Source organism: Micrasema longulum, unplaced genomic scaffold (assembly GCF_059751315.1).
Source record: "Micrasema longulum isolate JH-2025_06_02 unplaced genomic scaffold, ASM5975131v1 h1tg000815l, whole genome shotgun sequence".
Classification (NCBI taxonomy): domain Eukaryota; kingdom Metazoa; phylum Arthropoda; class Insecta; order Trichoptera; family Brachycentridae; genus Micrasema; species Micrasema longulum.
Genome location: NW_028278007.1, coordinates 194,318 through 338,496, shown reverse-complemented (window position 1 = coordinate 338,496; position 144,179 = coordinate 194,318). Strand labels below are relative to the sequence as shown.

Here is a 144,179-nt window from a genome sequence, read left to right as displayed (position 1 = left end):
ACACAATATATATGCACATGAAAAAATACAATAAATTTATAAATGATTCAATGGGATAGCATAATATTTAGATTACTATCCTCAATAAATTCTCACATTCCTTACTTAACTAAACTTAAGTACCTTATGCTAGAGAAAATCCAAAAGAAGTTTCTGAGATATCTCTACATGAGAGAGTGCGGGTATTATCCTTGGCTCTACCCGACCGAGTTTCTCCAGGGTAGGCTTGGCTACAACCGTTTAGAGACCAGATGGAATGTGTATTTGACTACACATTTTTATCGATTGTTGCGCGGTATGGTCGATTATCCTGAGATTATGATGATAATTGGTTTGTATGTTCCTGCGACAGCGTCAGCATAGATTGTTTCATATTCCGATACACAGGACCAACCTGTTGATGGTTATGCCTGTTGGAAGGGCTACCGCTGTGCTGAACAACATCGCTCTGCATATAGATATGTTCCATGTATTCGAAAGGGTTTTCGGAGCAGGATTCTCCTACTACTTTGACATGAGTCTCTTTCATGTATATTTTTTTCTTTATTATAATATGTACGTATTGAACATAATATGTTATATTTAACGAAATGAATTGAATTGAATTGAATTATTTAAATTTATTTCAACAGAGGGAAAACATTTTTATGATGTCATATTATGCTCCATACATTGTCTACTCTATATTATTTTTTTATTTTTTTTATTTATTTTTTTTTGTTTTTTTACAATAAACATAATAAAACAGATAATTTAAAAAATAAATGATAATTACATATCAACGAAATACATATTAATAGAAAAATAGTAAACAAAAAATCCCACAAAGGCATGGCCTGTTCGTGGGTATACAAGAAAATGTTAATGAATTTTTGCTCCAATAATAAATAATGGAAAGTTATAATATTTTTGTAAAACAAAAGAAAGAAAAAATGAAATATTATGCAAAAGATAATATGTTTTTTTTTTTAGTAATTAAAAAGGAAATAAAAAATATTTTTAAAAAACACAAAAATATTCCTTATTATTAAAGGGCAACAAAATAAATCATGGAAAAAAAAGAGTTCATATCTTTAGTTTGAATCCAGGATAGTGCATGTTTTTTAAAAGAAGGAAAATTTTGAAAGTTTGGAATCAATGAAATATTATCAGTAAAAAAAGAATTAAAAATTTTTGGGCCTATAAAATATGCATGTCTCTATGCGAGCCTCGTTTTACAATGTGGTATTTCTAACACACGATTCCTTCTTTGACTTGATATATTTGAATTACTTGTAAATGAATTTTGGTTTTTAAATATATATTTTAAACATTGAAAACAATATATTATAATTATACTCTTTTGTATGAGACATATTCATAAGATTCAGTTCTAGCCCTTTAAGCTATTGGAGTTTTGATAGCATTGTTATTAGGTACTAAGTATTTTCAAATAATATTATTAACCTGTCTCAACAAAAGACCATCAAGTATCATCAATAAATAGCATATTGTTAAGTATTTATTTTACATCACTATCGATTTCTCCATACTTAATCGATTATAAAGCTACGGAGCCAGAAAATTGTAGTGACTGTCCATAATTTGTTTTTGCCTTTGGTAACAAAAGTACCTACAGATTTTGTTTTGTCTTTATTTTGTCAAAGATGCTCAATTGCTCATATTTGTTGTCCGTCAATATGGTCATTATGTCTGTCTGGTTTTTGGTGGAAGTGTTGTCGGAGAATAGTCTCAATGTATATCTGTCTTATTTACCTATGTTAAGCGTTTATTTAAAACTATCCGCACCGTCAAAAACGTATTTACGAGTAGGTTAATAACAAACCATTTATGTCTTATGTTTTCATATTATACTTAAAATTTGTGTAGCGACGAACGCAATAATTCCTGTGACATCCGGGATACACACACACACAACATTGTGAAAACATACACAAATACCAGTAAATACAATTTAGGTCTGCATACGTAATCTTTAGGATGCACCAGAATTGAAGACCTAGATTAGAAGACGATTAGCATCAAGAATGCATTTGTTACCATTGTATTGATCTTCGTTGCACCTTTTGTTTTAATGTGACACACCTAAAACAAGAACACACCTTGAATTAGGACGTGTTTAGTAAATTAGCTGATGAATTAATTTTCAGGTTACGTCTTCACGGTCAATTAGAGTAATTTTCTAATACAGTTTTGCGTTTATTATACTAAGTAGACTCGTCTTAAATTATTCACTTGCAACTCCTAGAACTAATTCATTGAACAACTTATTTATTAATCTGGTATTATTATTTATCAATCGATATTCCTTCATGGGATTGCGGCTGTAAATAACATTTATCATCACGATCCCCTTTTCCCACCTAATAGAGCGGAGGCCACCGCATTGGTACACCAATTGCAGAGTATCTTGATCATTTTTGTTTCATGAAGGAAAGGAGATCAGTCTTACACTTAAGATGCCAATAAAGGGACTATAAAATACTCTTGTGTAAAAACACAGTTTGAAACAAATATTTCATATCAGCCATGTCGAGAATCGAACCCGAGACCTCTCGCTCGGTTGGCAAATGCGCTGACCATTACATCACGAGGCAGGAGAAAAACATTAATAACATAAAATCTAAGTTGAACATAAAAATAGGTGGGTCTTGATTGCTAATACGCCCATAGAATTTAAACATTTTAAATTCAATTTGACATTATAAATGTTTTTGTCCGCCTCGTGGTCAAATGGTCAGCGCGTTTGCAAACCAAGGGTCTATTATTAGTTTATTTTTATTATTTTTTTCGGACATTTTCGAGAAACTTCACCGCAGGTACAATGAGGCTTTATTTTTTACCGCGGGTTAGAAAAACATAATTTATATACAATTTTCCGTAGCGCTGAACTTTGTCATTGTTGAGAGGGGGGTTCACTATCATATTAATGAATAAATACAAATAAATTAATTAATTATACATTATTTAGCGTACTTTAGGTACTTTCAGTTCCTCTCTTTTGTTGTGCAAAAATAATTCAACAGTGTGTCGTGTGCCGAATTCGAAACGGATATTTGACAAATCTAATATCCTCAATCTATCCGAAGTTACAATATTAGCATATTATTTATTGCCTGTATAATTTCGCACTTGACTAGTCCCTCGTGATTACGCTGACCCGCATTTGAGAATTCCCTGACTTGTGTATTATTTATTAAAATCTTTGCGTGCTATAAATTATCATTGGTTAATCAGAATCGTTTAATGGTAATAAATTGTAATTTGAAAAATCCGGTTTCGTTAGATAAGCTGTCGAAAATTCTATTTTTTCTAAATTCTAATTCTTAACAGTGGTGTTATTTCATGATTGAAATAATACGTATTAAATATCAGGGCTAAAAGTTTTTTGTAAATTCTCCAATCGTCATACTATACCGGCTCGAAAACGAGTATGGAAAAATTGATATGTTTCGTTTTCGATTGTCAGTTTTTAGAGTAAATTTTTTTACGGCGATTAAATCAAAATAGCTTAAACTATTCAAATACTAAAAAAAATATAAACCATGATTAATAATAAAAATAATATGACCTCACCAAATACTTTGAAAAAAATATGTAATTAATTTCTGTTTATTAAATAAGTACATGTATATTAACTTTTAACAAAAATTTTAATTTTAATTTCACACTTGTCATGTAAAAGCCATCTGGGCATATATAGATAATAAATAATTAAAAATTATTATGATAATCAAACAGCAGATATAAAACCACCTAATTTCTAAGGATCAAGTTTGATTTCCGTAGATACAAATGCTTTATTTTTACATTTTTGTGTTTTTTTTTTATAAAATCCATTTTAAGAACATGGGAGAGGACATTATAAAGTGTCATTTAATTGTAAAAAGGGTTAATTATTAGCAATCAAAATCTAAGTTCAAATAAGTAACATTGATGGTAATTAGCACTTTAAGGGCCACTTGCATAAAAAAGTTATGTTGAATAAAGTTTAAAAGATACAATTTTGTCGCATTTCTGTAAAAATGTACCGAATCAGTTGTTTTATTTGACTTTTTCGTGGGAACTGTGTTGCCCATTTTGATAAAATTGCAACAAATATTTAACTTGTAACATTATTTAACTTAACTTTTTTATGCAACTGTTACATTTTGGGCATGGTACAGTGTAACATAAACATTTGCATGTAAATCTACAATATGTTTTATCGCTAATACACCCTGCCTAAAATAAATACAGACTATTCCACTTTTGATTCCTCATGATCCACCTAACAAAACTTATCCCAATAGGGAAATATCACGCTTTTTTTAAAAGAGTTTTAAACTAATAAGGGTCCATGAAATACTGTCGAGTACAAAAAATATTTTTTACTAATGAGTAGCATAAAAAATATTTTTAATTTTATTATTTTGAATTCCCACGAAAACGGTCCATTGCATTGGTCACTTCCCTAATACGTCACGATTCGTGTAAATTTTGAAATTAGTTTGTGACCGTTTAAATTTGAACAGAACGTCGTCAGAAATCTTGACGTCACAATTATCAAGGCCAAACATGTTGCGTTTTTGTAAGGACATATATTTAAATAATTTCTCAATTGATATTGATTTTGAAAATACAATTAATTTTACTAAATCCTTTTAATATATTTTTATCAGTATTCGCAGTATGTGATATTTCCCTATTGACAATATTTTTCTTTCTCAAAAGCATTCCAAAACATGTCGAATCTGTCTGGCATTTAAACGATCAGTTAGTAGAAATATTTAAACTCTTTGACCGCTTTTTATTTCTTCTTACAAATACCTTAAACTAAAATGTTTTTAAATTAAATGATTATTTTTTCCTGTAAATTGAAGAGCTTTTTTTGCTTAAATTATTTTATTATTGTTGTTTCTTCAAAGTAGATACAATTTGCATTCATTTTGAAAGTCATAAGTAAAAAATAGGAGCTAATTTAAGTAGCTAAAACTTGCACCACCTTTAATTACATAGTGTTTGTCATAAAAAGTGGAAAGAAAACTCCGACTATTACTAGATAACATATTAGAACTTCGACTATTATTTTGTTACTAATCACAAAAACCCACAGGACTGTTCTTTAAAATGAACAAATATGAAACAAACAAAAGTTGTACGGAAAACAAACAAAAAACGTTATTTAAAAGTTTATTATCATAGAGCAAGCTTTTAAGATCACTATAACATTCCTGTTTGCACCGTTTTCACAACAAAATTACGTTCTTTTTTTTTACTTAAAATTGCATCTCGAATCGGCGAAACAGAGTTCGGAAACCAGAGGCGGGCAAACTTTGGATTAGAATCAATAAATTACACACATTATTACAATATTAATACATTATAAAAAAAAACAAAGCATTAAAACATATTTTGTCTCGACAAACTATTAAATAATAGTTTGTCATCGGGTGCTCAAACATTAGTTTTAATTAATAATCAAATAAAAGAGTACAGACATAATACTGTGTACGTATAAAATAATGAACATATTTTATTTTGTTTTTGATGCTTTGAAAAATATTATTAAGAAGACAAAAGAAAAAAAATCAACAAAACCAGATAAAAATGGCTTAAATTTTTTTTTTTAATTAAGAAAATAGAGTAAAATAATGCAATTAAAATAAAAGAATAGTCATTTACTTGAATATAGGAAAAATATAAACACACGTATAAATAGTTTGTGCTCATAAATGTAATCAAAACACGATAAAAAATAAAACAAAGAAAATTTTAATACATATCTGTAGAAAAAATAAAAATAAAAAGAAAATTAAAAGTACCTATTAAAATTAAGATCTAAAAAATGTAAATAAAATAAGAAATAAAAAAAAGGCTAACTTAAGAAAATAACAAAAATGTATTCAATGAGAGATAAAAAACGTTTTACATAAATAATAAATCAATATAGTATTAACGTAGCTTTTACTGGAATTGCGACGAATATTTGGCTACTATTCTATATTTGGCCTATTCATGTAAATGTACATATTTAATTTTAACTTAATACAATAATTGATGTCAAATTTTCGATTGAGTTCATTAAATATATATACACGAGCATGTACTCAAATCTAGCAATAGCAAAGCATTGCCCGGTTCAGCTCGCACATTATATTGATAACTCAATAATTTGAATGTCCGCCGTGTACTTGCCGCATATCTGCTGTCGGCCTATAGAATATCTGCTGTCGACTGAGCGAACATTTGGCGGCCTCCGTGGTGTAGTGGTCAAGACGCTTGACTCAGGCACGGAAGGTTCCGGGTTCGATTCCCGGTGAGAACACAAAAATCAAAAATGTGATTTTCTCAAGCCTGTGTGCTCTGTGATGTAATTCACCACTGTAATTAGGCCTCCTGGCCTGTTGTGGTGCAAAAAAAAATGTTAAAAAATGTTAAATGTTACCTACCTCTGCTCTAGTCGCTTCGCTATTCTCCTTGACCCGCGATGGCAGCGCAGCGCGGGCCAGTAGGTAGTACGATCGTGCCTTAAATATTCATTATTCGATCCAGAGTTATTATTATCGACAGTACCGAGTATTTGCATTCAGAGCGCGGGCCGATAGATGTGCTGATTGCTGTGAAATTGTTCTAGAAGCAATCCGCGGGCAGAGGTCAGCCATTGGATGTGAAATGGTTAGATAATTCCCAACATGGAAGTAGGACAATAGAACGCCCGTAATACAAGTCTCAGTCGACACTAAGTGGGCCAGCGAAGACAGAAGGGTGAAAGCAGACGTTATCAATGGAGAAGTACACTTGAGTAAACTTGACGTTGTCTGCCACAATCGGAATATTTGATACAGTAAAACAATGGTAACCCACTTCGGCAGTGACAATGCTGGCCCTACAGAATTTAACAACTTACTCGGCATTTTCTAGCGCGGCAGTGTTTTTGCCGCAGTCTCAACGTACGAAACAGATTAAGTTAGCACTTTCAAATCAAATCTCAAACAGTTCGAATTGGTACCGAAAATTCAATAACAAGAATCCTAGATTTATTAAATCCCACATTAATTTAATTTCCGTGTATATCTGGAATTAGAAAGAAAAGACAAACATTAAAATAAAGTATAAATCTTTTTTTTTTAAATAAAAATACCATTAGATGAATGGGCGCAATTTTACTTAATATCGTAGGTATTCTGGCAAAAAACGTTAACTCGAAAATATGCGGATTTGACTTAACGATGCAGTTTTGTAAAGTTTTTAACACTCAAAAAACTGGCAAAATACACTAAGTCATATTAAATTTCATATATCTGTAGTTTTAAAAATAAATTTAAGGCTTATACCCGGTATTTTATTTAGGCTAAAAGCTTTAAATAACTTAATATTTACTTTATATAAATTACTTTATACAAAATTACAAAATTAAGAAACGGAAAAATTAAAAACATGTACTTAAATAAGTACTAATAATAATCTTACTGTAATTTAATAATATATAAAAGAGTAAAATTGGAACAAAACTTAAATGCTTGAATTCTCAAAACAGGGATTTGAGAGTTAAAGTTTTTTGCCAGTATACCCACGATATATTCCTCAATTTTTTTTACAAGACTGAAATAAAAAACCGACAGTAAAATAAATTTCGGTGTTTCCCAAAAATATTACTAAAAAAAAAAATATGCATATTTGTGTAAAAAAACATAAAAATGTTACTTTATCATTGTTTATGTCAAATTTTAACTTTCAACAAAACGCTTTTTTCCTCAGAGTTTACTTCTACATAACCTTCTTCGTATGATAGCAGAATATTTGTGACATTCAGTTGTACGTAATGGCCAGAATGAGCATTCGACACAATATATCATTTTCATGGCCTCACTTACTTTTAGCGCCATATTTTTTCAGAATATAAATAAATATGTATGTAGTATGTATGTATACAGAATCCCAGTTCATAAGCAGATAAACCGCCTACAAATGATCGCAAATTCAATGTTAGTAAAAAGATCGTGCTTTCCTAGATAAGAAGCCGATCAATTTCTAATATTGAGCACATTTCAACATTTATTTGTATTACAATATTTGAGTTTGTCCAAATGTTCGTTGACAAAAGACTAGATTTCACCCCCTCGGGGATCATTGGGATTAACAAATTATAACAGGGATGGAGAATACCTGAAATAAGGGCCTTGACTTCCGTATTCCCTTATTTCAGGTGTTCTCTATCCCTGTTGTAATTTGTTAATTTATTTGTATATTAAGGCATTTATTGATTTTTAGTCAAAATTAATCGAATAACCTTAAAAGCGCTAACATATACATACGAAGCGTAAAAAACAGTAACCCCAAAAGCAATGAAACACGTTTGAATGTTCTTAATTGAAGATAAATGTCGCTAAGCAAATTTCTATGCAATACTTATGCACAAAATATAATAAAGTGCGGTTAATTCCTTCAAGAATCGGAAACAATACATAAACTAAAATAAAGGCTTATTTTATATTGTATAAAGCTTTTGCCTGGCTTTAATAAATTGAAAGGGATTTTTTTTTATTAAAAAAAATAATTGGAATAAAATTGGACTACGGAAAGCAAAAAAGTTATGGGGCCAGTTATCATGTTTATTTTTTTTAAATAAAACTATTTGAATGTTTTTAATATTTTTAATATCTGAAATTCAATACAAATAACTTACAACATTATTTCCTTATTTTTGGTAAGAAATGCATTAAAATTGATTACTGAACTAAGTTTAAAAATATAAAAAATCAACGCCTAAAAAAATAAAGCTTCAGTACTTTGGACATCATCGGCGATTCGTCGCGCGTCGGCGTCGGTACGAAAGAGGTTGAAAGTCCATTTTTTATTACATTTGTATCTATTTTTTCTTAGTCAATTTTCAGAAGTGAAAATATTATTCTTAATCAGAACAACTAACTTTATATTAAAACATGAACTTTTAATTCCCGAAGTGATTCCGATGTATTGTTCATTGAGCTATTCACAAATATATGTTTCGACTTTAATTTACCCCTTTAATTATATTAAGCAATACAATGCTTTTCCTTCGACTTTTCCTACAGAAAGAAGACTTACTAATTTGCGTAGAGAGGAAATTAAACGAAAACTTTTAAAAACGTAATAAGTCACAGATTTTTTTAAAAATTAAACACTAAAACATATATTTAAGAAGAATTTTTTTTTAAAGAAAATAACAAAAAAAACAAATGGTTGCTTACTTCTGCGGAGAGAAACAAGGAGAGGGGAGGGGAGTCTTATACGCCGTCAATCCCGCCGCCGCGCCCCCCTCGCTTCTCCCCTGCAGAAGTAAGCAACCATTTGTTTTTTAAATATTTTCTTTTAAAAAAATTTCTTCGTTCTAAATATTTTTTAAATATGCTTATATGTCTTTTTGGCCATACTGATCATCGTGGTTTCTGATGTGACAGGGTTTAAATAACACTCTGTATATTATATTTAAAAATAGCTAATAATATATAATAGTCTCGATATGATGAAGATAGCGTTCATAATTGAGGCCCTGTGACTCGATTATGAACGCTATCTTCATCTGTATATATCGAGACGGTATACTTAACTTCTGTACTATCTGTATTTTACCTCGGTGTGTTCTTACCACTTGTCATATCGACATCATATGATCGAAACAAGCCAATAGAATGACCGCAAACAATTAGTCCGCGTTCCTTACGTCATTAACACTTGAAATAGTTATCATTTATATTTTAAATAGGCTTCTGTAATAAAAAGTGCTCACTTCAAAGCGATTATAATCTCCAATAAATCCCAATTCAAGCAAAAAATGCTCGCTTGAACATGCATTTTGCATGACTTTTGGAAATCACCTGGATGGTACGCTTAACGATCGTCTGTATGTATCTACCGATTGACTACAAAGCCGGCTCCTATAACGTCTCGATACATACACTCGGAAAGATAGTAAAACAGATGGAAAAAATATAATAACTAAATTATTTTTTTGAGTGGTTAATTTCTGACGCATATAATATGTGTCTGACGCCTAGATACTCTTATTTGTTAATATGAGAGAACCTAGCGACATTATTTTCACATCCAGGCGTTCGTTTTATTAAAGTGACAGTTATGTCGGAATTTAATTCGACTTCAAAACTTACTTATTTTTATCTCATATTTTTAATAGGATTTTAAGAAAAAAAGTGCCAACCTCAAAACGATTAAAAAAAAATCATAATTAAAGGAAAAATTGTTCGGTGGAACAAAATTTTTGACACTTTTAATGCGTAGATAAACGTATCGAGGGGTTCTAGACCCGTCGGTATAAAACTATGTACTTACATCAAAACTTGATGGTGGTATCGGTACTATACCTTTGTAGTCGTTCGGGAGACTTTTATATTCAACTATGACGTCATACTGAAGCTATGTCATTTTAGAGCGTAGATATGTGTACCGTGACGTACGCTTTCCCTTAATTCATATCGATGTACCAACCCAAAACTTGAAGGTGGGGGGCCGGTAGTATATCTTTATAATCGCTAGAGGGAATTTATCTTCAACTTTACCGTCAAGGTAACAGTATGACGTCTTTATCTTCCCATCATAATCCTAAGGCCCTGGATGAAATGTTTTCGATAATAGCATCTTCATCGTACAAATACCGCGAGCAGCTCTTTTCCTTCGATTGAACGCAAACAAAAAATGACGAAAACGCTCACTTTCGTTTACTTGATATCCCATTTTGAAGGCTTATTATTAAATAAAATAACATAGGTAACATCAAAGCAAACACAATATCTTGTAGAGCAGAAAAAAATCATTCGAATGACGTATAATCTTTACCGTGTTGTTTTAATTTTGGTGCTCATTTTTAAATTTGTAAAAATAACGGCAAACTTATGTTATCTGCGAATATTTTTCAAGCACATATTTTTTTAAAGGATAATATTTGTTTTAATTAAAACATGGGTTCATATACTCGTTTACATATATGCGTTCAACATTATTTTAAAATAACTTTCCCTCATATTATTAATAACGACAAAACCGTGCCTACGGTGATTTATGTTTACGATAGATTTTATTTATGACTCACTCTCATATAAATCACAAAAAAGAAAGTTATTTTTTAAGCCAGAGATAATATACATATAACGAGAATCATACAAAAAAATAGTAAGTTGGTTTTGTATAATATACAACGGGTAAATATATTTTTTTAAATATTCCTTTCTTTCTGATCCTTGTGGTGATTTTATTGTTGTGAACGCTACAAATCTCACTTTATTATCTCAAATTTAACATTGGACTCACGTTCACGAAATTGTCAAACAAATTACATTTTTCACTTTTGTAATGAGTAAGTGTAAGTTCATTATTCAAAATGAATGTTTGACAACTGTATTTCATTAATCAGTGTGAAATTGGCAGCATTTTAATTAAATATTGAGATTTTTGTCAGACGCTGTTGAGTTGTCGTTGTTTTTTTATTTTCTTTTATTGAGGAAACATACAGTACAATTACATACTTTTATCTTTATATATATAATTCCTCTGTACGTGTGATGTCACCGTACTCCTCCTAAACGGCTTAACCGATTTACGTGCGGTTTTCAGAGAAATATAGATCTTCGCGCTGTGCGTGTTCGTAGGTATTAAAATCTTTAATCGAACATGTAAAAAAGAAGTTAGGAGCATAAATGTTTTATTCATCGATCTACCAGGGTTGCATTCGAGGAGAATGCATTTGCAAAAAATGGAAAGATGTCGTTTTTTGTGTACAAAAAAAGTTAGTTTTTGAATGTTTACAAACAACAATTGTGTTTTGTGTATCTTAATCAGATTCTTTCCTTAAATTCCTTATAATTTCTACCCATTTAACTATTTTTATTGGATCTTTGGTAATACTTAAATAATATTAAATTCAACACATTTTTAAAAATCGCATTCCTGCATAAGAACACGCCTTTGTTGCAGAGATAATGTAGAACTATTGCTTTGTTGGTGAGACGACCGAAGCTTGACGTTTGCAAAAAGAATGCCATATTTGAAAAAAACATTTATATTATGTTTTGGAATTTAATCACAAACAAGTATCTAGTTACCTACTTATCAATGAAAATTATTTTTCCTAGGCAATCCGACATTCGAGCAGGACAACGACTGTCGGGTCAGCTAGTAGTATATAAACTTAATTCTAATGGACCAGTGAAGTTTCCATATTAAGTTTATTATCATTTTATCTAATCTTAATTCTATGATCTAAGGTTATCAATTAAATATTTTTAGTACAGAAAAATAAGGAAAAAAAAAAGCGAAAGTTGTTTAAAAATTAAAATCAAAGTAAATAAGTTATTTTTAAAAGTTTGTGTATCTATTACTAACGTGTTGCATAAATGGAAATAATATAAAAGTAATTAAAATAAATAAGAATAAAAAAAACATACTCAAATGCAAAAAAAAACATGTTAAAAAAGGTAAACAAACATATATGTATATAAACATACATATTTAAGGGATTCAAAAAAGAAACAATGGGAAGAAACTTTATAAGAAATAAAAGACAATAAGTTTAATTTAATTTTAAAAACATCTTGAAAAATAATGACACATTATATTAAGAAAAGAAATATCCATTTTTTAGAAGCAATTCTAAAAGTAATTAAAAGTAGTTTGAAGATATAAAAACATGTCAAGCGTAGCTGAGAAAAAAGAAAAAAAAACAAGTGTAGTAATTTTTTAAATTTGAAAAAGCAATATTAAGAGAACATTTTAAACCAAAGGTAGTTAATAATTGTGTGGGGTAGTGTTTTGTTTGGTCCTGTTTTATGGGTGAAATATCTTTTTTAATTAATGTAGTGTGGACAGTTGTGTAAAGAAAATCCGGTGAATTTGATAACTTCTGATGATTTTCGATACGGGAAGAGCAAAGGATATCTCCTCGACAAAAAAACATGAAGGTATTACTAATAAACACTACTTTTTATCAGACACATTTCAAAGCCAACAAACGTTTACCTCGGAACTGTCAATGGAATTAAGAAGAAACTCGACAACATTGACTTAACTCCAAAACGATCTGGAAAGTCTGGCAGAAAACTGGCAAATTCGGCAAGAGCTGAACGTAAAATAAGTATTATCTGCTATATATATCAGGGGCGAACCGTGTATAGAAGCGATTATGCGCAGCTTACCATTATATTTGGCTAACCGTAATAATGTTTTATTGTAACTTTATTTACAGAAAAACAAATAAATAATTGACATTTATTTTAAATCATTTCCACCGTTTGTATTTTTATCCTAATATAAATATAAATTTTAATAAAGCGCGCCCAGCGCCTGCGGTGAGCCAAGAAACTAGCCGATTATACCAGCTTATTTTTTCATAGAAATAAGTATACTATATTTTGAATGTATTTACCCCAGTGCGGGTTTTTTTCCTAGATTCAACTTGCAGATTACACAAATTATTTGAAGATTCTTTATTTGGAAAACAGTATTTCAATCATTTTTTCTTAAGGACTATTTTTCTTTGAGATGGTACTTTTGACATAAGATCATAATTACTTTCATGCGTCATAATGTTGCAAGACGTATAGCGCTCCAAGCGGCCGTTTTAAGCACTATTCATTACTAGAACATTCGGCCAGTTGACATTTCAATTGAATACCTAATATCGACTGAATTCATCGTGGTATTTTTTTATTTTTTTTAATGAATTATATATTAAAGTAATGGATAATATATTTATAAACAGTTGATTTCCCAAATAAAATAAAATAAAATAAATAAATAAATTTATATTTATTTTATTTTATTTGGGAATTTGATGGACAAATCTTAATTTGTTCGAAGGCGCCCAGGCGAGAAGATTCATAAAGTTTGAATTGTGGAGTCAAGCATCCATTAAGTATCATGGTGTGATCAGTAGTGAGTGGACATGGCACAGAACGCTTGTACATTGTTGAAGGGACCATGCGCCAAGACCAATATATTAAAGTACTCGACACAAGACTTCTACCACAATTGAAGTCATGGTTCCCAAACAAGCAGAAATATACATTTATTCATGTCACAAGGTTGAGAGTTTCTGCACATTTGGATTTTTTTATAAATCCGGTTTTACCTTGGCCCGGAAACTCACCAGATTTAAACCCTAATAAAAATCTTTGGGAGTTTATGAAGAGGGGTATCGCAAGAGACATGATCACAAACAATGTCCAATTAATCGAAAAGCTTATTAATGTCTGGCATAATAATGAAGGAATACGGGAAATTGCACAGAAAGTATGCCAAAAAGGATTGAAGCTGTTACAGCTGCCAAATGCGGAATTACTAAATATTAAATACAACGATTCTCTAAATCGTCTAATAAAGTAAAATATATACGTAACATCTGTTAAAATGTCTTGGTATTTAAGTAATATTCATTTGTATTTAAAAAATGCAAATAAATCTACGAACCTTCAAAGTGACTTTTTTAAAACCAAATTGAAAAACGTGTAAATATTTCTGCGTTCATTATAATAAGATCACCCACCGTATGTTGTAATAAATATCTATAGATTATTTTTGACATTAGCCTTAAGCTGTAAAATTAAAAATAATTTTGACATTTTGAATTATTTAGGTCAATGAAAACAACGAAAACATGACTTGATATTTTGGTCAAATGAGAAAATAAACTTTAGTGGGTGGGTTTGCAGTTTACTCCCACTCACCCCAAACATAAAAGCGAATCATCTTTAAAAACCATTTCATATTACTTTACTCACGGTAAAATCTAGGGCATATGGATTGGTCATATCACAATATTTCACAACTGTAAAAAAAAATCAATAAAAGGATATTCTCAGAATACATTTATTTTTTGCTTTTTGACGGGGTTCGAAGGATATGTGATATATATAATAAAGTAGGTGTCTTTGTTTTCCGAGAAATTCGCGTGTTTTTTCGCGTTTAACTTTACTGAGATTCTCGTGATTTGCATGTTGTGCATCGGAATAGGGATCCTCCCAGAGAAGAGGAATAATATGCAGCAACAGCGGCTCTAGAAATATTCATAGAATGATTCAATTCAAACTTAAAAATCAGCTAGATAATGAAAATGCCGCAAAACTGGCATTCCTCTTTAAAAGAAATCAGAGGTCCGAGGTTCGACCCCACTCTACCCCAACTCGATTACGATTTTCCAATGGTGAATTATTTAAAACTCGTTGAAAATGTCCTCAAAGTTTTAATATCTGGGTAAATCACAAGAACGCATATTTCTTTTTAAATTAATAATATTTCATTCGTCTTTCTGAAGCCAGACATACTGATTTGAATTCTGTTTTCCTAAACTTCTTTCTTTTTCTTTCCTCCTAGAACTAGTAACATATTATGCTAATGAAGATTCCTCGTCGTTGATAAGACATTGATTTTTGTTTTTTCTCTATAACTTTTCATCTTACAAATAGATACATATTAACTACTAAAGTTGTACGTGTTTTTGGTATTAAATCATTCAAATTACAGGAAAACCTCGTACAAGCATTCTGCTAGGATCTCTTTTTGTAATCGCATGACCAGAAATGTGTCAATGACTCTTTAAAATAAGTTTAATGTCCAGCACTAAATGATACTTTAACAATTCAAATCAGAATTAGAAATAATAAAAATCGAAACAGAAATATAAATGACAAAATATTAAATATAAGGAAATATAATTAAAATGAAAACTGACGAAATATTCTGTCAAAGAAGGGATATTGAAGGATTTACATTTTATTAACTTGCTCACCATTTTATAACGCATTGCAACTGATAGGATGCCTTTATATCAGGGTCCCACATATTTAAAAAACTAATAGGGACTTTAATAAATTCTTGCTTTTTCCTAAGATATGGTGTTATCTTAGATTTTTTACATCAAGTAATACTACAGCCAACTTCATCGTGAAGCTCATCATGCTTGAAATGAACGTATATGTTATTCTGCCGATGTGTAAACAAAATATTTTCTCACGACGTTAAACATGTCAATTTCGTGCCAAAAAAGCACGAAGCACATAAAATTCTTGTGGAGACTTCGGCGACCATATTTTGTCAGAAACAATATGCAGAGATTGATTTCGACGCTTTAAAAATAATGATTTCGATGTTGAATATAAAAAACACTATAGCGCACCGAAAAAGTTTGAAGACGACGAAGCATTACTCGATAGATAATAAAGATCCATGTCGTACGCAAAACGAACTTGCAAAATCATTAGGAGTTGCATCACCCGACGACGGTTGTCAAACGTTTAAAAGCTGTAAAATTGGGTGCAGTTCGAATTAAAGCTGAGAGACGTCGAACAAAATTAGCGAGAACTTATTCAAGTTTTAATATCAAAATTATATTGTCTACAGCGCTCAATCTAAAAAACTCAGTTACTTTTTTCATACTTATTAATTAAATTAATTCATTAAGAAACCATTATTCTCCATCGCATGATTAGGTTGTTACGATATCGAAGCCATAATTTAAATCCGTTATGGAATTATCTCCGACAGTTATGTTCCATTAGTTCTAATAAATATAATTTGGCTACAAGAAAATTTCAATAACTTGAGCCATGATTGATGATTTTACACTATGGTACCAACAATATTACCGCGAAACTTACTTACGGGATTTTAAATTAAATGTACTTACTTATGTATTGCAAAGGAAATTACCTACTGTTTTTTTGTGTTTTGATAGTAAATAATTACCCAGTACGGAAAACATTATTTTAAATGTTCAATATTGTACAGGGTGGGGCGGAGCCATAGTTTTGAGGGGCTATAAATAAAAAACGGTACAACTTAGAAAAAAGCGATTTATTTTATTAAAATCTGCAGGTAATCCCATTTTTTTAAATCACAAATCAAAAGATGGCGGCCGTAAGCGCCACTAAATTGATGAAGGCGATTTCTGAAATTATCACATGATTTTCGAGACATTTCTATGAGAATGGCCGCGATTTCAATGGAGTGCTCTTCTGTGGAATTGCCGTAGATAATGTATTTTCAGTTCAATATCGAAGATTGATTGACAGCTTCGGAGTTATGAAAATGGGCCTCGTCGCTACGGAAAAAAATTCCTCTCGGAGGGATTTAAAAAAAATAAATTTAAAGAAATATTTGCGTTCTTATGATTTACCCAAATATTTTATTTTGAGGGCCATTTTCAACGAGTTGTAAATAACTCACTATTAGAAAATGGAATCAAGTTGGGGTAGAGTGGGATTCGAACCACAGACCAGGACCACAACCCGATCATTTTCATCCGATTTGATGGAGCAATTTCTGGCAGTGATATTTCGGTTTGCGTAGTCAATAACACTCAATTCTTCAACAAGCATTAGTTTGTATGGAAATAACGACAAATCTTCATGAAGAATTCTCTCGAAGAGCGGAGTGACATCATTGATATATATGTATGCAACACTAAACACCCGTCTTATGTTCCATTCAACTTAAGTTCCGGAACTTAAGTTGTAGTTGTAAATGTGAAGCAGCGTAAAAAGGCGCGACATTCTTTGCATTCAAAGTAAACAGGAACAGAAAGTTAGTCTTTTTTAGACAATGCTCATTTTTCAGAACATAATTTCAAACTATCGTTCTATGAAATATCATCTCTTCTCAATTATACCTTAGTGCGTGACGTCCCCGAAACAACCGCGTGCTTTCAAGCTAAGCGTTTTGGTGACTGCTCAAAAGCTGCTCTAACCAACTACACATTTTCGGGGGTTTAACTACTCCGGGTGACTAATATCCCCCTTCTCTTTGGGTAATTCCATTTGCCGAATCCTTGGCGTTAGCAGAAAGGACGGAATGGCGCGCGGAATGACTGAGTGTCGAAAAACCGATCACCGAACGATTTTTTTTGTAAAACGCTCGCACGACGAAACCTCAATGCGCTTCAATCCAAACCACGGTAACGACTAAAAACGGTATAACAGTAGAAATACAATGAGACTACTCAGTCGGTGCCGTTTTATTAACTATTTTACTTGTGCCGCTAACGGTAACTATTCTTCATTTTCACATGCTGCCAATGAAATCATCCCTGCTTGCCTCTTTTAGCAGCCCTCGGGCCAGACTAAACTGTCGACGCCTGTACAATAAATGAATGCCGGTACGTGTAAATGTACTTATGATTTATTATACCTTTTATGCGGTACGTTTAGTTTTTTAATTATATTTAATAAAAAATAGGTCATATGATATTCATTACTACTGTCAGCGAAGCGATGCGTATATTAATTATATTAAATAGAAAATGTAAGATAATATTTATTGCCAGCAGTTTATCACACACGAAAAATTATCACCTGTCAAAAAAGAAGAAAGAAAACTGACCTTTTAATATCAGTAAATTTGGTACCAAATTTACCAAAATCAAATGGAAATATGTTTTTTTTAAAGGTTGATCATAGATTAGACTGTTTGGGCAAAATATCCATCCAGGGCAAAATTGGACGGTTTCGCATTATCTCCAAAAAAATGTATGTTGTGCTTTACTTTTTAATTACGAAGAATGACCTTGGTTATCATTTAATTGGGTTACAATTGTAAATTCAGTCATATTTAAATGCGATTTCAAGCAATTCAAAATTTTGATGGCGGACAAAATTACCTGCATGTTCCTCCATGTTTGCCCGCAACCATTATTTGTTGAACTGTAGCTCATATGACGTTCTTGTCCAAGAACTAATTTATTGAATTATTAATTCTAGGGCGAAATTGTCGTTTGAGTATATTTTCAATGGCCAACTAATTAAATATTCGTCTAAAAACAATTGGGAAAATTAACTCGCCAAACTTTATTTGTTTTCATACAAGCAATTCATAGGCCTTAGGGTTGTCAAAATCTGGTTGATAACTTAAGAAAAATTAATAAATTTGGATTATTTAAAGAAATGTTTTATTTCAGTACACATGCCAATAATCAAATATAGTATGAGTAAAGTTAGTGACTAAAGTTTCTGAGGGAAGTTAGTGACATAAATCTACTTTCGTCCTTAATGTATCAAATTTACCGAAATCAAATGGAAATATATTTTTTTAAAGGGTGATCATAGATTAGACTTTTTGGGAAAAATATCCATCCAGGGCAAAATTGGGCGGTTTCGCGGTACACGTTTAATTGAAGAACTCAAAAACACTAATCAATTTCCGACAGGGGTAATCGTCGCGTCAAATTGAGCTGCTGGCCATAACGACACCTGTCCACCGACCGGACTGAGACTGGAACGAAGCAAAATAGCTGGCGCCGGACAGGGTTAAGTGGAGACAAATGGTGTTGACCATATGCTCCACTTGGGAATCAAAAGAGAAAGAAGTTAAGGGAAAATTTAATGACGAAAAAGACGTTTTAATATCTTATTTTATGATTACTCGTGAAGTAATAAATGTGAAGTTAATCCAAAAACCAAATACCGCAAATTTTATTGATTTGTATGAAAATATTAATTTTCCAGATATATGCAAATAGAAACGCACCTTTAATAACATTTTATATACAATAAATGAAAGCAGCCCCATATTTTTTTACCATTAAATCTTAATTAATAAATAAAAGTTAAAATTTCATTTAAAAGCCTAGACTTCTATTAAATGTTATTCATCTCTATAGCAATATATTGATTTCACTAACTCCCAAGGTAGTTGAATTCAGTTCTTGTCTACAAAAATTTGGATAGATTCAAAATATTGTTGATAAAACCAGCCGGTCCAAAAAGCATAAAAATAAAAAAATATTTTCAGGCGTTGCCTAGTATGTAGGTGAAATAATTCAGTCAGGACGTCACCCGGGTCAATAATGGTTTCAGCTCTTTAACTTCACGAAGATCAACAGATGTAAGAACTGAAGGAATATAGATGTTTAAACATTGGTAGAGTGGTAAATGTTACAGTGTGTAAAGTGGCCACTTAAACCAGCCAATGACAGGTCATTAGCCTTGTAAATATCTAGACTTCTATATTCCCTACTATAAAATGTTCTTTATCTATGTTGTAATGAATTAACTTATTAATAATAATTTAAAATATACTCTGTTGTCTTGTTACAGGGCAGGTACAATGTGGAATAGGGGGGTGAGGGGAGGAGGGGGAGGATGGTGGATCCTCCTAACGTCTTGTCTCCTGGCACCCTACTCTGAAGGAGCTGTCCGAAGGTAAGGCGCCTAGTACAATATTACTGCACCTAGTACATAAATATTTTCATGCACCAAGCTAATTCAGTATCCGTTTCAGAAAACATGAAACCGCATACGTCGTCGACCCGATCGGGATACCGTTACCCAAACCGTCCCATGTCCCCAGTGAAGTAGGAAGCCCAGTAACGTTAATACAGCCAGACAGATACGAATTCTATACATTCGATGAAAGCGGTGAACTTATAAAGAGACTGATGACCCTGCGTGAAATACAAGAGATTATAGCTACAGGAGACGGAGACGATGCGCATGTACTGACTGTAGCACAATCCGATCTCAGCAAACCAGCAGTCACTTTTAACTTTCAACCTCCTTCACACACTAAAGTTCACACTATAGTGTCTAACGTGCAGAATGTTCTTAAAGCAGAGATGGAGGCTCAGAAAGTTAATCCACCAAAAGAAAATATGTTCGACACACCAGACGTGTCCTCATCTTGGAGTATGATTCTACCAGCAATCTTCGGAAATACGGGGGGAAGCATCGCTCCAGACAGCTTGATTTCGATGCACTCTGTCCCCGAAACAGATGTTATTACAAACAATAAGGATCAGACAGTGCAATCAAATATCGAAGCTGGTATAAGTAAGCCAAACGAACAAGCTACAGAATTCAACTTAGATAAAAATAATGATGATCCCGATGATATTGAAAATGATGATAATGTATATTCTCAAGTCGAAGACTTGATTGAAGAAGAGTTATCCAAAGTAGCATCAAAAGAAACTGATAGTATTATACTAAATGCCAATAAAATCTCAGATGTATCAAAGGAAACAGCAGAAATATACACAAAAACCGAAATAAATACAACGCCATACCAAAAAACCACTGAAAAATTATCTCAGACTACTCCTAAGCCTACAACAGTGAAGACGTCTTCAATCGATTCAGAAAAGGTACAAGTAATTATTCAAAATGAAGGCACATCTAAAAAACCAATTACTCAAGATAATATGAAACCTGTTACAACTAAAAAAACAGAACAGTCGACATTAAAACCAAATCTCTCTCCAGTGCTATTAATAACAAAACAACCATTGAAAACAGAGACTAATAACGACCAAACAAGGAAACCAGAACTCGCTAGTGAAGTTAGTTATTTTAAAACCACACAAAAACCAATCATTCCAAATCCTATAGATAAAATAAACAATGACAACCTGAAAAAACCTATCCTAAATACAAAAATAAATGAAACAAAAATAATGTCGAATGAAGTTCCTTTAATATGGAGAGATACCGTGAACTTAAATGCTAATAAAACGAATTCCATTGCTGAAAAACAGAAAGAAAATATTGGACAAAGTGATATTGAGAAAACATTACCTATTAACAAAATAAATGATAAAATATCAGAAACATCTTCTAACAAAAATAAACTTAATAGTTCACTAAGTGAAAATGAGAACTTAAAACCCGAATCCAAAATTGACATTACTGAGAATACAAAAGATGTGAACCATAAAAAACCTAGTTTAAGTGTTACAGATTCATCACAAGTCAAAGAAACACATGAAAATGTGAAGAATACAATCCAAATAAACACGGATAAAAATATTAAACCAATACCCATAAAAACAGAAGAACTTGTTAAAACAACCAATGCTTTTGATAGATCGACAACAGAAAAGGAAATACCAAAAATATCCTATAAACCTGTAAGAACCACAACTGAATATATTAGGATTGAAAATCCCACAAAAAATACAAACCCGTCCAAAGACTTGATAACAATGGGATCAACAACAAAGTTAAACATCAGATCGACAACACCGAATATTATAAATCAGAGTAATACGAGTGAACACACAACAGTAAAATATATTGCAATTGAAGAAAATGCAAATAATAAACCCATCAAAAATGAAACGAAAAACCAAGATACTCTACATGAAACGCAACAAGCAAAACCTATCGAGTCCTTAAAACCTATTTTGACTACGCTTGATGAAGACTTAACAACTGAAAAAACTAAGAAACCGACTTATCAATTTATTGATAATAAATTAGTTGCAAACTCAAATAATGATTCTACAAAAGAATTAATTACTAATAACCAGCCAATCAATGCCCAAGAAACGGCAAACAAAAAAGATGAAGTAATTAGTGAAAGTTCGTCAAGTCAAGTTAACGACGAAGACATAGTAGTAACAACATACAAACCTCTTATTATATCCGTTATATCCGCAACAACTCCAAGACAACCAGATAAAGAACACGTTTTCACAACAGAAAACTCTATAAAAAGTAACAAAACAAGCATAAACAGCCCCGAACTAGTTACGAGTACTGAACAAAACATTTCTACCAAAAAGACAACCATAAATATAGATGTACCAAAAACAAAGGACACAAACTTACCATCAAACAAACTACAGACACACAAACAAAATAATAAACCATCAAGCGACATTGGACAAACAACACTCGGAGATACATTTGTAAAAATAAGCTCGTCAAATTTAAGTAACTTAGATGAAAATTCGGCAGTAAAAAATGAAACAGATTTAAAGAAAAATTCTAATCCTGATATTAAACCATCTGTACTATTAATAACTAAACATCCTGCGATTGATTTAACTAATGCAAATACTTCAACAATACAAATATTGAATCATGACAACTTTGAACCGGACATTATAAATTCTTTAAATAGCATTTCAATAGACTTGAATGCAACCGACATTGATCGAAATCAAGAACTAAACAAAGATGGTTTAATTGAATCATTCACTGCAAAAACATCTAGCAGACCATTATTGGGCATTAAAGAAAAGGACAAAATAATTGTAACAACTGAAAGCATTTCAAATAATAAAATAATCACAAAAAATGAAATTCACACGAAACCAGAACCACTTTCAGCAACTACATATGGACCTGATGTTATTAGAAATAACACTGCTTCTTTGTTGACCGAAAGTGTTGATAAATTAGACAAATTAATTAGTACAACACCTTTAAGTATTGATAAAACAATAAATATGCCGGATAAAATACAGAAAGAAAAACCAGAAAACACACAATCCATTACTAAACCATTAATAGATAATCTTTCTGATTCTATAACAAATGTTCTTTCCCAAATATATTATAACTCAAATTCCAGTATCACAACAAATTATTCCAATGATACAAAAGATAATCCTTCTGATTTAAAAGTAACTATTGAATCAAATAAAGGTAATGTTAAAAATGAAAGCTTTGTTACACAAAAACCTATGGATATACAGAATGTAACAAAAGAAGAAAAATTAATAACAGAAAAACTTAAGAATGCTACACTTTTACAAAATACAGAAACTATAAAACAAACAACAGAAACGCCACGAAAAAATACTACAACCACTAAACCAATTATTTCCGTTAGTCAAAATAATTTTGCTGATCAACCGAAAGTGAAAGATACTTTGAAAAACCAAAATAAAAATAAACTTTCACTCCCCGAGAATACAACAAGAAAACAAGTCACTCCAACAAAAGTTATTACGGAAAAAACAGTCAGTGTCACAAAACACAAACAGCCGCAAAAAGTCATTTCCACAACAGAAAAAACATCAGAAAGGATAAAAACAACATCAACAGGCACCACGACAGCTGGAATCACAGATAGCACAAGTATTACTGAAGATGATGAACTAATGGAAATGTTAAATCAATATAGTCAAATGTACAAATCGTCTGTAGATATTAATTACAAGAAAACAGAAGGCCAAAATGATGATGCAGAATTTGAAAATATTTTAAGTACTACAAGCAAAAATGAAGATGTGACAAATAATGTCATTTTACAAAAAAAAAATTCAACTGAAGAGAAAATATCCAAAAACTCGTCAATTTCAGAAAATAACAATACAGAAACAACAAAAACACCAAGTTCCAACATCAAAGAGACAAATAAAAATGATACTATCAGCGTTAGTATTTCAAAATCACCGGGATCCGATACAGATATAAATAAAAATGAAAATAATGTAGCTCATAAATTAACATACACGCACGCTGAATTACCTAGTGAAAAATTTCCAAATCATCTACTAAATAAATTGGTATCAAGAAAAGAGCCATCTACTAATGAGGCTCCGTCAAAAAAGAATCTATCGACGGATTTCTCAAGTACTGAAAGGTATGTAGCTCCCACACTGAGTTTGAGAAATTCGCAAGATGAAATTGTTAACACATCCATCTTAAATACAACAGACACAACCAGTAGTTTGATAATTAGTTCTTCAACTACAATATTTATACCAGAAGCTGAAGATTCAACACAGAAATCAAATGTTTTCCAAAACAAGACAGTTAAAAATGATCAAATATCTCAAAACTCAATAAACAAAACCAAAATCAATATTGAATCAGATGATCCATTAGTTTCTAAAAACAGTGATAAAAACAAAACCAATAGTGAGTGGAAACTGATTCCTACAGTTAATCCACACATAGAAACTGCAAATATAAAAAGTTCTATTAAAAAGGAAACAGAAGAAAATGTACCTTCGTCTCAAACACCAACCTCCTCTGTATCGCCCCTTCCTGTTAATTCAAATAAAGATATTCAAGTATTAAAGAATTACCAATCACAGCATATTGGACAAATCCATCTACCCGGTGCAAACAGAGGAGAAGGATTAGAAAAAACAACAGCCGGCCTAGGTGAAGATGTATTCCAGTTCTCTCAACTTTGCAATGAATTAGCTTTCAGATACTGGAATGCTGTGTCTTCTAATGGAATTGATCCAAAAAGGAGCTTGGCGATTTCACCTTTTGCAGTTACTTCCATTCTTGCCATGGTATTCTTAGGAGCCAGAGGAGCTACTTCGGGCGAAATGAATGAAATTTTAAAACTAGATGACATGGTGACATTCAACCCCCACATAGTTTTTAAAAATGTTACGGAGTCAATAGAAGTTTCGAAAAAATCTGGAGTAGCCACATCAGCATTTATCAGAGAACTGTATAGTGACAGATCCAAGGGTAGATTGCTTAGTTTTTATAAGGACAGAGTACAGCAATTTTACAGCGGACATGTCGAAGAAGTGAATTTCAAAGTAATAGGGGACATTATCCGAAGACGGACAAACCTGTTGGTAAAAAGGCATACATGGAGCAAACTGCCAGAATATATAAAGGCCAATAATATGATTTTACGACCACCCTTATCCATTTTCTCTGCAAATGTATTTCAGGTAACTTTCATTCATTTACTATAAAAACGTATTCATTTCACAGAAAATTATTTTTGTGACTTATTACACACTTATAATAATCAATTATAATTTGGTAATTGCAAATAATTATTTCTAACTGGTTTTCATTATTATTTACAGACTGATTGCTCAGTAGCATCAACGGATGGGCGTGACGGTGAGATGTATTTTGTTGTTTCACCATCAATAAGACAAAGAAGACTTATTCCTGTTCCAGCTGTAGTTTACAGAACAGGATTTTTAGCTGGATATGTTCCAGAACTAGATGCAACAGTGGTAGCTATAGATAAAGGAGATCAAATAGTAAGCACAATATTCGTTATGCCAGGTCAACAGGGCAGTACTGCACAAGGCGATGACATAATAGACCTTCAGAAGAGAATTGTAAACTCAGCACTAGAGGACAATACATGGACAAAACTGCTTCAGTCTTTGATACCGAGACAAGGTTTAGAACTCCAGATTCCCAGATTTTCTCACCGTTCAGTCATTAACGGAACCGCAGCATTGAAAACTATGGGACTTAAGGATTTGTTTGACATTGAAAAGGCTGACTTAAGAGGGTTGAACGGCCAAGCGAATGATTTATATTTATCAGACTTAATGCTTGTAAACACATTCTCAACTTGCGGAGAAGGATACATCGGAGATCAGCATCACGTTGAAGTTTACCCGGGAGAACCAAATAAAATACAGCGTCGGCTTTGGAGAACTCCACACAGACCGATCATTCAGGATACAGAAGATATGCCTACTGAAGTTTGGGAAGAGCCGAGGGATTATCAACGTGCTTTCCACGACCCCCTTCATGATACAAGCTATCTTCTGATGCCCCTCCATCTCAGACCTAGGCAAGCGAGGCTGCCGGACTCCATTCCCGAACCACCGAGACTGAAATTTGATAGACCATTCATGTACTTCGTGCGACATAATCCAACAGGATTAATTCTGCACATGGGCAGATATAATCCGAGATTGCTGCCTTAAATTAGCTTTAGTGAAATTGAATATTTTGAAGCTGTGTCTAACAAGTTTTCCATATGAATCTTGATGGTTAGTGAGAGTAAGACTAGTATTGTTACTACACTATACGTCAATTTAAGAATTTTATTTTTTTGAACCAGTAAGAACTGTGTGATATTTAAAAAAATAAATTTCTTAAGGACCTTTAACTAAACAAAACCTCGAGATTAAATATTACTATGGTCAAGGTCAGGGGCAAAATACTATTTATTAACTAGCACCTAAAATTATTGACCAGAAGACCGAGGATAAACATATTTTCATATTCTGAACGAGACGTGTACTACGTTACTTAAATATTATACAGCAATATGTCCTCGTATGCATAACTTCCAAAGCATATTGCTGTTTATTTAATCAAGAAAAATTATGCAAAATAATGTACCTGTTTTGTGTGCACGCATGTAATAATGAAATAAATTGGAAATATTACTCGATTTGAGATTATTTTTACTGTGTGATTTAAGTTATTTTTTAATAATGCAAAAATGAATAAATCATACTAAAGTAACTTTGAAAAATGTTTGTAACTATATAAATAAAATAGTGTAATATATTTTAAGTCATAGTTAGATATCACCAGATCCTATAATATAATTCATATTGAGACTTATTTATATTTAAAGTACTTGAAAGACTGTGTTTTATTCATTGGAATCAAAATCAAAACGCAATATCAACTTTGATTTTTTATACTAGAATATTTCTCGTTAACTATAATTATTATAATAACTTGTCCAAACTTCCCAGTGAACAAATTGTTTTTTTTTTTTAAATATTGTAAACTTACTGAAAACATATTTTAAATGTATATTGTACCTAGCAAAATAAGATTAAGAAAATTATTGTTGTATGTACTTATTAAAAAAATAAAATAAATTTGTTTAAAAAAATACATTTATTCATAATCCAATAAATTATGTAATATTTTCATTTTACTATAGCTTCTTGAAAATTGTCTACTTATGCGTGTATTCACAAAAATATAATACAAAATTCATTTATGGATTGTTAAAAGAAAAGATCTTAACAATACATAATGCATTTTACAAAAACAACAAAAATAAATCACAAATTAAATAATAAAACCTCAGGAGAACATCTATCTATTTTTGGTTCCTTTTTTCTTTTCTTTTATTTTTGTGGCGGGTTGTGAATTTGATAAGAATATTTGATGGCCGGTTTTCTTTAAATGATCAAACAGTTTATTTTTTGAAGTAAATTCAGCCTTACAAACTGCGCAGCAATTAGACGTGTCAATGCTTGTTATGTCTAATTCAGTCACTATTTGCATCTTTTGTTTTTGCGAGAATTTTTTCTCTTTACTTTTGTTGGATTTTTTATTTTGTTTCACTTGTTCATTCTGATCATTGTCAATACTGTCATTTTCATTAGCCAATAGTTCCTTATTTGTGATAATTATTTCATCTACAGCACCATTGTCAACCATAGTAATGGGTTCAACTAAATCAGTATTTGTTAATACCTTTTCTTCTTTAGATTTGATAATTTTTTCCAACACTTTTGCTTTCCTTGCCCTTCGACTCCTAGTTATATCATTTAAATCTTCTAAATTACCATCTTCTAGAATAGCATTAGCCTCAAAGGCGTTAAGGGCCTTTTTAGTTTTCTTTTTCTTTTTCTTACCTTGTGTCGAAGACTGAAAATAAAATAAAAACATTATTGATTTTTTTAAACATTATTTCGTGATGGATCTGAAAAGAAAAAATCGTCATACGCCTATCCGCACCCGACGGTGCATAGGGTGCTCCATTAGTATACCAGATGCAGCTTATTTCGATCTTCTGTTACATGAAGGTAAGATGATCAGTCTTACGCTTCAGGTGCCAGTCCAGGGACAGTGAAATATTGCAGTAAGTATTAAATGTATGTAAAACACAAAAAAATAATCATTTTAAATTTCCGACTTACCAAAAAAAATATTGGGTCACTGAGCAAATAGTAAAATCAATAAGTAATCGAATGCAGTAAAAATTTTCAACTGAACATCTTATGTTATTTATTTTTATAAAACTTGCCTTTAGACCCGACAAAAAGCAAGAAAATAAATTAAGAATAATTAATCCAAGTACCAATTTATATTTAAAAAAAGTAATTAGGCAAGGATTTTATGAATACATTTCTGTGAACATAAAATTACCTTAAATAATAAAATATTTTAGAAATTCCCATTGAATATTACCGCATAATTAACCCTAGTAGTTCCCACTTAATAGTCATTGCTTGATTGAGGTGCTGACCGAATTCTAAGAAAATGTTTATGTTAAATAAATCTTTCCCATCATCAACATAAGTTGCAGATAGTAAGGTTGCAATTAGCCTTGATATTACTAATGAATTTTTATGAACATGAAAAACAGATGTAATTATAAATTTGTAATATATTTTTTTTTTTTTTTTTTTTATTAATAAAACATATAAGACATGAATATCATGATATTATATTCCCAGGAGTTGTACGAGAAAACTCATTTGGGACGGTACATAAAAAAAATAGTACATTTCTTGTAACAATACATAGTATACATTTAAACAATAAAAATTTTAACAAATTTTAACAATCTATGAACTTAATATTAAAAAAGGAAAGAAAACATTTAAACAATCTGTGAACTTAATATTAAAGAAGAAAATAAAAACATTCAAACAATCTGTGAACTTAATATTAAAAAAGAAAAGAAAAACATTTAAACATTCTGTGAAATTAATATTAAAAAAGAAAATAAAAACATTTAAACATTCTGTGAACTTAATATTAAAAAAAGAAAAGAAAAACACGACACAGCACTGGAAAAAATCACATAGCTATAAACCGTCTGGGTCTTAGTAATCATTGTTAATTTTATAATATTAGTCAAATTAAAAAAAAATAAGTAATAAAAAATACACTATATTATTCGTAGGAATACATATAAATTTCTTAACATATATAAAAAAAAAAAATTAAATTAAATCTAATAAATGTGTTTTATTTTGGATACCTCACCAAATTTTAATATAGAATTCTACCAATTATCTGCATACACAACAAATAATATAAATGACTGTTTTAACACGAAACATTGCAGTGAAAAATAACTCTGAATAAATATTTCATGTTAACCTTGTGCACAACAACCAAACGCACTAACCGCTATACCACAAGTTGGACATAAAATTCATGTTTAAAAATACTAATAAATAATAATAATTGAATAAAATACAATTTGGATAAAGAAGTAACACTGTATACAATTTATATATCTGTGCAAAAACTGTGCTGGCCTCAACTTAGACTGAGTTATCTATAACACACATTCATTCACCATTATTGTACACCATTCAATAAGAATTAACTGCCAGGATTTTGGCTTTCCAGCATAGTTTGATAGATTACAAATATTGAAATAGTCTAGTCTCCTCATCATGGCAAAGTAGAAATCCAGAGGACCGCTGCCTATTAGCCATAATTTTTAAGTATAAAACATTTTTATCATTGATTTCATCGTAATTTTCTACATCAAATTCATTTGGTGTATACTCATGTTTTTACACTTGTCAAATATGTAAATGTTTGGACAACCTGAAAATAATAATGATTATAAAATGCTTACTTTTAAGAGAGCTTCTTCATCACTAGAGAGATCTTGTAAGTCTTCGTCATTTATAGAACCATTATCTATTTTTTCTGGAGCTACTGACTTTTCTTCATCGGAAAAATCTATTTCTGTCTCTAATTGCATATTCGAAACATTTTCCTTATGCTTTTTGCTATTTTCGTGGTTTTCAAATGATTTAACGTTTTTGAATAGTTTATTACACGCTGTGCAGTACAGACTCTGAGAAGCTGTATAGAATTTATCTTTTCCTGATTGCTCTTCAACTTCAGCTTCATTATCCTGCAAACATAATATATTAATTGATTTTCAGATTTCTTTAACCTTTCTTTTACTGTGCCAAAAACATCCGCGAGTTGCGGTGCTGTGTAGTCAATATAATGAAAAAATAAAAGATTTTATATCGGAAAAATGGAATATTCATGGGCAATTGCTTCAATTGTTTATAGTTGAATTCAAAAGTGATAATATTTTTAATTGAATTGCTAAAAATATCAAAAAACCATTTGGCTTACGTTCATAGTGAGAAATATACCTATATGGATATAGGTATTCTCCATTCCTGTTGTAATTTGTTAATCTTAATGACTCCCGAGGGGGTGAAATCTGGTCTTTTGTCTATGAACATTTGGACAAACTCAAATATTGTAATGAAACCAACTGGTCCAAGAAGAAGTTTAAAAATTGGAAAAATTGTTTTCAGGCGTTGCCTAGTATGTGAAATTATTATGTCAGATGAATAAAGGTTTCAGCTCTTTAACTTCACTCAAATCAACAAATGGAAGAATTGAAGAAATATGGATGTTCAAACATAGGCAAAATGGTGAATGTTACAGTGTGTAAAGTGGCCACTTAAACCAGCCAATGACAGGTCATAAGCCCTGTAAATGCCTAGACTTCCATATTCCCTTATTTAAGGTATTCTCCATTCCTGTTGTAATTTGTTAATCTATATAGATAGTCACATTGGTAAACTTTTAAATGTACAAGTAATTCATCTCCGATTTGTTACAAAATACTTTTTCTACGCCCAATAATTATTTATTATTTAATTTTACATTATTTCAATCGATATGTGAATATATAACAGGGGAATACCGAAAATCCTAATGCATTATTTATTACATTTATAGAGATATGAAAGTTGTTAAATGTAATGAGTACTGGCTACACATCACTGGGAAGGGAGAGTTAAAATGATGAAGAATAGTAGAACGATGCAAAATACCAAAATGAAGTTCAGTGCTTTCTAAAATTGAATTTTAAAAAATAATTTTTGGTATGATAATATGAAAATTTAATTGTATGGCAAACTTCTTTAAAATGTGCAAAAAATAACATCAAAACAATTTAAACTATTACACATTTTGAAACTATTTTGCATTTTCTGGTGGTTAGTTCCCAAAATCATATTTACCCATAACCACCAGTAAACTACAATTCTTATTTACAATTGAAATTCAAAAAATTAATTAATCCAGTTTAATCATTGTGCGTTAAACAGAATGGAGAATTTGAGTTGACATTGCGCATATAAGCAGCAATTGAACATATGTTCCCCTCAGTTTTAATCAATTTCAATCATTTGTATTTTAATAAAGCTTAGCAAACAAAAAATTGAGGAGATTTTATGACTAAAAAGTTTTGACAAATTGTGGTGATATCAAATTAATACAAAACCCATGTTTTGTTCATACCCATGCATAGTTAAATAATACAGTTATGATACGAAAAAAATGACATATTTTTAATAAATTACCTGTGCATCAATATTATAGCCATCTTCTGCATCACTCGGTCCAGTTAATGTTTCCTCATCCGAATGTCCAAACTCTTCAGCAAGATGTTTTTCTATTTGATCCAACTGTTCGTGGAAGTCATGCATGGAATAGAGAGAAACATCACTTTGCCTCTTTTTGGCTTCTTCCAACTCTTCTTGCCTTTTTGAAAGTTTCTCCTTGCGCATTTGTTCTGCCTTGAAATATATTTTAGTTTAAGTAGATATATTTAAAAATTAAATTCATGGACATATTTGAAGGGTATACGGCAAGATAAATTAAATTCCCTACATACACTGTATTTTTCATTATTCAAGAGGAGATGAAAATTTCTATGCATTTCGACCCGGTGTTCTATGGAGCAAACATACAGTACTATTAAATATTAAATAATGAAATATATTCAATGTAATACGGCAAATAAAACAGTTGTAAAAATATGTACGAAGTGTACAAGATTAGATTTTGTCTAAAGGAAGAGACCATTGCAGGAGACTGCTGCGAGATATTGCATAGATTTATGTACTATGAAGCATGTTGTCCAGATGATTATCAATCTAATGTGTATGTAATAATTTTTATTTATTCTTTAATAATATGCATGCTTCCACTTTATATTATGTTGTATCCCAACTCAACACAGGGCTATTGGCCTCATAGAGTTAGGCATACGTTATTATTTTTTCGTAATAATGTATCTTTTTATGAATAAACAAAATAAAATTTTTGTAAAAATATAAATATTTAGAAACAAAGAAAATGCTATTTTACAAAAGTTTACAAAAGTAAAAGAGTGTGTTAATCTGTGTAAAAAAATATTGAATAATATTTTAAGCCGGTCGCACCTTTCTCTTATTTTCTTCTGCTTTTTCCTGTAAAAATTTAGTATGTGCCAATACTCTCTTATCTCTCCTTCTAACAAAGCTAACAAGTTGTCTGATCTCTTCATTTCTTTCTTTTCTAGCCTTCTGTCGAATTTTATTGTTTTCTTTTTCTAATAACTTCAAAACTCTTCTATTACCGGCTTCTCTTATATCATATTTATCCAGCCACACATAACCTGGAATTTTAAAGAATACATCTTACTTATTCTAGAATAACATAAAGCACAAATTACACAAGAATGGCTTATTAATATTGCGAATGAATCAAAAGATTACATCACATTAAAAGTCTATTATTTCAATATCGTTACATTTATTGATTATTAAAAAATATTTCTTTTTGATTTTTGACAATTAGAAGTCATTGTTAGGTTTCATAATTTTACAGGAAAACAATCTATTTTTTAAAAGATGAAGGATTAAAATAACAAAAGGGATTGACAAACAATTGGTAAAAAAATAGTAATATAGCAATGCAGAGTTATACATACTTTTTAACGTTGAAAATGACATCCAGTAAGTATAAAACGAGTGCACAATATCATGTTCAGATTTAGAATCTCCAAACATTGGAATACGAGCAACGTCTTCTGGATCATCTAAGTAATCTACTTCTTCGGCTGCAAGCTTCTTAAACACTTCTTTATATACAGCGTAAAACCCTTTCTCATCATCGCCAAAGCCTTTGTAACAAGACGGAGTACAAAAAGGTATAATATCTAGACTTTCATCGTTGAATGAGCTGCCAGCACCTCTCAATAACTGTTCTCGGTGGGAGTCATACCTACAAACAAATATAAATGTATTGAACATTATATAAGACGCTGAGAGCCATGGCAGCTTTCAGCATGACTTTTCTAAGAACGATCGTTTGACAGTTATAATTAGACATGTACCGACTCCCAAATGTAATACATGAAATGTTGATTTGTTCCTTAAATGAGACTTTTCAAATGTAGTCGGATAGTAAAAAATCTTGTTTACAAAACCAGGTGCCGTGGTGCAATCGGTTAGACAGCCAACTATGAAACTGGCGTCGCAGGTTTGATTCCCGCCAGTTGCAAAAAAAAATCGAAGAAAGATTTTTACTCTTAATTTTTAAAAAGTCTTAAAGGCAAAACAAATGTTTCAATAAATGTATTAGTACTTATGCAAGGGAAGTATACTTTGGCTATAACCGTAAAATTTGTATGGGGTCATCAATAAATAAAGTTCACGATATCTGCTTCCTTATTTAATTGCAAATGGGAGTGCTGAAAACATAATATCATTGGTTAACAGCCTATTTATCTTAAGCAACATTTTGTGAGAGGAGATGACACTAAGAACACCTTTTTTTAATGAACCTTTTAATCACAACAGCGATGAAAAAGTTAAAGAGGCAACCATTATTTATGACGTTGTTCTCTTTTTCTAAATTTGTATCTGTCGAAAAACGTTTTAAAGTGTATTTGGAGAAAATTGTTGGGTTAATAATTATATTACTTTAGTGGTCACATCGATATAATCGTTCAAAATCCTTACCAAGCACGTTCTTGGAGATCGGAGAGAACTTCGTACGCGTTTTGCACAGCTTGAAATTGCTCTTTTGCTTCGTCGGTGTTATTCAAATTTTTGTCTGGATGCCACTTCAAGGCTAATTTTCGATAAGCAGTTTTTATTTCCGAGCCATCTGCATCTTGGCTGATGTTTAAAACCTCGTAATGGCACTTCATTATTACACTAAACGAGAACGCTTATAGCAATATTAAAACGATTTCTTTTGTCACTTCACAAACCTTGATCATTTTAAACATTCCTACACGTGAAAACACAGATTATACAGTGAAAAACTCGGTTCCGAGTTTGGATTTGACAGCTGAAAACCATAGATGAAGTGACAAATAATGACTTTAGACTATAAATAATACCCCATCTATTTGGGTTAAAATACTTCTTCTTCTTTTTCTTCGTTTTTTCATGGCCTTTTTTACATCTCAACTCGGGTGTTCTGGCCAGTGTCGAGTATTTTTGTGTTTTTTTTTACATATATATTCACATTTGTTAGTAATATAGTATGTACAAGTTAGTATGTTAGTATTTAATATAATATATACATATAATAATAAAACATATTTACAGCTTTACACCATTTACAACTAGATATTTACATAGGATTTTAAATACATGTTTATTGGGTGGGGACAGGAGAGTTAGAATATGAATAGGGAGTGGGATATTAATATCAGAGAGGTCGGATAGGAAATCAGGATAACAATCATTTATGGGGCATCCAAAAAAAAAAAATGGTTTAAAGGGGTTAAAATACACTGACAGTGCTCTTATCGGCAGAATTAGAATAATGGGAAAGTCTCTACTCTTACTAATCGTCATATTTCAGGGCATATAATTTATATAAATTAACATATATTTTCCAAGCCAGAGCGTAAAATAAATTCATGAGTTCCGGAGGGGGTACCAGGAATACCCCAGCCAAAATGCTGTAAATACGACTTGAAAAAAAAGTTATCTCATTATGATTGGCATGGTAGTATTTATTAAACTGTCTAATAATATTTCCAGTTAGCTGCGAAATTCGTATATTTTTTCTGTTGCGCTGTATGTGCTGTTGCGAAAATTTACTCTCTCAAAACAGGGAAACTATCCCTAGCTAAGCAGTTTAGATCTATCATCAGCAAAAACCAAAAAATATATTAACATTTCTGGATTTAAACAAAAACTAAAGTAGACCAAATTTTGTCTTGAGGTAGTAATTATTACTTTAATTGTGTCCTAACTTTAGTTTTTTTTTTTTTTTTTTATATTTTATTTTAATTGTACCTGTACATACAACATGTCCCAAAATCCAACGATAAGCGAGCACCAGAGAGTGAACTTGCTCATGACTACTCGAGAAATAAAAAAGAAAAAAAAACACTTTTTTTTTATATTTTTTACTTAGAAAAAATGCATAAAATCCATCGAAAATTAACACCCCCTAAGCTATTTTAAGCTACCCTGATTACACAAGTTCTCAAATATTTCTGTTTTTTTTTTGTATCGGCAACCTAAGTAGCACTGCTATCCACCACAACCCTTAGAAATCTCTAAATGTCTGTTGCTTTTACACAAAAAAAAAAAAAAAACCCTAAAATTGTCAAATATTTGTACTTTCAGTTTACTTTCACGCATTGTGGTGTAAAAAAAAGTATGGACACTTATATGACAAGTTTTTTAAAAACATAGCGAAACTTACCAAAAACGATATAATACTATAGTAAAACTAGCCACTAAAAAAATATGCTTACTGTAGAAACAGAAAAACAGAAAAACCGAAAACCAAATTTCATTAATTGTTGTTGTTGATAGTAATTACTTTTACTCAGTGCCCAATAGTTGTTTTGCTACAATTTATTAGAATTTGAATGGGACATGTGCGTTACTGTGCATGGTTAATAAAATTAAAGTTAAAAAGAGATAGATAGAGAGAGATTATACGTTAGAGAGGGATAGTTAGATGTTCGTTGTTGACTAACAATAGGGCAGGTAGAGAAGTTTCTTTTCTCTGCAAGTCAGTGCGCTCTGTCAGTACGCTCAGTACGCTCTGTATGAGTAATAATTGTACGGGGAATTATTCCCTCCACTATGCAGCTGACGATTTTTTTTTAACTCACTATGAGGTCAACTACCTTTTAAAAAAAGTTTCAGCCGGCGTACTACTACTTTTTTTTTAGTTCAAGTGAGCAGCTGACGCATAATCCCCCTCCACTATGCAGCTGATGATTTTTTTCCAACTCAGTATGATGTCAACTATCATTTTAAAAACGTTTCAGCTGGCGGACTACCACTTTTATTAAATTTTTTTCCACTTTCGCAGCCTCCCACTCCCAGACCCACCGCGGATGCATTAGCTAGCGCTAGGTTCTATCATTAGTCACACCAGATCAATCGAAAAAGACAACAATCGATCGGCGTAAAAACACTACTTAAAATGCAAAGTTACCTTGCGGACTATAAGATACATTTGTCTTCATCAGCCTTCATTACTCATAATTAAAATTTGACAATCATAAATTTCCAAATGTCGAGGAAGAATCATTGGTTGGAAAGGATATTACAAAAGTAAAAGCTGAGATTTTAAAAATCACAATCGAAAAACACAGTGGTGTCAAAATAACACTTATTTTTTTACTACCGTACCTAAAAATTAAAAACTATACTTTTTCATTGACCAAGGCAATCTTTTCAAACTATTGCACCTCAGGGATTTTTTTTCATATTTTAAAATAAAACAACCATACACGTTAAAGTTTTTTTTATTTGTAAGCATTTTTTTCAGTGGACTTTTTGAATATTAGTAAAATCTTGGAGGACACCTATTTGTGTAGGAAGGTACAGGCTTGGAAATGAAAACCCTCAAAGGTAAGATGATAAAGCTCCAAATTTTAATGTCAACATAAATGATTTGTCAAATAAAATGTAGGGAATAAGTGGATATTTTTAAAAATATGTTTCGTATCATAGGTTTCTTTTTACGGATTTTCTCTTATTCATGCTTGTTTTGAAAATCATGTGTGTTTTATTTTATATTTTATTTAACTTATGCTTTGTGATATTGAATTGCATTAAAGGTTTTTTTTTCAATGTTTAAATGTGATTTATTCAATTTTTTAATAATTCCATAAAATTATTCTGGAATCAAGTGTAATTTTATATTGATAGGTACTCTTCAAGAGTATACAATTCTACAGCATGTGGATATTCTTGATATAAGAAAAAACATTATTTATTAAATAAAACAATAAATAGCTAAATTAGATAATACAGTGATGCAGGTAATGTAATTAATATAAGTATAATACAAATAAATATAATGTCTATATTTTAAACATTGAGTACTTGAGCATTGAAATTAAAAGAGTGATTTGAACAAATCATCTCTTAAGTAGAAGATATTTTCAAAATAATTAGTAGGTACCTATTATACATATTTTTAATATTTTCTGACCTGATAAGGAAAATGTAAATTACTATCATTTCAGTCTTACTGAAAACAAAGGATCGTCAAAATGACTTTTTAAAGAGATTGCTCATAGAATTATAATAGTCCAGAAACCGCATACGTGCATCAAACTGAAGCCGACTGAACTACTAATAAATGAGTAGTTTTACGTTTTGGCCATTAGTTACTCTACACATGTCGCTTAGTATGCAACTGCCGATTTAAATTCAATTATGCCATGTTGTGTCGTTTTTAAGTGTCAAAATACTCCTGCGAATAAATGGGAATAGGGTTTTCATATTATGTAATTAGCGAATTCACAAATAATATAATAATATTATTCAATAGAAGAATTCGATTATTTTACCGTCTGTCAGATTGTGAAATAAAACAAGATGGACATTTTGTTAGTATTGTCAGGGAAGTCGAATTTTTCACCCAGCTTTCTATAATAAGCCTTAGTATAATGTTAAACGGTATTAAGTTACTTAATTACTGAATAATTATTTTATGTTTATTTTTACGTTTACCAAATAAATTAACGCGTTTTTTTTATAGTCCAGTCAGTAAAATATATTTTATGGTAAAATTTAGCATAACATAACACAAGGTTAAATTATATTTGTGTTATGACAATAATTGTTCGCGGTCTGGCAACATTATACGGCCACTTCATGCATGCGCACAGGCGGGATGTCGTGCAAGGGGGGTGGTAGTTGGGAAACTTTTAGACACAGTGCGATGTATGCAAACTTGGTTCTACGCGCCTTATGGTATATTATAATTTTATGATATTGCTATATATTGTATTTAATTTTCAGCCATAAGATTTTAATAGTTGGAAAAACAAATATATTTTGCTTTTTTAACAAAAGATAAAACTCTTTATAGGTACTTGCTATACTACATAATAATTTATGCATAGTCTTGATGGAATAGATGATTGGGCATGCACAATACATACTCAAGGTAATTTATCCCCACAGAGTCATTTATGAGCGGGTGCAGCTTTAATGTAGTATTTACTAGATACTACATACACAATAAAATTGTATAAGAACCTGCTATTACAATGACACATAGAAGAGCTGTTTTTTCTTGTGTTTCAATAGCAATAATATTAAAAAGATTTGTTAGTGTGGTTAAGATGCCATTTTATTAAAAGAGAAAAAAGTTATTGTTATTTATATCAAAATCAAGTCAAATTTAAACCTTATTTAATTTTATCGCCAATGGAACATAATTGGTTTAGCTCTCTTTGCACATTGTATATATTCGATGATAGTTGAAAAGTTATAAAAGGGAATTATAACAATGGCAAAGGGTACATTTTTGGCTTTCTATTCTGCAAAAGACACTCGAAGAAAGCTAAAATGAGTATTATTATAATATTCCCTTAATCTCACATGTTTTGAATAGCAAGGACTTACAATAAAATGACTTAATAATAATGGAATAATATAAGTAACTACTAATATAGCAAAAAGTGCATTTTGTCAAATAATAAAATTAGTAATTTATTAAATATTCAAAATAAATTTATAAATTTAAAAAGTATGAGATATTTCCACTGCTATTCGATTTACATTACATAAATAGATATGTCAATATCTCATTAAATTTAACTGTACACATACAAAAAAAGATGAAAGTTCTACAAGACCTCCATATTCATAAGTACCTAATTTTAGGTTTATCCTATAAACGCCATCTCTGAGAGGTAGCATCCCGTATCTTAACCTTTTTATATTTTATGAAAGAGTAGTAAAATCATCTTTTCTATAAAGTACTAAAAGTAGGTTTGCCTTATATTCGTATAAAAATAATTTATCTACTTTTTATAATCAATTGAAAAACAAATTTCCCAAACTACGATTATAAAAATATCACATATTTATCATAGCAATGGTAACCAGTGGTCCTGCCAGTCAGTTTCAAAAATACTTTGTCCCTATAGATATACATCTAAGCCAGATTCTAATTGTTCCTAGTCTCAATAATATCATCTTCTAGCAGTGGAATATCATGTACATAACAAATATTACAAAATTTATAGCTCATTGATCTAATAGGAGCAAATTACAAAAGCTGGCTCTTGTTTTTTTCTCTTTCCTAGTGAATGATATTTGGAAGCCTCAATTATAAATATGTGGTAAACCCTTAGAGTCATAACCTATTAGAGTCGCCCATACGGAGAAAAACCATTCTGTGATTATTGACCACGATGTTGGCTACAGATTACAGTAATACAACGGGCCGTAGGTACTTGGGTTGAGAATTGCGAGCGCTAACCGAAACCGTCCATTACGCGTCTGTTGTTAAACCAAAAGCCAAACCAAAACTTTGGAAGGCTTTTGTTCTATGCAATAGAGCTTAAGGGCTTCTCTGGAGAATTATTACTCTGAGAGTAAACCTATATTTTAAGTGCATTGGTATTTTTTTTTATTGAAGTTGAAAGCAGTGATTTTTGTCTATTTCATATGAAGTAGAAAATAATGAATTAAGTGGGAACATAATTGAATTCGTGCAGCAATAAATAACATCAACCAATTTATTATTTAAATCATGTTGGGAAAATAAATTGTATTTATATTTTTGTGATATGGGTAGCTAACATATGCTTTACTTGATGCTTTTAGTTTAACCAGTTAACAGGGCTTATTTATATCACCACATCAAAGTATAATAATTTACACTGAAAGAAATGTGTTTTTAGTGGAATCAGCATTTTTTAATTAACTCATAATACAAAAGTATGGATAAGAAATATTACAACAGTAGCGGTTAGGCATATTGTTGATGATATGCTATGTCAATATTTACTTTATATTTGTAAATCCACACAACTAACAATCATAAAATGCCACAGGTAGACACTGTGGTCACCTAACAACACTAATGATAATAATATATATAACTTGGATAACAGAATAATATTATTCTTGTATGTATATTACAATAATAAAGAGCACTGCTATAATTGAACTAAAATTTATGGTGCAGCAATCTATTCATTACTGCTTGAGATCATTTTTCTACTATGATAATAAATAAGTAGTCTTATTAAATACAATCCAAGATAATAATATGTATAATATCTATCTTAAAAGTAACCACGTACAAATAAAAATTGTGTAGCAAAGTAATCTTAACCATACATTAGATTAACATATTTCAATGCAGCATTGAAATGGAAGAAAATCTTCTCAATCACAGACTTCATGCTCTTATGACACCTGCACTAATTGAATGATATCATTTTACGTCAACATGTGACCTTATTGATATAATTACATTATAATTACGTTAAAAATGACATCCATATCTCTTGAACAGTAAATATTATTGTATTTAATGGTACGATGCCTACTTATTGTAGTAAAGATAATGTCTATAAATCAGCAGCCACAGCATAGAAGAAACATTTTATTGTGATGAAATAAATCAATACAGTATTATATTATGTACCTATGCACTGATAACAATTTGAAATAAAGTTTAGTTTTCCTTTGCTTAGAAAGAGTTTAACTATGTGCAATATTGTGCAAGGCACATTTTTAAAAAGAGCACTACTTAGAATGGTTTCAAAGGAAGGAAATTGAGATTTATAACTGTAAGACACGCTGCCTTTTTTATTCATATAAATATATATTGATTGGTAGCACTGTTATTTTATTTCTACAAAAATATTTAAATTTCAATAATGCTAGGTGTCTACTTTGATTTTAGCATAAGGTAAATAGCTCAGTTACCAGTGGATATTTATATTTTAGAGACAGTTTTGCCTGCGGATGCTGATTTTATTAATCAGAATATTTTGGAACCTGTCTGTCAATTTTTTGAGTCTTTCGAAAATTTATTTTAGCAATTATTTAGGTAATGTGAAGAAAAATAGATTGATTCAAAGATATTTAACATTTTTTCTAAAGAGGAATGTAGTGAGTTAGCTGTGCAAAAATATACATTTTGGATGTTACAGAGGTCATATTATTAACAACTATTTATTCAAGCCGACTGCTTAGCCATTTTCCGATGTCGCTGAGCCATTTTGCTTGTATGGATGAAAGATTGCTCTCACCATTTGGTAGCTCCTTTTGAACCCTAATTTAGTATATAAACTTTTGGAGGCATCATTCTCTGGTCTAATGAAAACAAAAGGTTTGTAGCCTCTTTCAGTCACTTCTTTTGTCAGATATTTTGCTAAATACAAGCCATAGCCTTTCCTTCGATACTCCGGCTTAGTTTGCATAGAAAACATAGCACCATAATACGATTGCACCATCCAAGCTGCTAATTCACCCGAAGAAAATATGCCGTAAGCAGGTAACTCGGACACAAGTTTCTCAAACACATCAACACACTCCATATCATTGGCTGGATACAAATCATGAATAGATTGCATGTGTTGTGGCTTCAGTCTACACAACTCTACATCACTTGGAATTCTGAAAGAATATTTAATATTTAATTTTATTATATTTATAAAATAATCAGGATTAGGAATGGACAGTTAAATACCATAAACGTTTTAAGCTGGTTTTAATATAGTACACTGCAAATAACATTTAAATATTATAAAAAATATTATAAAAGTAAACAAATAATATTTTCATGATTCAAGCATAACTAAACTGTTTCAGAGGTTTTTAAACTTTACTAATCAAAACCATAATATATTACAAACTGCCGACGTTTTCATTTTTAACCTTTTTTAAGCTATCTGCAACAAAATCTCTGCAGATAATAATGATGGAGCACTACACATAATCAATTTTAAGTAATGTGTTATTGTTAAATATAATAGATTTTGTGAGCCCCATATTATGAGCAGGTGCGCATAAAATAATTAACTCATGTGCGGCTGTAATATCACACTACAAGACTTGATATATCTCTCTTATTTTTTTAATGATGAAGTTAGATTTTTTAAATCTTCAAATTTACATTTTCATTCGGATTTGGAAAGTAAAATTTGTATTACTATGCTGGATTTTAATACAAAAAATATTTATTCTTGCTACGTGAAGAATTATTGTCCGCCAATAAGTAAAAGAACTCATAACAAGAAGACAGAGACGCTGTTCTGCGGCCAGTGTTTGTATGAAACAGATTCAGTTGGTTATTGACAGTGATGGGTGACGCACGCATGTAAAATTAGCAGCATATTTATGATGTTTGATTTATTTTGATTTATCAGAATTTAATGATGTCTATACATTATGGAAAAGGTATTATTAAACAGTACGTCTCCATGTTTTTTTTTCAAATGCCTGACCTTTAGAATATTCCGTTTTTTGCTTGTGGTAACACGATGTTTTTTTGTATACCTAACTTTGTGGAATAATATTGTAAGTATTGAATAAATAACTTTGATACATACTCATCCATATTAAAATCCTTTGGCGGATCTTCACAAATATAAACATCTCCGTGGACTTTCTCTAGAGTCCCAATATTTTGGTAAAACTTTTCCACTTTGTCCACAATAGCAGAATGGGTAAAGTTCAAGAACAATGGGTGAGTCCAATCTATCAGTATATCTTCAGATGTGAACAGCTCTATAGAGTCCAGGCAATCATTGGGACAAAATACACTGACACTCTCGTACAATCTTCCATTAGGCTGTAATCAGAGTAAAACAGAGTAAGAAAGAAAAGTAGAAAAAATAGTATGCAAAGGAGTTCATACAATCAGTAATAAAAATAATATGAATTATTTTGTTAACATTCTCTCACAACCTTGAATATTTTGCAGTAATTTTAATAACATATTTAAATAAAACAATTAAAATATATGTTGTGTTAATTTGTGTTGACCATTTTTTGTCTTGCATCCATGTCTTTGGTAATTTTATTTTGTTACAATATAAGTGATTTTAAATACAAATATATTGTTACAAATCTCAACTAAGTGTAGGTAGCTTGAATTATAGGCTAACTTTAGTTTCTGGGTTAGTTGCATTTCTATCAATTAATATATTTTTTATTTTCTGTTTGAATTTTGAGTATTTTGATATGTTCCGAACATTTTTTGGCAGATGTCTGGATTGGCAGAGAGATTTAGGTCCAAGATGTAAGTGGGAACATTACCCATATGATGTTCTCATTCTTGGTATCTGCTGCAATTCTTTAATGGCTTCCCGGGTTCCTATGTTTTTAGCTTTGGTTTTGGTCTTGTGTTTGTACAGATAACATAGTAAAACCCGATTAAAAATTTGAAGAGTATCTAAAACAGCCGCTGTTTGGAACACAAATACCAAAATGGTGACATTTATAAATTGGAGTGTGTACTTTATTAAATAATCATTAAAACTATTTGTGGGCACGGTGATATTAGGACCTAGAGGTGATTAATTAATTTTGAATTGCTGATCGGAAGAAGTTCGATGGCCACCTTACCATAAATTGTTTTTTTTTTTTAAATGTAAATGATCTTACCGTACTAGTGCACCCCGGGAAGTGAAGGCACACGGGCTCCTCTGGCCAACTTTTCGATACATAAAAATGGAAGTCCCAAACTCGATTATTCAAATACGTCTTAATTGTCTGGTGAAACTGTAAGAAAAAGCAAAAGAATTAGACACTAATCAACATATTTATTTATAAGGAATATCTACACGTTTAAGCATGAGGAAGTTTAAAAATGCTTATCATTTATTGAAACAGAATTATGATATTCAGCATACTACTCGTATTATGATATTATGCTACTTAAATGAAACACATTGATTTAAATTTGTTGCAAAGAGAGAAAAAATAAATCCGAGAAGGAATATAGAAGTTTAGGCATTTCATGTAACATTCACAGTTCTGCCTATGTTTAAACATCCAAATTTCTTCAACTACATAGCGTGTAAAGTGGACACTTAAACCAGCTAATGAGAGGTCTAGACTTCCAAATTCCCTTCTCAGAAATGTTATCCCTCACCGTTGCAACAGATTTAGATCTTGATAGCTCCCTAGGAAAGAAATCCAGCCTGTCTTCAAACATTTGAACATACTGAAAACATTTTTGTTTAGAATACGTTGCTTTAATGATCATGTATTTCTGAGTTTGCAACGTCCCGATGACAAATATAATATAGATACATACAGTGTCGTAGCTAGAGTGATGAACGCCCTTGGCAAGATTTGTGTTTTGAGCCTCCTAAAACTTATTTTCTAGGAAGAGAAAGAGAAAAGAAGGCAGTGGGTTTGCAAAATGCACCTCCCTAAGGGTTGGGCTCTTGGCAGAGGCCCGCCTGGCTAGCCCCTAGCTACGGCGCTAAATACATATACAAGTTAAAAAACACGACGTCTTATTGTGATACATTTTTATCCAAACAAACATTAATTAAAACAACGATTTACTTTTAATAATACACGCTATCAAATAATATGCCACACACAACCGCATTACTTTATTAATTATACTGAATATTAACATGTGAATATATGTGTATTATTTAATACCAATGGACAATGTGTAAATTCCACCAAGAAGTCTTTAAATTAAAAAAAATATTTAAAAGTATCAGTTTTCACCATACAATATAATTATTAAAATATTAACAAAAACAGAAAATACTATTTTTGTTTAAAAATATTTCCTCTACAATAAAGAGGTATAGCCAAATTGGGTGTAATAAATGTATTCTTACGAGCGGTAAAAATTAGAACATTAAATTGTACGGCGAAGTTTCTTGAAAATGCATGAAAAATATAATAAAAATTATTTCAATAAAAACCAACTACTTTGCATGACGTCACTAGTTCTTCTGAATCAACCAATGATAAGAGATTTGTGATAGGTTTCCAGTTTACGGTAAGGTAACTGACCAATCAGAACTCATAGAGAAGAAGGGGAAGAGAACTTGATACATCATACATAAAGTAATTTTAAAAATATAAAACTTTAAAAAATCATAGCGCTGATAATACGATGCATATTTTTTTTTAAAACCACTGAGCTTCCTCATTTGGTAGCCTAGAGCTTATGGAATTTCCACCGATGACAACAACAACAACAACAACAGCAAACCATCACGCCGTTTCACCATAAGGGTAGGCAGAGAGGATAGAATGCCATATCACTCTATCTTTGCATACAGATCTCGCTTCTTCTACATTCATACATCTTCTCATGCACGCGCGCCGATTATTCCGACTTTTGACAGGTCCATCTTCAAGTATTTGTTGGATTTGGTCATGCCATGTCTTTCTTGGTCTACCTCTATTTCTGCATCCATCAACATTCGCATTGTAAATATTCTTAGTCGTTCTTTCACTGTCCATTCATTTTACATGTCCAAACCAGCGCAGAGCTCCTTTCTTGATTTTTTTGATAATGCTTGTCTCAGCTTTACATAAGGTACGAATCTCAACATTCCACCGATGATAAAACTTAATATTGTGATGTATCCTTATGATACCCAAGCACTTAAGTATTCCAAGGCGTTCTATTGTAAGAGTGAATTACGCTTAAGCCTTGCATATACATGTTTAGTCTACTATAAGGGTTACACTTATTTTATGGGAGAATTTTAAAAGTTTAGCGCTAATTTCACCCAGTTTTATTAAGCGCTGTGTCCTTCACTAGATTTTGGCACTAAGCCATTGAGCTAACTAGAATACATGCCAAGATACGTTATTAAGTTGAACTAAATTTTGATATTTATGCTTTAGAGCAGTCATTCCTTTCACAGCTAAAAAGAAAAGTATTTATTAACAAACAAACATATGCTCGTACATAGAAGCGAAAATATTTAAAAACTTAAAGTGAACAATGTCTTTAAAACAATTGAAGATCATCCGTCCCTCCAAATGGTTAAATTCATTAAACCATTCCCTTATTGTGCCAAAAACATCCACACATTACGGTGCTGTGTAGTCATTACACATGAGAGATTTTAAGTCGAAAAAGTGGAATAATCATAGGTAATTGCTTCAAGTATTTGTAGTTAAAGTCAAAAGTACTAATATTTTTAGTCGAATTGCTAAAAACATGAAAAAACCATCAGCTCATGCTCGCAAAGCGAACCAGATAAGCTAATAATTGGTGGCTGGCAGAAGTACTGGCAACTTTAACGTAACGCATGAAATTGCCTGTCTCGCTTCCAAACATATCTGTTGTATCGCGGTTGAGGTATATCAATAAACACAAAAAAGCGGTTGATGAAAGCCCTGGTATTCTCCATTTTCCTATATGGGGCTGAAACGTGGACAATGCGTGCATACGAGAGGAAGAGGATCGATGCATTCGAGATGTGGTGTTGGAGAAGACTGCTGCGTGTGCCTTGGACAGCCAGAAGGACGAATGCATCGATACTGGAAAAGCTTCATATTACAACTTGAGGAGCCAGACAATCTAGAAAAGGAAATAATGTCTGGCCGAGTTGAAGGTAGGAGAAGCCGGGGTAGATTCCAATATAGATGGACTGACCAAATAAAGGTGGCTACGGGGCTAAAATTTGATGAGTCAGTTTGTCAGGCTGAGGACAGACTGAAGTGGAACAGACTAATCAGAAGTATGCATGCTGATCACGATCCTCAGCATTGGGGGACCAACTTGGAAGAAGAAGGATCAAGAGAAAGACGTAAAGAGTGTGTGAGACAATTGTATATTCGGTTCTCTTTTACCTCATACGCAGCGACATGCCACTCATAGGTAAACATTTTATTGTATTAGTGATTTATCTGCGATTTCTGATAAAATGATTTTTTTTTCCCAAGAACTATTAATTACTTAATAAAAAATATATTTTAACCGATATGTAAATGTATAAATACCGAAAATCTTAGCCCATAATTTATTATAATAATAGAGATATTAAAGTTATTAGATATTATAATGTGTACTAGCTACACATCACCAGGAAGGGAGAGTTAATGCTACTTAGGTTTTATGATAATGTACGTTTTTAAATACGTTTTTTTTTTTTTTTTTTTTTTTTTTTTTTTTTTTTTCAGGCCAGGAAGCCCAATTACAGTGGTGAATTACATCACAGAACACCCAGGCTTAAGAAAAATCACAATTTTTTAATTTTTGTGTTCTCACCGGGAATCGAACCCGGAACCTTCCGTGTGTGAGTCAAGCGTCTTGACCACTACACCACGGAGGCCGCCACGAATGTAGGAACTGAACTATCAAACTAAACACTAAAGATAATGGAAACCTGAACTATTCAATAGAATAATACACGGCTTTTCAGGGCCATATCGAAGAATATTTTCCTCAATGTCCGAGTACCTTATAAAAATATCCTAATGAACTTTTCGGAAAATAGCTTTTTTTTATGAGAAATAAAAAAAATATTTGATTAATGAAGCGATACGCACCGGACGGAAAGCGGACTAGTTAAGTGGCAGGGTAGGGGAGGGGTAGGGGTTTGTATAAGGGATACTAGTCCGAGGTATCAAGGATTGAATCAATTTGGAAATTATAAAAAAATAAACAATTGTTTGGAATTAAAAAAAAGGTTTTCCATGAGAAATGTTCCTGTCGCGGCCTGGCCCGTCTATTAGTTGTGTATGTATAACATAAATCAAGACGAAATTCTAAAATTCATTCATTCTCAAGGTCCTGATAAAATATATTTTATGAGAAACTGAAAAAAAATACCGCTTCATTTTAACACCGCTCAAACACATTTTCAACAAAAGTTAGAGTCAGGGAGTTTTTAAAAATATTGAAAGAATCTTCGATTCGCTCAATTCACTAAAGTAAAAAAAAATATTGAAAATTACAGACTTATCTCACTTCTTAGCTCACTTAGTAATTAGTGTTTTTTTGTACTAAATTAACAACTTACTAACCTTTTCCTCACTAAGCATCCAAAAATTACACATGATCTGAACGGGGGGACCAAACGACCCCAGCGCCTACTTGTATCGTCAGGAGAATAAAACGTTGGACGTGTTTATGACCGTGCAATAATTTATTCATGTTTTCACGTACGCATATTTTACTCATTCGTGTATTTTATTCATTTTTGTTAGTTTGCCGAATGCTTATGTACATAAAGTAAAATTGACCCTTGTATTATTTATGTCTTTTTTTGTTTAAATATTTTTAAAAAAAACAACTATTTCAAAATATAAAAACAAAAACAGGAAAATGCTTCTTTCTATTAATTTCACGATTGCAAAAAAATTACGGCAAATAGCTTTAATAATACTTGAGTTATTAAATTAAAATCTGTCTATGGGGGATTCGAATCCCCCCCTTCGGTCCGGCAAGTTTAAGCAACCAATTGGTTCAAGGGCGAAAATAGGAACCTTAAATGCTATCTCTGGCTACAAAATACATATTGTGAACAAAGTGAACTTGCTCTGACTCGCTAGAAAATCCGTATTAAGTCGGGGCATTTGAGATGCATTCCTAAATAAATACTATTTTTCCTTCCTTTCCTAGTAAATTTTTTTTTCATCCAATAAACTTACTGAAAACATATTATAAAAATGTCGAATTGTTCTATGGCGCAAGTACCTTTGACCTATGCGAATAAAATTTTTAATTAATGAAGAAAAATAATTATTATTCTTAAAGCCCTTAGGAAATGCGGTTATTAAAAAGGGAGTTATCAAAATAATTGTGTGTAATTTAATAATGGAGGGAATTAGTAATACGGATGAAACATTAAGGAAAATATCAAATAACACCCTTCTCCATATAAAATCTCAAACGTAAAATAAGAAAATTCAGAATTTTATTAATTTTGTTTTTTTACACAGTGCTATTTTTATTCAAAACGAAATAATTTTCTTGAAGAAAATAGTGTTATTTTGACGTCATTACTTTTTATAATTTAGATGTTTTGAATCCCGCATTCATTTTCGAGACGTCACTCTTACTTACTTGTTATTGTACGAAATTTGTGGATCTTTTAAACGCACGTTTACCCAATTTACGAATGATGACGACAGTAATTTTTATTTAAAATCAAAGTGAATATAATTTCCTAAAAAAACTGGCTGAAATCCGAAACACATTTAGCAATAAATCATGGTCACTATTGATTGAATAATATTGAAAAATTGGACGTAATGGATCGTATTTTCAGCATGTTAGGTGTACGGATTAAAATGTTTTATCCTTAATTAGGCTAATTTTAATTCCCATATGCTGATTCAGCTATTCAAAGTTGTAAAATTTCCCCTAAAACGACAATTGGACTTCAACCCTAAACCCAAATACAATCACAGAAAACAAAGAGCTTTAGATTCTGACATTCCATTTTTATCCATGAATCTTCCGATTTCGATCACATCTCGTTTATTTTAAATGGAAATAAACACTTGCATTTTTACACCCAAATTTTAGGGAAATTTTCAACAAATCAATAACTTATTACAACAGAGACGAAGAACATTAATTAGAAGGTAATACAGAAGTCTAGACGTCTACAGGGCTTATGAGCTGTCAATGGCTGGTTTAAGTGGCCACTTTACACACTGTGTAATATTCACCATTCTGCCCATATTTGAACATCTATATTCCTTCAATTATTTCATCTGTTGATGTTTGTGAATGTTACAAAGTGTGTAAAGTGGCCACTTAAACCAGCCAATGACAGGTCATAAGCCCTATAGATGCCTAGACTATACATTACCTTCTCTTAAATGTTCTTCATCTCTGTTGTAATGTGTTAATATAAACAGCTCCCCAGGGAGTTGAATCCAGTCCTTGTCTACAAAAATTTAGACGAACTCAAAATATTGTTGATAAATCCACCTGGTACATGAAGAAGTATAGAAATTGAAAAAGTAACATTTTCAGGCGTTGCCTAGTATGTAGGTGAAATAATTCAATTAGAAGAATCTCACCCGCATAAATAAAGGTTTCAGCTCTTTAACTTCACAAACATCAACAGATGAAAGAATTAAAGGAATGTAGATGTTCAAAAATATGGGCAGAATGGTGAATGTTACACAGTGTGTAAAGTGGCCACTTAAACCAGCCATTGACAGGTCATAAGCCCTCTAGATACCTAGACTTCTAAATTACGTTATCTTAAATATGCTTCATCTCTGTTATAATATGTCAATATAAACAGCTCCCCAGGGAGTTGAATCCACTTCTTGTCTACAAAAATATGTACAAACTCAAAATATTGTTGAAGTCAATAACTGACAATAATTTGTATACGTCTTAATGTTTGTAGACGTGATTGGATTCCACCCCTTAGAGTGTTATCAATATTTACATTTATTGCAATAGAGCGGAAAAACATTTTTTTTAAAATAAATATTTCTTAATCAGTGCTAAATAAGGTATTATTTTTATCTGAAAACAAGAGAAAAAAAACTTCCTTTCATGGTAATGGGCACTGCATGACATCACCAACATTATTATGAATATCATAAACTTTTCTGCTCGCACAAATTTTAAATACACATTTAATCATGATATTCACAACCACAATACACGAAACTCAAAATATCTTCATAGATCTAATTTTCGCTCAACGAAGTTCGAGGAAAAGTCTCTGGAAAATATTGGCCATTTTCAATTTAATAAACTGCCTGATGGCCAAAAAAACGATTGATCGAATAGCAAATCTAAAAGTTTTGCATTAGTTAAAATATTACTTAAATCTTTTAGACAGTAATAGGTATTAATATAATTGACATAAATAGTCAAAAATATTTTGAGTTTGTCCAAATTTTTGTAGACAAGGACTGGATTCAACTCCCTGGGGAGCTGTTTATATTAACATTTTACAACAGAGATGAAGAACATTCAAGAGAAGGTAATATAGAAGTCTAGGCATCTACAGGGCTTATGACCTGTCAATGGCTGGTTTAAGTGGCCACTTTACACACTGTGTAACATTCACCATTCTGCTTATATTTAAACATCTATATTCCTTCAATTCTTTCATCTGTTGATGTTTGTGCTGTTAAAGAGCTGAAACCTTTATTTATGCGGGTGAGATTCATCTAATTGAATTATTTCACCTACATACTAGGCAACTATTAATTAAATTAATTAATTAAAATATTAAATTATTAAAAATTAATTAAAATATTATTTTTTCAATTTCTATATTCTTCATGGACCAGGTAATTTATCAACAAGTGTAAAGTGGCCACTTAAACCAGCCAATGACAGGTCATAAGCCCTGTAGATGCCTAGACTTCTATATTACCTTCTCTTGAATGTTCTACATCTCTGTTGTAAAATGTTGACATAAATAGTGTTCTTAATTTTATGTTTCTGTTATTATGTTTTCTTTGTATTATAACAATTTTTTTTCTTTTTACGTACTGTCCCAAAGGAGATTTTTTTATAACTCCCGGAAGTATAATATCTTTTTCATATATTGCATATTATGTTTTATTAATAATTAAACATTTAAAAAAAAATACTCGAGTAATTCCAGAATAAATCATTTGTAAAATAAATAAACACGACTAAATAATACTTGATGAAATCGACATTAGGAAAATAAAAGTATTTCCAGTTACAATAATAAAATAATAATCGTTCATGTATCAAAAATACTCTTCAAAAAACCATGAGATATCAATGTCAAGTTTTTAAAAATATTTTTAAAAATTAAATAAAATTCTATTTAGGTATAGTTAATCGAATGACCAATAGTGTTCATGATAATATAGTTTTTGGCTGTCTTAGAACGAGTATTATTACGATTTTTGGCAGTGGAATCAAGTTTTTTTTTTTTTTTTTTCGTTTTTGGAATAACAGCCCAACAGCAGATGTTATGAAAAAAAAACCACAATACCCAGACTAACGAGGAAGTTCTGTGGTTTTTTTTTAAAACTAAGCAATTTAAAAAAAAATAGTTTTATGTATCAATAACAGCGCTATGATTTTTGAAATTTTGTAACTTTGAAATTACTCCGAGTGTGACGTCACAAGTTCTCTCCGATGGGTTCTGTTGATTGGTGAATTGGCTTCTCGTAAACCGTAAATCTATCACAATTATCTATCATTGGTTGATTCGGAAGAACTAGTGACGACGCGACGTTCAAAGTTTTTTTTTTTTCACACATTTTCAATAAACTTCGAAATGCAATTTAATGGTCTAGTTCTTACCGCGCGTAAGAAAACATTTTTTGTAACCAATTTTCCTTAGCATTGAGCTTATTGCGAAATCTTTATTGACGCGGATAAAATTCATCTGACTGAATACTAGGCAACGCCTAAAAATACATTTCATTTTTTGTACTTCTTCACGGACCATGGATTTATTAATAATGTTTTGAGTCTCTCCAATTTTTTGTAGACAGGGACTGGATTCAACCCCCTAGGCAGCTGATGAAAATATTACAACAGTAATACATTTAGAAATTCAATCTCCATGTAATCGATTTAGAAACAATTTTCAATTAGTATGGTGTTTTTGAATAACGCCATAATAATATAGTCAATAACGGCAGATTTTTCGTTGGTTTAATTCATTTGAGTATTTTTAAGGGTTAAGTAAGTAAATCAAGTGTATGAAACCAGTTTTTATTGTGGTTCGCTTCCCGCCAGTTGCAAGATAAAAATCCAACGAAGATTTTATCGCAACTTGTGACGTCACACGCGGAGTAATTTCAAAATTACAAAACTTCACATACATCAACAGATGGAAGAATTGAAGTAATATATAGGTTGAAATACAGGCGGATTGATGAATGTTACACAGTTTATAAAGCTGCCACTTAAACCAGCCAACGACAGGTTAAAATTTTTTGATTAAAATTATTTATTGTCAATTCTTGATGGAATTCCATTGTAATGATGTAATTACTTATATTTACATCTTTTTATTAATTAAAAAATACTTAGTACACTTCCACTTATTTGTTTGACCAATTAGAGCTTTCACCCTCTAACGGGCATCTTCAGACTGGTGAATATTATACAGTGTTAGGATAATTTACATAAAACTAAATATTATCTTAAGTGTAGGTACATTTAAAAATGAGTTGAAAGAGATACAATACGCGACATTTCAATAGAACAGAGTGGGACAAATTATTGAAACATGTGTTGACGGTGTACTGTAAGAGAGGATTCTATTTTATAAAAAACATTTATTGTTTTATTACAATGTACAGGTTCCAACTAACGGGACCAATAAGGGTGAGTTTTTGAATTGTTTCTCCTGATTCATTAATATTTTATCACAAGTATTTTTTATCCTATTTCTTTCTAAAATTTCTTATCTATCTAACTTTTTAAAATTATTATTATTATTTGTATGGATAACTTATACAGCGCCATTTTCGTAACAAAATACCTCAAGGGCGCTGCCTAGACTTATATATTTCCTTCTCTAAAATGTTCTTCATCTCTGTTGTAATATTATTTTGATGTTTCGTTTATCAGCTAACGGAATTTTTTTATTCCATCAAAAACACATTTTCTTAAATCGACCAAAAATAAATTAAAACAAATAAATACCTTAAGCGAATCAGGCAAGTACTTTTCAAGAAAGTCTAAAATGGCTGGAAGCTCTTCTTCTTGAAGCAATCTGAAGTTTTTTCCCTCAAGCACGATTTCCATCTCTGTAATTAAAAAATAAGACATTCTTAATTACTTATATAATCAAATCACAGATCCGACAGCATCAAACTTCGTTAATTGTTTTTGGATTATTTAAGTACTTCGGATTAGGTTTGGCGACTAAAATAAACTCAAATGGAAAAAATCAATAAATGATTTAAAACATTATTATTAAGTGTTAACATGAGGTGTGTCTTACTTTTTTTAAATTAAGAAAATGAGCACCAAAAGTTTAAAAAATTGGAAAGATTTTTTTTTTCTATTTGAAAATCTTTTTATTGACCCTTACGGATTATTACATTTAGTTTACAAAAATTACGTGCATATAAATTTTTATTTATACTCTGTTGTTGATAATAATAATTTTTTTTTGCACCACAACAGGCCAGGAGGCCCAATTACAGTAGTGAATTACATCACAGAACACCCAGGCTTAAGAAAAATCACATATTTATTTTTTGTGTTCTCACCGGCAATCGAACCCGGAACTTTTCATGTGTGAGTCAAGCACCTTGACCACTTCACCACGGAGGCCGCCACTTACTTTACTTTTTACTTTTTACATCTTTTGAAAAATTTGTCTGAGTCTTTTGTTTAGTTTTGTCTGGTAGTTTATTATATAATTTCAGTCCCTGGTTTATTGGTCTCGACTTATTTGTTTCGTTTTAGAAGGTTGTATGTGTTTTTTTTTGATATTTTCGTATTGTGTCTATGTTTACTACACTTTTTTTTCAAGTTTTAGTTGTTCGTCTACAATTACATTAGTGGCTAATTTATGGATAAATTTTAATGATTCTAGTTTAAGAGTTCAGTTATATTTAATTGCTTAGTTTGTTTAAAGAGTTCGATTATAGGTTGAAATAAAATTTTCTGCTCTAAAAGATATCGTGTTTGCTTTTACGTTATGCATATTATTATGTTTAATTACAAGCATTCAAAGTTGAATATAAAGTAGAAGAAAGTGAGCATTTTCGACACCTTCGATCGCGTTCAATCGAGGGAATAAACCTCCCAAAGCTGTTTGCTATATTTGCGCAGTGTACGATGAAGATGCAATAATTTACTGACTAATTGGCCATAGAATACTTTAGGAGAAAACATTATTAACTAATTTGTTGTGTTTTTTTTATTGCGTCCAAGAGAACAAGAGACAGGAGTGGACAGGAGCCCTCTTCATTTGGAAAACATGGACAGAATTTATGTTACCACACAATACATTTTGCGCGTTACTTATAAACCTGGTATGAATTTACACCGATAAGGATGGGAATAATATTTTTATTCAACCACTGTTAAAAATATGTTATTTCCATCCGTATTCTACCACATATGCCTAGGTGTAACTTTATACCAAGTTTTTGGGTAAGCCCCTTTATGATATGATTTAAATCTATTCATTCAACACATTTGGGGCGAAGAGGTGATTACAAAAATAACAAAAGTACAAGCATATCAGGTTATCATTAAAAAAACACAGCATGGGTTATGTACGAAATAACAGTATTAAATAAGGGTTTAATGAACTAAAATAAGCATGCTGTAATACAAATAAAAATTCAAACTAAACGTTACAAACAAATAACTTATGTCAACACATTATTAATGATGTAACTTGATATAACATTATAAATTAAAATAAAGCAGTGTAGTTGGTGTTAGTTTCTTATACCATGTGTCCAATCAGCACGTTGGTTTCATATTGTTGTGCCACTACCACGGTATGTGGGATTTGTAAGTATGTGTAATCAGTGTCCTGACAAAAAGACGGGTACGTCTCGAAACCTTTGACACAGAAAAGTTGGTAAGTGGTTGTATACAAATATTTAGTATCATTTATTCAATAAATATACAATTATGATATCTTAACGAATTCGGCAAGTTCACATAGGTACCTACATAAAATTAATTATTAATTTTTCTTTATTTTAAATTTTTTAATTACGTTTTTCAATGTAAACTAATTTATGAATAAAATGCCTAGATACGTTGAAATAAATAAAAAATAGTGATATTACTAGTAATTTATAAGGCAGAAATTTTATAAAACGAACATGCACGTGTTGTATTATTCTTATATATTAAATAGATAAATTAAAAAACATACAGTTAAACGGGAGTTAAACTGACACATGTCACTTTTGAATAGACAATTATTTTGTAAATTCTCCAATTATCAGACTATACCGGCTTGGAAACGAGTATGGAGAAATGGATATGTTTCGTTTTCTATAGTCAGTTTTTAGATTAAAAATTCTTACTGCGATAAAATCAAAATAACTTAAATTATGCGAATGCTGTAAAAATCACATTAACTTTCACCTAAATAATACATATTGTAAACTTCAAATTTTTGCCTAAAACCGTTATAATTTTTTTAACATATTTAATTATGTACCTACCTACTTTGACGTAATATTTTTCTTTATTTACGTATATCTGTAAAGCATAATGTAATCCGATATATTTTCAAAAACAATCTGTTCTAGATAAATTCCTACATATCGACTTGTTATATCATGAAATACTTGATCTTTAATTTTGTACCTGTCATGTAAAAGCCCTTCGGGCGTATATAACAAATTAATAAAAGTAGGTAAACATGCTTATTTATTTTCGATCGAAAGTCCAAAATATATAATTATTGTGCTAACATGTATCTATACGTAAATTGATTTATTTATATATATGTACATTACAAAATATAACATCTTAATTCATACCGACATAATTTAAAAAATGACAATAAAATAAGATTTTAACAATATTTTGAGTTTGTCAAAATTTCTGTGAGCAAGGACTGGATTGATGAACGGAAAAATCAAGGAGTCTACAGAAATTTGAACAAACTCAAAATATTATTGATAAATCCACCTGGTCAATAAAAAAGTTTAAAAATTGAAAAATAAAAATTTCAGGCGTTGCCTAGTATGTAGGTGATATAATTCAATCAGATGAATCTCACCTGCATTAATAAAGGTTTCAGCTCTCTAACTTCAAAAACATCAACAGATGGAAGAATTGAAGGAATATAGATGTTCAAATATGGGCAGAATGGTGAATGTTACTCAGTGTGTAAAGTGGCCACTTAAACCAGCCAATGATAGGTCATATGCCTTGCAGATGCCAAGAATTCTATATTACCTTCTCTAAAATATTCTTCATCTCTGTTGTTATATGTTTAAATAAGGTTTGTATAAAAAACCACATAAATACATAATACTATCTTACTATCATAATACTCGAAAAACTACCTCACATACGTGAAAAATATCAATGTCCAAAGAAATACTGTTCAAAATAGAAGTAGCTCTACCAACAGGCATAACTAGAAAGTAATGCGTAGTACACATAGTATACATCCCTTCTGGTATTTAAACTGTTGTTATTAAGTATACCTTGGAGAAACTCGGTGAGATAAATCTATGGATAATATCCGCACTCCCCGTGTAGACAAATCCAAGGAATTTATTCTGACCTCTCATTACTTCAACTCACACAGTCCTCAAATCATGAAAATAGTGTGGTTTTGATATGCGCAGATATTTTGTTTTGCCATAAACCTATTACGTCAAACAAAGTGACTAGCTCATTTTGAAACAAATGCGCATTTCTTTTTATGCGAATAATAAGCTTTTAATAATGATCATAGATATTGTGTTTAATACAAAGTATGAAGGAATGTCATGTAATTATTATCTGTACTGGAAACATTTTGGTTTTGAATAGTAAAGTTAATCAATGCCGACGACGCAATGGTGCATTGTCAATGCAGCTTATGAATTTCATAAACCCCCGATTGAAATCTATTTTATAACAATGTTATTCCACAACAATGATATACTCATAAAGGTACAGCTTTCAATACACTAAACAGTCTGAGAGCTGGTATTAAACAGGCATAAAATTATAAGCAATTACAATAAATAATAATTTTTATTAATACAGAACTGATTTTTTCATATTACACGCAAAAAACCCCCTATTAAAGTTTACAAAAAGAATATCAAAATACCCTAAACAACGCGAGTCATTTTAATTGTTACGCCGGTCAACGTGCAATACGCATAACAAATAAAGTTTTAAAAAATAAATAAACCTAGCAAAATGACAGGCGCCGTAGTGTAGCTAGTTAGATGGCCAATCGTGAAACTGGCGTCGCGGGTTCGATTCCCGCCAGTGAAGTTGGAAGAAAAACAATTCCAAAAAATGATATTTTACTATTGGTCTGGGTGTTGCGGTGTTTTAAAAAAAGTCCTTCCATATTCTCTCTTTCCCACCTCTAAAATAAATGCTTAAATAAAGTTTTTTTTTTCTTTTTAAAAAGATAAAAAAAAACTTATATTATTTTCTATAAATTGTTCACAGTGATTTATTGCACTTAAGAAAACGAAATATTTTATTTTTGTTCGCACAAATACCTATATACATTGAGTGTCAAAAATTAAATAAAAAAATATTTTTAAAATGTGAGTATCAGTATTATTATTGAATGCTTATTTGAACAATTTACGCTAATATTTTGCTCCAACCAGCATTGACTTATTTATTTTTATCAAGCTTCTTTATTACCTGCTAACTGAATTCTTTGGAAAAGCACAATAAACAGTTTGGCAGAGAAATAATAATTGTACCTTTGACCAAACGCTGTCTGAAAGGAAGGAATATTGAGAAGCACATTATTTATCTTGTAACTATTGTGTCATAATTAATAAGTTTAACAACCATTACAGATATCAGCACCTAGGGTTACCATCTGACGAAGAATTAGCTGAAAAGCAATGGGTCATTTTCTTCATTGCGTGCTCGATTTTCCGAATGACTTTACTTTAATTGACATGACTTTTTTGTATTATGCCACACAACGCAAATTTGGAAAGGTTTTTTTTTTATTGACGGCGTCGTATTGGCCAAAGGAAAGTTCCCGAAAAAAAAGCAATATTATTAACTCTGAACAATGTCTATCATATTTTACACAAACATTTCAGACAAAACAAACTTTTTAAAAGCTGTTGCCAGTGGTTATAAATACAAATTTTAATGTACACGAATTAAAGCTTATAAAAGTGTTTCCAGCTAAAGACCAGATTTTTTTTAAATCAGGACTTTTCTCCACCTGCGACCGGCTGTGGCTATCCTAATTAAGTAACCCCTTGTAACCTTATCAGCGCCGAGTCTAAGGAGCGCTAGCGCCTTGTTACTGACTGAAAAGGGACAAGAATATTACACGTTTATAAATTAATATAAGTATATTGTTCTCCTCTACCTTGTGTGCAAGTGTATCAATCTATGTTCTAACTGAACTTACGACAGTGGCGAGCCGTGATTAATTTTCTTGGTAACCTACAAAAAAATGTTCATTTATTTGTACCTACATATAAGTACATAATATGTAAGTAATATGATTATAAATTACTATTTTTTCTATAGTTCTGAAAAAATCAACTCAAACAACAATGAGGAAGTTCAGTGGTTTTTTATTTTTTTTATTTGTTAAAAGACTATTAAACTAAGTAAAAAAAAATGTTTTCAATTTTTATATATCGTATTATCAGAGCTACGATTTTTTAAAGTTGTGTATTTCTGAAATAACTCCGCGTGTAACGTCAGAGGTTCATTTCCGCTTATTCTCATTCAGTTCTTCCCATTGGTCCAGAAGCGACAAAATGACCGGAAATCTTCCATAGCTCTCAAATCATAGGTTGATTTACATGAACCAGTGACGTCATTCAAAGTAGTGCGTTTTTATGAAAATATTTTTTATTATTTTTCAATTAAGATAAGATGAGACTCGGAGACCAAGTCTCGAAATTTCGAGGCATTTCAAAACATCGAGACTAACATCATCATAGCATACTAAAATAACGTAATAGAAAAATCGTCGTAAATCAACAACTAGTTAAGGTGAAGTCGGCCAGCAACCATCAGCCATCATGCTAAGATAAAATATATGCAGCTTTATTGTACATTTGAGCAGTACTAACTGATCCAGCTTCAGTCTAATTTAAAAATGGCAGTTTTGAAGTGGCGGGTGTGTTTTTTTTGCTGTAGATTCTTAGTGTTGCCTGCGCCACCACTGAGTTTGTAAAATTCTCCCTTCATTTTAATTATTTTACATTTTTTTTAGTTGCAAATTATTTGTACCTTGCTTTTGTTATATACAAGGTTTTATCGAATATGTTTATCTTTAGGTTATATTTAGTTGACTTAAACATTTTTCACCGTAGATAAAAATAAAAGCAGAATCAGAATAAAAAAAATAACTATTATTAAAAGAAATATTACATTAACAAACAATAAAAAATAAAAAACGTCGTAAAAGTTGGACACAAAAAAAGGAGCTAGATACCACCATTAAATAACTTAGCCTGCTTTATCATCCCTGTAATGAATCGAACGGTCTCTCTTCGTATATCATTACAGTTCAGAAGCTTAGCTAAGTTATTAGTCGCAGCAATCCTAATGTTCACTTTGCATTCAAGCTCCCATCTCGGCCTATCAAACATTGGACAGTATATAAAAAATATGTTCTACAGTCTGCTCAGTGATGCCATCACATGGGCAGCAACTATCGTCTCGCAGCCCAAAGTGATGCAGATATTCCCTCATGCATCCATACCCCGAGAGAGCCTGAGTCAATTCATATGTAGGCGTTTCATGCTTCTAAAATGTTTTGGGCTCATCTGTGCTTTTCAAAAGTTGCTTGATCCACTTATTGGCAGTCTTTTCTTCTTAAATTATTATATTATATTATAATACAGTATTACCATCGTTATAGTTTTTTTAAAAATTGTAAATTACTTGCTAGCATCGCGTTCTTTACCCCTTAGAGAGATTTTAGAACCGTACTACTATTCTCGAAATTTCGATACGATCGATCGAGTCTCGATATCGATAATGTTTTGAGACTTTCGGAATTTCGAGATTCTCAAGTCTCAAATGAAAGCCCTGACTCTAACGGATATAATCAAATATGGAATTGAATTATTCGATTATTTCAAGCAGTTATGCGCGTCACTATTTTAAAGCAATGTAAATTTTACGGAATGGGGTTCGTTTATGTGAAAAAACGTATTTCCGCCCTTTCATGGAATAATTTTATTTGATGAACATGAGCGCCATTTTGTTTCGTGGCAACAGTCACGCTACGTTGCGGAGTGGCTCTCAAGGTCACTCAGGCCGGAGAACTAGCACGAACTTCGCACGTGACGCGCACGATCATTCCTTCCCAGCACGCATCTCTAACACCACGATCACACGATAATACCTAGAGTTAGGGGTCTTTTATCACTATTTGTAAATTATTGGATGGAGTCGCAGTGTATAATTCCTAATAAGAATTTTTCAATACACTTGTTAACAGTTTGCGCAACGCTCTTCGCTTTTAAAAAACACATTAAACTTTTTGCAGACAGAAGTAGCAATTTGCGAAATACAAATTTGTAAACTCACGTTTTCAGTCATAAAATATGTAAATATTATTAGATTAAGAAAGACTGTCATTTTTAAGCAAAATTTGTTAAAGACGCTTTATTTTAATAATTGTCAATGTGGCGGTTATGATATTTAACTTTTATGCAGGTTTAGGGTTCGATTCTTGACAAAGTAAACCAGGGGTGCTCAAACTTGAACTGCTGGCGATCTACCTCAATATTGTAAGACTACGATCGATCGACTTTGAGAGGCTGCAAGTATGTGTGATGCAGGATTGTCGTTAATCGAAACTGAAACAATTTTACAATTTACGTCGTGAAATATAAATGTAAAATAGAAACAACAAGATTTGTTGACAAATTACAACAGAGATAAAGAACATTTTAGAAAAAGGAATATGGAAGATTATGCATTTACAGGGCTTATGACCTATCATTGGCTGATTTAAGTGGCCACTTTACACTCTAAGAAACATTCACCATTTTGCCTATGTTTGAACATCCATATTTCTTCCTTTCCGGTTTCAACTCTTAACTTCACTAAAATGAATATATGGAAGAATTGAAGAAATATGGATATTCAAACATAGGCAAAATGGTAAACGTTACACCGTGTGTAAAGTAGCCACTTAAACCAGCCAACGACAGGACATAAGCCCTGTAAATGCCTAGACTTCCATATTCCCTTCTATAAAATGTTCCTCTGTTTTAATTTGTTAATATTAACGATTTCCTAAGTGAAATCCAGTTTTTTGTCTATAAAAATTTTGACAATCTCAAAATATTGTAAAAAGATTTTCCAAATTTCATTACAATTAATAGAGTACCATAAAACTTTGTACTTGTTTCCGGATTCATAAAACTATTTTTTTTTCTAGAGTTTTTACTCAATTTACTTGTTTTCAGTTTTATAAGCTTGCCGACACGAATTACAAAAGTATACTTGTGGTTTTTGAATCTGAAATAAGTTGTATTATATTACTGTGAACGAAAAGAAATCTGTTAGCATAATACGTTTTTTTAGTAAAAAAGCTTTTTACCTCAAATCGCTCAGGGAACAAAAAATATTTTCAAAGGAGAATAGGAATTGAAAGAAAAATATTAGACTATATAATATTATTTCTAAAAACTGAATTAGAAATACGTTTACAGTAAGTCCTTGGGTCTATAAAATACTTTTCTGTCATTATAATTAAATACCTTAAGTTCCTAGAGCAACGCTTGTTTTTTGTTTAAATATAAGGCTTCAGCGATAGAAACACTAAAGGCTAACATTTTGGACGGAGTCCAAAATATAATTCATCTTACTCCTACCCATAGGCAATTCACACAGCATAAAAATATATTAATAATTTATTGTCGATTTAAACATAGTCGGTATTTGGTATGTCGTCGTGTTATTTTACAGCAAGTTTATGGTGTTATTAATTGTTATCTCATCTGTTAAGAACATTTTTTGTTCAATTTGAAAAGGTCAAAACGTAATTCCACAAATGGGTAAATAAAACCAAATAAAAAATAGCAACAACGCCTACGCCTACGGAAAATAAATTCGAATTTTCCATACGATATTTGAATATCGGTAAGAAATTTTTGTCAAAAACAGCATTATATTCTATGTAATAAATTGGTTGCGAATTATGTGGTTATGCATTAAAATATTGTCACAACTTCAAAATCCTTTTTACCCACAACCACTGTTCACTTCCCACCTTTGATCATCTGCCACAATAAGATCTCGTGTAGTGAATCGCGCGTTCATTTTGTTGAACGCGTGCCGCGTCATAGACTTTGTTTTCACCAACCACTAGTGTTCAGCTCCAGATCGGGGACCTGTCATAGTGTTGGTGCCGCTCGCAATTTACCAATCGAACCACCAAAATTCCATCAAGAACGAACCACGTTAGTGGTATCCACTCCTAATCTATCTCATCCGTTGGGGTTGTGACTGATTGACACTGCATACCGTATATCGAGGATATTCACTTATTTCATTAAAATTAAAATATAGTCCACTCCGCTCTCCACTCCGTCCACTCTCACCCCGCATCCGCGTGTAAATTCGTTTTCCCACCATAAATAAAATAATTAAACAGAATTCAAGCTGACCATGGCACGCGCAACAATTGGAAAATCTATATCTTATCATTACACTGCAGTGCATTGTAACCTAGATATGTACTGATTATAATTATGGTTAGAGACAAACTATATATTTCTTGAGTTGAAGTCAAATGATCAATTCGCAATCGGTCGCTACATCTTTGATGAACCAAAAGAAATTTTCAGCTTTATATTTTGCAATCCACGGAAAATTGACATGTCTTCGATGTAAAATGCCATATCCACCAAATTCAAGCGTAACAATTTCAGTTCGGATTCGGATTTTTATTATTCATTTACTTAAGTATGTTAAGTATTAAAATCCCAAATTCATTACATAGAAAAATGTATAAACCAACTGTGTAATATGATAGGTATATTGTTATTATATTATATCATAATTTTGTAATAGAACACTGTTATGTTAAACGTATTTATGTTTTTGTTTATAAAAGGCATTTGTGCCATGTACACACTAATAAATAAATAAATACGATTAAAAAATGATACGGAATTTTAATTAAATATGTCACTGAGATGCGTAGGTTATGAAAAAATGTATGCGTTATTAATATGATTTTTAAATAAATAAAAGTTAAGCATTGCTCCGATGAAAAGCTCTTCTGCAGATGACGCGCGACGTAAATATTAACAAAAGGTTTACTTGACGCGAGAATCAATAGTTATTTGAAGTGAATACATGCCATATTTCTTCCTGTAAATGTGAATGCTCATACTTTAGTGAATATTGTTTTCCGTGTAGAAATAGTCTCTTGTACGTATAAATATGTTAAATCTGGCTTTCAAATAAGCGTATTTGCGGAAGCAACTATTTTACTATGCAGAAAACATCCGCATAGTGACGTGGTACCATGGTTATGTCATGTTTGTAGGGGATTTTTATCATTTATTATTACACATATTTTCAGAACACAAAAAATCCCAACAAGATATAAAAATGCGGGATTCGTAAGATACAAGATTCTTTCAAATAAAAGTAATAACCTTTTTAAGGGTTCTTGTATTGCAATAAACTCAGATATAAAAAAAAAATCTGAATTTTTATTATATCAGATTTTGATTCATAAGAATACAATAAAAGCATCCACCCTTTCCCGAACCTGTTCATAAAGACTTGAGTCTTTCTTCAGTTTCGCATATCAATATCTTTTTTTTAAAACTAATTAAGCGAAAATTTAATATTTCTTTATTATCAAACCGCAGAAATAACAAAACAAAGAAACTTTAAAAGCTTTCATTGAACCCCTTACTGCAGTATTGTCAATTTGTGATCAATCAAATACACATGGTCAGCACAATCACCTTTTTCTAATTTCCCAGTATGACAGTGAAGGTATACAGTGTTAGTTCCAAATTTAGACCGCGGCCGCACGCTCCGGATCCCGCCTCGGAAAGGAAGAAGAACGTAGTAATACAAACAAATCAAACACCGGCACAAAACCCAAATACATATAGGAAACATAAGAATAATTTCCCCTTTACAACATGCACTCAAGCAACAGAAGAAAAACAATACGTATCTATACCAAATCATAGAGGAACATCAAATTATCAAGACACTACTGGCAAAATACTAACACAGATCCTAACATGATCCCTATCGAACTCAGGCGAAATTACTTCTCGTCATAAGAATACCAATTTTGAAAAATAAATAAGGGTTTTATTGACTGTTTTGCTAATCACGAAGTGGCTTTAAAATAATGAAAGTATGAAAGGTGGTGAAATAATGAAAGTCATGGAAATAAGAAGAGAAAATCCCTACAAAATCATTATCTACCTATATGATATATGATAATTTAATAATTTTTCTACTAATCCTCATTGTGTTTGGGTAAGAGTGCATCGTTTTACGACGCGACGTAGAGAAGTGCTGACAGGGTAGCATCACACAATTTGCATTCGCAGATTGTGGTTGAACTCCCTTACTGAATATAAGATAATTCGGTGTTAAGTCATATTATGTTTTATCACAAAAAAAAATTACCGACTCGACTATAAAAAGGGAACTTTTATAAGGCAAACGTAATAAAAAATATTAAATATTAATTAAGTAATTAAGTCAAATGATAACAGTTTAATATTATACTAAGGATCATTAATAGAAAACTGTGTATAAAATTGGACTACCCCGACAATACTAACAAAACGTCCGCTTTGTTTTATTTGACAATCTGACAGATGGTAAAATAATCGAATTTTACGTACACATGAAATGTGATCCCACCTTGTTCCCTTTTAATCCCAACAGTATTTCGACACTTAAAAACGACACAGAATGGCGCAATTGAATTTAAATCGGCAGTTGCTTGCTAAGCGACTTCTACAGAGTAAATAATGGCAAAAACGAAAAAACTTCTCATTTCTGAGTAGTTTTTTTGGCTTCAGTTTGATGTGCGTACGCGATTATTTCAGGACTATAATTTATTTAATTATTTATTTTAAAGAAACAAACAGTCGACAATGATTTATAAACATTTTTTTAAAATACAGTTTAAAGACAGACCAGCAAAGTTTCTAAATAAAAATCATACATATTATTAAATTGTGTTACAACAAAAGGATGTGTTTATGTGTATTTGTATGAGAGTAAGTGTAGATGTGTGTTTATGTGTATTAGTGTGGGAGTTGGTGTTCTGGAGTGTGCATCATTAAATAGTAAGTGGGATCGAATCGCAGCCAGAAATAATAAGTCTTAATTTATTTTCAAATAAATTAAGGGGTATGTAAAATATATCAATAGATGAAAAAAAAACATTACAGTTAGAGCAAGAAAGATAGAAGAAAGAGTGTTGTGCATAGTTAGTGCTACAGACCGGCAGATGGAATAAATACTTATTTCTTGTCACGCGAAAGGGGACATTGAGATTAATTTTGGAGAGTAAGTTAAAAGAGTCTACTTTGTCATTTAATAATTTATGTAAATAGAATAATTCAGATACAGTGCGTCTATTTTCAAGGGTAAAAAATCCATTTTGTTTGGCAGATTGGCTGTAAGTACAAAGCGTTTTATTGTTTTTATAATCTAGGTATTTAAAAAAAATTGGTTGAACATTTTCAATCCTTTCTATGTTTGTTATGTATTATAATTTTATGGTCACGCATTTAGAAATAGCAATTTCTTTATATCTGTATTCTAACTTTTATTTCCTGAGACTGATCCGACTGGTCATTTAGCCAGCAATCAAACTAGTTATAAATGTAAATCTTACGGGTTATTTTCTCTATCAAATTTTTCATACCTAGAAGGAAAGGGTAAAAAGTATATTTTACACTACTCAATCATGTTAGCTTTGACCTTCCAAAGGATCGTGTGAAAAATAATATTTTATTTGTACTAGATTATTTCTGTGTTCCGCCTCAGTACACTGCAGTACTAGATCGCGTGTTGTCGCTATCCAACTAAACAATTAAATCTCGAATTAATAAATAATATCAACTATTTAAAGTATTACAGAAAATGGAAATATGAAAATCCAGGCATTAAGAAGGCTTATTACCTACCATCGCTTGGTTTATGTGACTACTTTACACACTCTATAACATTTATTATTATGCCAATATTTTAATATCCATACGCCTCCAATATGTTGGTATTTTAATAAAATTACTGTGCCCATATTTAAACATCTATATTCCTTCAATTCTTCCATTCGTTGATTTTTATTTATTTTCATTGAGCATAAACCTTTATTGATGTGATGTGGGTGAGATTCATCATGTGATTGATTTATTTCACCCGCATACTAGGCAATGCCTGATTTTATTTATTTCATTTTTTATTCTTCTTGGACCAGGTGAATTCATCAACAATGTTTCGAGTTGGTCTAAATTATTGTAGACAATAACTGGATTCAATCCCCTGGGGAGCTGCTAAAATTTACATACTACAACATAGGTGGCCACTCAAACCAGCCAATGACAGGTCATAAGCCCTGTAGATGCGTAGACTTCTATATTTCCTTATTAAAAATATTTTCCATCTCTGTTGTTGTATGTTTATTTTAACAGCTCCCTAGAGGGTTGAATACAGTTCTTGCCTACAATTTGGACAACTCAAAACATTGTTGTTATCTATCGAAGTTAATTACTTTGACGAAGAAACTAAATGTCAAAATATATATGTATGTACAATCCTGCTGCGTAATCACATATTTGAATTTCACCGGTGTTAATATGGAAAATACTCCAAAAGTGTTATTTTTATTTATTATTTATCATGCTATTTATTGCATTTAGCCGGCGGTTGGCAAGCCTAATGTCATGAAAAGCAGTCGCCATTGTAACTGTAATTTAATTATCACTTATTCGTATAAGATACTTCGTACTATTTTGCAAATGCAATATATTGCTTTTTTTTTACAGTAAATGCCGATTTTTCTCTAGTTAACTGTATTAATTTACGAGGAAAACAAAAAACAAACCGACACGAGCGTTGACTTAGAGATTACACATGAGTTGACTTATGACGGCGATAACTTAAACATGTTCATTATTGTTCATTGTGATAGCTCAAATGCTTATCATGTTTTTAAGCACGTCGATAGTTATTTGTGATTGAGCTACTGATATACTGCATTAGTACTTATTCCTACTAGTTACCTATCTGCACCACTGATGATGAAATATAAAACATAAACCAGTTCCCGGAAAGGTTTACGTGAATCATTTTTTTTGTTCATGAATTATTATTTGTATTTTTTCTTTATACAATAAATGTTACAAATACACTAAGAAGTACAAAATAAACTAACAAAAATCCCACAAAGGCATAGCCTCTGTGTGGGTATACATTTTTTATTTCAATAATGTTGAATATGAGAGACATTTCAAATTTAAAAAGTGAAAATATTAAGACGTAAATGTTTATTAATAAAAATAATGAATAAGTATTTGAATATTTAAATCTACATTTTCAAAAAATTAAAAAGAAAAAAAAACACATGATTAATATCTATCATATTATCATTCTCAAGGAATGCGTTGAACAGTTTTGAAGGCGTGAAAAAAAATATCTTTGTCTTGATTTACAATATAAAATTTCTAGAACACTATTAACTTTTTTAATACGTTGTTCTTTAACGCTCTATTTCATAGTCCCTGGAATGTTATCAATTGTATTTTCTAAATAATATTTTTAATTTTCTTATTAACGCATAGTGTCAACATTAATTAACGTAAAAAACAAGCGAAAGAAATGTTGGAATCGTAAAACAGAAATAAATTTTAAGGTTGAGATAATTAAACTAAGCAACCAATTATAGAGTGCCGTGATATATTTCCGGTTTCCGGAAAACTTACCAATCAGCAGAACACACCTTCTAGAACACGTGACTTCACTGGCGGTGTAATTTTAAAATTACATAACTTTGAAAAATCATGCCGCTAATAATACGATACTTAAAAATTTGTTTTAAAAATTTGGTTTGGTTTGATAATATATTAACAAATAAATTAATTAAAAATTAAAAATCACTGAATTTACTCATTCATTCGAAATTTGAATTTGAAATTCTATGCTAATTATTCAAAATATCCTAAAACGTATTTTAAAAAGCTTTAATTACTGTTTACCATATTATTTTTTTATCATATTATGTACTCGTATGTATTTATGGAAATAATATTCATAAATACTTAAAAACTGAACAATTGATAACCAAGCATAATTTTAAAAAATTAAACAAAAGCATGTTTGTAACTTTATCTACCTACCAACGAATAGGCAGTAAGGGTCAGAAATCAGAAACATCACTTTTCATAATTTATTCCAATCGAAACAATTTTAGTAATGATTATTAAACTGTTAATTTTATACGAATAGATCGGTAAATATCTACGGTAATATAGTGATAACATCTCAAAACGGTTTTTGTTTTAGTGCGCCTATTATACACATTTTAATAAAAAATCCTTTCATAATTTCACATGAAATAAATGTTTAAATTCTCAAAATGTATTTCAAAGTAACTAATTATTTACTAAGTGTAACACTACCAACTAGCAAAGTGAAACTGGTCACGGGATTCAATTCCCCCCAGTTTAAAGAAAACATTCAAGAAAGAGTTATTCTCAATTCTTTGGGTGTTATGATGTATTTTTAATTATTTTTTTCTTATTACATTTCTTCCCTTTCCCACCTACTAAAAACCCTTCAAATTGAAACTTAGCGGGTTATTCTTTTTTTTGAAGTGTTTAATTTACATAAAGTATTCACATGGCTTGCGCGTGATTCCAACCGACCCGCGACGTGTTTTTTCCGAAAAAAATAGGAATTTTATAAACCATTAAGCGTATTATTTCTTCGAATTCTCGAATGTATGAAAAATACCGTAAAACTTATGATAACGAGTAACGATTGATTTCGCCTCAATATATCTATAGAACAGAAACTATTTTCGTAGGCTGTATAACGGAACATGTTATGCATTCCGGTCGACAGGTATAATAAAGCTTTATTGGAAGATACGCTAAAGAAAACAAATTGCTTTTCGCCTTTAAACCACAAAACTGCTATTCACCTCATGTCGACAAAAAACAAATATGATGGAAAAAGTTAAAGTGAGGTTTAAAATACGTTTTAATTTTATTAAAATTTCAGGAAAAGGGAAAAATTGAAAAAAATAACAAAAGCTCGCGAAATGGTTAAGCGATTAGTAAATTAAATTTGTTGAGAATGTATGGAGTTTCAGATTCGATTTCCGAGATTGGAATATATGTTATTTATATTGAACGATCGACAAATTTTCAGCCAAATCAGAAACCAAATTTCGACTTCTGTTCTAGTTAAACCGGAATTTTTTAAAATAAGTTAAAAGTCACTTCAAAACGAGGAAAATTAGGCGTTTTTTTTGTTAAACCATACAAACTCATTAAAATAAGTGTGAAATAAAATGCACAATGAAATAATAGGCATTAATTGGTTTATTTTTAGCGCTTTTTAATTCCTTGTAATGTTATACATATAACTTCTTTGTAACTGTTCTTCAATGTACGCTTAAAGGACTTTAACTTATCTTTATTACAAAGTAATTACAAAAATATAATTAAAGAAGATCTTAGAACTAATAACTATAGTCAATCAACAACTAAATAAGTCTAGTTTTTATATTTTACGTTGGACAATGGCAATACTATAAAGAATTATTTGAATGGACAGTAATCAAATATTTTTAATTGTAATATTTTTTAATATATGAACAGTAATATATATTTGGAACCCTTCCGTAAGAAGATATGTGTGAGAATACGAATTATCGTGATCTGAAAAGTAAGATTTATAATTCCATAAATCTTGCCTTTTTTGACGAAGACTATCTCTCAAATGCTTCAATATGCCTAAAAAGTTTTCCTTATTGATTGTATGGCCTGTTAAAAGGAACTCCGAGTGCACAACACCATGACAATCGAAGAGACATTCTTATGCGACTCTGGCTTGGTTTTTCGGGATTCGGCTCAGTTGGCAAGCGCCACTCCGAAGATTGTCGTTTTGTTTCCGCTTCATATTCATACACATACGTCTCATCATACGTAATGATGCGCTGAACGGCGGAATTGTCCCTAGAAAGCATTTCTTCAGCGGCAAATATGTGTTGATGTTTTTGAATAAAATTAAGCATAATTCGCAGAACGCACTAAAGATCGACTTGTTTACACAGCTGTCACAAACAAACTACGTGACAGATAGTGCTAAAAATTAACATGTATATCTATGATAGTCCTACCACCCTTAAAAAAATACCAATATCTTGAGCACGGCTCTCTTAAATTAAAAAAAACCCGGGTCATATTTAAACATAACAGTATAAATATGTATATTTAACATCAGGGAATCTATATAAAACTAGTGAATTTGAAAATTAATACGAAGTGTTCTTTTGCTGGGTTAGCTTCCATCTAACATAGCTCAGCCTGTTTAAAGATGGATATTGTGTGTTTTTTTTTAAAGTTATAAATAGTTTTATACCAAAAAAGTAAAACCACTTGGTTATATTCGTAAATTAATAGGTAATTAATAAAAGAATTGTAATTTAATCTGTTTAATGTGTGAAAAGAAGGTGATGATGATATTTATTGTTCTTAAACTGGTACCTGAAACGTAATACTCAAATATAAAATTAATACATTTTTCTAATATTTGAAATTTGTCGTATTGATAAAATAAAAAGTAATAAATACCATTGTATCGGTATATAGATTCCTTTAGTTCCATTTTCTATGCAAATCATACGGTTTAAATCGAGAAATTTAAATCAAAGCTCAAATCGTTTATTTTAATGTAACTATTTTACATGAAAACGATACCCAACTGTCAAATTATCAGTCCAGAATACGAAGGGTCAAAAATTAATCATTGAGTATAAATCCAACGCTCCCTTGCAGGGGGAAATTCCTAACTTCCATTACATATTAATTAAGGTTATTTTTAATGAATATCTAGGTTTATGAATTATTCATTTATGGCAATTTTTCATTGTGATTAAGGGTGATAAAATTTAAAAAAAATACCACCTGTGAAATTATTAAGATGCAAATTCAATACAACGTTGGTGTCTATTTTTTTTGTATTGGGTGTTAAAATAAATTGTGTCCGTTTTTTTGCAAATGAAGAGAATAAGAGGACGCAAAAAAATACAACAAATTAATCAATCATGTATTCTCTTTTATTATTTTTTAATTAACTCACAGCGTCTTCACTGTGCACTGCATAAATATCGCGAGCAGCTTTGGCAGCCTCATTCCCTAGATTGAACGCGAACAGAAGAAGGTGTCGAAAGACCTCACTTTCACCGACGCGACACTGCATTTTAATGGCTTGTAATCAAATAAAATAATGTATGTTACGTAAAAGTAAACTTAATGTCTTATAGAGCAGAAAAATTTCTTTGAAATGATTTACAACCTTTACTTTTTTGTTTGAATGTTGGTGTTGATTTGAAAATTTGGAAAAAACAGACGCAAATTATGATACCATCTAACACGTCAGCTCGTCACTGCACCCCATACATACCCAAAAACCATTTAAAGACAAATCCACCTATATGTTTTTACATCAACATTACCTGTCCGCACCTAATGGTGCATAGGGCACTGCATAGATACACCAATCGCAGTGTATCTTAATCATTTTTGTTACGTGAAGGTAAGATTATCAGTCTTACGCTTCAGGTACCAGCTCTAGCTTAATTTAATATTCTAGTGTGAAAACACATTTTTAAATAATTATTTTCATGTCAACCATGTCGGGAATCGAACCCAAGACCTCATGCATGGTAGGTAAGCGCGCTGGCAACTACACCACGAGGCCGATAGCTATCGGTTTTCCCATACTAAAAATTAATATTGAGTGACATTTTTTAATTCAATTTCATAAACCGTGATTAAAATTGAATTTACTGCCTTTATTATTATAATTATATCCATATTAGCTTCGCTCGCATGGTGGTAGAGAGAAACGTTTTTTTGTCGTTTAAAAACAAGAATTTTCCAGATGGAACGATATATGTTTTGGGATTAAAAGTAGCCTGTATCAATTGCCGATCCCCCTACTATCGCTATTCAAAAAACTACGATTCGTTAGTCTATGGCGACGTAGCATCGTTCTATTTTAATATTAATTCATTTTTCCACTAAGAATTAATTTTTATATTATTTTCGTATTTTTTCGGCACGAACAGTTTTTTGTAACACTTGTCAGCTCCCTAGCTATTTCAATGCAAACAATCACCTTAATCCGCTGCTCCGTTGGGAGGTGAGAGAAAAATTCATTTTTCCAATGAGAATTTGCCCAAGGGAGTGATACTTTTTAGCGACGTGAAGTCCCTTTTCACTTCTTAGCTCTCCAGCTATCCCTATGCAAAAAATCAAGTCGATCGGTCGCTCCGTTAGGACGCGAAGGAAACACAAAGAAACAAACAATCACACTTTCGCATTTATCTTTATATACATATATATAATTCCTCTGTACGTGTGATGTCACCGAACTTCTTCTAAACGGCCTAACCGATTTACGTGCGGTTTTCAGAGAAATATAGATCTTAGCGCTGCGCGTGTTCGTAGATATTAAAATCTTCAATGTAAAATGTAAAAAATAAGTAAGGAGCATAAATGTTTTATTTATCGATCTATCAAGGTTGCATTCAAGAGAATGCATTTACAAAAAAATGAAAAGATGTTGTTTTTTTGTGTATTAAAAAAGTTTGTTTTTAAATGTTTACAAACAACATTTGTTTTTTGTGGATCTTAATAAGATTATTTCCTTAAACTTCTTATAATTTCTACCATTCATTCCTTTTTACTGGATCTTTATTAAATAATATAAATAATAAAAGAATAAATGTATTATCTAATACATTTTTATAAATCGTTTTCCTACATAAGTACACCCCTCTGTTGGTGAGAAGACCGGAGTTTGACGTTTTGCAAAAAGAATGCCATATTTGAAATAAAATATATTTTATGTTTCGTAATTTAACCATTAACAAGTACCTAGGTACCTACTTAAATTAAATATTTGAATATTAACAATTTTTAGTTTTGCAATTTAATCACAAAAAAGTATCTAGGTACCTACTTATCAATGAAAAGTCTTTTTCCAAGCTAATAGCAGGTAAGCCAACGTTCGGGCAGGACGTCTGTCGGGTCCACTAGTAATATTTTATATTTATAATATTAAGTAAAGTATGGAGTATGGATGGACGGGTATCTGGGCGGATTTCATAATAGGGGAGACCGAGGAGAGTTGTAACAATCGCGATTTAAAAAAATCTATGATCGATAGAGAACTGGCAACATCGCGCATTTATTTCGTTTTTGATGCGGCACATGATGGAGTTGGCAACAGCCGTCTACAGGAGTAGTTGGGTATACAAAACATCTGGACGAAAAAAAATCCCAAAAGTAAGTTTTTGGCTAGTACTTTGATGGCCTGTTTTTCGATATGTTTTACGTAAATGCTTACGTGATGTTATTTCCAATATGCATTCACTATTCAAGTTTTAAAGCGTGATATTGTTTTGAGGTTAAAAGCCATTATTCTAAATATGGTGTGATTTTTTGAGCCTAGGAGAGTTAAAACAGCTTGTTTTAACTCTCGTTTTCAATCTATTTTCTCAAATATAATGTTTTGCAGTGTGAATTTCATAACTGAACTGTTCCTAGTTCTTGTTCCAGAATGCCCAATCAATATGTAAAAAAGACTGGCAAGGGCATGGTTAGCATAAAAATCTATAAACTAGCCTATTAGGAGGGGAATTAAGGGAGCAGAGTCTCAAAAATGCCGCATTATAATACAATCTTAACTACATTTCGATTTATGAAAAAGAAAACACGTCTATGATAATTGGTCGTGTTCAAATGCTGGAACACTCATCCCCATTTATTAAATCCCGTCCAATAAACAATACCCAACAGTTACAACTCATTTTGACCTCTATTTCATTTTACCTCGGTACTTGGAGAGTTGTAACGCGGGGAGTTGTTTCAGTTATGGCTGATTTTCTCATAGACCCTGATTATTTTTGCCTATTTTTAATGAAGATTACATAGTGTATAAAATGGGCATGTTGAGGTATAAAATTCACAGAGGTAGGGCTTTTTTGGCTGAGATGTACTAGGGAATATATAAACTGTTTCAACCCTCCTCGGTCTCCCTTACAGTACCTACTGATAACGAAATAGAACCAGAACCCTGGACTGGTGTTTGTTGGTTACTCTTAAAGCAACTCTCAAGTAAATCCCCAAACAGGAAATTGAGTTAGAGATATGTCCGTCCCGTGGTTAAGTGTTAAGCGCGTTTGCCTACTATCTCTTAGGTCCTTTTTTTTGGCTATACTGACTTAAAATATTTAATAACCAGGTGTTATTCTTCCTGCAACATTTCATTGTCCCTGTATTGGTGCCTGAAGTGTTTTAGAAAGATCATTTTATCTTTTTTATTTTTGTTTTATAAGTGGTACATCTTTCTGAATTTATTGAATTAATTATCCTCGGAGCTTTTATTTTGAGATGTAATGTTGATAATTTGTTGATTTAATTCCATTTTGTTTATCGCGATACCGTCTTCAAGGCATACTAGAGTATTTAAAGAAAAATACAGGATGAAAATATTTTGCGAGGAAAAAATTAGATTTATATTTATGCTTGGGACTTGTAACCAGAAATTGCTTAATGGCGCTCTGGAACGAGGCTCGATTAGCTGAAATTCGTAACAAGCAGAAACCTTTATACTGTGTCCGACATTATGACAAAGGACCTTGTTAAATAATGTCGTCAATGTTTTTATGTCCTTTGCCTCCTAAAATTGTTTTATTCATAATAAATACAAACATAAACATTAGGAAATGGTTCTGCTAACGAAATAAAAGATCGCACAAGTTTCGCAATCAAGGTTATGCACATATCGTCCCGGATTTGATTCCCGGTAAAATCAAAGTGAAATATTTATTTAAAAGGTGTTTTCTCACCGCAATATTTCATAGTCCCTGGATTGGCCCTTGAAGCGTAAGATTCGTTATCTTAACTACCGACCAAAATTAAAGAAAATGAAATACATAAATTGCGAAGCGTGGCTCCTAAGGACTTTTACTTAGACCTTTTCTTGGAAGATCTGAGTAAAAATTATATCTGAAACCTTTTTCTTGGTTAAGAAGAAGAACGTTGATCTGTTTTTAGCTAGAAGCTGACTCCTGAGACTTTTGAGTTCCAGCTGTCCTTCCCTCTCCTTGGTGGTCTTCCGGGCAGACGGTGAACAGCTGGTATTTCATCGGCCAAGGTATGGGGAATTCTGGAGCTGTCCATTCGATTGACGTAATCTCTCCATAATATATCTACTTTGCCTTGGGTATCGCAAGTCCGTTTAACTTCTTGACTCTAGATTCTGCCCCTTGGGGTTTTCTTAGTGATTGCCCTTAGTACTTTCATCTGTGACGTTCTGAGCAGTTACTTAATTTTTCTAATTAGTGTTCCATTTTTTTTTATTCTCTATCTATCATTGCATACACCATGATTGGTCTGACACACGTTTTGTATATACGAATCTTGCTTCCAATCCACATGCGTTTACCGTACTATACGACATTTCTTAGGCATCCAGATATTTTACTAACTGAGATGAATATGTTCTCGCAAATTATGATACCATCTAACACGTCAGCTCGTCACTGCACCCCATACATACCCAAAAACCATTTAAAGACCAATCCACCCATAGGTTTTTACATCATTATTCCCTTTCCACACCTTATAGTGCATATGGCACTGGTAAACCAATCGCAGCGTGTCTTGATCATTTTTCTTACATGAAGTTAAGATGATCAGTCTTACGCTTACTGCCACTAAATGCATCGTCTGCCCGGCATGGATATTAACAACCTTATCTCTAGATTTACCACTTCCTTCATTCTTATAAGAGTTTTTATATATTTATTCTGCTTGTGTGAGAAAAGGTTTTTGGTTTATATATTGTTGTGTTCCATTCAGTTGAAAGGTGATAAACTTGCTTTATATCTTTTTTGTTCTCGATTTGTATTTTTTTTTTAATGTTTATATTATATAAGTCTTGAATTGAGTTGTTGTAACTCCTGGGAATGTAATTAATATGTATCATACTTGTAAAAAAATCATGATTTATAAATAAATAAACAGAAATAAATAATAATATTTTGTAATTATTAAAACAATTGTCAACTTTCGGTATTCGACTCTGGAAAACTTTTGTTCTAACTGGCACTTTCAATTCTTGTCTAAGTATTGTAAAGCAATGCTACACACAAATGCTTAAACTATTTACAATGGCTATTCTCTGGAATGGATCATTAATTATTATAGTTAAGTTGGCAAACAAATTATGGTTATATAGTTTATTTGGCAACTGGCAAGCAATAAATTCCACTTTTCAATACCTTTAGTTTTGTATGTATAAATCGTGTAATCTAGACCAGCCGAGGAAAGTATTTTTATTGTATTGAATATACGATCAAAATAATATTGTATAATATCTAAATGATATTGAATAGTTTTATATATCTAATTACCGACTTTTTTATGTCTACCGGTCAGGACACCAATTAAACCAACATGCAAAACCCACTATACGAGTACAGCTTCACCATAGTTGTTGCTCAAAAATATAAAACCAACATGTCATGCATTTTAATAAGCAACCCTTACATGCGCTGATTAGGTAATGAAAATATTTCATGTTGTGGGAAAAATAGTTATAAATATTAATATAATATTTTCATAACCTAATCAGTGCATGTAAGGATTGCTTATTCAAATGCATTGCATGTTGGTTTTATATTTTTGTGCAACAACTATATTGATTGGTGATGGTGTATAATGGGTTTTGCATGTTGGTTTAATTGGTGTCCTAACGAAGAGACGGGTACGTCTCGAAACCGATAGACACAGAAAAGTCGTTAAGTGGTTATATACAAATATTTAATCACATTTAGTCAAATGTTTGACCACAAAGTGAACGCTTGAAATATTTACTTTCCATGTCCGAGCAGATAAAGAATACAGTTCCGTGTGTGCAATAGAACCAGAATCCTGGAGAAAATAAACGCTCGGTGAATCTAGAATATTTAGTGACATTAGAAATTTTTGGTCACGAATACACAAGCAAAGGTTTATTAAAAATTTGAATGGACTGTAAGTAACTAAAAAACAAGTTTTTATCACAAATTTCCGGTTAGAAAACGAATACATTCAAAACGGCTAGCATTTAGTGTCACATCACCGTGATGTCATCCATCATTCCCGCCGAGTGCCCTTCCACTAACAAGTATTGCGCGGTAACGTAATACGTGTCCAATCCAAAAGTCTCATTTTCGCATACCTACCGAATTCAAAATATGCGTATCTATTAAACATTAAACAACTGTAAAAATTATCCGACGTCGCACGGAAAAAAATTGTAGTACCTTTACCATCGTTTTTTGTTTTGTTTATTTAATAACAATAATTTAAAACCTTAAAAATACCCCACTAAATCAGGGTACAATAGAATGGCTGAAATAATAAAATATTAAAGGAAAGGTTATAAAAAACCTCCCAAAATTCAAACAGCAAGAATTATAGAAGATTATCTAAAATAATATGCGTTTCCGTTGAATTTAAGAATCAAACAAATTACTACTTTAAACTAACGTCTTTGTGTCACGATACCGGAAATATATTTTGTACATTTTCTTTATACCCACACAACCCACGACAAAAATATCTCAACTTTCTCATTTCTCTATGAAAATCAGTATTTTTTTATAAAAATACAGACATGAAGCATAATATCGTTTAATAGACAATATGCCGAGTGATTTTGTTCTGACCAACTTGAGTGCAAACCCCATTCCAAGCAATAAAAACATCACAGTTTTTAAACACGTATTTTTTAAGTTTAGGCATAAAAATGTAAAGTACAACATACTAAAAACAAACGGGCAAAAAACGTGCTAGAACTTTCATGGAATTCTGTATAAAAAAATACTATTTTCTAATTGATTTATATCTAAAGGTGATTGTGACACATACATTTACTAAATTAATGCAGATTTGGTTGGTCAGCCATAGAGCAGTTTGATGGGTACGTAACGCATGCATAACAGGGTTTGTCGGTTTGCTGAGCTTTGAATTTACACAGATTCGATGCAAACATTGCAAACCGGGCAAAATAACCAAAATCCCATGATTTACTAGGTTCTTAATTTTGTTCAGATATATTCCGTAAATTTGATTGCAATTGCTTTTGTTAATTAAGTAAAGCAACAATCAAAAGAACCGGCAAAATTTAATACAGAGTCCTTGTTTTATTCTTCTTCCTCTTGTCTTAGATCCAGGATTTGTTTATCGGTTCAATTCTGGGATACAGACGACCCTACCCTTCTCGTTTTAGTGGTCTTCTAGATGGACATTGACCTATAGGGATCTCACTTGCAGCAACTCTGTCGTCTTCCATTATATTTACACGGTCCCGTCATAACTACCTCCTCTTCCTGCTCCATCGCACAATATCCTCGGTTTTGCAGGTTTTTCATATGACAGAGTTTCTAATTCGGCCCCTGAGGGTTCTATCAGCAATGGATCTGAGGGTTTTCATCTCCACTATGGTTTTTGTCCTTTTTTTGAAGATTATAAAATATATTAAATGACACTTAGCTTATAAAATTACTATATTTTAAGTGCTGAAATAAATAATATTATTTTAGAAATAAAAAAATTGACGGCTTTGTTAATCTTATAACGCATAAGTTTTTTTATTTTCTTATGTGTACAATGCACACAGACGAGTGATTTAGGCGGAGACAATATTTTTGGTTGATTAGACAAAGCTTCTCGGACAATCGTGGCACAGATAATGTTTTGTTCCCTCTGAGTCCCCGGGCTATTAGTTCAAAGCCCATCCAATTTTAAGCTTGCATGTATTTAGTTGATCACTGTTAAAGAGACATGGATTGGAGCACTCTCGAACCTTCGTCAAATCAGCGTTAGGTACAAGGTACAACACCTGACTCTAATACTTGGGATTGCCGTTTAGCCTAAGGGGTACATCAAATTGAGAAGTTTTATTTGTAAGTTTAATTTACGAAATATGTACATATTTAGTTTGAATATATAAAAATATTAGGTGTCAATAAAAAAACAAATTTAATTTTTGTATATCATGAAAGCGTCGTTACAATTTATTCGATTCGACTTTCATTCACAATACATTTACATAATTTTCGTGAGAAATGAATCCAATTAATTTAATTATAACATATTTTTTTAAACACGAGCCCACAATTTATAGGGACATAACCAGGATAAACGCAATTCAATAAACTGAATTGAATCTGTCATTTATATTTTCTCATTTTTAAAAAATATTTTGAACAAAAAGGCAATTGAGTTTTTCCATGTAGATTATTGATTTTTATTTCCTCGTATAAAATGCATATATTTCCAGCATGCAAATAGCTTTACCATGAATACTTCAATAACTCACCAGCAAATCATAGCGTAATGAAGAGCAGTTTATGCAAGTTGCATTATCGAAATTTGTTTCAAAAAACTTTTCACCTTAAAAAAACAGGAAGTAAGGTAAAAAAGGGTGCCAATTCCATTCATGCCGGTTCACTAAATACAATACAGTTAACCACTTGATTGAAGGTGTAGCTTAACAATAAAGACATTTATTTCTTAATAGTTTAAGAATATTTTTTTTACTAGTCGCAGATACGAATTCCGTTTTCGTATTCTCCTTGAAATTTTGCGTTGTGCGCCAGAAACCCTGTGTATATATTGTACAGCGTGTATTATGTAGGTTTAAACCTACACCGTCCATCCATCTCTCCTTCTAAAATATTTATAGCACGCCTGCGGCGACATTTCCTAACATTTCTCGTGTGCTGAGTAAACAAATCCAATCCTGTCGTAAGATATGAAAACTTTAACCGGTTTCGTAATGCGAAACCCCACCGAGAATGTGAATAAACTCGCAAAGAAACACAAATAATCGATATTGGAGAAAAATAACCACATTTATACATAACACACTTTTTTTCGTTTTGGACATGAGCCCATAAAAGGTTTTGTATCCATTTTCAGGAAAAAAACATCAATCTCTCTTCTTTTTCAAGGGCACCTGGCAAGGACACCTGGCAACGAAGGCCAAGTCATAATACAAATTTAATACTTAGGCTTTTTTCAATAAATGTCTCGTTAATCTTTTTAAAGGATTCTAAGGCGAAACATTTCTCCACGTTTGGATATAAAACTATGCTACAAAAACGGTTCTTTTTTATTTCCATGTTCGAGGTCCAAAACGTCTTTATGCATACAAAATACGAGTTTCCTTGAAATAATAATCATATAATTATATTAAAAAAACTATTTATATTTTACTTTTTTATGTGACTTCTCGGTAAAGCTTGTGTTACTATTTTTTTTTACATATTATATTTTTTGTTAAAATGTCGTTGTTCCCTGGACTAGGATCTTAAATCTCGCTTTTCTCGGAAGAGAAAACTTTTCATTCTTTGACATACTACGCCATTCTTCCGTAACTCATTTTCTGTTGTACTGCCTTTTGACGTGAAAAATGCACCTTCTCTGATAACCTCGAAGCAATGCTTCAAAAATCTATCTATCCTTAAAACCCTAACTTTCCATCATATTGACATCCCCTTTTTCCTGGACCCTCTCTACTTTTCCCCTCCCAAACTCTTTATCTGATCCCATTTCCTTTTATTTTTTTACGTAATCACATAAAATGTTAAAGTCAGTCAAATAGTTGTATTTTTTTTTTAATTACAAATAAAAATATAATACGAGTATTACAACTAAATACAAGTTTTTACATCAATCAAATACATATATTTACAATATTTGAGTTTGTCCAAATGTTCATAGACAAAAGACTGGATTTCACCCCCTCGGGGGTCATTAAGATTAACAAATTATAACAGTAAAAATTACTTGTATCGTGATACTTATATGTACCTACTACCTACATTGTTATTGACAGGTGTGCTGAATTGTAAATGTTAATTTTGAATAATCCAAAAAATAAATATTAAAATGAAAATAAAATAAATTCAGTTTTAACCACAAATTTGACGAAATAAGTTGTTAAAAATAAGTTGCTTTATTTGATTTTATTAAAATGAATAATTTGGTACTTCAAAAATTTTATAAAATAAAAAAAGTTCATAAATAAAAATATCTTTAATAGGGAAATAACACGTTCTTTTTCATTTTAAAAGTAAAGGTTTTTCATTAAAAAAAAAAAAAAAAATTAAATACTGTCTAGTAAAAAAAAAGGCTTATTATTAGTAGCATAAAAAATACTTTTAAATTTGTAATTTTGAATTCCCGCAAAAACGGTCATTTCTTTGGCCACGCCTCTAATACGTCACGATTCATGTTTATTTGTTCTTGCCATTGAAGTTTGTCTAGAACAATTTCACAGATCTTTTCGTCACAACAACCGAGGCCAAACACGTCGCGTTTTTCTACGAACATATTTCATTGAATTTTTTTTTTACATTTATGTATGAAAACATTTCTCCATAATATCCATATTGATTTTGAAAATACAATGAATTATTCTTAATCCAATTCATATATTGTTACCGGTATTCGTAATATGTGATATTTCCCTATTCTCAAATAAATTTGCCATTTTGCGGAAGGTAAACCCGGAAGCGTTCACATAAATAGCGCTGGGTACCCATCTTCAGGAAATATCTTATATAATATGTATATCTTTACATTATTGACGAGATTACAGCATCTCCTTTGAGCTCATTAAATGTCACCATCATCAAATTATTGATGAAACTAAGGGAAAAGATTCAATTTGAATATATATCAAAGGTCTCACGTTAAGTTATTTATAGGAGATGTATTTACAGCTCAAAAATCATTCATTCATCTGATGTAAAAATGATTTTCATTTGCTTCGTGATAATTAAGAAAAGTGATAAATATAGGACATCTTTAATGATAAAAATAATATTTGAAAGACAAACATGATGATTGTAATAATAATAATACAAATTGGCTTATTTATATAGCGCCATTTTAGTGAAAAATCACGTCAAGAGTGCTTTACAATTGTATACTTAAACTTACATTCTAACTAAGCTAAACTGACATTTTATATTTTCTGTTCTGATTTAAAATTGAGAATGTGAAAAACTAAAGAAGTGAGATTTTAGTTGGGATCTGAACTGACTGGGACTGTCGATGATTCGTAAGTTTGAAGGCAATTGGTTCCAGGCAGAGAGGCCGGCAACAGCAAAAGCACGATATCCTAACCTCGTGTTTGGGGAACGCCGGATTTCGACAAGTTTTCCTCTGCCTGAATCAAATACTGACCTAAGAGAAGATTTTCTTTGACATGTGTTTTCCCTAATACAAAGGTCCGATAGGTATTTTGGGGCCATTTCATGAAGGGATTTCAATACTGTGCAGCAAAGCTTTTATTTTATTCTGTCTGGGCTTTTTAACCAGTGCAAATCTCGAAGATGTTGTGAGATGTGAGAATATTTCTTTACTCCCGTAATAACCCTTGCTGCTGCATTGAAAATAGATCAGAAGTTTATCAATTAAGTATTTTAGGATATTTGCGTATATTGCATTATAGTAATCTAGATGCAAAACGACATAAGCATTCACAAGAGCTTTAGTTGCGTCTATAGGAATATTTCTTCGTACGGATTTCATTTGTCGGAGATGGAAAAAACCAGCACTTACCGTTTTATTGACCTGAGAATGAGGAAAAAGATCTGAATTATGTATGTTAATAAACTAACATAGAGTGATTTACTTTGATGCGTTTATAGAAAAAAAGGGGATGCACAAACACAGACAGAATAGTGTTTTTTTTAAAAGGAATATTCCGCTAAGCTCTGTTTTCAGGCTCATGGGGTGGAGAGAATATTACGTTTGGTTATAAAAATACAGTAGATATATAGATTGATTACTTAAACTAACCATTGATAGATTATAAATAATTATAACACGTTTTTTTGCTGAAATAGATACATATTTCTTCACTTTAAACAAAATTAAAGAAAATGCTTGAACCCTAATTAAAATTAATAATTATAATTTAATCTAACTGTACCTACCTAATATTTTATTTTTTTGTAAACTTAAATACTGTAATTATTTTCTCCTATTTGAAAGAAAGTTTGAAGGGAGGACTGATAGCTCCACATTGCTCCGTATGGATCCGCCGGATTTTTAAGTCCGAGTAAACAAAAAACTTTTTCTTTTATTTCTTTTATTATTTCATTATTACTGTAATTATTTATTTTTTACGCGTGGAATGATGCAGATAGGCTATTTTGATGTGTGCTTTTTTCTTTTTTTAAAAATTGTATTTAGTAATGCATAGAAAACTATAATTGGCTTATAATTTTGGTTTATTTGTAAATATTTTTTTTTTGTTGTAATGTCTGTTGTTTTCTTTTAATAAATAAATAAAATAAAATAAGTCCATTAAATGCCTAAAACTTGTCGGCCTCGTGGTGTAGTGGTCAGCGCGTTCGCCTACCATGCAAGAGGTCTCGGGTTCGATTCCCGACATAGTTGACATAAAATATTTATTTAAAAAAATGCGATGGCAATTACCATTGCATTGGCTATTCACCCACTAGTCGTTTGTATTCACCCACTAGTCATTTCTATTCACCCCCTAGTCATTTCTATTCACCCACTAGTCGTTTGTATTAACCCACTAGTCATTTCTATTCACCCACTAGTCGTTTGTATTCACCCACTAGTCGTTTGTATTCACCCACTAGTCATTTCTATTCACCCACTAGTCGTTTGTATTCACCCACTAGTCGTTTGTATTCACCCACTAGTCATTTCTATTCACCCACTAGTCGTTTGTATTCACCCACTAGTCGTTTGTATTCACCCACTAGTCATTTCTATTCACCCACTAGTCGTTTGTATTCACCCACTAGTCGTTTGTATTCACCCACTAGTCATTTCTATTCACCCACTAGTCGTTTGTATTCACCCACTAGTCATTTCTATTCACCCCACTAGTCGTTTTTCTCAAATTCATGAAAAATCAGACACCACCTCACATCATGTATTGTAAATCCGAATTCATTATTTGTGAAGTTAGCGTTTATAATTTATATTGTAGATGATAGACTAATAAATCAATTTAAGTAATAATTTGTTACATTGCCTCGGGTTATCCCCGTGAATTATTCAAAGATTTTTCACCAACATAAAACCAGGTACACAATGATAAAAAAAATAGCAGGAAATTGTTTTAAAAATATTTTTTTAATGTTAGTAGTCCGCAACATGCTTTCACGTACTGACAAGACATTCTGCAATGATTTAAACGTGTTTTGCTAAAATCAAAATTAACAGTTTTACCAACAACTGTTTCTTACCACCCTTAATTGTGATTCATAACATATTACGGTACAATATAGGCAATTTTTTATTTATTTATTCGAGCATAAACTTTTGATCGAATAGTCATTCTCTTAATTTGCCCTTGTTTCTAGTTGTGCCATTTCTAAAACAGTTTGGCAACATATTGAACATACATAACTGGAACCACATATGAACGTTGTTATGTAGAAAGCCGCCGGCCGTTAAAAACTGAAACTGAGATTATAGCACTTTTATGAAAAAAGTGAATAATCAAATCTACACAATAGTATGACATGTTTTTGACTTTGGCAAATGATAAACAATTAATACATTGATTATTTTTTACTATCACAAACAAGAAATTAATGATGTATTTGACGAGTTATAATGACTTTTAAAGTACCGTAAGATTTTTCGAGTATTGTGGGTGTTTTCTGCAAATTGAGGAATGCCGTTTTTGTGATCGACAGTATTTTCAGAAGGTGATTATTACATTTTTTTGTATTAAAGCGGTCTGGCTGTTTTTAGCAGAACATAGAATTGACCTTACTGCCCCCGATAATACCTATACTTATTTTGTTCAACATTGTGGACTGGCTGCTTTTTGCATAACTACGTTTATATTTGAGTGTTCTTTTTCCATATTGCATATTTTCGGAATCATTCATTTTTTGTGATTCGCGTATTATAACGATGTTTTAATGGGTTTTCATATACCTTTGAAGGAAACAGAACCACAGAATTCTCAGAACCGGCAGTGCTTTCATAGATCGACACAGTACACTTGTATTACTTCTTTAACAAACTCTTCAAATACTGAGGTAAATAATCCCTTTGCGCGCGGTGATGTAACATCGTGTTACCACTATTAAAAGACGTAATATTCTAAAGTTTAGACATTTGAAAAAAAAACATAGAGACACACTGTTCAATAATTCTTTTTCCATAATTTATGCAAATAAATATATATTTTAGCGCGTGCACCCCCCGTCACTGTCATCAACCGACTGAAGACTGAATCTGTTATACTCAACACCCACCGCAGAACAGCGTCTCTGTCTTCCTTGTTACGAGTTTTATCTTCGTGCTCTCTCTTGCACAGATGTGTTGCTGAATAGGGAAATATCACATACTACGATTACCGATAAAAATATATGAAATAGATTTAGAATAATTAGTTGTATTTTCAAAATCAAACGTTAATGTAAATAAATGTATTTAATTTATGTGAAAAATTGTTATTAGTAGTAATATTGCATTTTTATTTGTTATCTGAATAAAAAATAGATTTAAAAAAGGCATTTTTGTTTTTTTTTATTTTTTATATTTTATTCAGAAAACATACTGTCATACATAATCAATATTAAAAATAAAGGTTTTCCAACATAAACAGACCAATTAAGTTTTCATAACTTAAGTAAATGATAAATTTGATAAAATACAACTTAACATATTACAACAGAGATGAAGAACATTTAAGAGAAGGTAATATAGAAGTCTAGGCATCTACAGGGCTTATGACCTGTCAATGGCTGGTTAAAGTGGCCATTTTACACACTGTTTAACATTCACCATTCTGCCTATATTTGAACATCTATATTTCTTCAATTCTTTCATCTGTTGATGTTTGTGAAGTTAAAGAGCTGAAACCTTTATTTATGTGGGTGAGATTCATCTAATTAAATTATTTCACCTTTTGTTGAATCCAGTTCTTGTCTACAAAAATTTGGAGAAACTCAAAATATTGTTGTTAAATACAACTGAAATCGGAAAAGACTAATAATAGCGAAAAGTTAATTAAAATTATTTGATTCCATTCAATCATCTTTAGACAAAATTTATACAAAATGTTTATTCTTTAACCAAACCCCAAACCCATAGAGTTATATAAAGTCTGCATTGAGCATTGTATGGTTGTTGGTAAGGGCGTTTATATATACTGTATGTGTATAAGTCCTAGAAATACATAAGTATTAGAAAGAGTCACGTGTTACCCTGCAATGAACATTTTCAACCTTCAAGTATGTAAGCCAAAAGCAACGTAAACAATATTACATATTTGCAACAACCTTTCATTATTATATACGGGCGAAATAATTGAGCATTAATATTGTAAATTATTCACGATTTTGTATTTACTTGTTTCTTAAACGCCCAAAGGAGTTTTTGGCAAAAAATCAAAAACTGTTCTGCGCATTTGTCGATTTGCAAAAAGCGTATGATAAAGTAGATAGAATGAAATTGTGGGGCGTGTTGGAAAAGTATGGAGTAAACAATAAACTTATACGTGCAGTATCGTCTCTCTATGAGGAGAGTTCAGCGTGTATAAGAGTCAATGGGGGATTTACATCTTGGTTTGGGATCTCAAAAGGCGTGAAACAGGGATGTGTAATGTCACCATGGTTGTTTAATCTATACATGGACAACTGTATGAAAGGGATAGAATGTATGGGTATTGGAGCAAAAATGGATAATTTTTCAGTAAGCTGCTTGTTGTATGCTGATGATGCAGTTCTGTTAGCAAGCAGCAAGGCTGATTTGCAGCAAATAGTCTCTAGAATTTATGTTTGCCTGGAGAGCGAATTAGCGATGAACGAAAGTAAGTCAAAAGTGATGATATTTGAAAGGGATAGTGTGGTTACTGACTGCATAATAAATGTCAACAACGAATGTCTCGAGCAAGAGAAGAACTTGTGTATCTGGGAAACATGTTTTCAAGAGATGGAAGAGTATAAAAAGATGATGAAAGAAGAGTGAATGCGGGCAACAAAATGAACGGAGCACTAAGCACAGTAATTTCTATTAAAAATATGTCAATCGAAGCTAAACTGGCAGTGCACAACGGAGTTTTAGTCCTAACACTTATGTATGGAAGTGAAACATGGAACTGGCAGAGAAAGGATGAAAGCCGAGTGAACGCGGTTGAAATGCGATCTTTTAGACTAATGTGTGGGAAATCAATGTATGACAGGGTTACGAATGATGAAATCAGGCGAGAGTGTAAATCTGAGTCAAATATAACTGATTAGATTAAGAATGGGTTTCTGAGATGGTTTGGTCACGTAGAACGAATGGACGACGAAAGAATGGTAAAACAAGTACATATGGCGAAAATGAACGGCAACGTGAGACAAGGACGACCAAGGAAGACGTGGCATGATCAGATAAACCAAAATCTTAAGTCTGGTCATGTCAAAAGCAGACAGAACCAAAGGGCATGTATGACAAGATGTATGAATGTGGAAGAGGATTGTATGCCAAGATAGACGTGTGTGGCGGTCCATTCTCTCTGCCTACCCCTACGGGGAAATGGCGTGATGGTAGTAGTAGTAGTAGTAGAAGGTCATAATCAATTTACAAATATAAAAATACAATTAAATATGAAATAAAATATTTATAAAAAACAAAATGAAAATGCTAGAAACTGTCTTTTTATGATTGGTTGAAAATTTGTTAAAGTTATCAGAAATACATATATTTTTTGGTAATCAGTGTATTTGTTTCCAATGGAGTAAATTCTCAGGAATATATAATTGTGTGTAATAGACCAATGATGCCTCATTGGTCCATTAGGCACATTAAAATAGATGCATTGGACCAAATAAGGAAGATCAAAAAGATTATTTATAACTTTATGAAAAAAACCAAGAGCAGTTAAAATGATAATTGTAATGATTTTTATTAATTCCGTATTTCAGAGTAAGTAGAGACAGATATTCTGATCTTATTTGGTAAGGTAAGCACATTTTTTAATGATTCAAATACAGTAAATAAATATTCTAGAATAAAAAACCGAGAACATAAATTTAACTGGAATTAAAATTATAATTATTCTTAAATAGATAGTATTTCTAAAAAAAAATATGCATGGGTTTATTTTTATTTGTACTTAATATAAAATCGACCTCGTGATGTAGTGGTCAGTGCGTTTGCCTATGATGCAAGAGGTCTAGGGCTCGATTCCCGACAGGGTTGATATGAAATATCCATTTAAAAAGGTGTTTTTACCCTGGAATATTTCATAGTACATGGACTGGTACCTGAACTGTAAGACTGATGATCTTACCTACATGTAAAAAAATACAAATTGGTGTACCAATTCTGTGCCTTATTCACCATTAGATGCCGAAAGGGGATAATGAAATATTTAATACGTTTTCAGCGTTTTTCCAGATTCGCGAAAACATATTTATGGTGTGCAGAAGTTTTGTAAGTACATTTAAAACATCTTATCGATAATTGTTATTTGTACAGAAGTCTTTTAAGTGAAAAAATGCTTTTAACTTTCTAGCATTTATATTTAAATTGCTCTGCTGAAATATTTAGTAGAATGATGTTAAAATAGCTCTGCATCCTGACAGCTAAATGTCAAGATAAGATAAAAAGTGGAAAAACATTTCCCTCTCTGAACCGCTTAATTTCTACTAAGGTTTCCTACCGTCGTTCATTTACAAACAGGTACACTTTTCTCTTCTTGAAGAGATGCTTGGGACGCGATGTAAAAACTTAAGAATATAAGTGAACAAGAAAACGTGAAGCGTATTTTTTCACGTGACTTAAAGTCGCCTTTCTTTTCCTTTATGAACTTTTAACATTTAAAATTTCGCTCGGTTGTCATCAAATTGTTAATCATCTCAAGTTTGTTTGTAAAAATTCTTCGTAGAAGTTCATTGTTATCCATACTAATATTATAAATGGGAAAGTGCGGTTGTTTATTCGTTTTTGTTTTCTTCACGTCTTAACGGATCGACTGATTGGCTTAATTTTTTTTCTTAGGGATAGCCGGAGAGGGGAAAAGTCAAATAGAATACTTGTTTTTCATCCCAAATTTCAAAAAATAGAATTTAAAAAATACATAAAACATTGACAATGAGCGACATCATTTAAAAATGAGTAGGCGGTAAGGTGAGATGTTAAAAATAATCAATTTGAAGTTAATTCTTTAAATTTCAATAATTTTGCTCAGGTACATGTTTGTTATTACAAATATTATTTTATGATTAAATTAATAATTTAGAATGTTTGTGACAAGCGATAGTTTTATTTAGCACATTTAAATGGATTCTGGAATCAGGTAGAAACTTTAATTAGATACAAATATATGTATTAATTTTATTATTATATAATAAATTCACATACTGTAAGATAGGTGTTTTCATTTGAAATATTTTGTCTCAAATGTATTTCTGTATTTTATGTAGAAAACTTCGAGCCTAATGATTTCTGTCATGCTCTAGTATTGCTCTAGAATTGCAATCCAACCATAAACAAGTGCCTAGGTACCTACTTAAATTCTATATTTGAATATTAATAATTTTTAGTTTTGGAATGCAATCATTAACAAGTACCTAGGTACCTACTTATCAATGAAAAGTCTTATTTCAAAGTAATAGCAGGCACAGACTACAGATAGCAGGCAAACCAACGTTCGGGCAGGATAACGTCTGTCAGGTCCGCTAATAATACATAATAATGTATTGTTTACGTTTTTTTGTTTTATTATTAGTTGTCAACCCCTGAGTTATTTTTATAATTGTTGAGGCGTTTTTGTTTTATCGTTTTAGTTTATTTGTTATTTTAGCAGTAGGTATCTACTGGTAAAAAAAATAACGTACAAAAATAGAAAACACCTTTTTGTTCCAAAATTAAATTAATGAATTAAAGGGTTACATAATAAATTAAATTTAAGTACTTATGTTAAACAGACTTAATATAAATAAAATTCCAAAATAGCAAAGAAGGGGAAAGCAGTCCGGGACACAAAAGAAATAAAAGCTAAAATAGATGTTTATTTAATCAACATGACGTTGAATTTTTGATTGAGCAGGATACATAAAAAATATTACCTTCTTTATCCAAAAAATTTTTTTTTACGTTCAATGAATTACAGTAAAAACATTATGTTGGGTTACCGAAGACACACGTTTTCAATTATTTTGCAGATATTTATTAGATTACAAAACGTTAAAATTAATTTAACACGTGAATTCCTAAGAAAGGCTTGGGAACCTGAAAATTGAATTTGTTTGTCTTCACATATTTTTTCTTAGTTCAGAATATCGTAGAGATACAGAAATCACAAACATCAGGCAGATTGGCAAATGTTACACAGTTACAAGTGATCGCACAAACCAGGCAACGACATGTTTTTTAAGTCCTGTAAATCTAGATCTCCGCATTCCTAACAAAACTTTATTTTTATTTTATTTAATTTATTTGGGATATCAACAGTAATACAGCAAATAAACATGTACAAATGAAAAAACATAAAATGAAATCAATAAAAGATATTAACAAAAATACATTATACATAAGCAAGTAGGTATAGAATTTGTCTGTGTGTGTGAGAGAGAGAGGGTGGGTGGGTGAGGGTCTATGTGTGCGTATGAGGGTATGTATTAGGGTGTAAAAGTGAGGGTGATGGTGTGTGTATGTGAATAAGTATCAATTTAGTGTTGAAAAATTAGCGTGCATAAGTTAGGATTTGCCACAAGGACGACGAAGGCCAGAAAGGTCCAAAATGCGATAGATGGACTGCATCAGTGCAGACATGACAATATTGGATATGAGGAACTGAAGAGGAAAAGCAGCAGACCGCCAAGAGTGGAGGAGATTCCTGGATTCAGCCAAGACCCACCCAGGTCTGTCGAGCTTATAATGATGATTAAGTTAGTATTTGAAAACATTATGAAATTGCGTATAAAGACATTGTAATAAAAATTGTTATATAGGGTAGAGTGCGTAAACGAACATAAAAAACGTGAAATATCACCTTAAAGACTAGACTTTATCTCAATTGAGTTACCTTACAATGATATTTGCTTCGTCTCCGTTAAAACATTAGACTATTGCTTTACAAAAGCACATATAAAAATAAATATTAAATCGACCTGTTTGGGAACAGAACTCAGGATCTCGTGGATCTCATGGTAGCTAAATGCCTTTATTACTATACTTCGAAACGTAATGATTTCCTTTTCTTCATGTCATATTTTTAAAGCGGCGCGCGTTGTGACGCGTCGTTGCCATCAAATTTCGCATTTAGTTTTCTACGCAGCAAAAACACATATCATAAATTAATATATTGTATAAAACGAAACGGTAATAAACAAACAAAATACTATTATAAATCGAAATTAACCTTTAAACTTTCATCTCTTGAGAACAAATATCTTCTCGTAAAATACAGTTTCCACCGGGTCGTGAAAATCTATTTAATGTTGTTGCTTGTTGCTAAGTCAAAATATTTACAAAGATTTCAGGAAATTCGTACTTCATTCTCGTTTAACTCAATATTAATAAACAAGTCGCAAATAATTTGATAGATTTTATACTGTTTATCGCTTCAGTGCTGAGAACAGTGTCACAGAACTGGTTTTAATTATAATACAGAAATAGATTTGTTTAAATCTTATGTACCTATATATTTTCAAAAATAATTGCGCGTCAAAATATTTACCTGAAATGGATTTGAAACACTAGATTTTGCTATATTTTAAATGCTTTTTAAATAATATAACTAAATTTAATCTCATAAAACTCATGTCAACAAAACTAATAAAAGCATGTAATTATGTTGGACCCTTTTTATTAATATTGTAAACATCTATCTGAAGAAGGTTTTCAGAAGGAAATATCGTAGTCTGAGCAAAAGGTTTACAACCATTTATTCGGAAATTCAAAAATATTTTTATTTATTTTTACATTTACATTGATTGAGTACAGAGACACAGCTTACAGTGACACAACAGGAAACGACACATGTCTGTTAACTTGCTCTGACTCACTAGAAAACCCGTGTCGAGTCGTGGATTTTGTAATGCATTCATAAACATACATACACATGCACATACATACACACATACATACATATTACAACACACATTCACATATTTATATTTTAAATTTATTTATTTATATATCAACGGTTCAAGGAACTTTTTACAGTAAAAAGTTTTACAGAAATAATCACAGCAGTGAACAATTCATTATGTAATATACAATATGAAATATAACTATACAATGAAACTAAATAATTAAAACTAAACAAATTTGTATTTTTTTTTTTTTTTTCAAAACTGCAAAAAAGTAAAAAAGAAACATACAAATAAAAGATAACAAATTGAAGTGAGAAAACCTTATGTTCTAAAATAAATATAGCAAATTAAAATTGAGAATAATTTAACATAAACATAAAGTGACTAGTATTTAGCTAGGTTATAATGAAAAAGAAAAATAATGCTACTATAAGATTTTATAAATAATACGTTTTTTTTATTATCAATGTGAAAGCTTAAATAATCTTAATAACACCTTTAAATTATCAGTTGGTTGGAATTAGGCAATGAAACCACAAATGTACAATTTATATATAAAGAAATAAAGAAAAATACGTATCCAAAAAAACATAGTTAAATTTATTAATATATTTTTTAATAATTCATTCCTTTTCTAAAAAATAACGAGTGAGATTACATTTTAATGCATTTACAGAGTTTGTATTAAAAATATCAAATATTTTTTCGAACTCATTTCCATACCTATGTATTCTGGATATAGGTGAATGCATTTCGAAGTTGGTACGAGAATTGTTACAATAAAATATTTTTTTACTTCGTGTGCACCTACCAGGTATTCGAATCTGAATTAGTTCAAGTAAAGCAGGGCTGTCAATTATTGATTTCATTATTTTAAATAAAAATAACAAATCAGCTATAACTCTTCGGTCTGACAAATCAAGTAATCTCTTTTCACTTCTAATAAAATCATAATTTAAGGCTTCAACGGGTATTTTTAATTTATAGTTTATAAAACGCAAGAATTTATTTTGTACCCTTTCAATAGCATGAGAATGAAAACATTATACATAGATACATGCAGAAGAACTCCGTTTATCCGAACTACAGTCATTCGGATTTCCAAATACTAAGTGAAGAAGATGTCATAATAAAAAATGAAACAATTTCTTCGTCAAAGCAATTTACTTTGCTGAACATGTTTTAGTTTTTAATGTGACTCAAATTCGCTCTATTACTTCAAAAGCATTAAAAAAGTTGTATTAAAGTACATTTTTTTCTTTCAAAACGTTGCCTTAATTCAATCATCCGGTTTTCTGCATATCCGAATAACGTCTGGCACTCATTAATCCGAATAATTTGAGTTTTGCTGAATTATATTTACATTTACTGTTTTTATTTTTGGCGCATTGCTCGATGTTGCGGCTTCTCAGTACTTTTTTACGACGTCAAAACGTGAACACTCACCCAAATCACTTCAAAAAAGATCGAAGCCTTTGAAATGTGGTGCTCCAGGAGGATATTAAAAATCTCCTGGGTGGATAGAGTCCGAAACGATGATGTTCTCCGACGGATGGAAAAAGATAAAGAGGTACTGAAGACCATAAAGAAAAGAAAACTTGAGAACTTTGGGCATGTGATGAGAGGCGAAAAATATAAAATTTTACATGTCATTCTACAGGGAAGGATTGAAGGAAGACGCAGTGCAGGTAGAAGGCGCATCTCTTGGCATGAGAATTTCCGCGACTGTTTTCTTTGCATCACTCAGTCTTTGTCCAGGGCAGCTGCCAATAAAGTAAGAATCGCAACGATGAATTGCAACCTCCATCGGGGAGAGGAACCATAAGAAGAAGAAGAAAACAGTGTTTCTTTTTCGTGTCTAAATTTACTCGTAGTATGAAATATTGTTGATAGTGAATTCATGTTATTTTATGTCTCATTAAAGCCATTTATTTTTGTAATATCTCAAACACGTCAAACTTTATTTTTCTATCTTTCGTTTTCGTATGAATTTCAGACACCTGCTTTCAAGAAGATGCATATTTTAAGTAATTTCTAGCATTAAGAAGTTGTTTCAGTTTTCACAGCACGCTCTTTTTCTGTTGAAAATCGTGTCATTGCGTTTGTATTATTTGTAAAATACCATTTTAAAAAATCAATAAAAATGAAATTAAAATAGTAACAAAAATAGTTTGTTTCTTACTATTTATTTTAATACCTACTGGTTTTAAAGCTACACGTGCTTTTTTATCTAGATACAAATAGAATATTTATAATTTTAACAATGTCTCAAGTTTAATACGTATTATGGAGGTAATAAATCAAGTCTTTGTGTTAAGTAGTATTTTGTGTTTTTATGAAATAAGGTGTAAAATTGGTCGGTTATGAAATCAGTGTCCATCAATCAAGTGATTAAAAACAATGTGTTATTATTTTGATTAAATAATGAATAACCACAAGGTTCGTGTAACAAATATCATCATTATCATAATCATTAATCCTGGGCACTGCATCGGAATACCAATTGTTGAATACCAATTGTTGAATACCAATTTTTGTTACATGAAGCTAAGATTATCAGTCTAAGCTTCAGGTACCAATCCGGGACTATGAAATATTCTAGTGTAAGAACACCCTTTAAAATAAATGTTTCATATCAACCATGTTAGGAATCGAATCCGAGACCTCTTGCATGGTAGGCAAACGCGCTGACTATTACACCGCGAGACCGACAAATCAAATATATGTTTTAAAAAATAAGCTGTTTATTGACGCGAAAAAGATAAGAAGAATATTATTTTTTTTAATATTTTAAAAAATAAAGATATATTTTAAATCATAATTTATACTATTAGGTAGAAAAAAATTGGTGCAAAATGTTGTTATAAATAGGATTGGGAGAGATGAGATTAAAGGGGACATACTCGTATCTTCCGTGCTACTTTAAAATTGCTGACAAAGAAAATTTTCTCAGGGGTGAGATCTTCCCCAAGTCATTCAATCATTGCTTTATAAGTTTATAAACAAAGTGGTAAAAAAATAATACTATGGAGGAATAAAACATGTTAAGTTATGAGTATTGTCTTTACTTAATTAATAATTAAGTTGCCTAGTAGGTGAATTGGTTAAGCTGGATGAATCTCACTTACATAATAAAGGTTCCAGCTCTTCTACTTCATGAAGCCAACGGATGGAAGAGTTGAGGAAATGCGGATGTTCAAACATGGGCTGAATGGTGAATAATGTTACAGTCTGTAAAGTGACCACTTAAACCAGCCAATGACAGGTCACAAGTCCTGTAAATGCCTAGATTCCATAATCCCTTTTCAAAAATGTTTCAACATCTCTATGTTGTAACAAATTAGATACAATCAAGAGTTTTAGAGATTAAACATCACTTGATTTGGAGGCTGTCGACGTAAAAAACTAAAATGACCTCTCCTTTTTTTTTTTGTAGGTTGGTCTCGCTTATTGTGCGATGTTCAGGCACAGAAAAAAATTGCACTACAGTAATATTAGCGAACATGCGCTATATTTACATTTCTTGACAGTAATCTGGTAATTGCACAATACGGACTCGTTATTTCACTCTATAATTTTATATTTAGATTGTATCAAAAGGGTGCCATCATGGTAGGTAATTTAATCATCACATCAACTCGCGTGCAATCAGTTAACATCCAAGGTTGTGCTAGTGATGTATGTAGTCAAAGTGTACGGAAAACTAATATTATAATAATTGAGAGATAGGGTATGTAATTTATTAGTTACCGTCATTTCATTTAAATTGGAAGCATTACCGATGTAGCTGAAATTAAAATTGTACCAGAAAATAAAAGTATATAATAATCAACGACTTTAGTCGTTTCTTTGTCTGGACTCAAGACATTATAACAATATGGAGAAATTCAAAAAAATAAATGCATTATTTTAGTTCGAATTATTAAAAAAAAAAAAAAACTACATATAATTACTGTCCATCTTATGGTACGGTAGCTTGCGTGACATGTTCCTTGAAGCTACGCAAGATATGAATATCGATTGGGCACAAAAATGCATTGCTATTTGTTGTGACGGAGCAAAAACCATGACTGGATTTATTGCTAGACTGAAAAAACAGATGCCAAACAATTGTTAGATGCATTGCTTTCTCCATCGCCAAGCTCTTGCAGCCAAATCTTTACCGCAAGAAAACAGTCAAGTTCTTAATAGTATTATAAACATTTTAAATTCTATTAAAGGTAAAACGTTGCAGACTTGATTGTTTAAAATCATTTGTGAAGATATGGGGACACTACACCGTAATTCGCTTTACCATACAGAAGTTAGGTGGTTATCAAAAGGCAAAGTACTGACCAGAGTTATGGAACTTCGCGCTGAACTATTAGTATATTTACAACAAGCCAAGTCACATTACTCTGAATTCATTTTTACCCCGGAATTCCTTTTAAAATTGGCTTTCCTTTCTGACTTATTTGAACATTTATATAACTTGAATAAAAGTCTTCAAGGGCGTGATGAAAATGTCATTACAGCAAAAGACAAACTCCATGGCTTTATAAAAAAAATTGAATTGTGGTCATCATCTATAAATCAAAACAACTTTGATTCATTTTCGTCCACATAGTCTTTCATTGAAGAAGTCGAAAGCGAGATCAACATCAACTCATATATATCTGGTATGAAAATGGTGTTACATAACTTGAAGAAAGAATTGTGCCAATACTTCTCACTGCAAGAGATATCGGATAACACTGGGCAAAGATGGATCTTAAATCCGTTTTTAAATGCAGCTATAAACGGGGCAAATTTAGCAACTAACCTCAAAGAGAATCTGCTGGAACTATCTGCCGATGGGATGTTACACTTGGAATTCAAGTCTGAAAATTTGGATACGTTTTGGTTAAAAAGAAAAACAGAATACCCGGAATTAACAACCGAGGCTTTGAAGTGTTTGATTCCATTTTCTACCTCGTACTTGTGCGAGTTGGCATTTTCATGGCGCGAATAAAATGTAAACTAAGAAATCGCTTAAATTTGGAAAACGATTTAATACTTAATGTGGCGAAAACGGATCCACGATGGGAGAAATTAATTGAACAAACTCAAGCGCAACCTTCACATTAAAATGAACGAAAATAAGCAAGCACAGATGTAATCATTTTCTATTTAAACACATTTTTAATATTTTTTATCTTTGTAATAACATGTTTTGAACTAGCATTTTTCTGACTTGTATGATTGATTATGGGGAAATTTTGTTAAATATAATAATTTTAACTCTTATCGACTTTTTTTTTAAAGTCTCACAAATTATATGTTGTATTAAAAAAACTGAAGTTTTCTCGACCTCTCGCGACCCCCTACAGAGGCTCCGCGACCCCCCAGGAAGTCGCGACCCACAGGTTGAAAAACAATGGTCTATATAAATTGGTTATGTTTTTTATGATTATTTTAGTTTTTTATTGTTTATTATGTTAATGATCATTAGGTTAATTGGAAAAATTACGTTTTTTTATTGTTATTATTATGTTTACTTGTTAAATAGCTAATCTTAGGCATATTTCACATTTTGTAAAATGTTTCCCTCGGCACGGGACACAGTGAGAAAACATTATTCTGTATAAAAAAAATACAAACAATGTAAAAGTATAAATAAATAAATATGTTCATATACCACTGATTTTCTCAAATTGAACTGTTTGAGTAGGTGGGAAGAAATTGCCTTAAGGCAATATGCCCGCCCTTGTGCATATGTACGTAAACTGTATATGTATAAAACAAAGTTTTCAAACAATCATTTTCTTGCCTCCTCTTTCACAGTAGTAGCCGCTCGATTGTGGAATAATCTACCCACGCCCCTTCTTTATTTACATTTAAGTAAATATTAAAATGTCACTATCTAAATATTTTAATTGTTCCTTTATCCTTCTTCTTTCCTTGACATCCTCTTTTCATAGTATGGTGTTAATTTTTAATCTTTGTTTTTAATTTTTGTATAAAATTGTAAGATTGAATATGTCCATGTATTTATAATTTTCTCAAACTGAACGGTTTAGGTAGATAGGAAGAAATTGCCTTAAGGCAATATGCCCGCCCTTATATGTATATATTTTGTATATGTATATAAAGTGTCAAACAAATAAATAAATAAAGTGTAGAAATATATTTTTTTAAATATATATTCTGATTTCTTGAAAATAGTACTGTACGTTTTTGCATCAACCTTCTGCTTATCCTCCAGTTCTTTTTTTCTAAAGTTAATTTTTTAACCAACTCGCACTATGAAAAAGTAACACCTCCCAATCAATCATTCTTGTTTAGTTAATATTTATCCATTTATCGTATTATTTTTATTGTAGCATTCCATTGTTAATCTTATCAAGGCAATGTCTACTTTGCAGAAGTATCAAATCTACTTTAATCAATAAAATTGTAATATCGTGCCATTTTGATGTAGGTACATTTCGTTCATCCACATTATCCCATACCAGGTGTATTAACACTTACAGTACAACTAGGGTTGCCAACTCAACCAACCGAAAATACAGGAGATAAGATAAAAATAATTAAAATAAAAAATGTGTTCATTTCTTTACGGTTTAAAATTTATTTATATTGATTACACTGATTTAAAAAAACAATGTTTCTTTTTTTAAATTCACATTCTTTTGTTAATGAAAATAATTTCAACCTCTTTTGTAAAGGTTGTCTGAGTCTTTTGTTTGGTTTTTTCTAGTGGTTTATTGTATAATTTCAGTGCCTCGTTTATTAGTCTCGACTTTTCTTGTCTTGTTTTAGAATGTTTTATACATAGAATTAAGAATAGTCCAGAAGGAGCGTAGAATCATATTTGAATACATTGGACTGTGTCCAATAATTCCCCCCTCCGCCTTACTTTCGCCGCGTGCATTGGTGAAGTCGCCGGGTAATGTTGCTTGATGGGAAAAAAATAATCATAACACAAATGTAAGGTAAAAAAAAAAGTCATGTGTTAATTTTTTAAAATTGTATTGTGCACACGGAAACATTGATTGACACAACAGAGTAGATACGTAAGGGGTCATTTGATAAGAGTAATTGAATTAATGAACTTAGAACTTTAAATATAAAACAAATTTTATTTGACGTAAACGGATATTTTTATATTATGTTAAATAATATTTGTTGATTTAAAAATAATGTCGTTCAAATGTCCCCCACGACGTTGTTTAATCTGAGGTCAAATTTTCATAATTCTTTCATTAGATGAGCAAAGTAGGGTAAAAAAAACTACTACCCTTGAAATTTCCATTTTGTTTCTTCGACAATCTGGCAGATGGAAAAATAATTCAATTTTTAAGTAATGCAATTGTTATGTACACATTCATTTGCAAATTACAGATGAAATGTGATTGCATCCTGTTTCTTTAAAATCCTAGCAGTATTTCTACACTTTAAAAGGACACAACACGGCATAGTTGAATTCAAATCAGGAGTTGCGTACTAAGCGACGTCTACAAAGAAACTAATGGGTCAAAACGTAAACCTACTCATTTATGAGTAGTTGAGTCGCATTCTGTTTGATGTGCGTATGCGGTTTCTGGACTTTTCTTAATTCTATGGTTTTAAATTATATTGTTCTGATATTCTCGTATTGCGTTCATGTTTATTACATTTTTTTCCAAGCTTTAATTCTTCGTCTATAATAACATCAGTGAATAATTCATGAATAAATTTTAAGAAGTGGTGTAAAGAAATCATTTGTATTTAATTATTTCGTTTGTTAAAACGGTTCTTTAGAAAAAATAACATATATACTTCACAACAAGGTAGGGGGTGGGTGCTATAGTAATTGAACATGTTGCAGTAATTGAACATTCTAAATCTAATAGTCAAAAATTTTTTTTTTTTTTTTTAAAAACACACAAAAAGTGTCTGTTTTATGGTAGAGATAAATTCTTACGGTTACTTATTTTTGACCATTAGATTTAGAGTGACCAATTACTATAACATGTCCAATTACTATAGTGCTCACCTAATGTTTTCTTATAATTGTATTTTTTTTTATACTGCGCGCAAAATCAGAACGACTTTTTGACATCGTTTAATTTACAGGGATTATTTTTTTAATTACTCCGTGCGTGACGTCTCAAGTTCTCTTCTCTTTTCTCAGTGTGTTCTGCTAATTGGTCAGTTGACTTACGTAAACCAAAAATCTATCACAACTCTCTTATCGTTGATTGATTCGGATCGCTTTATGATTCGTCGAGGCCACTTGTGTGGCGTCGTTAAAAATTTAGTTCGTTTAATTAAAATCGTTTAAATGATTTTTTTCATTCATTTTCAAGAAACTTTACCGTAAAATTTAATGCTCTAATTTTTATGCGCGAAAGAATCTATTTTTTGGTAGGGCTGAACTTCTTAATTGATTCCTGGAGATTTTATCTTCATTCCGGGAGTCAGGAGATTAAAAAAATATTAGCTGGTTCCCGGAAGAATCCCGGAATTCCGGGGGGTTCAGTAACCCTAGGTACAACAATGTTTATTGATTTGTAACCTACATTATAAAACATAAATGTAACTTGAGTAGATACAACCATAGAGAATCGTGTCAATCGACATTTTTTGTAGAAATGCATTTTTAAACCTCTCGTTCTTTGTAGCAATAAAAATGATAACATACTTAGGTTTCTGAAGAGGGGAAAAACGAATATGTATTTATTTATAAATTTCAAATTAATATATACATTTCAGTGTCCAGGCGGATGAAAGATACAGTTTCGTATGTGAATTAGATTCAGAACCCTGGAAAAACGTTTTCCACTCGGTGGCTGCTCTCAGGTAAAAATCCTGAATCAGGAAATCAATCGTCTGCCTTGTTGTGCAGTGGTTGGCGTGTTCACCTACCATTATTGAGGTTCTAGGTTCGATTCCTGGTAAGATGAAGGTGAAATATTGATTTCAAAGGTTATTTTTAATGCAATATTTTATGATTCTTGAACTGGTACCTTAAGCATTTTTTTGTCGTGTATAACTCATGCTGAGCCGAAATGTTTTTCAAATTATTATCTAATAACAAGACCCAAATAAATAAAATATAGTTATTAAACTGAGAATATACAAAGTGATAAGCCCGTTTGCCCATTACGCAAAAAGGTTTCGGATTTGATTCCCGACATGGTTGACATGTAATATTTATTTAAAGGGCGTTTCAAACTAGAATATTTCATAGTTCCTGGACTGGCACCTGAAGCGTAAGGCTGATCATATTATCTTCATGTAAAAAAACGATCAAGATACGCTACGATTGGTATACCAATGCAGTGCCCTGTGCTTAGTCTGATATGTGAGTATATTGACAAATATATTTATTTATTTTAACCACTGAACTTTTTCATTGAGACGAGTGACATCCGTATATAATTAATAATAAATATAAATTATGTTACTTTAAAAAAAAATGTTTCCCAGTCAGCATTCGAACCTTGGACCTTAAGCATTGTAGGCAAACGGGACGATTACCACACTACGAGGCAGGCTTTTCCCCTCTTGATTTTCCTTTTCAGGATTTTTACTTGAGAGTTGCCATCGAGTCGAAAATACTCGCCCAGGGTCCTAGTTCTATTTCACACAGGGAACCGTATTCTTTATACGTATCGATTTTCATAAAATTCAACCAACAATATTTTTTTCGTTCTGTGTGGATTTGTGCTTTGTACTAACCGTGTAAAACAGGGCAATTAATATTTATTTAACACTTTATATACTACAATTTATACACATATAAGGGCTGGCATATTGCCTTAATGCAACTTTTCCCTACCTCCCTAAACCATTTATTTTGAGAAAATTAAAGTACATGGACATATGCTACGTAATTGTGCAGAGTTTAATAATTTCTAAAAAAATAAAAACGAAAGTTAGCTAAAAAAAATCAGGATACAATGAAGAGAGGAGAGGAGAGGTGATAGGAAGGAAAGAAGAGGGAGAAACAAACAACTCAAATATTTAGATAGTGATATTTCAATCTTGATTTAAATGTTAATAAAGAAGGGGCTCTAACATCCCTGGGTAAATTATTCCACAATCGAGCAGGAATAAGGTGGGTATTACCTCTGTTACTATGCTAAAGCTTTTTGAGGGTCAATTTCCGTTATAAAACAAAGCTTTGTAATTTAAACGGAATATTGTTCCTACACTTTTAGTTATGCGAAGTTAACAAAGAACTTTGGTTAAAAATTCATACGAAAGTTTTTTTTTTAATATCCTTGTTTGGAGAATAATGTAATATTTTTCCTTTGTTTTAACCTTAATGTTAAGTAGCTTTTACTATGTTCGCCTAATTGTACACACCAGTAAACGGTATTTTTTATTCTTCCCTTTCGTACCTAATGGTGCATAACGCACTGGAGTAGTAGTTTTACCATAGGTAAATATATCTCCAAAATTTCTCCAGTGTTTAAAAAAGGGAATAAAACATGTATCGAAAACTATAGGCCGGTGGCAATTTTATCTGCTCCTGCAAAGGCATTTGAATGGTTGATATATCATTTTGTCTATCCCCAATTAGAACCATTCATATCAAACGAACAACATGGATTTCGGCCTGGGCGTTCAACCAATACAAATTTGATGGTGTTTACGAATTTTGTCACTAAGTCACTCGACAAAGGTGCTCAAGTAGACTGTTCGTACAACGATTTTTTCAAAGCGTTTGATAAGGTAGATCACCAACTTTTGCTTCTGAAACTTCAGAGGATTGGCTTTAGCGACATTCTTCTGAAGCTATTCACAAATTATCTTACAGATCGTAAGCAATATGTGTCATATGGACTGTATCAATCTGAAACATTTAATACCTCTTCAGGGGTTCCTCAAGGATCTAATTTGGGACCATTGTTATTTTTAATCTTTATAAATGATATTGGTAAAGTCATAAAATTTTGTAATTTTCTCTTATTTGCTGACGACCTAAAAATTTTTTGTGAAATACTGACTTCTTCTGATTGTATTAAACTTCAGTGTGACATTCAAAATATAATTCAATGGAGCAAACAAAACAAATTGTTCTTCAATGTTTCCAAATGTTTTGTAATGGCATACACAAGAGCATCCAAAACAATATACTATCGTTATCTCATGGACGGAGTAAGACTTGAAAGGGTTTCAACGTCCAGAGATCTCGGGGTGTTGTTTGATGCTCAGTTATCTTTTAATCTTCATATAGTTAATCTATGTAATGACTCCCTTAAAATGCTTGGTTTTGTTCTTAGAAATGCCAAGATCTTTTCTAACACTCAGATTTTGAGGACATTGTATAATTCCTTGGTAAGAAGTCGTTTGGAGTTTAGTTCCATTATTTGGTCGCCACATGAGACTCGATACTCTTTGATGGTGGAGAGAGTGCAGAAAAAATTTCTGCGCTATCTGTACCTTAAAGAGTGTGGATATTATCCTTGGCTCTTCCCAACTGACTTTTTACTGGGAATGCTAGGCTATCAGTCATTATGGAGGAGGAGGGACGTTCATTTGGGTGTTCACTTTTTCCAGGTGATAGGTGGTCGCATACATAACTCAGAAATTCTGATGGATGTAGGTCTGTTCGTACCTGATAACTATCTTCGACAAAGACAGCATCGATTGTTTTACCTACCGCGATGCAGAACCAACCTGCCAATGGTTATGCCGGTTGGTAGGGCAATCTTGCTACTTAATCGCATCGCCTCGGATGTCGACATATTTCACGACAGTGGGCCTTCCCTTAGGAAAGCACTTTCTAACATTTAATTTTTCTTTTTACATTTTGTTATATTATTTTAATAACATAATTATCTACTGTAATTTGTGATTTATTATTGTATTTAGAATGAATTGGGTCTTTTTCTGTAATGTTCTAAATATCTGAATAAATAAATGAAATGAAATGAAATAAATAAATAAATGCTAACTCTTGTATGGCTGTGGTATAATACGAGTCTACATAGGATACAATACTTAATATATCTACCTTGTTTATTTAAATGATGAAGTTGTATTTTTTGTAATTTTCATGTGGACATTTTCACATCTTATTTGGAAAAAGAAATTTGTATTAATATGCTGGATTTTAATACAATTTTTATTTATCTAACTATACGAAAAATAATGATACGAATGAGAGTGTTGCCAATACCACAATAAATCTATATTACTGTATAAGAAAGAGCACGATAATAAAACTTATAAAAAGGAAGACAGAGACAATGTTCTGTAGCCGGTGTTTGTGCGAAAGAGACAAAAGCAAAAGTATGAATTCATTAAATCACTCAATTATTGGCAGTAAGCGGGAGTGTACACTTATTATATGACCGGTGAATTAATGATATTTAGTTTATTGTACTATAATAGGATTAAATTATTATTTTTTTTAATTATGGAAATGAAATTATTTGACGGTCTGTCCCTATTTTTTTTTTTCAAATATAAAACTTCTCGTCTTTTGCTTGTGGTAATACTAAGTTAAATCACTACGTGTAAAGGAGTTTTGAAGCACAAATTTATAAGGGTTAATAATGCAGATAAATAAATTTCAGGAACAATTCAATTATCTTGTATAATTTATCAATGAACATGGTTCCATAAACTATCCCCATTGATCCAAATGCAAAATTTGATTCTTTATTTATTAAAACTTCAAGTACAAAAATAAATACACTTGGGCGGTCTTATTGCTAAAATAAATATTTCCCAGTCAATCAAAAAACTAACTAATTTGAACAAATTGGTTAAAATTTGTACGTTTTTAAAATTCGTGATTACAACACAAAACACCCAGGCTTGATTAAAATCACATTTAATTTTTGTAAAATTTACTGCAACAGAGAGGGAATTTTTTTTTAGAAGGGAATATGGGTCTGGTCTCATTATTAAAAAACATTTATTTATTACAGTTGCTCCATGTTTAACATGTATTGTTCCCACTTTTATTTTTACTGTTATTTTTTATTTAAAACTCATTAACTTCAAACAAAAGCTGTTTGAATTGCTGTGAATATTCTGTAAGGTTTTTTTCCCTGACAATTATTCAATTCTTTCATTTCTTCCTTTGCGGTGCTTTTGTTTTTGTTATTAATTAAAACAAAAAAACTGTAAGAAAATAAAACAATATTATAATTTTTTTATTAAATTATAAATCAAAAACATTATATTAAAATCGAATTGTTTTACAGCTACTTGAAAATTATTCATATATATTTCATTCTCGAGTTGAATATAAAGACAGATACCCATTATAGTGACACAACTAAGAACTACCCATGCCTGTAGACTTGCCTCGACTCACTAGAAAATCAATGATTATTCATAGATGGCGCTTTTATCATTTTTTAATGAAAAATGCCATTTTTACGATTGTTTTTAATGGAAATTTTACAAAACTTGGTTTGCGGAAACCTTAAAATAATGATTGTTACAAATACCAAAACAATATGATTTAGTTTCCCTATACAAAATGGTGTACAAAACAAAAAAGAACTAATCTATTTTTTTGTTTTGTACACCATTTTATAAAAAGGATATTACTTATATTGCTATGGTATTTGTTGCAATCAATATAGTGTAAAGTTTCCGCAATCCAAGTTTTGTAAAATTTTCATTCAAAATAAACGTAAAAATTGCATTTTTCAATAAAAAATGATAAAATAAATATCTACGAATAATTAGTTTTATATTTTCGTTTCGAATCACTTTAATGATGTGAAAATTAATTTTATAAAAATCTATTAAAGTTACTAACTGGCTAAATTTACTGAAAATAAATTAGGAATTTACCAACCACCCACTAAAACGTTAAATCACCTAGCTTATAAACTTAGGTATAGTTAACCCTTATTACTTTTAAAGTCTTCAATATTTAAACAAAGTTGTTTTCCTAGGTATCCACGGAAATTCAAAACGAAGTTATTATGTAAGTTTCAAACTGAAAGTTCTCTTCAAATATTGAATATGAGGAATATTTTCATATTTTCCGGAAAGTTCGAGAGAATTTGCTAACACAATAAAGTTCTAATTTTACAATGTAAAAATTCAAGAAAAAAAAACATTCTGATGATGTGATATAATTTTAATATAACTATTTAGGATAGAAGTAACGTTTCCTTAAAGTTTAATAAATCGTCATATTTGTGAATGTAAATTTCAAATACTATTAGGGCAAAGTGAAAATTGTCCAAGACAGTTTTTTTTTTTTTTTAAACACATTATTATGTAAATACCAATTTTCGTTATTAAATATTTTAATACGAAAATAATTTATTTGTATTAATATACATACAAATAATTAATTACATGGGTACCTATTATTATACTGACAAAAACTAGAAACATTTTTTTATAAAATCCCATGCTTCTAATTTGTATATTTTCCCAAATAATATAGGTAAGTACGTTTTTTGTTATTTTGGTAACAAATGTACTTATTTGATTTATCATATTTTGAATTCAATATTATTTCTGCAGTCTATGCTATGAATTATTTAACACTGATCTCTGTGCACCCGATGACAAACTATTAGTTTAAAGTTTATCGGGGCGATTATTTTACATTTTTTTGAAAAAATAATATTTCTAACATTGTCAAAAAACGTTTTATTTTTGTGTGCCGTCCCAAATAAGTTTTTTTTAACAACTCCTGGGAGTATAATATTATCTTGTTCTTGTATCAGATATATTTTATTAATAATAATTTTAAAAAAAAAAAATGTACTTATGTATTTTTTAATAAAGTCTTATAACTTATACCGATCTATCGATGTATGTGTTCAGAGTGTGTGCAGACCAACAAATCCTTCACAAAATGATGACAGGATTAGTTGACTGTGCCTTTTTCAGTATTCAATACCAAATTTAAAGATACGACACAAATATCGCTCTGTCAGATTTTAAATTGACACTAGAAATGCATTATGTAACTTGATAGACACTACAATAATAAATATGTACATGTCCCTTCCATTCCTTATCCTCTCTTCATGTATCCCTGTCCTAATCCCGCCACATTTACTATAACTGATCATTTTTTTTAACAAATAATTTATTTTTTTATTATTTGTAAAAAAAAATATTGTATAATTTTTGTATTTATACATTCTATATGTCTTATATTTTCTTTACTAACTTTGTTTAATTTGTGGGAACCTGTTATTGGTTCTGATTTTATGCAATTTATCTCTTGTTTCCTATAAAATGTATTCAGTTTTGATCTAGTAAAAAACCATTATCTGGCGTTGAAACTATTCAATTAGATGTTTTTCATGAAAGGTAAATGAAATATTATACCACTGTTAAAGTAGCTTTTAAGGAGTTTCAGTTCTTCGTGAGTATTTAACGTTTCTTTTTATATTTTAAGGGTTCGGTACACTAATTTTTCATTTTAAAACAAAAAGTTCGTCTGAAAAAGCAAAACTATTCTAACTAGAGTCTGGCGTTTTATAGTACAAATTGAATAGCTTTTTTAATGGAATTTACCGTCCAAAACTACTTTGTCCAATTAAAAATGTTTTGATGGTGTTCTGAAACGCTGCAAAAAAAACAAATTAATTGGATTGACGGGCAGCTAACATTGTATTACATAAATGAAAAATAATACTACTATGGATCACTCTCCATAGACTAAAGGTGGGCGTCAATCGATGCAAAAATAATCTTCAAAAGTAGGGGTACCTATCTGATGAACTCCTGAGTGCCTGCTGCGCAACCCAGGACGACAGCTACTGACATGTCTGCTGATGGAAGAAGGCTGCACTCCTGGGGACCTTATTATGGCAAATGACAAGGCGATATCGGAATAGCAAGGTTCGATCCAGCCGGATACAGTAAGTATATAAAATTATTTGGATGAGAACAGTTGTAAAAACTGTCTAATTGACAAAAAAGTATTTTAAAAAGATATATAGACGAAAGGTTGAAAAATGTATGATACAACTGCAAAGATTTAATACTTTGAGAAGTTTTTTATCTTATCCGTGTCCGGGGAGATGAAGAATACCGTTTTTGTGTTTAGTAGCACCAGAATTATAAACGAGTGTTTTTAGGTCAATGGCTATTCTAGGGTAAATCCTGAAGAAGTTAATCGAGTGAAGATAAGTCCGTCTCATAGAATAGTAGTTGGGGCGTTTGCTTACTAAACTTTAGGTCCCAGGCTCGATTCTCAGTTTGGTTAAAGGGAATGATTTATTTTTAATTTGTAAGTTTTCTCCCTAATATTAATATGAACACGCTACATCATCTACCATGCAATTAGTCGCGGATTTGACTTCCGACAAGGTCAACATGTAACATTTATTAAAAATGTGTTTTTAGACTTGAATGTTTCATAGCCCCTGGGGTGCTATTCTGAACCGCTCTCGTGCCACGAGAAAACAGCTTTTCTCGTGTATTTTGTATGTCAATACACGAGATAATACGGCCACGAGAGCATTTGCAATACCACCCCTGGATTGGACTCTAAAACGTCAATCTGATCATATTATATTGGTGCCACAAAAAAGATCAAGTTTCGCTGCGGTTGGTGAACTAATGCAGTGCCATAGGCGCCATTAGTTAGGGAAAAAGAATAATGTCATTTAGAAAAAATGCTCCACAAATATATAGTTTATGTTTTTTTTTGTGCATTTAATAATAAAAGATAGAGAAATAAAATAAAATAAAATACAGAGAGAAATAAAATATTTAGCACACGTATTTCTTAAGTGACAAAATAAAAAAAAAACGACGTTTAGAGAAAAAGGCGAAAAACTGTTAACGAGTATGATATTTTTTTTTCAAAACTAAAAATATTTTCGAAGGTAACATTTTTTATTTTGAAAATTTCTAAAGTGACATAACTCGTAATGATAACAAACTTTTTTAACGTTGATCGGTAAGAATGACACAACTCGAAATAAAACTCTATGTTTGTTATAAATTCAATCAAAATAAATATCTTATCGTTTAACGTTTCCTCAACATTAATGACATAACCCAAAATAATACAGTTTTGAACGCTACCAACACACAGTAGCTGAAGTGAGTCGAAACAACAAAAGTGACATTAGTGCCATTTGTCCGTTGATTTTTACTTAATAATATATATATATATATACATTATGTATATATAAAGGTAATATTTTCTAATCATCTACATAGTGATAACTCAAAAACACCGATTTTGCGTCACTTAAGAAATATATGTGTGATGTGTATTGTTTAAAACTGTATTAAAAATTTGTAAAATTCTCGCAGTATATTTTCACATGTAAAAAAATAAATAACATATTGTTGACATGAGTTACCCCTGTGAGGTTACATTATTTTTACATTTATAAATATTGTATAAAATGCCAAAAATATAATTAATGAGCCGAAATGTTTATTTTACCCGCACACGGGATATATTTTAATGGAAATATTACACAGGATATATTATATTTGTCGGCTTCGTGGTGTAATGGCCAAACCGTTTGCCTACCATGCAAGAGGTCTTGGGTTCGATTCCCGACATGGTTGATGTAAAATATTTATTAAAAAAAAAAATTACACTAGAATATTTCAAAGTCCCTGGACTCTCACCTGAAGCGTAATACTGATCATCTTACCTTTATGTAACAAAAAAATGATCAAGATACGCTGCGATTGGTGCACCAATGCAGTTTCCTATGCACCAGTAGGTGCGGAAAGGGAATGATGATGATATATTATAATTTTTTAATAAGCTTGATATTGCTTCTTTTCGTAATTCATAACTCGTACGGTTTTAACAGTCAATATATTTAAGGGATGGGTTTTCTTTAAGAGAAACTGTCTGAGTTTTTTTTATGCAAACGTATTTTCGTATTTTCTCCTCGGATTATGGTACTAGAGCAGTAAGTGTATTTTTTTTACATAATAAAGATAAATTGAAATTATGCAGAAAGCGGCCAGCCATATAAAAATGAAACTGAGATAATAGCACTTTTGTGAAATGAGTGAATTGCGAGTATCAAATCTAAATTTTGACTTTAACAAATGATAAACAATAAATACGTAAGTTTTTTATATAGTACAAACAAGAATCTAATTACGTATTTGACCAGTTTTAATGATTGAAAAAAAAAAAAGATTTTTCTAGAGATGTTGGTGTTTTCTGCAAATTGAAAAATGCTTTTTGGTGATCTATACTATTTTCAGAAGGTGATTCATACAGTTTTTTGTACGAAAGCGGTCTGGCAGTTTTTAGCAGAACATGGAATTGACCTTCCTGCACCCGATAACATCAATATCTATTTTTTTCAAAATTGTGGACTGGCTGCTTTCTGCATAACTACGTTCAATTGTTTCTTATGGGATCTAAGACTATTTAAAAACCAGATAAATCGCCCAGTTGTATCTATCTTTGGACGTATGGTATAAAAATATGATTTAAAAAAATATTTAAGTATTACAACACAAATGAAGAACATTTTATAAAAATTAAAAACTATTTTCAGGCGTTGCCTGGTATGTAGGTGAATAATTCAGTCAGAATGTCTCCCGCATAAATAAAGGTTTCAGCTCTATAACTTCACAAATATCAATAGATGGAAGAATCGAATATAGATTTCCAAACATAGGCAAAATAGTGAAAGTTACAGAGTGTGTATAGTGTATCAAACCAGCCAATGACAGGTCATAAGACATGTTTATGCCTTGACTTCTACATTCCCCTCTGTAAAATGTTATGTCGTAATATATTAATAGTAAAAACCTCCAAGGGGGTTAAATCCAGTCCTTGTCAACAAAAACTTAAATAGACTCAAAATAAAGATTGGAGAACCTTACTGGATGTCAAAAATAAAATATAAAAAATAAGGAATAATTAAAAAAATATATATTTATAGATGACAACCATGAAGTTTCGCATAAATAAATTGTCCATGTTTTTATGAATGTACGTATGTGTATGCGCATGGGTGTATGTACGTGTGTGTATATGTACATGTGTATATATGTGTATATTTATATATGTGTGTTTATATATGTGTATGTCTGTATGTATATGAATCAAAATGTGTATCCGAATAAGTTTATATTTTGTTTGTCTGTGCTCCATATTAATTTGTTAACTATTATAATATATTAAAATGTAATTGCCTAGCTTGGAACGGGGTATGTACCCTTGTTAGCTGGGCAAAGTGAACATGGAATTGTATTTTGATAAAGAGTGTGAATAAATAAATAAATAAAAAAATAAAAAAAAGATGAAAAATTATTTTGAAAACCGGAAAAGATACAGACGCAGAAAGTTTCATTCTTGTACACTAAAAAAAAAACAAAAAAATCAGTTCAGTTTTAGGGTGCGGAAAACGGAACAACTAAACCTTGATTTTTTCGATTTTAGTAGGGCATAATCAAACCGACGTTTAGGTGACTTTTTCGCACAATGCTTGCCAAAAGAGGCAGAAAAACTGTTTTTAAATACCTGTGCATTATATTTCTCTGAAACCGCATATCCTCTTGGTGGTTATGGCTTGGTGATTTGCCACTTCCGTAAAGGTATGAAAACTATTCACGAAACATCGCTATTTTATTTATAAAACGCCTCAGGTATACCTGCAGACCTAAATAATTCGCTTCATAAAATGGTATATTTCTACACCAGCTATGCGAGCAGTTTCCGCTCTGGAATTACAGGAAAATTTGCCGAATGGGAAATGGAACCACGTTCGTTTTAAAGATTAGATTGTTCGAAACAGTTTGAGTTTTCATCACAAATGTTTATTTTTATTCAAATTCAAATATGTACTCTTTAATCAATTACAACAGAGATGAAAAACGTTTTAAAGAAGGTAATACGGTAGTCTAGTCATTTAAAGGACTTATGATCGGTCATTGGCCGGTCCAAGTGGCCACTTTACACACTGTGTAAAATTTACCACTCTACCTATGTGTTTACATTTTTACCCTTCTTTATTTACATTTAAGTCATGATTGAAATGTCACTTTCTCAATACTTTAATTGTTCTTTTATAATAGATATGTATGCATATGCTCTTTACTTGTATTTATGTACGAATATCTGTCCCTTTTTTATGTGAACTGTTTTGTAAACAAATAAAAGAAATAAATATTTTTATTTATTTTATTTGCATATTTTCCCTAGTACCTAGTAGACGATGAGGAGGTTTAGAGCGACAATGAAAAAGACATTAAAGGTTTTAAATGTTAATATTTGTTCGCGGTTTTCTTACTAAATTTGGTTGGTAGAGGAAGAAATATAATCAATTCTTAATTTTAAAAAATGCTAACTTGTTTGAGGGAATCCAAAGAAAGGTATTAAGTCTTTAAAAGGGATTCAGGTATGTGATGGATGATTTCAATGAAGATTTCCGTGAAGTTAAATAGTTGAAACCTTTTTTGATGTGAATGAGTTTCATCTGACTAAGTTATATCAATTATACCAAACCAATATTGAATTACCTGCTTCTTTATTTTATTTTGTATTTTTGGTTTTTTACTGTGCGTTATATACTCGTAATAAAGGCATACAAAAATTAAATATAAACACAAGCACGTAGTCAACAATATTTTGAGTTTGTTCAAATTTTTGTAGGCGAGGACTAAATTCAACTCCCTTCTTCTTCTCTGGTGTCAATTCTGGGATTGGCTGGAAGCAATTACATTCATTCTTCTTTTCCATTCCTCCCTGTCTTGTGTGGCTCTTTTAATGTCAACATATGATGAGCAGCGCACGTCCTCTAATAGGTCCTCCAGGTACTCTCGGCGTGGGCGTCCCCTAGAATTTGTTCCCTCGGTCACCCCCTTCAATATGACATGCAGAAGGCCTTCTTGACGTATTACATGGCCGATCCATCTCGCTCGCCTTTCGGACAAGGTCCTGAGCAGGTGCCTTCCACCTTCGATTCTTTCGAGAACCTCCTTATTTGTAATGTGGTCTCTCCAGGAAATTCCTAGTAGTCTTCTATAGGACCACATCTCAAAAGCCTCTAGTCTCCGTTTATCTCTTTCGGATAGGCACCATGTCTCGCAGCCATACATCAAGATACTCCATACAGTCTTGATTAGGAGTATTCTTAGTTTTAGGTCTTTATTATTTGATTCAATTATTTTTGACCTTTTATTAAATGCAAGTATACGGCTGTCGACCTCGCTCTTAGACCGGCCCCACGTGATTTTGCTCCCGAGGTAGACAAACTCCTTGGTGTTCTTTAGTGGTATTCCCGACATCACTACTCTCATCTGGTGTTGCATTCGGCCTACAGTCAGTATCTTTCTTTTGTCTTTATTTATCTTCATACTGTAGTTATTTTTAAGAATGCTTTCCATAGTTGTTAAGGCTTCTTGCAGTTCTTCTTCACTTTCAGCAACCATAGCAATATCGTCAGCTAACCTTATCATATCCACCTTTTGGCCGTGTATCTTTACACCTTCTCTGTGACTCATCGTCTCTCTCAAGTCGTCAATCGCACCCTGTCGTCAATCACTCCCTAGGAAGCTGTTAATATTAAGTGTGTAAAGTGGAAACTTAAACCAGCCAATGATAGGTCATAAGCCCTGTAGATGCCTAGACTTCTATATTACCTTCTCTAAAATGTTCTTTTTCTGTTGTAATATGTTTATAAGGAAGTAGTGTTTATGACTGTCTTAACATTTTGTAATTTCTCTCTGCATAATCTTATTTGTATATTCTCACGTGTAAAAAATAATATATATATATTGTTTTGTGTACTCGCCACGGACAAATTATTTTTATTATTTATTATTGTTTTTTTAATGCAATAATTTAATCAATAGCACAGTGGTGGATAAAAGACAGTGTTTAAAATGGCCACTCAAACCACCCAATAACAGGTTACAAGCCCGGTTAATGCATAGACTTCAACATACCCTTCTCAAAAATGTTCTTTATCTTTATTGTAATTTTCAATTTAATCTTAGTAACTCCCTAGGGGGTTGAATCCAGCCCTTGTGTACCAAAATTTGAGCAAACTCAAAATATTGTAGATAAGTACTCTTCGTTGTTAACAGATAAGTACTCTTCGTTGTTAACAGATAAGTACTCTTCGTTGTTAACCGCGTATCTTTATTTTACATTGAAAGCTCTTCATCGATTGAAATTATGTCATTTGGTTCAATAGTTATAATGTTTTGAAATTTGCATAATCACAAAATCTTGTTTCCTGAAAATTTCATTCAACTTAACTCTCGTATCCTTTAAGGTACAGATTTATATGAAATCATTATTTTCACCAGTAAATTTTTAAATTCTTCTATGTTCTCTCATTGTCCTCATATATGGAGGCTTATTTTGTAAAAAATACATACACATGCATAATACATACATACATGTTGCGCAACACACATTCAATACAAGTATAGGTCGCTTTTGTTTTATGCTGAAAATTGGAAGGCTCTCAATACTGCAACCTGCTAAACGTTGACCTTCACATTTACGGAACAAACACACGCTGCCAAAGGCATGGCAAATCTAGGTCACAGAACCAAAAGCTCCGTTAATCAAACTACAAACAGAACAGACGGGCGCTTTCAAAGGTGCTTTTTTACAAACGGGGGAAATTCGGGGGTAATTGGGTTACTCGGGATAAACAGGCACACATACATGCGCGACTTAATATGTTGGTATACTGGTTTTTCAAATACATTCACAATCGATCGAATTTTCCAACTCGGTAGCGCTTTTCTGAAAAACGTACGACGAAGCCATGTATTAATTACAGTCACGTGATATTTTGCAAAATTTTAATCATGTTATTTTAGTATTATATTTTACATCATTAATTAAATGTTGCGCATGTGGGTACAATTACGTGCGGCACGATTTAAATTAATTGAATTTTTTTTAATGCCAAAAACATTTTTCAGTTTGTGGTATGACATTTTACAGCATTTGTTTATAAATTTGGATAAATCACTTAAACTTTTACTTATTCGTCAACCGTTTTCGAGGGTACTTCCAAATCATCAGGACTAAATCAACTAAGAATAAATTGCTCGCGTTACTTGGTATCTATTTTTTTAAATATTGTAAAAAAGGAACAGAAGAATGAAACAATGAGAGATAAAAAGATAATATGAATCATCGCTTTTGACTTTAAATCTATCTCCGATTTAATTTTTCAAATAGTCAGGTAAATCATCGTAAAATTTAAGTAAACTTAATATTATCTTTATCTGTTCTAAATTTGTCCTTGCTTTTTTCATGTGGTAGTGTTGTTGTTGCCTGGTATTGTTACACACACATATATATGTGTGGGTAACAGCATTTTTGATTACTGTTATATCATCCGCTTGTATGTTTCCCATTGTGATTTTGTGTACAATTTTTACTAGCGTGTTTTTTCGTACAGTTTAGTCATAGGACTTAAGTTGAAAAGGTTAGTTGAAAGAGAGTCAGTTAAAAACGAATGTCTCCAATTTTTTTCTGCTTAAATGAAGTTTGTTATGTGAAAAATTAGAATTTGGCGCTATTCATCAAACCTTCTACAATCCACTGCAGCAGCAAGTTTCTGCGTTCACAGGTGGCAGCACTGCAGTCGCTTATAAAATGACCGACATCGATATTCGCGTTCTGTGATTGAATTCTTGAATGCGAAACGTTAAACGCCCATTCGCATTCATTAAGAATAAAAATTGTGTACAGTGATGCAACACATTAGATGTCACCACTGTTAGACGGTGGGTTTGTCGCTGTTACGAAGCTGAAGGACAAACACCGTTAGCTGACGAAGGCCGTCGGCAGGCCGTTAACTGCAGTCACTCCACGCAAGATTCGGCGAGTCGGTGACATCGTTCGTGGTGACCGCCGGATAAATGAAATATGTCGCATTATTTACCTCAGTAAAAGTAGGAAGCAGGACCGTGCTTTTTGCCACAATAGAACACATGCTCTTGTTAAAAGATGGACGAAAACAGTGGAAATGTACGGATACTATATTAAAAAGTGGCAAATTAATCGTCAATTGCGTGGTTTTCAACTTGCGCAATTGCGTTTTAGTTTTATGACAGTTAAAATTAGAAAATAATAGGAGACATTAGTTTTTGACTGACCCTCGTATATAAGTTAAACTATTCAAATTGATAGTACAAGAAAGTTTCTTTATGTTTTAACAATGTATATATATTCAATTCATGGAACTACATTATTACCAAATTTCAAAAGGGTAAACATTAGTCTCATGAGCCCATATAAATTTATCAATTTGACGTGGCTACTGCCTAGTATCTACCCCTACTTAAGAATTCGTGGCATATGGCAGACGGTTCACTATAACAATCATTTTGTATGAAATAAAACGAAAAATACTCATGGGCCAGTATTTCAAATGAAATGGGAATATTTACAAAGGAAAAAACATAGAAAACAATGAAATAAATAGGTTTTTCTTGCACATAATTTACAGTGTTGGATAATAATAAGAAGAGAGTATTGCGCACAGGCTTTGAAATTTATACACAAGCGAAAAAACTTGTTTATAACTAATCAAAATCGAACCAGTCAGAGGCTTAACCTTAAAATCAAAGTACCCCTCTGTTAAACTAGACTAGGACAGAGACATGCACTTTTCTTCGCTTCTAGACTTTTAAATATATTCACTAATAATGTGCGAGACATGACAACTTTAACCAATGACACCTAATAATATACTAAAAAGTGGGTCAAGGAAAGAAATGTTTTTGATTCCTTAAGCTAAATTGCTAGCAAAATCTGTCATTTTTGGTTGTTTGTTTTTGTACTTTAATATTTATTTTAAGTGTTTTTTTATATATGAGAGTACGTATATATGTGTTTTCAAGTGTTTTTGTATATTCACATGTATATTGTGTACGGATATGTGTGTGTGCATGTATGTATATGTAATTTTGTTCATAAGATCGGGTTGTGACTTGTCACGTTAAACTGATTAAATCAGTATACACACGCACAGGCTACGCCTATGTGAGATTTTTTTTCTTATAAGTTTGCTTTGTTATTGTTCATATGTACTGTATAAACCTATGTAAGAGAAAAAAATCTACCATGTTTTTATAATATTTTTTTTGCTCAACTGTTCGCCCTCTTCTTGAATATGCCTCAGTGGTCTGGTCTCCATTCTATGTCAATCGCATAAATCACATTGAATCAGTCCAACATCGCTTGCTTCGAAAAATAGCGTGGATGCTTGGACTAGAGAGAGATAATTATTCTTATGCTGAAATAGAGTCAATGTTAAATATTTCTAGTCTACAAAAACGTAGAACTAATATTGACTCCATATATATGTTCGGCATACTAAATGGTATAATCGATGTTCCATCATTGCTGGGACAAGTAAAATTCAATATTCCGACTCGTAGATTGAGAAACAATGAAGTACTGTTCATCGATCAGCATAGAACAAACTATGGCCTAAATTCTCCAATGACCCGCCTTTGTCGTATTGTTAACTCAAGACAGGATCTGGACTTTTTTGGTTTAAGTTTACAACGATTTAAACGAGCACTAAATAAATAGTCCAGATCTTGTCTCGATGTCCCTTATGTTTGTCAAAATTCTTTCTTTTTTCTTTAAATGTTTTAAACTACTCTTTTATTGTAATATTTAAACCTTATAAATTGTATACATGGACAATGTCCGTTAATAAATAAATAAATAAGTAAATAAATAAATAAATACTATTTTATTTTTAATGTCAAATCTACCTACACGTTAAATATAATCTTAAATTTATGTTTTCTTATCTCATAGTAAAATATTAAGAGCGATACATTTTTTACTTTGGTTTTTAGTTTAATAACAAACGTGTAACGGGCGGTTTCGGTTTGCGCTTGTGATTCTCGACTTGAGTACATACGGCCCGTTGAATTGCTGTAAACTGTAGCTGGCTTCGTGGTTGATAACAATTTAACGGGTTTTATCCGTATGGGCGACTCTATTAGCCGGTGGCATATCAATACTTTAAGATTTTTATGTTAACCCAGGATGTGCTTGTTATAATTATTAGTGTTTTATAAATCATTTAACACATACCGATGCTCTAACTTTTTTTTTTTTTAAATTTATTTATTTTATTTATTTCGAATACAAACAGATGTACAGGTTAAATGAATATATTTTTTTAAAAACTATATAAAATGTATACATAGTAGGGCCTGCCTTTTTTTCTTGTACACTGTGTTTTATTGCCAGACCAAAAAACTTCAGAGTAACATTCCTCGTGGTAAACTTATAAAAAAATCCAAGTATTTTTTTCCAAAAGCTCATTTTTTTTTATTCGAAAATGTATTAAATCTTTCATTTATCTGACTGGCATCCCTTCCACAAACTCTCCTACAAAAAAATAGAATAATAACGTATTTGACCAACGCAACGAAGCGATACGCACCGGACGCGGACTTTGAAAGCGCACCGGACGTGGACTTTGGAAGCGCACCGGACGTGGACTTTGGAAGCGCACCGGACGTGGACTTTGGAAGCGCACCGGACGTGGACTTTGGAAGAGCACCGGACGTGGACTTTGGCTAGGTAGGAAAGGGGGAGGGATTTGTTGAAGGGATGATAGTCCAAGAAATTAAGCATTTTCGCCATTTGAAAATTACAAAAAAAAAAAGTTTTTTTAAAGTATTTGAGGTTTTTTAAAGCTAACCATGAAAGTACAAGATTCGCAGTCTGGCCCTAAGAGACGGTGTAAAATGAAAAATTAATTGATTAAAAACATCTGATCAACATCATTTTGGGTTTTTCCAAATGTTTGTAGACAAAGCCCGGATTTTACCCGCTAAGGGGTTGAGATTGAAATATCACAAGAAAGTTGGAGAACAGTTTAAAGAAATGAATACGCAAGTCAAAATAAATTTACAGGGCTTATGACCTGGCATGGCTGGTTCGAGTGGTCAATTGACATGTTTTCAGGTATTGCCTGACATTTTAAATAATTACTTTAGAAAAATAGCACCTACATTAAAAATTATTTACTACTACTACTACTACCATCATGCTATTTCCCCGTAGGGGTAGGCAGAGAAAATGGGCCACCACATACGTCTATCCTGGCATACATTCCTAGCTTCTTCCACATTCATACATCTTGTCATACATGCCCTTCGGTTCTGTCTGCTTTTGACATGACCAGACTTAAGATTTTGGTTTATCTGATCATGCCACGTATTCCTTGTTCGTTCTCGTCTCACGTTGCCGTTCATTTTCGCCAAATATACTTGTTTTACCATTCTTTCGTCGTCCATTCGTTCTACGTGATCAAACCATCTCAGAGACCCTTTCTTAATCTTATCTATTATACTTGACTCAGATTTACACTCTCGCCTGATTTCATCATTCGTAACCCTGTCGTATATTGATTTCCCACACATTCGTCTAAGAGATCGCATTTCAACCGCGTTCACTCGGCTTTCATCCTTCCTCTGCTAGTTCCATGTTTCACTTCCATACATAAGTGTCGGGACTAAAACTCCGTTGTGCCCTGCCAGTTTAGCTTCGATCGACGTATTTTTATTAGCAATTACTGTGCTCAGTGCTCCGTCCATTTTGTTGCCCGCATTCACTCTCCTTTCAACATCTTTTTCTACTCTTCCATCTCTTGAAAACATGCTTCCCAGATACACGAATTCTTCTATTTGTTCAAGATATTCGTTGTAAACATTTATTATGCTGTCAGTAACCTCACTATCCCTTACAAATGCCATCACTTTTGACTTACTTTCGTTCATCGCCAATTCGCTCTCTAGGCATACATCATAATGGTGATTATAAACGAAAGCATGAAACTAATTATTCATAGATGGCGCTTTTATAATTTTTTATTAAAAAATGCCATTTTTACGTTTATTTTTAATGGAAATTTTACAAAACTTGGTTTGAGGAAACTTTACACTATATTGATTGTAACAAGTACCATAACAATATAATTTAGATCCTTTTCACAAAATGGTGTACAAATCAAAACAAGATAAGTTATTTTTTTATGGTAGAATCAAAGAATTGTGGATGTTAAAACATAGACAGAATGGTGAATGTTATACAATGTGTAATCAGGTTGTGGTCCTGTGGCTAGTGTCTCGGACTCACGAACCAAAGGTCTGTGGTTCGAATCCCACTCTACCCCCAACTTGACTCCATTTTCTAATAGTGAGTTATTTACAACTCGTTGAAAATGGCCCTCAAAATTAAATATTTGGGTAAATTATAAGAACACAAATATTTCTTTATACAAAAAAACCACTTAAACCGGCCATAAAGCCTGTAAACGCCTAGGCTTTTATATTTACTTTTTTAAAACGTTCTATGTCCCTGTTGTAATATGTTTAAAAAGATTTATCGGCCGAGATTTTCGAGCCCTGGTCTTTACTTTAAAGTAGGTACCGACAAAACGGGATTATTTACGCAAAAAGAATCAACAACAGAACGAGAAAAATAATGTGTTATGGGGTAGTTCTTTTTAAATTAAATTACAATGGACAAGATCCTTATTCATTGACATTGTTCAGGTATAGTTTTTTTGACCTATCTTGACACGAAATCGCATACAGTCCAACTTGGTTAAACGTTTAGATGGCGAGGTAGGGGAGTAAGGGAAAGCAATGACATAATGGATTTTTTAATAATAAATATTAGGTAAAACGGACACACATTCTATGGCAAATTTTAAAATGAGCAAAAAGAGAGAAAAAAAAGCGAGTTTTTTTTATTTCTTTAATTTATAAAATGAACATCAGGCGTTGACATATCGAAATAAATATGTTTAAAAGTGGTGACAGGAAAACGTACCCATAGTTACTGAGTTTATTTATTTGTGCCAGGACTGCATTCAACGATCATGCATATTCAACCAAAAATTAGAAGATACTCATTTTTAGTACATAAAAATGTTCGTAATAGGCATTCGTTTTTGGTGGACCCCAATCAGGTACTTTCTTTAAATTCCAAATAATTTCGACCCATTTATTTCTTTTCACAGGATTTCGGGAACGCAAAAATAATATTAATTTACATTTATTCTTTTTTCAAAACGTATTCGTATTAGTGCACCCCTGTTACTAAGAAGAGTTTCGCAATTGCGCCGCTAGGCGTTGTTTGACATTTACAAAAAATTATATTTATATTTGAAAAATAATTGTTTTAAGCTTTATTAATCACTCGTGAGCAAATATGCATCGAAAATTTACACAATCTTTTTTAAAATGTTTATTTATTATTATATTAAGTTTTTACGCATTTTCATGACACAAGTTTTGGTTTCGATTTTATACTTTACGCCTGGCTGGATGCCGAAGAATGACTAAATATGCGTTGGGCATGACTTTTAAAGTGTCATCACTTTTGGGACTCAGGGCATGTTTATGTGTATTAATATGTCAATGACACCAGGCAAGTACTTTAGACATATGTTAAAAATGTAAAAAAATTGCTGAAGACAGCTTTGAATACGAATAAGTGACTCATACGAGTATCAACGCCTATGCGAACCGCTGTTATTACTTGTGAACTAGGCATGTAACAAATAATAATTACGATTGCTTTTTGTATCAAATGTAGTTTTAATGGTTTTGTTTTGGCATACGACTTTCTAAAGTATTTATAATAACGCCGTTGATGGGAAAATATATTTATTTTTTAAATATTTTTTAGATTTTTAAATTTAAGTAAATAAATATTGTTATCTGCATTTCCTTAAATGAGTTTTTTTTACAAAAAGGCGTTGGGAATATTATATGAAATTAACTGTAAAATTTGAATTTAAAATATAATTATAATAATAAGCGGTTGACGGTGTATCAGACTCCCCCCTCCTCGTTTCTCCCCTTCAGAAGTAAGCATTTGGTTTTTATTAATCTTTTATTTTTTAACATTTTAGTCGCTCTAAATATTTATTTTAATGTGCCAATCATAGAATTAAGAATAGTCCAGAAACCGCATACGCACATCATACAGAAGGCGACTCAACTACTCATAAATGAGTAGGTTTACGTTTTACCAACTCCTGGTTTGAATTTAACTATGCCGTGTTGTATAAAATTTTGCACATAAAATTTTAGAAAAATTAACAGATGACTTTTTTTTAACTTACATTTGTGTTATGATTTTTTTTCCCCATCAAGCAACATTACCCGGCGACTTAACATATGCGCGCGGCGAAAGTGTGTCTAAGTGGGGGAATTATTGGACACAGTCCGATGTATTCATATATGATTCTGCGCTCCTTCTGGACTATTCTTAATTCTATGGTGCCAATATGTCTTCTTGCTCATACTGACCATCGTGGTTTTGGATGTGACAGGGTTAAAGAACACCTGTATATCGTTTTATGACGGATTGTTTAGCATAGTCTTTTAATAGTTAAACGAATAAGGGGTAAGCTAAGTTCTTGGCTCCCGTTATAACTGCGCAGTACTGTAATAAATAGATCAATTCACGTTTTCGTAAACGTGCGTCGACTTGCACACGCCGCAGGTGAATGCTTCCTTTCACACTTTTTCTTCAATAAACTTGTAAATAAGTTAAATCATTAGTAGTTTTGTGCAGGCAGAGCGAGAGCTGAATGCCGAGCGAGAAGAAATGCGAATAATGAATATTTTACTGTCAATTCCTGGATCGCACAAAGGGACAATGGACGGGAACCATGAATGCACTCCGCAAAAAGATGAATGCACTTTTATGTAGGTATAAGTGGGATTTTTTTCTGCGGAAGGGACTGTTCTGCATTGGATCATCAAAGAACCACGTCAGGGTTTTAGTTTAAAAAATAGAAAATTGAAACAAAAGCGAATAAACAGATGTTTAGAGTATTTTGAAACATTGAAAAAAATAAAGATAATAATTAAAACTCAAAAGTGATGCATAATTATGTTTAAATATATATTTTAACTTTATTATTATGATGATGTAATAACTTATATTTACATATAAGTTATTAATTTTAAATATACTTGGCACACTTCCACTAATTTATTTTGACCAATTAGCGCTTTCACTTTTAGCGCCACGCTTTTCAGGAAGTGTACAAAGTATTTTTTAAATTAATAACCTATATGTAAATAAAAGTTATTACATCATTACAATGGAATTCCATCAAGAATTGTCAATAAATAATTAAAATTTAAAAAAATATTATGTTTATTTAATTACATATTCTACCGTACAGGATGTTCTTTAAACCCTGTCACATCTGAAACCACAATGATCAGTATGGGCAAGAATGCATATTAGCATATTAAAAAAAATATTTAGAACAAAGAAAATTTTTAAAAGTAAAATATTAAAAAAAACAAATGGTTGCTTACTTCTGCAGGGGAGAAGTGAGAGGAGCACAGCGCAGTATCTGATTCCCCCCCCCTCGTTTCACCCCTGCAGAAGTAAGCAACCTTTGCTTTTTTAAATTTTATTCGTTCTTAAAAAAATATTTTAATGTGCCAATATGTCTTCTTGCTCATACACATCATCGTGGTTTCGGATGTGACAGGGTTTAATGATCACCATGTATATGTAGATGTGTTACTATTATTACTTTATTGTATTGTTTTGTAGTTATTTTTACCATCAATTAACTACCGAATTGAATTTTAAAATTACTTAAAATTATTAATAACATATTGCCATGTATTATTTTATAATTTTTCTACATTCCATTTTTCGACATGTATAAATTTCTATTATTCATATTAATATTTTGTATGTTTTGATTATTTTGTATATTGTTTAATATGTTAATAAATGTTTTTGAAATATATTTAGAAGAGTCCCGACTTAATACGGAATTTTCTAACAAGTCGGGACATAAAAAAATATAATTGTGCTGTATGATAAAATTGTGTATTTTGTGCATTAAAAAATAAATAAATACAAATTAAAACCGATTTCTTCAGTCTCAAATCAGGATCTTTCACAGATGACCGGGTTTCGTCATGACCGACATCGTTAGACTGGTGGGAGGCTAAAGGTCACGATGAAATCCAGACACTTGTGAAAAATCCAAAATAAAAATGGTCAAAACTGTATAATAATTCTAATGCAGAACAGCATCTCTGTTTTCCATATAATAATTTCTATTTTCGTGCTATTTCTTATAAAGTAAAACAGATTTATTATGGTATTTCATTCGTATAATAATTTTTGTAAAGTAGGATTTTTTTTATTTATTTTATTTTTTCCAGCATATTTGTACAAATTTTACTTTCCAAATTCGATGTGAAAATGTCCGTTTAAAGATTATAAAAAAAAAACTTCATGATTTATTTATTTAATTCACATACACGCCCGGGGGGCTTTTACAAGTATGGTATACAGATAAAATATATAAAGTAAGAAATAAAATACAGCATTTGATACATTCAAAGACATATTCCTACCATATACGTGTAATCAAAAATGTTTAAAAATGTTGATCCGCTATCGTTAAAGATTTTTAGATGATCTTGACACATATGTTTAAACCAGGGACGAAGGAGCATATGAAGCACTAAAAAAACCTCACTAAAAAAATCATTGCTATTTGCCAGTACCTAATATGTATTTTAATTCGCATTATATCAACACATTATGAAGATAAAAAACTAGCAACCAATATAAAAATGTTCAAAGATGCCTACAACATGGTCCGTACGTGTTATTTACTATAGGTACCTACTTAACATTTACGCGTATCATACTTATCCTTAAAATCTTACCTTCACTAGAAATTTGGTATCAAAGACGCCACTGGTTTAAACATTGTGATTCATATCACTAAATTGTTTTGCAATGACACTAATAGATCACGCAGACAAGATATAAGTTTTATTTGTATCAAACAAGTCAAGCGATCATAGTCTGAGCATAACTCGAGTTGCAAAGTTTAAATATAGTCTAACCTACACTTTGCAAGATTTCAAGACACTGAACTCATCCAATATTCATAATTGCATCTACTATCACTGTAACTCGTCACTGCAAACTATCATCACTGTAATCATGCTGATATTACAAAAAAAGCTTTGTCTACGTTTTGAAAGCAATTAATTTCGTGGCTGAGGTAAAAATGTTAAATAAAATATATGAGCAAAAGCGATTTTTTTCGATTTTTATATTTGGTTAAAATATATTTCCCTAGAGGCGTACAAGACGTACAACGCAAAAATTGTCAGAGATTCCTGTGACATTCCACCACCCTTTGCACAGAAAGGAATTTTCTCGTCTAGCAACTAAATTACCGTTAGATTACGAATTAAATGCTCACATACCAAGTCTGTAAACCTAAAATTCCTTTCATAATAAGACAATATCTTTATTCATTTTCAATTACCAAATTCAATTAAAAGCCCGCACGCATAAAATTTAATTTATTTCACTACAAGTAGAGCAAAAGATATGGCTTTCGCATGTCACTGTGAAATACCCATCTCAAAACCAAAAACAAACCCTGGAAGTATTATAAAAACCGTCACTTTTAACAATTTTTTTTTCTTGTTAAAAGTACAAAAAATAACTCTTTTTAGCTGTTTGTCACAATCAACCATTCACAAATGAATAATATTGTTCGGATAAAATTTGTAGGAAGAGCTTTTTAAAGTTATTTGCAGTTATTTAGAATTGCGTAGGTCGGGATTATTAAAGATATGGGAGTATGGAGTAGAGGGGATCACAATTGTTTTAATCCTCCGTAGTTCTGAAGTTTATAGTAAAATTCTGGTATAAAATCGAAAAAAACATTCATAGTCTTCAAAGTAATAGTTTTGGTGCAGTGCCCTATGCACCATTAGGCGTGGAAAGGGAATGATGATGAACATGTTTGATAGAATGCAGACAATTTAAAACTTTAAGTAAGTCTTAAATTTTACGTTAGTTATTTGAACGAGTTAGTCTGATTTGATATCATCAATCGACATGATAAAATCGAATTATTTTAGTCTCTTAACTTTTTGAATCATTCGCATGCTTATAAAAGCAACTATTTAGATAAAATAAATTTGGAATGTTGCCAGTGAAACGAACGCATATTGTCTAGATTTAAGTATCCATTTCCTCGCCAAGTAAAATGGTCAATCCGTCTCGTAGAACTAAACTAAGAATTGGCCCAAAGAATATGGCCACTCGAATATTGAATCCTCGTCATTTTCGACATTCATCAAACGAAACGTAAGATGAAATCTCCCAATGTTAACACTAGTCTAGTATCTACGTCCCTAGAGACACTGCGTACCCGAATCAAGGTTCTTAAAAAGGCCATTATCGATAACAAAAGAAAAGCTTTCTTAGAAAAATAAAGCTTTCCGATAACTTTATGAGCTTTTATACGGGATTGGGAAATCTTAGAATTGCTTTTTCCGTAGAAGTATTACATACTTTTTCGCACCAAACATGAACATATTTTTAATGTTTGGAAATTGCTACATACTCGTATTTCTATTACAAACTAGTGTCAAGGGATTGACCAAATTCCATTTCGGTGAACTTTCAACCTTGCTATACATCAAGGATAAAAGATACTTACACAAAAATATTTGTGATCATAGTAGTTTTCTCTTGATTAAAAGGTTAATATTTTGTATGAAATATTAACCCTTTCTTATCAAAGGGAAGTAATGTTACCTTTCGAATCCTCGGTGCTGTAATTGTCAAATGAAGTTCTAATAATCCTTTCGCTGTAATTTGATTAAATTGAAGCGCTAACATTGAAATGCGATGTAAATAGCATGATAACGGAATTCATATTTTAGTGACTTGTATGAAGGAAGTCGCAGTTAAGTAATTTTTCAAAACAATGATAGTAATACGAGGTGTGGCAGAAAAGTAATGAGACAGATTTTTTTTTTACAAAAGTTTTTTTTTAACATCAATGTTATCCCCTTCAAAGTAGTTCCCTTGGGCAACTACACACCGATGGAAACGTTGTTCCCACTGTTGGTAGCAGCGTTGAAAGTCTTCAACCGGTATGGTCTTTAGCATGTCGGTTACACTCTTTTGAATATTTTCTTAAGTCCCGAAATGACGTCCTTTGAGGACATTTTTCAGTTTAGGGAAAAGAAAGAAGTCACAGGGACTAGGGTCAGGTGAATAGGGGCTGGGGAACCACGGGAATACCTTTAGAGGTCGAAAATTCTGTTATGGAGAGGGCAGTGTGACATGGAGCGTTGTCATGATGGAGCATCCATTTGCCTGCAATGTCTGGTCTTACGCAAATGACCCTTTTTCGTAGCCTTTCAAGGACGTCTTTATAAAAAACTTGGTTTACAGTTTGTCCTGGAGGAACTTATTTTTATAGACGATTCCCCTTTTGTCAAAAAAACAAATCAGCATCGATTTTATTTTCGATTTGCTAATTCGACCTTTCTTTGGTTAAGAATAGTTTGCAGTGTGCCATTCCTCACTTTGCCTCTTGGTCTCAGAATCGTATTAAAAAATCCATGATTCATCACCTGTGATCACACGACTAAAGAAATCTTGCTCGTTACCGATTCTGTCAAGAAGATCAAGACACTTGTTTTTTCGAATCTAGTTCTGCTCAATGGTGAGGTTTTTCGGCACCATCTTGGCACAGATCTTTCTCATGTGCAAATGTTCAGTCAAAATTTGATGGACGGTAAAACGGTTTAAATTTAATTGTTCACTCAACATTCTTAATGTTAACCGACGGTCTGATCTCACAAGAGTGTTCTCACGTTCGATGTTTTCGTCGGTTTTTTTAAGTTAAAGGCCTCCCTGAACGATTTTCATATTCAACGGGTTCTCTGCCTTCCAAAAATGATTTGTGCCACCGAAAAACCTGTGCTCAGGATAAAGAATGTTCCCCATAGGCCTGTTTTAACTTTGCAAACGTCACACTTGCCGATTCTCCAAGCTTAACACAAAATTTAATGGCACAACGTTGCTCCAAATTCCGCTGTCCCATTTTGCGTGACACACAACCAAAACACAACTTTACTAATAGCAGCCACAAAAATCACGTGGTTAACGTAAGGAGTTGAAACTCGCACTGGGCTATCGAAGGTTACTGATACACGCGCTCTATAAAGGGCAACAACGCAGTGTTGCCAGTCTCATTACTTTTCTGCCACACCTCGTATTCCGAATTGATGTTATTATATTATTCAATTCTCTTGTAATGTAACTTATGACACATTAGGTACACACATTGTTAATAATAAGTTTGAAATCATTTTTAGTCTAGAACTAAGTAAGAGATGTGTTCAGAAAATAACAGGATTTTTTAAATTTTGCTGGTTTGGAGAGTCGGATTGTCAATTTTTTATTATTATTTTGGTATGCCTCTGAACTGTGCTAAAAATTTCAGGTGTATTCATTGTTTACTTTGTCTTTAGCATACTTCAGAGGCATGTATACAAACATAATTTGCAAAAAATGACAGTCAGACTCTCAGAAACAAATTTTTGTGGCTTAATGTAATAAAAGTAAACACAGTTTTTAATTAAGATGATTCATTCGATTGAAAATAATCGAATGCATTCGATTACGAAATCCATTCGAATGAAAGCACCAATTGCAAAGTTTCTTGATCATTTATGTTACATGACGGTAAGATGATCAGTCTTACGCTTCAGGTACCAGCCTAGGGACTATGAAATATTCTAGTGTCAAAACACTATTTTTTAAAAACATTTCATATTGGCTACGTCGGGAATCGAACCCGAGACCTCTTGCATGGTAGGCAAACGCGATGACTACTACACCATGAGGCCTACCGAATAAAATGAATGAACGATGCACGGTTTTAAGTAACTAGGCCACAATAACCGAAACGCCGATCTTTGTTATTTATGGAATATCGGAGACGAATGATTCAGTCAATGAATTCACTCGATTATTTAATTCGTTTAATTACTAACCAATCGATTAGTACATTCTTTCGATTCTTTTCATCCTTAGTTTTTAATACCATTCGCGGATTTGCAATATGGTCATAAGGAAGAATGATATCAGACATGAGCCCTCTATGTAATCTGCCAAACTCACAGTAAAAACTTCTATGTAACCTTCTCTCAAATGCTCTTCATCTCTGTTGTAATATGGGGAAAAATACACATCATAGAGTTTTAAGAAGTACAATCATATTTCCAAACGTTTCTTACTCTGTTAAATGAACTTCATAAAACACAACAGATAGAAAAAAATTAAAAATATGAATGTTAAAACATAAGTAAAATGGTGAATGTTACACGGTCGCAGTGTATGTGTGTGTGTGACCACATAAATCCACTTTTACGCCCTTTTCACCTTAAAGTGTAGTGTCGATTTTAATTGATTTATAATTCTATAAAATACGATGTTCCTATAAACTGTTATATAATAAACTTTCTCAAATCAAACGGATTAGGTAATTATGAAAAAAATTCCTAAAGGTTATATATCCGCCCTCATGCGTACTTATATTTATTTATTTACGTAGTTATTATTTATTTATTTATTAGTGTATGCCTTTTAAACATAAACACAAATACATTTAACATACAGAGTTCTATTACAAAATTATGAAATAATATAATAACAATATTTCTTTATATATTACACAGTTGTTTTATAAATGTTCTACATAATAACTTTGGGATTTTAATACTTAACATACTTAGGTAGAAAAATAATCAAAATAAAGATAACGCGGTATATTCGAAATAGCAAAAATCATAAATCATTGATTTGTTGGTATTGTTGCAATGTATATTGAATGCCCAAGGAATAATACTAACTGTCTCCTGATAAGAGCTCGGGGGTTCTCAACCGTTTTAAAAATAAAATATAAAAAGAAACAAAATAATAAACCTTTAAAAAAATATATTTTATTTAATACGAGTATATAAAAATTCAAATTTTAAAAACTAAAAAAAAAATATCTATAATATCTAGTCGTACGTTTATAAACATAATTAACGTGTATTTATTTATACATTTTTTTATCTCTTTTATAAACGAACATAAATACTTAAACATCAGTTAAAATCCTAAACTATTTAATAGCAAGTTTAAACTTCATTTGGCTAATGTGAAAAATGTCAAAACAACTGATATTATTAAGTCTGTTTAACAGATCTTGTCTCAAGTTTACAATATGACACAATCGGAACAATGGCGCATGCAATCCATAGTTTGCGCTGTGCTGATCGAGGAACAGCACATTATAATTTCGCAACCGGCGGATCGAAACATTGAATCCCACTTGGTCCAGTAACGATGGCACATCTATTAAGCCATTTAGTAAATTAAACATAAATATGGAGTCAATGTTATTTCTACGTTTTGACTCCATTTCTCCGTGAGTGTAGTCTCCCCTCTCGAGGCCAATCATCCATGCTACTTTTCTTGGCAGACGATGTTGCACCAATTCGATATGATTTATCCGGCCTACATCGAAAGGAGACCAGATCATAAAGGCATATTGTAAAAGAGGAAGAACATGTGAGCAATATAGCGCTTTAACTGTGTATATATTGATGAAGTCATTAGATGGTCAGTTAACAAAACCGAAAAGTTTTAGTGATATGTAAGTAAAGTGTAAATATAAATAATAAAAAAATAAATCCAATTGTTATTCATAATACTCGTACTAACATAATGTTAAAATTCCTAAATTCCACACAAGTCATGGTCAAAATAGCTTTGTCTTCAAAGGTGTAAAAATTTATAATAATCTCCCTAATGAACTAAAAACTATGAAAAATAATCAATAAATAAATTTAAAGTAAATCTAAAGAAAATTTTTGAACACGTGTAAAAACAACATTAAATTTTAATTAGTTTGAATGTATTATTGTTTTATGTTTTTCTTAATATATCCTATGTTTTTATTTTGTTTCTCATGTACTCGTATATTTAAAATTATATAAACTCTACAAACACAAGAGTTAGTATCTTTTTTTGGAGAGTTACAATAACGTTTACTAGATGTATAAAGTAGATCTGTATGGATTCTTTTTTTCAATATGTATCTTTTATGAAATTTATTAATAAAAAAATAAAATTATAATAAACCCTGTTATTTAAAAAAGCGTCGCTATTGAATTCGTGATCGCAGAACAACGACGGATGTTCGAAAAATGCAACATTGACTTTCTTTTATATTTGATCTTGAAAAGGTTTTATGAAGACTTTATTTTCCAGGTTTGAAAAAATAAAATATTTGTATCAAGGGATATTCTTTTGTACTTATTTCGTTATGACAGGGTCAAAAAAAATTCAACCGCTCTGATGTAAAGTTGAAAAAAATCAAATGTGTCGTTTTACGATCGTGACGAAATATCTCTGCAGCCTCCGTGGTGTAGAGATAAAGATGCTTCACTCACACGGAAGGTTCTGGGTTCGATTTCCGGTGAGAACACAAAAGTTAAATGTGATTTTTCAAGCCAACGTGATCTGTGCTGGGATTCACCATTTTAATTAGGCCGAGCCTCCTTGCCTATTGTGGTGCAAATAAAAAATTAATTATATTCTAAGCTGCTCCAAATATGAATCATAAAGTTTTTTCGAGAAACCTTTTTACATTGAATCACCCCATAAAATACGCATGGCTAGGAAGATTTTAGCTAAAGCGTCTTTAAGAACTTTTGCATGTACTTAATACACCTGATACCTTTATAAAAACTCAAGAAATATATTCGGATTCTGATTAGCATTTAAGAGCCGAAATTTCGCAGAAGCATCCAAAACAAACTTTTCCAACAAACATTATTGAAAATCGAGGATTTGTAATAAAAATAATGTGAAAATGTTCAAAAATTACCTTGCAATCAGACGTTTATCAAACTTTGACAGTTTACACATTTAGAAAAAAGTTATCTTAAAGTGTTTGTAAATAAAATCGGTGATATAAATGCTAGAAAGGAATAAATAAAGCTAAACATTTTTTAATATAACATCAATCATATATTGTATAGTCAACTGAAATTCGAAATGCTATTCGCAAATGAGATTCGAGTATTTACAAATCAACTTAAATTCATACATCTGTAATTAGAAATCTATTTTACAGGAAAAACATAGTGGAAATCGAGCCTTGGAATTTGGAATCTCCGCATGGCATATTGCACATTGCACTATACCTATACATACATATATCTATAATATTTATATCGTTATGTATAGAAGTCTTATAATGAACACCCTAGTTTTGATTGTTATGTAAATTTAATTAATAATTTGATCACTTATTTTTTTGAATATGTGAAAATGAGTTAGTTCAGCGCTACGGGACATTGGATATAACACTTACACGCGGAACAATTAAAGTATTTAACTGTCCGGCAAAGTTACTCTAAAATGTATGAAAACGGTTTTAATAAAAATGAACTACTTTGAACTACGTCACAAATTCTTCCGGATGATTGAGTGAGGCGTCTAGTTTCCAGGCAGCCAACTCACCAATCAGCAGACCTCGCCGACGAGACTTATGACGCCACAGGCGGAGTGATTTCAAAATTACAACACTTTTAGAGAAATTGTAGCGCTGATAATATGATAATATGATGAATATATTTTTTTTAAATTTAACTTAGTTTAATAAACTATTATTTAAAAAACTCTGAATTTCCTCATTACAGACTTTTATTACGTGAACAATAAATTATTCCAATATTTGAATTTGTCCAAATGTTCGTAGACAAATTCAAATATTGTAATGAAACCAACTGGTCCAAGAAGAAGTTTAAAAATTGAAAAATTGTTTTCAGGCGTTGCCTAGTATGTGAAATAATTCAGTCAGATTAATCTCTTCGCAACAATAAAGGTTTCAGCTCTTTAACTTCACTAAAATCAACAGATGGAAGAATTGAAGAAATATGGATGTTCAAACCTAGGCAAAATGGTGAATGTTACACAGTGTGTAAAGTGGCCACTTAAACCAGCCAATGACAGGTCATAAGCCCTGTAAATGCCTTGACTTCCATATTCCCTTATTTAAGGTATTCTCCATCCCTGTTGTAATTTGTTAATAATAAATTATTCGTTATCTTACTTTCTGTTATTATTTATTGTATTATTTTATAAATACTTTTTCTAACTATTTTTTGCACTCCTATTTTCCCATCCAATTTTTTTATTCCATTTCCATTTACTCCTGGTGAATCGTATGTTATGATTTTTTGTATTATTGTTCTTTGTACTTATTGTTTAATTTTGTACGATTGTGTCGGTTTCAACAAAAAAATATTAAAAAATACGGTTTTGCAAAAAGGATATACACAAGTGACTAGAATCGAAGGTTTGCATAAATCGTAGAAAATCATGTGGGTAAAGAACGGATAGCAAATTGGCATAAAAAATACTGTAGAAAGGCCAGACTGCGCAAAATAAAAACAATCCAGAAAACTTACGAATTAAGTCGGGAAACGATTGCAGACACACATACTTCCTACGCTACCCGGCTATATAAAGACCTAGTCTTTCCCCAATATTTTTTATAGGCTCATTTTCTTATACTTTAGGGTATATAAGCTATGAAAACTTGCATGTTATTACAAATGTAATCAAATAAACGTTAGTTGTTTCGCAAATCTGTAATTGCGCGAGTAGACAAGAAGTTATTATGTATTCATAAAGTGATACAGTCCCCGGGTACTCGTGTTAATACTCGATAAGAGATAAGGACTTATCGCGGTAAATGGATCGATTATGATGACATTCGCCTAATTAGAGTGCCGCCAAGAGTTTTCACGTGGGTGATTTGGCACTTTTAAAAGCTCCACTTACGGGGAAATTCGTAAAGAATCACAGCTTATTTTCAGTCTAGAAAACCGCACAACGACCAGAATCCAACCCTTTTGTGGAACTCTCGACCACGGCAATGCGTAATGCATTAACTTTAAAATTTACGAATGCGGAAAAGTTCAAGGATATTTTTATACATGCATTACAAATACGTTATATTTCGCGAAAAATTCGTAAAACGTTGGTAAAAAATTAAAAAAATATCACTTATTTTACGATGTAATGTCTAGGTATAAATTCTGTGTGAAGATAGTATATTATGTGTCATCACAAAATGCAAAAATTGTGCACTTTTGAAACGTATTTACAGTATTAAAAGTTGTGTCTGAAAAGCCGGCTGTTACATTAAAAGTTACAATTGTCAAAACCTGGAATGTAAATAAAAGAGAGAATTTAGATATGTGATACCTTTAAATAATTTATTCGAGTAATCCCTAGCGGAACAAGTTTATAAAAGCGACGTTAATTGACAGGTAGGGTGCAGTGTGCAGTGTTCCCCCACGGTATAAGGGGTGGTTAACAACTGGCAACCCCGTGCAGTATGCAGCCGAGCTGCAAGCGATGACAGTAGATAAAATAACAGACCTTTCATCCGTAAGGTGATGGCCTGGCGCCGGTAGGTCCTCACTGCTGAAACGACGCGAAAAGACTAGGTTATCGCACCAGATTAGGCTCTGCTCGAGAGGAGTGCGCCCGGCGAGGGGTGAGCGTACAAACTGCGGCGAGCCCGACACCACGCTTCGGGCAGACCGCAGCGACACTGGCGTCGAGCGGCACTAGCGCGTAGGCTTCCCTACTTCCCTTCCTACGGCGCCGGCCCCTGACGACGGCGTTGCGCAATTCGCCGGATAGGGTGCCTAGCGTTGGGGCTAGGGAGGGACTACGGCCACACCGGATAAGAGACATAAACACCCGGCATAATTCGAGTGTTCCCGCTCAAATACTGAACACTACGTTGTCTCTTAAAATACTGCAAAAATTCCTCTAGGGACGATCCTGTAACTTCATGTTACATTTGGCAAAATACGACATATTTTAAAATGCGGATATAAAAAACAACAATTTAACACGTATTTAAACTATTTAATAACCCGCTTTCCACAATTTGTTAAAATAATCAAAATACGAAATCATTATTTTGAAAAATCTGAGCGATATATCAAGTCTTGTATTCTATGTAGACTTAGATATGTGACATATGGACACAGAAGGGTTAACAAAGCGAAAACTGAAAAACATGAATGTTAGTAATATTAATAATATTTTAATTCCAGTAATGCAATACCCAAACAGCCATATTCCAATCAGTTACATACACAGTTAGTATAGATATATTAAGAAAACGTAAAATAAAAATACATCTTCAGTTGGCTGATGTTAAAGAATATTACACAGTGTTTGAAATGATCAGTTAAATCTTAGACGTTCACATTCCCTTCCACCAGTAAATGCCGAGACTTTCATATTCCTTCTTAAAAAGTTTGCTCTTCTCGGTTAAATTTTGTAACAGAAAAATGTTCACTAAACCACCAAAATTTACTTTCGATCTTAGAAGAAGTATTAAACTATTTTTAATTTATATCTTTTACTTTGTTGTATATGAAAATCGAATATAGTTATATATATATATAACACAACGTAATTTAGCTTAAAAATTACAAATAGAAGCAACTTAGTTGTATTGTTTTACTAGCGAAGTGAAACACTACATGTTAATTTATTTATTTAAACGTTCACGGAGCTTTTACATATATAAGCACCTAATGGTATACACAAATAAAATTACAATACAAAAAACATGAGAAAAAATCTAATTGTTCATTAAATTCCAACTTAACGTTTTTTAAAACAAAGGACTTGATCATTAGCGGTGGGGCATAAAACAAATCTAAATCGTTACTGTATTGATTTGCAAGCTGCAGCATCCGTGGAACTTTGAAGTTAATTAATAATTCGTATTATTATGATGACTGGAACAAAAATTTAAGTCTAATCGGTCTACGTGGGAGTAAAATATACAAAGGGTCCAATCATAATGAACATTGGTCACCCTGTTTAATTTACTCTGTAAGGCACGATCCTTTCGTCTACGCCTGGAATCCAGGGCAAGTAAGGCGTAAGTCCCTTTAGAGTTACCTAAGCAGTTACGCCAGTTTGGAATTCGACCATTTCCCGTAGCTCTACAGTACACATACAACTGAAGGCTACAGATGGTCGGGAGTTATAATATATTAAGAATACGCCTATTTTTCGCACACATCTACATTTTTGCGAACAAAGGAGCTCGATATTACGACTCCTGACAGTGTTTTAATCGGCAAAAATATTTCTTAGTTTTCGTACCTCTAGCTCAGTGGGGCATTTTGTGGGATTTTCAGCTGGTTTTAAGGTTAAGGTGAAGGCCGTAGTTGGATCCTGCGCCATACTGATGCACAACTGCACATCCCTTCACTGCACCCTCTACCCCTGTTTCCTTTGCGACATTTGTAGCATTGAACGTCGCGTTTCGTTATACGTTACTCATTGAAGAATATTTTTACCTTTTTTACGTCAAAATCACATATCAAACGGAGTATTATGCAAATCTTATTAAACTAATCTGTTGCCCTAGTCACGCAAAATACCACTCGAAATGAAAACACGTAAGGATTTTATTCAGCGGTTAAATCCAAAGTAGCGCCTACATTAACTTGTTTTAACAATATTTCTCCCAAACTTATAACAAAGGAATTAACTTTCGGGTTTTGGTCCGTTACGTTGAAATTTTTGTGTAAATATTTTTACGTAACTACTTTAATATTTTTTTTTTTTCATTGAAAAAAACTTTGTTTTTTGTTACCAAACAAAGAGGATATAAATTGTATTCGAACAGTTTATATATTTAGACACTTGCTTTTTTAACGTTTTTAAAAATCATACTTTTTTATCAATATGGTTTTGAAATAACTAAGTCAAATTTTATAAAAACAATTTTTTTTAATATTTTAACTTTTCTCACTGAAAAACAAACATATTTATTAAATATGATTCATTTGAATGAAAATAATCGAATGCATTCGATAGAAAAAATCATTCGAATGAAAGTCCGAATGCAGGAATTCATTCGCATGAATAAGAAAATATCAGTTTTTTTACGTTTTTGAACTGTCCATTAAAAAAAAAAATCGATACTTTTTAGTACGTAGAATAAAAAATATTTTTTTATTTGTAATTTTGAATTCCCGCAAAAACGATCATTGCATTTGCCACGCCCCTTATTACGTCACGATTCTTGTTCATTTTTAGCTTTGCTCCAAACCATTGAAGTTTTTTTAGAAAATCGTCACAAATCTTGACGTCACAACTATCAATGACAAATATGTCGCGTTTTTTTAGTGACATATTTTTTTAATTCTTTATTTTTTAAAGTTATATATGAAAACCTTTCTCCACAATATCCATATTGCTTATGAAAATACAATTCATTATTTTAAATCCATTTCATGTTTTTTTTGCGGTATTCGTTGTACGTGATATTTCCCTATTATTAATTGAATTCATTAATGGATTAATCAAATAAATTAATTAATTATGGAATGAATTAATTGATTTAAATTTGATTAATTTCGAGGGAAGGGACACTGTAGCTAACTTCTGTGGGCGCCCCGCCCACCCCCCCTCTTTTTTTTGTTTTTAAACGAGTAACCCGCTATAAACCTCTATTTTGAGGCTTGTCAGCAGGTGGGATAGAGGGGATATGGAAGGAGGTAATGAAAATTACACCACAACATCCAGACCAATTGAAAAAAAAATCATTCTTGGATGTTTTTCTTGCAACTGGCGGGAATTAAAACCGCGACGCCAGTTTCACAGTTAGCCGTCTAACCAAATACGCCACGCCGCCTGTCATCTATGGTTTTGACCGAGCATAAGCCACAATAACCGAAAAGCTATGATCTATGGAATACCGCAACTGAATGATTCATTCGATTATTTAATTATTTTAATTACTAATCATTCGATTATTTTCATCCCCTATTGCACAGTTTCAGTAAAGTAGTCGTTTTCAGTTTCAGTGCCGAAAAAATCAACGTATATTGGAGGAAGAAAGGGGAAGATGAGTATTCGATTTAAACAAATATATATGGGAAAAGAAAAGCAAAATACTTTGGATATTTAATGCCGGGAAAGAAGTACAAAATATAAACAAGTAATGTTTTTTTTTTTAACTAAGAGTTTGGTCCGCAACACTACCACGGGACCACAAATCCATTAAACTATATAATTAATGTTCAATGATGAGATATTTGCAATATGTGTATTGATTTAACTTTATAAATATAATTCTTCAATACGTGTGATGTCACTAAACCCCTTCTAAACGGCTTAATCAATTTACGTGCAGTTTTCAGTGAAATGTAGATTTTTGCGCTGCGCGTGTTCTTGGATATTAAAATTATCAATCCAATCAGTAAAAAACAGGTCAAAAGCATAAATATTTGTTTCATCTACCTACCAGGATTGCATTCAACAATAATACATTTACAAAAAACGGAAGGATGTTGTTTTTTTGTATTTGAAAAAAGTTTGTTTTGAATGTTTACAAACAATATTAACTTTTTATGGATCCCAATCAGATTATTTCCTTTCGTTCTTTTTGATTTCTTCCCATTTATTTATTTTTACCGGGTTTTTGGAAATACCAAAATAACATTAACTGTCAATAAAAACATTTATGAAAATCGCATTCATGTATTAAGTGGCCCCCCTGTTGGTGAGAAGAGCCGAATTTGACATTTACAAAAAGCATTCTATTTTTGAAAATAAACTATTTTATGTTTTGGAATTCAACCATAAATAAGTACCTAGATACTAGATACCTACTGAAATTCAATATTTGAATATTAATAATTTTTAGTTTTGGAATTCGATCATAAAAAGTACCTAGGTACCTACTTATCAATGAAAAGTTTTTTCCAAGCTAATAGCAGGCAAGCCAACGTTCGGGCAGGACAACGTCTGTCGGATCCGTTAGTCTCAGAACGCATGTGTAGATAGTAGAACAAGTTAAACATTGTTATATTTGGAGACTAGGATGGTTTTCTAACGTTCTAGATTATATATGTCGGCCTCGTGGTGTAATGGTCAGCGCGTTTGCCTACCATGCAAGAGGTCTCGGGATCGATTCCCGACATGGTTGATATGAAATATTTATTTAAAAGGGTGTTTTTACACTAGAATATTTCATAGTTCCTTAACTGGTACCTGGGTACGTATTCTAATAGGAAGTTAAAATTTGTCTTTAATTTTATCTATAAAGTAAAATTGAGTTTTCTGTATGAAATATAGAAAGCGTTTACATTTTTTTCTGAACATGTTCAATTACCGGTTACCGGCGAAAATACTTTGAATTTTCATACAAATATACACATTTTCGTACATAAATGTCGATATTAGTTTATACCGATGAAGATAGCCGTTCATAATCGCGGCTCTGGGCCCCAATTAGGTACAATTTATTTATTTATTTACATACATTTTACTGTACATTATTTGAGACATAGGTCCCCAACTCCGTAGAACCAAAAGCCCTGTGTTGAGATGGGACAAAAATTTGAAAATTAACAGAGTTATCTTCGATTATCCATATTAAAAAAACGATATTTGTTTACGAAAATGAGTATATTTGCATGAACATTTAAAGTATTTTTCTCGGTGACCTATAATTGAACATGTTTAAAAGAAAAAAAAAATATGCATATTCTGCTTATCATACACAAAACTTAATTTTACTTTGTAGATAAAATTTAAGATAAATTAATGTTAACTTCCCATTGTAATCGGAACACTTCAGTGTAAGATTGATCATCTTACCTTCAAGTAACAAAAGTGATCAAGATATTGCGGTTGGTGTACCGTTACAGTGCCCTATGCACCATTAGGTACTAAAGGGAATGATGATGATGATGAGATTATATTTTGAACATTTTTCTCATATTTGAAAATGTATTTCTCCATATTTTAGTATTATATTTCAATTTTATTTGTGCCCAGGCGGATGAAGTTTTGTTTGTGACACACAACGAAAACCCTGGACGAGTGTTTTGGACTCGATGGCTGCTCTCAGGAAAAATCCTGAAAAAGAAAATCGAATGGAGATACGTCCGCTTCGTTGTGAAGTAGTTGATGCGTTCGCCTACAATTCTTAAGAACCTGGGTTCGATTCCTGGCAGGATGGACGTGAATAATAATTTTAAAGGTTGCTAAAACTGCAATATTTCGACGGTGTTATGCAATAATCAGTTTGGCGCCGAAATACAGTTTTGCGTAAATCGCATTTGAAGTTCGAATTTGTGTTTACTAAATTCAGATTATTGTTTATGAATGAAATATTCGTTTTAATCTTAGGTTTAAATTTTAAAACCGAAAAATATAATTGCGTCGCTTAGTTGGTTATTGCGTAACACCGTCCGTTGTATTTTGTTTTGCACTAAAACAGATCAGGAGGCCCAATTACAGCGGCGAATTACAGCACAGAACACCCAGGCTTAGAAAATCGCATTTTTAATTTTTGTTTTTTCACTAAGAATCGAACCTGGAACCTTCCGCATGTGAGTCAAGCGTCTTAACCATTACACCACGGAGGCTGCCAACATAAAGATATAAGTATAAATGTAAAATAAAACCAATCGGTATCGTACTTATGTATGTACATATGTTTTGTATGTGTGAGAATTTGTTATTGTTACAAAAAATATTTTTTTAAATTTATCTACCAATACCTACAGGGCCTCGATTATAAAAGGACGATAAGAGTTGCCGATACAGTATACTCAAATTTTCAATAACAAGATTGGTTAAAATATTTGCAAAAAAAATTGGGTTACATTCGTCGTGTCGGTTGCATAGTAACGGAACAATCGATCAATCACATGCCTAACACAAAAAATTAATTCAAAAACCTATTAAAATTTTTGTGCAGATAATTATAGCGAACATTGCTAAATCACTTGTCGTTCCACTGTAAGGCCAATTTCATACGATGCCGATGATAAAAATCATAGGGTGGACTGATTTTTACTGTTTTATAATATTAAAAAAATATTTGGCATTTAAAAAATACCGACTAATCTCCAAGCTTCGGCCAAATTTTTTTCCGGACAAAAGATTTTTTGGCCGACTAATCTCCACTTGATTTCTCTTAGCAGGATTTTTACCAGAAAAAAGCCACCAAATAAATCACATTAAATATTGAATGAACCAAAGACCCAATTCCACATATCGTCGGAATCCTCACTTAAAATTAGGGTGGATTTACATTTATTACGTTCTTTCGTGTTTTAAAGAACATCGTTCGGCAGCTTACCTTAGATAGATATCGTAAAAAGAAATTTGAGTGGAGATTAGTCAGCCTCACGGTGCACTGATTAGTGCGCTTGCCTGCCACCAAATAAATAAATAAGCTTCAATTGATTGCCCTTCGGGACTCGTTCCATCGACCTTTCGGGTCTCGGTTGATTACGATCTCGGGCACCTAGAAATGTCGCCCCTCACAATTTATTTTTTGTTGTTCGGAGCAATCAAAATGTAATAAAGAAAACGCCATCACTCAAAATAATGCTACCAAAACCACACAAAATATGCTGATACGAGGCTTATGACGGGCTGTGTTTTTTGTGGGTTTTTTTAGGGATCTCCTGACTTCTGGCGTCCAGACAGAGGGAGCATCGCAAAAACACGGAAGTAAATCCCGCCAAGTTCGAGCCACGTGCTGTGAGCCGCTTCTTACTCGCGGAAGGAATAACAGCTACCCACTAAAAAAAATTCGCGTATCAAAACGGTTTACGGCGAAGGTGTGAACAGAACGAGTGTTTTTAATTGGTGTAAGCAGTTTACTGGAGGCAGAACAAATTTTCATGACGAATAGAGGAGTGGAAGACCATCCAATTTGACTGATGAGTTGTTGCAAAAAATCGAAGAAACTATTCGTGGTGACCGCTTGATTGACAGTAGTGGATGAAATTTCTGGAATGTTACTTTCTTATACGAGACACTTACAGAAACGCTGGGATAGGTACCTTAAAATGTGCGCAAGATGGGTCCCAAAACAACTAACAGAGAAGCATAAGAAAAATCGGGTCAATAGCGCCCGTTTGTTTCTTGAGGGACTTGAAGTGAAAGGTAACGATTTTCTGGGCACTATTGTGACTGAAGATGAAACGTGAATGGCTCATTACAAGAGTCAAAAAGACAGTCGTCACAGCGGTATTTCTGCCATAAATATCAAAACCACAATATCGGGCAAAAAAATCATGGCCTCAGTGTTTTAGGACCGAAAAGGCATCATTTTGGTCGAATGTCTGCATCAAGAGGAGACCATCAATGCACAAAGATATTGTGAGACCCTAAAAAAACTCAAAAGGAGCATTAAAAACAAATAGGGGGGAATGCTGATGAGAGGAGTGTGCTTGTTGCACGACAATACCCGTCCTCACACAGCCTTAGCAGCCAAGGTGCTCTTAGACTCATTTGGTTGGGATGTTTTGAACCACCCCCGTATTCCCCTGACGTGGCGACTTCGGATTATCATCTTTTCACCTCAATTTTCAACCCACGAGCAGGTGCAGAAAGAGGTACTGAAGTGGGGGAAGGAGCTGGCGGGAGAGTTCTTCGAGGAGGGCATAAATAACCTTGTGCCAAGGCTCATGATTGGCTTTTCGGGTCTCAGTTAATTAGGATATCAAATGCGCTACATAAGTTATCCATGATACAAACGCAAATCAATGTTTGTATCTTTGTAAAGTGCCTTTAAGGTATTATATTACGAAAATGGCGCTATATACATATCCTATTTATGATATTTCCTTATTTTCGCAATTTAAAAAAGTATATATAACGATTTTTATGTAATTATAAATTCATACATCGAAAATATAAATATGAAAGTATATAAAGGAAACAAAATAAAATAAAAATTTTGTAAGGGAATAAAAAAATATTCTCATGACGTGATTAGGTATGGAAAATATTATCTCGCTAGAGAGATTTAGGGTTTCGACATTAAATAGAGAACGCCTGCGTGGAC

The 144,179-nt window shown here is 31.7% G+C and overlaps 3 protein-coding genes across 3 annotated transcripts; 1 reads left to right on the top strand and 2 right to left on the bottom strand.

Moving 5' to 3' along the window:
- Positions 1 to 20,059: 20,059 nt before the first annotated feature.
- Positions 20,060 to 27,330, top strand: LOC148278884 (uncharacterized). Its single transcript, XM_088230755.1, has 3 exons — positions 20,060 to 20,162; positions 20,242 to 25,393; positions 25,535 to 27,330. The coding sequence occupies exons 1-3, from the start codon at positions 20,068 to 20,070 to the stop codon at positions 26,399 to 26,401; spliced, it is 6,114 nt and encodes a 2,037-aa protein (XP_088086881.1). The 5' UTR covers positions 20,060 to 20,067; the 3' UTR covers positions 26,402 to 27,330.
- Positions 27,317 to 34,542, bottom strand: LOC148278883 (dnaJ homolog subfamily C member 21). The gene is made up of 6 exons (XM_088230756.1): positions 34,241 to 34,542; positions 33,208 to 33,500; positions 32,678 to 32,892; positions 31,814 to 32,029; positions 30,052 to 30,336; positions 27,317 to 28,097 (listed from the first exon to the last, which is right to left on the bottom strand). The coding sequence occupies exons 1-6, from the start codon at positions 34,429 to 34,431 to the stop codon at positions 27,540 to 27,542; spliced, it is 1,758 nt and encodes a 585-aa protein (XP_088086882.1). The 5' UTR covers positions 34,432 to 34,542; the 3' UTR covers positions 27,317 to 27,539.
- Positions 34,543 to 41,568: 7,026 nt separating this feature from the next.
- LOC148278882 (uncharacterized) lies at positions 41,569 to 135,877 on the bottom strand. Its single transcript, XM_088230753.1, has 5 exons — positions 135,701 to 135,877; positions 54,093 to 54,196; positions 44,135 to 44,251; positions 43,078 to 43,319; positions 41,569 to 42,142 (listed from the first exon to the last, which is right to left on the bottom strand). Exons 1-5 carry the CDS (start codon positions 135,705 to 135,707, stop codon positions 41,716 to 41,718), a joined length of 897 nt encoding a protein of 298 aa, XP_088086879.1. The 5' UTR covers positions 135,708 to 135,877; the 3' UTR covers positions 41,569 to 41,715.
- Positions 135,878 to 144,179: the final 8,302 nt, after the last annotated feature.

Excerpts from the sequence above, each read along its gene's own strand:
- LOC148278882 (XM_088230753.1), bottom strand. Across the intron at positions 44,252-54,092 it reads ACTTGCCTGATTCGCTTAAG|TTTCACCAGACAATTAAGAC; the intron begins GTATTTATTTGT and ends TTTTTCTTACAG. Across the intron at positions 43,320-44,134 it reads TCCCGGGGTGCACTAGTACG|CCTAATGGAAGATTGTACGA; the intron begins GTAAGATCATTT and ends CTCTGATTACAG.
- LOC148278883 (XM_088230756.1), bottom strand. The coding sequence starts at position 34,431 with ATGAAGTGCCATTACGAGGTTTTAAACATCAGCCAAGATGCAGATGGC. Across the intron at positions 32,893-33,207 it reads GTCATTTTCAACGTTAAAAA|GTTATGTGTGGCTGGATAAA; the intron begins GTATGTATAACT and ends TTAAAATTCCAG. Across the intron at positions 32,030-32,677 it reads CAGAAGAAAATAAGAGAAAG|GCAGAACAAATGCGCAAGGA; the intron begins GTGCGACCGGCT and ends ATATATTTCAAG.
- LOC148278884 (XM_088230755.1), top strand. The coding sequence starts at position 20,068 with ATGTGGAATAGGGGGGTGAGGGGAGGAGGGGGAGGATGGTGGATCCTC. Across the intron at positions 20,163-20,241 it reads TCTGAAGGAGCTGTCCGAAG|AAAACATGAAACCGCATACG; the intron begins GTAAGGCGCCTA and ends TATCCGTTTCAG. Across the intron at positions 25,394-25,534 it reads TCTCTGCAAATGTATTTCAG|ACTGATTGCTCAGTAGCATC; the intron begins GTAACTTTCATT and ends TATTATTTACAG.